Here is a 144,179-nt window from a genome sequence, read left to right as displayed (position 1 = left end):
AATAATATTTATATTTGGATAAAGTATATTTTTGTCTTTGAAGTTTGGTAAAAATTTTAAAAATATCTCTAAGTTTTATTTTGTTTTAATTTTGTTTCACAAGTTTTTTATTTGTATCAAATATACTCAACTAATTTTTCAAAAAAATTAGGACAAATTTAACAACAATTTCATAAAAAAAACTTTTAACACAAGTAAATTAAACATAATTATCATGCATTGTTGTTAGATTGATCTTAAATTTTTTGAATATTTAACTGTTGGGGGTATATTTGATATAAATAAAAAATTTTTACGATAAAATTAAAATAATAAAATAAAACTTAGAAGTATTTTTTAAATTTTTATCAAAATTCAAAGAAAAAAATATATTTTACTTTTTATATTTAATTTGTGAACTATATGTTAAGTGTAAATATTAATTAATGTCATTGGCCTGCAGGTAGCATTGAAATGGATATTGGAGCAGGGGGCAATCCCCATTGTGAAAAGCTTCAACAAAGAGAGAATGAGAGAAAACCTTGAAATATTTGAATGGGAACTGAGCCAAGAGGAATCACAGAAATTCAGCCAGATTCCACAGCGTAGAATGTTCAGTGGAGAAATATTTGTATCGGAAAATGGGCCTTATAAATCCTTGGAAGAATTCTGGGATGCTGAATCCTAAAACAAATTATTTTCCTTATAACCTTATTAGTAGCAATAAAAATATAAAATCCCATCCCCCAAAAATGTATCTTATATTTATCTACTCAAGTGCATCTAAAGCATACCATACATCGCAAGATCTAAGAGTGAATGCGAATTAGATCGAATATGATCAAAATTTTGATTTGATTTACATTAAAATTATCGAATTGGATCTAATATTTACCGTTTTTATTTGCAAATGAAATCAAATATTGAGTATATCCGTAAAATTATAAAATTATTTTTAAAAACTTATTTTCATTAAAAATATCAATGAAATCTTTTTTTTCTATTTTAAATATATATATTTATTTTTAAAATAATATTAAATATAATTTTTTAAATAATAAAAATAAATAATATAACATATATGATAATTATTAGTTAAAATAAAATATAAAAAATATTTATTTATTTATTTTTGGAAATATATAGATCGAATATGCGGATATTTACATAAAATTTACAATCTGATTTTATTAGTGTACAAATTCGATCCGATTCGATCTAATAATTTTACAGTTTAAATTTATATTCGTAATTTTTTAATTGAATTTAGATAAACACCACAAATATATCCATCCATCGAATCTAATCTATGAATACTTCAAACAAAGCCGGCTAATCAAGTAAAAAAGTTATATGAATCACCAACTTGGGATTAGTTAAAGTACTGGATATACTTTGATTCTTAACCAAGTGAGTCGTTGAGTTCTAATATTGGAAATGGAAATAAAAGATTTATAGTCTAACCGAGTTTTTAAACGTAAAATAGTTTTCTATCCTTTACATCATTTCCTTCAAAAAATTCAACTTGCAAACAACCCAGCCTTAGATAAGTAAAGGGGTGGTATAATTACTCTTTTTATATTAATAAAAATATTATATATACACAAAAAATTGATGATTAAATTAATTATTATATATTTATATTTATATATAAATATATATTTTTTATTAATTTATTTTTAATATATATTTTATATCAACAATTAATTTAATAACTAATTTTTAGTATATACAAAATATAATATGGTTGTAATAATAAATCTCTAAAGTGAATTTCTAACGAAGAGATAGATGTCATCATTCTATATATTGAGAGGAATAGATTCCCTCATTTTATTGCTTGATAAATCAGCTGCATGCTGTGTGGGAACTTCCTTATCCTATGTACCTTTTTATATATTTATATAAGGTTAGTTTCAACGATCTAACCAACTAACTACTAACTAGACACAGAAATGAAACTAACTAATCTATGGTAGGTAAAATTAAATAAATAACAGAAAAGCCTCCAACTAACTCAAGTTAAACAATTAAGAGTGTTCTCATTATTAATTAATGAGGTGGAGTGGTGGACCTTCTAAGTTCTGATGAGCTTAGTGACATTAAAATTTTAAGAAATGAAAAGTCGGCATTGATGTGCAACGAACCTGGTTGATTTTAATTTGTTTGATTCCTTTCGTCTCATCCTTCGAGGATTCTATCAGAGTGATGCTCGCTCTTAAATCTATTATATATTAATGACAACTAAAATGTTATATGACATTATGTTAATTGCAATTAAGATAAAATTGTTTCGTTAAAATTAGTGACTTTTCCTTTTTTTTTCTTTTTTCTTAATTTATTCTGATTCTCTTATATATTATTAATTTAACTATTAAAATATTTAATATAATATTTTTTTATTGTAATTAAAATAAAATATTTTTAAAAGATTAAAACGTTTTTTCTTTTTTCCTCTTTTCTTTTCTATTTTTATCCATTCTTTCATCTCTTTTATCTTTTTTTTTATATTATCAATAAAAAAATTTAATTTGTCTTTTATATATTAATACAAAAAAATATTTTTTAAAAAGAAGGTAAAAATATTGTTTTATTATTTTATTTTTCTTCTTATTTTATATATTATTAAATAAAGAGACAATCAATTTGAATTGATTTATTAGTAATTAGTTTGTTCATCAATTTATTTAAATAAATATCCAAAATTTAAATTTTATTTTGTACATACAGCAATTTATTAGTCATAAAAAAATAGAAAAACAAAATAAAATAACTAATTTTTCTTCATATTTAAATAAAAAATTTAAAAAGTGATAATACTACATGATTAAGTCATTTTAGTAATTTAACTAAATTAGTCCAATAATTTAAAGATTAGATAAATACCCATCCAGTAATAAACCAGGTGGGATAGGGCAAGAGATATTTGCCTAATGGATACCTGAATAATATCAGTGAATGTGAAATTACTTAAATATCTCTAGGTATATATATGTTAGTTATGAAATTCTAAATTATTCAAAACTCAGTATCTAAGTCTGACAGCCTCTTCGATTTTCAACTCTCTGCCATTAGACCTCAAAACCTTACTCTCTACTTCTCTCAGCATTGTTGGCGTTGATGTCACTACAAGAAAAATGTTAAATATTATCGGATTTAACGTTATACATTAGCATCGATTTTATCGACGAATTTATTAATAGTTTTGGTGTGAAATTCGTCAGGTCAAATAATTATCAGCAGATTTTTATTTTCGATAATAAATTTGCCAGTAATAATTGGAGAAAAAATGAGAAAAATAGGCGTGAAATATAGCGTGAGATTTACCAGCGAATTTTTTCGCTGATAAATCTAATTAGTGAAACGATGTGTTTTGATGACCCATAATGCGTTACCATTGGATTATCCACCAGTAAATCCAATGGTAACGAGCCCTAAAATTCGAAGTGTGAACCCTCTCCCTCTTCATTTCGAAATTTCCTCTCTCTCTCTAACCTCTCTTCTCCCACTCTCTCTAACCCTCTCTTCTCCCCGTCGTTCCGTCGGCCCCGCCGCCACAATCGCCTAGTGTTGTCGCCTCCTCTCCTCCTCACTGAAACTAGCCCGTTCCTCCGCTCCCTTCGGTCAACCGCAACTCCTTCTCTCCCTCTCTGTTCATGTCTAGCCGTCGCTGTCTAGCACCGCTGCGGTGCTCCACCAACAGCGACTGTTGCTGTCACTGTATCTCTCTCCCCTGAGTTCTTCTTCCTCTATTCGAAGCTTAGGTTCCATGATCATTCTTTTTTTCTTTAAGTAAATTTAGGATTTAGTTATATATTAATTTGTAGTTAGCAAGTGAAATTGGTTATTATATGCTAATTGCAAGCCTTAGAAGAATGAAATATTAATTAGGGTGAAGACTTCATGTTTAGTGTTGGGTAGATTTAGGCTATTGAAGATAAATCTCCTTGTTAAAGTCTAAAAATTAATAATTAACATTTTCTGTGTGACTATATCAAATATTATTTTAGATATTAAGTTTAATTTACTTGCTAAGGATATTTGAAGAAAAATTAATATTATATAAATTGTATTAATTATACATTGTACCTAAATCATTATATGTTATCTTTGTTAGTACTTGTGTCTTACAATTTATATAATGTAATAACTTCTATGAATTAATGATACTAAATGATTAGTTCTAAATTGAGAGTTCATCATATGAATTCATAGGAACTATGAAACTATTATAAATAATATATTATGAAGTCGTTATTGCAAAATAAACCTCATAATGATTGGATGAACATGTATAACAATTATTTGCTAAAATTTCTAGGCATAATTGAAATAAAAATGTTGCATTTTCAATGTATAAGCAAGTTAATATATTATGTTAGAAATGTTGTGAATTTAATTGATTGTTGACTGATATTGTGAATTGAGGTTGATTGGATTTGTGAAAATCGTAAAGGTGGATATATGTCCAATTTTAGGAGAGGTTATATCATTTTTTTTTAAATAATATAAATGTTGAAGGATTTGTGTTGTATATATGCTTATTGGTGTTAATAATATATTCTCTTTGCAGATATGAAGACAGGTAGCAGAGATAGAACTAGTGAGTCTCGTAGTCGTAGTAGAGGGAATGTCTTCAGGGACTCCTTAGTCATCACTCTATACCCCGATATCCTCTACCCAAACTACGTGGCTCCTTCTGCTATTCCCCCCCAGCCCCCTACAGCTCTAGCGACAGAGCCCATGGTGGGTAATTCCTCTAATGCGTCTTAACCAAATGCCCCTCCACCACCATCCGCCATACGGATGAGGATTTGGTCTGATGGCATGAAGGCGTGAGTACATATTATTTTAGTATCTTTTATCTGCAATCTATTTTGAATTTGTTAAGTTTTATGTATTTTTATATGTTTGCTAATCTTAAATTTTTCATCGATAGACTTGCACCAAACAACAATGCATGTGCAAAGGAGATCTCCAATGTGATTAAGTCCATGTACGACAATCCATGGTCGAGTTACATGAAGATTCCTGCTGAGATCAGACAGTGATGGTTTCAAAAGTGGGCGGTAAGAATCCAATTTTGTTGAATTAACCATATTTTATTTCGACTAACTAATATTTTTGAATTACTTTGTGCATGAGAAATTGATATGGGATCAGGAATATGATATCTTGATCAAGAAGATTTACGACCACCGGATAGCTAGGCGACTTCAGCAGATGATGCAGGACATTTGTCAGGGGCGCGACCACCTCACGATTTGGCTCTGTTCAGACTTTAAGAAGGAACTGGACGTTCATTTTAGTACTGATGAGGGGTGGGGTTCAAGCGTCGGCGTCTGACGAACAGAACTAACAGGGCTTCGTTGAGGTCGTCGAAGTATTTCGGCTTTTATAAATTCAAAGAGCAGGCTGGTGTGTAGTTTATTTACTAACCTTTGTTAATTATTACTTGCATGAATTGTTACTTGATTTATTTTATTAGTTGGTTTCAATATGTGTAGTCTAAGTTAATGGATCGTGAGGCAACATTGGTAGAGACATTCAGATATACCCATACATTGAAGGACAACAAGGAGAGATTTGCTTATGAGTGGTCTATGAATTATTATCTGAGTTTCAATTAATTTTAATTTTGAAATTTATTCGGTTTGAAGTCAATTAACTATCATCTTAATCACAACGTGTACGTAGAGATTAGAGGTCACGATCTAGCAATCTCAGCCGCCTAGTGGGACGACCCCGGTTCCGATGCCTTAGTGATAGATCCTAAAAGCGTTTGGCGCGAGACCGCCTCTGAACCCTACAAGAATCGCGTCTTCGGATTAGGGTTATTCTTTGCCAACGGCCTCCACACCTCTGCATTTGCGGCTTCATCTGCCTCTACCTCTGCCACCAGCCCTGCTGATCCCGAAGAAGTTATCGACTTGAGGGAGGAGGTGCATAAGCACGTACAGGAGCTTCACCAACAAGCTCAGTAGTTTGAACATAGGTACAACGGGCTTCTTGATGTGTGGGAGACACAGTTGCCATTAGCTCAGAGCTGACAGAGAAGCTGGAGCAGTTAGAGCATTTGCGAGAGCTGATAAAGGTGCACAACGAGCAGATGTATGCTGGAGGTAGCGGCACTGCTGGTACCAGCGGCAACGTAGCTGGTGGGCACCGATATCAACACCTACTCTGCCGCTTCAGTAAAGGGAAGATGACGACGACGATTAACGGGATCCTTAGGGTTTAGAGATTTAATTTATTTTATGCATATTTCATTGTATTCTACTTCTTTAAGTTTTTATTATATTCAAACCATTGATATTTATTAAAATCATTAGTTGAGTTATGATAATTTTAAATTTGTACCCTAATTTTGTAAACAAAAATTTTAATTCGACTATTAATTGTACATTAATTATGCTAAAAAAACTATCGTGAAATTTACAGGTAGAATAATCCAACGGTAATTAGGCACTACAAAATATAATATGGCACCAAATTTACCATCAGAGAAATTTGACGGTATTTAACCGCTTATTTTTGTCATATTAATTGAAAAATTCAACGCAAAATTCGTCAAAAATTAGCATCGGAAGAAATAATCTACAAGTAAAAATTTTTTGGCACCATTTATATCGTTAAATTCAATTTGCCAATAATTTCAATGGTACTCAATATTTTTCTTATAGTGCGTAAGCATCTCCTCTACCCATTTAGGTCGTTTTTATCCTTCCTCTATCCCCGTCAACAGTTCACCTTTGCCCTTTAATTTTGCCTCCTAGATCTTTTAACAGACTCAGTGCGTTGCTTTAAGTGTCACCGCTGCCTCACGCTACTGTCACTGGCTTTGTCGTCACCTCTAACTTCACTAATGTCTCTCCTCTACCATCTGTCTTGTAGCCATTAAACTTCTCTTTGTCGCTGTACTTTTTTTTCTTTCTTATGTTTAATAATTTCATGGTTAACAAGAAGAAGATTTACATAATCTATATATAATCTATTGATTTTTATATACTTTAAACACTATTTTATGCATATAATTTATATTTTTAGTTAATTTTTTTATATAATATGTTGATTTATATATTTTAACATTTTTTATGTATTTTTTAAGATTAATTTTATGGTGTTTATTACTTGATTTTTTATTTAACTTATTTTTTATAGCAAATTTTGAATATTTAAAAATAATTTATTATATATTTTTTAAATTAAATATTAATTTTTAATTTTTTTAATAAATTAGGCACTACTTTTTAAACATTATAACAATCATTTTTTTTACCCTGCTTTTGTTGATTTGTGAATATTTTTGTATTTTTAACACTATTCTATGTATTTTTATGTCTTTGTGCAATTAGGTTTAATTTTATTGTTATTTATTAGGATCAATTTTATGTTTCATTAGACTATTCAATACTATGGGCCTATGTTTTAGGGTTGAGAAAAATGTTAAGCAATGGAACATACTCTTAAAAAAACATAATTTTTAGTCTATTTCTATTATAAAATTAGCTTTTAATTTAATGATGGATTTATTTGACCTACCTCTCACACAAATATTGACCTTAAGCTAATAGCCAACTGATAGCATGTGGATCAATCGCCATCCTATCTCGAACGTCGATGGGTTGTTCTATGATCGATGCTGACTATCTGGCAGACCGATTAACCACTAATTAACCTCTTGCTTGATCGGCTATTCTAGAGTGTATGACAAAGTGGGTAACCCACCCCACCTTATCAAGGCCTAACTAAAAATAGGATGGATCGGCCTAATCTATCAACTTAAACCAAACTTAAAATGCTAATTAACCTCAATTTATGGTGAATTGGCAGGACTAAGCCTAGTTTGTGTTACTTTTATTTTTTTACATTAGTAAAATTAATTATAATTAGTCTAATAAAAAAATAATAAAATAAAAATTAGCCAAATTAAAACATAATTTTTCACGATCTTCCTTTAAATTCTGAACGTTAATAGAATTGTGCATTTCATAATATTTGTTCTCGAATTACTGCAATGAATAGTAATAAAAAAGTTTTAGCTTAGTTTTCAAATAATAATCATTTTAAAACAATAACAATATTTATAATAAAACAAAATATTCTGCCCTATAAGCTGGCCCGTTCTGCTCTATCGAAACCTACAGGATTTGGTGGAATTTTTTGGTTTGGTGGCCTTTTTCCTGTGAAAGTCATTGTCTTCTAGTACACGTTTCATTTGAGCTTGAGATTTCCTTGTTCAGCACCTATATAACTACTCTTATTATTACCTCAGGTAAAGAAGGAAAACACGAGTATTGTAGCGTTTGTTTGCGAGATAGAGACCCAAAAACTAAAAGTAAAAAATAGAGACTAAAAAATAAAAATAAAAATAAATATTAATATTGTATTTGGTGTAAAAGTATATAAAACTGAATTATGTTCAATGTCCTATTTGATTAGAGACGAAAAAATTTAAAATTACAAAAATTACCTTAATTGTAAAATACAACTCTAACCTCCAATGCAAATTCAATTTGATTTTTTTCTCATAATGCAACCATAACTCCTTTCTCTTCTCTTCTACCCTTTCTCCTCTTCTTTCTCGTGAAGGAATCTTCTGGTTTTACCCGCCGTCGGTAGCATCCCGAACGACGACGGCGCGTCTCCAATTCTCCATCAGAGAAAGCAGAGAAGGCATGGAAGTATTGGCACCCCTCTGGTCAAAACAAACCTCCACAGCGAATTTCACTTCTTGTTCTTGTTGTTCTCCCAGATTAGGAGCGTTTTTTCTGTAGAATCCAAGGAGTGTCATGTGAGGCATGAGGGTTCTCCTCTCCAGAAGGTACTTCTTGATGAAGAACCTGAGCAGCCCAGCGTACTCCGGTGGCAGCATCATTGACTCGGCGAAAGATTCGGCAAGGAGAGCGACGGTGGTGTCAGTCTCATCAGGGCACATCACGCGGACCCACATGGAGCCAGATTTGAGGTCCTCCGAGTAGACGAAGGATTCCAAGAAGCGGAGGCGGTTGAGCTCGTCGTTGGTGAGGAAACGACCTGTGCGGAAGGGGTCGTCCAGGAACAGAGAGGAGATTGGCGGTAGTGGTGGTGGTGGTGATATTATTGAAGAGTGAGAATGGGAAGGTGGCTAGACCAGCGGCGACGAGGTGCCTGTTTTTGAAGGTGGTGCTTCAGAGGCTGCAGTGATCACCGTGAAGAAGAATGAGAAGATGGAGTCACAAGGATAACAATGAAGCCTAGTGATTTACATTAGGATTAACGTTGGAATTATTGTATTAGAAGGGAGATAATTTAGGTATAAATTATAATTAAAATTTCTGTCTTTGTTTTTAAAATTTTTTGTCTTCAGTGTCCCTATTATTTGGAGGTACTGAAGTATTGAGATTTTGAAGACGGAGATAAATTTAAGTACTAGTCTCTAACTCAACAAACATAATATTGAGTCTCTGTCTCTCAGTCTCAGCAAACAAACGCTATCTTAATGAACGCACCCTAATGGATTAACAGGTTTTTTATTTATATAAATTAAATAATTTTATTTATTGAAATAAATAATTTTAAAAGTTATTACGAAAACTCTTATCTTGTTTACATTATAAACGAGATAATTTTTAATGTATCTCGTTTACACTATAAACGAGATATGTGAATTTTTTTAATTTTCATATATCTCATTTACAGTATAAATGAGATACATTAAAAATTATTTCGTTTAGTATAAACCAGATATATGTATTTGTAAATATAAACAATAATTTAAATTGGACGAAACTTTTAAAAATGATACATTTCAAATAATAGAAAAAATAGACGATTTTATATATAACAGTGAAGATGGACGGTTTTATAAATAGAATACTATTAACACGTTTATTTCTTTTAACCTTTGAAATAAGTGAAAGTACATAAGTAGTATCATTAAACTGGCCACTATTAATACAGTTATTTTTTTTTTAAACTCACCACGGTTAATACTATTACTTCTTCCACTACTTCTATCTACTAACGATTTTTTATTAGAATTTACACTAAATCAATTTAAATTATACTTTAACTTTTTGACTGAGATATAATTTGTTTGGTAAATTTTTAATTGAGATATAATTTTAACGAAGAAAATTTTTAAATTTTTTATATAATCTCTTAAATATTAATTTTTAAACTTAAATTATATATTTTAAATTTTGTTTGCCGCATACATGCATAAAAATTATATATATTTTAAATTATATATATTAATACTCAAGAAAGTACATAAATAAATTAAACATTTTGTCCGTTAAAAATTATATCTCAATTAAAAATTTAATAAACAAATTATATCTCAGTTAAAAATTTAAAGTATTATTTAAATTGATTTAGTGTAAATTCTAATAAAAGATTGTATTGATTGAAGTAGTGGAAGAAACATAAGTGTTAATAGTGAGTAGTTAGAAAAAGATAACCGTATAAATAGTGAACAGTCTCGTTTTTATCTCGTTTAAATTGTAAATGAAATGATTTTTAATGTATCTTTATATATAAAAATTGAAAAAATTTACATATCTCATTTATCATGTAAATGAAATACATTAAAAGGTCTCTTATTTACTGAGTAAACAACATAATAGTAGATGACGTATTTTCATAATAATTTTTAAAATTATTTATTTCAAATGAATATTATTTAATTTATATAAATAAAAAATCCGTGGATTAACGGAGTTGAATACGAGTGAAATTATTACATTATTTTTTTTTTGGTGACTATTACATTACATTATTATTTGAATGAGAGATTATGGTGCTGCGAATTAAGAACTATTAATACTTTTTCACGGATCACCATCCCAGAGTTCTTCCACTGACTTGTATGGACCATTTTCTGATACAAAGGCTTCTCCCTTAAACATCCTACACTGTGGAATCTGGCACATTTTTTCTGATTCTTCTTTGCTTAATTCCCAGTCAAATATTTCAAGGTTTTGTCTCATCCTCTCCTTGTTGAAGCTTCTCACAATGGGAGTTACCCCTTGCTCATGTATCCATCTTAGTGCTATCTGCATGAAAATGATTTTGTTTTTAATCCTCACTATAAAGTAAGTTTATAAATTTATAACCTTAATGGAAAAGTAAAGAAATAAATATATTAAGCACCTGAGGCACACTCTTGTGTCTTGAATTGGCTATGTCCTTAAGGATTGGATTGTCCATAACGGAATTTATACCATAGAATTCTCTGTAAGCTCCTAATGGTGACCATGCACTCACATGGATTCCTTTCTGCTTGCAAAATTCTCTAAGCTTCCCCTGCTGCCATGTTGGGCTCATTTCCACCTAAAACCATTTGGAAGGAAGAATCACTAAAAATATGTACAATCTATATTTCAAAAATATGTACAATCCAATCGTTTTCATTTATAGTATTTATAAATATTTTACCATCTACCTACATCAATTGTGTTTAGTCACAAAAAAAAAATATCAATTCATTGTGTTTCGGGTTTAATATGTATTAATAATATTATTAGAAGAAAATTCGTAGTTCAATGTAGAAGACATAATTATCAAGTAAAAAAATAAGTAAATAAATAAAATAATCTCAACAAACTTTAATGTATACCTGGTTGACAGCTGGAGGAATAGTTGCGTTTTCTAAGAGGTGTGTGAGTTTTTTAATGCCAAAGTTGCTTACACCAATGGATCTGGCTAAGCCTAATCTTTGACACTCTTCCATGGCTTCCCATGTTCCTTTCATGTCAAAGGGAAGCAAATCCTCCTTTCTTATTTCAAGAACTCCATCAACTTCAGGTTTCAACCTCACTGGCATATGAATCAAGTAGAGATCTACATACTCCAGCCCCAAGTTCCTAAACAGTGTCAAGGAAACATAGTAATTAAACAAACAACATATATGTATGAAAATAAAGAAGATGAATGTGAATGTATAGATAACATAAATAAGGGGATAGAAAATTGAAGAATGTGAATTTAAGATAACATAAATGAAAGGAAAAAGATGTACATTTTTGTCTTTTAAATATAGGGTGTAACAAATTTGTCCCTTTTGAAAAGTATATCAATTTGAGCCCTACACTTACATTAGAACAAATTAATCTTTATAGTGACTTAGAAATAATGTAAACGAAGAGATGGATGAATGAATTAGTTGTTGTAACAACCTATAACTAACTCTAAAATCAACCAATTAATTTAATCATTTCACAATTCTCTAACAAACTCAAACTCTATATCATTTCGTTCTTACTCTTTGACCAATGTATTAAATTGGGAAAGTAAAATTTCACTCTATTCTTTATGATCTATAAATTCAATAGTCAAATTGTTTCTTATATTTTTTAAGAGTAATTAGAAAATATTATATATATTACCATTTATGTATCTTTTTTTATTAGTTTAAGTTTTTGAAATAATTAATTTCATAACATAGTATCAAAGTTTATAATAAAAAAATCTAAAATTTAATCTTTGTTATTCCTAAAAAAAAAACAGTACAAAGAAAAATAAAAGTCTACAAAAAAATTTAAACAAATCTTAAAAAAATTGAAAGAGAGAGTATTATAATCATTTATGTATTTTTTTATCTGACTTAAATTTTTGAAAAAAAAATAATTTTGAGAGAAGAACGTACATACACTATTATATGTCAGAATAAGATGTTTTAGGAGAAAATTATAGTTGTCAAAAAATTCCAAAGGGAGAAAAGTAATATCAATATACTAACTTAAGTGTGGTCTTTAGAGCTGGAAGAACAAGGTCATGGTGAGCATTGTTGCACCATAGCTTGGAAGTGATGAACACTTCGTCGCGGTGGTTTACGATTCCTAGCTCTAAAGCCTTGGCCAAAGCCTGGCCTAGAGGGACCTCGGTTCAATACAAAGCAGCAGTGTCGAAGTGTGTGTATCCAGCTTCAAAGGCATCAACATATGTTGGGGGAAGAGACTCTGTTGCTGGAAGAGGAATCACTGCAGTTCCATACCCTATCGCTGGCATCTTCTCCCCTGAGTTTAGAATCACTTCTGGGATCTTCTTCTTTGCTTCCATGTTCTCTACCGGCTTGTGTTTTGGATTGTGAATTTGTGTGACTAGAATTAATGAAGGAATGAATCAAAGAAAAGGATCAGGTACCACAAAAATAAATATATAATAATCTATAATTTTGAAAATAAGCAACAATTTTCAACTAATAAAATAGATCATTCAACTATGATTTTGAAAATAAAAAATCAACCATCAGATGAGTCCGATTCAAATAAAAAATTGATTTGACAATAAATTAATTAAAAAATTAAAAAGTTTAATTAAAAAACTAATTAATTAGTCGAACTGATATGATGTTTTAACTGTTAATTAATTTAAAATAATAATTCTTTTAAAAAAAATATTTTATATAAATATATTATTTGATTATATTATAAACGACTGGTTTGACTTTCAAAACCAAACATTCAAGTTCAACACATTTATATGCATACATAGTCGATTCACATGAATTACAAGGAGGGTTCTAACATAAAAACGTCAAAAACGTCTTTTTTTTAAGATATTTTTATGTTGTGTTTTAATTGATTTTTGTATCATTTAGTCGGTGTTTTTCATCATATATTATTAAATTCTTCAAAAAAAATTTTTCTAAAAACAATAAAAAATATTTAATTTGGACTAAAACAAAAAAATAATAGATTAACTATTAGATTTTTTTTAAAAGATTATTTACATAAAAAAATATATCACATTCATCAAATATATATATATATATATATATATATATATATATATATATATATAACAAGCTCAAGCCTCTTAAAATTTTTATAAATAAAAAAATAATTAATTTATATTCGTAGAATATATAAAATAATTACTATATTATTATATTATAAATTAAGATTTACTAATTTAATTTTTTTATTTTTAATATAAGCATTAGAAATAAATAAAATTTTTATAACTAAATGTAGTGTAACAAAATATATATAATATTAATTAGTTCTTAAAAAATTCTAAAAAAATAGTTTCTTTCATTTCAGTAAAATAACTATTTATTAAAGTAGATAAATTAATTATTTTCTTTTCATATACAGTTTTTTTAAGACATAAAAGTAATTAATTAGGACATTGGTTAAGATAACTAAAGTCACTATTTCATTAAATTTTTAATTTAAAGAAAAATCCTAGTTAATTTTGGTATAGAAATTTTGAATTTGAAAATATTGATAAAAATTATGTTGAATTTTGATTTATTTGATTCTCATTTAAATTAATTACTACACAAGTTAAAGTTCTATTTTGAAGTTATATTCGAGCTTTAATCTGATTTTTAAAGTTTCAATTTACTTAGTTTGATTTTTTTAACTTAGGTATCCGTGACTCATATTAGGGTTTTAAGTGTTTAGTTGAAAAAAAAGGTAAAAAAAATTTCAATTGTCATATCAAATAGTCGCTAGAATGTATAATGTAGCACTCGTTAGTCCATCTTAGCATGTCGTTAACGATTTTGTGAGACAGTGACAAAAATAAGATTAGGAACCAATGTGAGTCATAACTATTAAGTTGGGAGACTAAATTGAGTAAATCGAAATTTTTGAAATTATATTGAAACATAGTTGTTAGAACCGAACCAGTGATCGAATCGGTCAAGCTACTGGTTCACTGGTTTATTGGTTCAACTGTTAAATCACTGGTTGAACCGATAAAACCGGTCTCACGTAAATATAAAATATAAAATAGTTAAAAACTTAAAATTAAAATTAAATTTGAAATACATATCTTCATTAACATTTTATGAAGAATCAAGTCTCAACTTCTAAAAATAACTAATATAAAAAAACCATAAAATTTTAATACTACAATAGTATCTTATTTTGACACAATAAAAAATAATTAATTCACAAAGCCTATCATCTAACTATAATATCAATAGATTTTAACACTAACATCAAAATAAATAACCTTAATCACAATACTAACAATAAAATAGATCAAGTAAATTAATAAATTTTTAGTGAAATTTATATTTATATTAATAATGGTATATAATTAAAATATAATTAATTTTAAAAATAGAAAAAAAATTAAATTAAATTAGATATTTATGTATACCATATAATTAGTATTTGTCAAATATAGTACTTAGAAGTGCAATGGCTAAGTGGCAAGTAGAGGTTGCTTTTGCTCCAAGGTTCTTGGTTCGAGATCTTGTGGAGATATTTTAAAAAAATTTTCAAGCAGACCAGTTCTGTTAGACCGGTTCTTACTGGTTCACACCAATTTTATTTCTTAAACGGTCTAAAGAGTAAATCGAACCGGACTAGTCCGGTTCACTAATTTTCCGGTCAAATCAGCCGATCCAGTTTGATTTTTACAACTATGAATTGAAATACGAACATAATTTTAGAGACCAATAAGTATTATCTCTTTGTTGACAATTAAGTTGTTTTAATGGTAGTTAGGGGTGTTCATAGATTAGATCATATCCATATAAATCCACAGTATTTATCCGTATCTGATCTGTAATTTGAGGATATGATCTGATCTGTAAGATGATCGGATTGGATCGAATCGGATTCACACTTTAATCAAATAGAAGTAAATATGTTTAAAAAAGTAAACAAAAAAAGTTATTGACTTTTTTTATAAAAATAAATTTTTTTAATATTTTTTATTTTATGGATATATTTGATATCTGATCCAAATATAAAAAGTGCGAATATCAAATTTGATCTAATGAGTTTAGTGCGGATTGGATCGAAATTTCAGCCATATCCCATCTGTAAACACCCCTAGCAATAATAACTAAAAAATTATAATGATTATATTTTTAACTAAGAAGAAGTGCAAAAAAAAGTACTAAATACAAGAACATTTAATCAGATATTAAAAGAAAATTTTAATTTAAAACAGTTGGACTTTTTTTACTCATATATATATAATGTAATCATAATAATAATATGATAATTGTTTTATATATCACACAAATGTAAACGTTTTTTTTCTATGATCTTAAGAAAGGTTTTGTAAGTTCCTAACCTTGTTATCGATTTTTGTAGTGTTAGCCCTCATATTATCAATTTGATTCATATATAATTTGGATGATAAATTATTTGGTGACGTGCTTCCTTTTTTATCGTGATATACTTGTTTATTATTATTATTATTATTATTATTATTATTATTATTATTATTATTATTATTATTATTATGTACATTAAAAAATAACAGGCCAAATTATTGCCATAACATAATAGAAGTATGGAAATTTATCATTCTTCTCTAATGGAGGAAACAAAATTCTTTTCAACAGTTTATTTAACATTTAGTAGAATAAAAATAAATTTTATTAGAATAAATTTTAGTACGAGTTTAATATTTTTATTCATCATAAAATATTTATAGAATTACTCGTACATAAATTTTGGAAAAAGGAAAAAAACCATGATTTTTAATTTTATTTTTAAATAAAATTTATTTTTAATTTTAAAATAAATTTTATTTTTATTTTTTAATAATATTAATTTTTTACCGTATATAATTATTCAACTATTTTTTAATCATATATAAATAAATTACTCTTAATAAGACCTTTTTGTGTTATTCAATTATCTTTTTAAAAAATAATTAATTATTAAAATAATTAAACTTTTCACAACAAAAATAATAAAAAAATTATGAACGAAAAAAAATTAACCATTCTGATAATTTTTTATATTTTTATTCATATTTTAATTATAAATATAAATATAATTTAATTATATTATTTATGAAATGTGATTATAGATATAGATAAAATTTAGTTATATTACTTATATATAGTTTTATTGTATTGTATTGCTTATAAAGTTAGATTATAATTATGACAATATAATTGTTCTTGTATTTTTATATGTGTGACCAATTGGTGGTGTTAAAATATTACTCTTAATTATAAATAAGGTTTTTAATTTAAAAAAAATCAAAGACTCAATTAAAAAGATACGAAAAAAATGATGTTAAAATATTCTAACTCTTTAAAATAAAATATTTGAAATTCAATTAAAAATTATTTAAAATTTAAACTCAATAAAAATTTATATTCAATGTATTTTGTATTAAATATATTTAATAACCTATTATATCATATTGGTTGAAATTAGTTTTTATAATGTTAATTTTTTAATAACACTTTATTAAAAAAAACATCTTTTCAAAATTTTTTAAAAACTAATTAATATTATATATTTTTTGTTACATTACATCTTGTTATAAAAAAATTATTTATTTTTAATGCTTATATTAAAAATAAATAAAAATTAAATTAGTAAATTTTAGTCTATAATATAATAATAATATAGTAATTATTTTATATATTATACGAATAAAAATTAATTATTTTTTATTTATAAAAATTTTATATATATATATATATATATTGATGAATGTGATATATTCTTTTATGTAAATAATCTTTCAAAAAAATTTAATAGTTAATCTATTACGTTTTTTGTTTTAGTTCAAATTAAATATTTTTTATTGTTTTTGCAAAGAACATTTTTTAAGGAATTTAATAATATATAATGAAAAACACGGAATAAATTATAAAAAATCAATTAAAATATAACATAAAAACATCTAAAAAAAGATGTTTTAAGCGTCTTTATTTAAATGGCATTCGAATTACAATAATCATAAATTCTAACATAGTTTACAACCACATATTATGTTTTGAATGTAACAAAATTCTAGCGAGACACGTTGAAAAAGACACAGAAAGCACTGTACTTAAACATTTAAAACAAGAGTCGCTGTTTAAGGGTCCCCATCCTAGAACTCTTCCAAGGACTTGTAAACACCGTTCTCAGATACATAAAATTCTGCCTTATAGAGCCGGCTCTGTGGAATCTTGCTGATCTTGTCTGATTCCTCTTGGCTCAGTTCCCATTCAAATATGTCAAGGTTCTCTCTCATTCTCTTCTTCTTGAAGCTTTTCACAATGGCACTTGCTGCTGCTTCATATATCCATCTCATTTTTATCTACATCATCTCCATGTGTTGTTATACATGCATGGATTCTTTTTGTAACGGTGTCATTAAAGACATTAATTACAACACTGGACCACTCATGATTTTAATGTATTTTTGTTAGTTTTAGAAAATAGCTTGAAGGTGGTTTAATATATTATGGATTAAGAATTGAGGATGATAATGTGATAAATGGTTAAAGAAATAAAACATATTTATTATAAATGTAATTGAAATAATTTTTAAATGGAATAAATTAAAGTATCTCTTTATTCATTAATTAAGTTTTTAAAGTTTTAAAATTATTATTACAATGTTATCTTATTGTCAACTCTATAAATAATTTTGCAATGAAAATGCTTACGCAAACGTTATAATTTTCTTACTGTGACAAACTGATATTATATTACTGTTAGTAAAAAAAATAGAAAATTAAATAAATTTAAAAGAAAAATTATACTAGTAATACAAAATTCTATAAATTACAAGAAAAATAGAGTACCATCTAATTTACCGATAAATTTAATAAGGGAGGTTACCAGAAGATTTAGCAGCAAAATTTTCAATGGTTACGAGTAAAAACCCATCCCCAAATAAATTTATCATCGGATTTCATAATCTGATACTAATTCCGACAGTAAAAAGGGACGTACAAGTTTATTATATATGTGCCAGTTTTATCGTTGGATTTACCATAAAAAATTTCCGACGGTAATATGAATTAGTGAAATGTAGTAGTGTTGGACAATGACTAGCACCTTACCATTGGATTTATCTGGCGATAAATTCGATAGTAAAGTTGAATGAAATTCGAATTCAAAAACCCTTTCCCCCACACTTCACCCTCTCCTCTCTCCGCTTCTCTCGCCGTGGTTCTCCCTCTCCTCTCCCTTATAATATCACTGTCACCGTCAGGGGTTCCATCACCATCGCTACCTCAAGTTCTTGAACCAACGCTGTCGCTGCCTCGTTCCATCGCCGTCGCTATTGTGTCTTTCTCATGTTTCTGTATTTTTTATTACAGGTTCTTGAACCAGCTTTTGTTTTAGTTCTATTACTTTTAGTTTAATTTAACACTACAACATTTTTGGCCTAAGGTAACCCTTATTCGAAGCAACATTTAACAAAAGTTGCCTTAGATAAGCAAAGACAACATTTTTGATAAGTTGCCTTTGAGTAAGGCAAAGATAACAAAATTTTTTGCCACCCATAAAAAGAGTTGTCTTTAATATCTAAAGCAATATTTATAAAATGTTACAAAATAAAAACTTTAAGACAACATTTTTAAATAAAAATACAATATTTTATAAGAGTTATAAAAAACGGAAAAGCTCTGCATACAAGCCATTAGGGCTTGTATGCTTTACAAGTTCATTAAACAAATACGCGCTGCTCCACGTACGTTGATTACACGCGCTATATAACATCCCGCGTACATCTAACTACCAAATTTAAAATATTTGTTTCCTTTTTCGTTTTCGATTTTTTGAGATTTGGTTGTTCTTCTTCTCGCGCGTCTTCCCTCCTTCTTCTCCATCGTTCTTTTCTCACTGGTATGTTCTTCGTTTACGTTACCTTTTTCTCTCTCTGCAACTCGACTTTCGTTTTCTATTTTGATTTGTTATTTTCTGAAATCAAAGTTTGAACTCGTTTTGAAGATAATGGATCATTCGACCTCTGATTGTCAGCTGAATCCAGGCGAAGTGGATTGTGAATTTGAATTTAACGAATTTCCTGAGGTTTGATTTACATAGGATTAGTATGATTTTTCTTTCAGTAATTTGTATAGCATTGTGTAGTTTAAAAATTGCTGAACATTGACAGTGAAAGTAACATGTTAACATGAATCTGTCGATTCAATGTATTATTTGTGATTAATTACCTGGAATTTATAGCAGACGCTCGGGTGTAGATCAATTCTTCTTTGGGTGTATTTTAGCTAGAAGTGTGGGTGTATCTACACTTTACTGGTTTTTTGTTATTTTTAATTGAGTTGTTGTTGTTGTTCAGGTGTATTATATTAGACATGATTGGGTGTTTTTTTAGTGTTTGACATGGTGTATTCTGCAGCCTGTGTATTTACATTTTATGGCTTTAAAGGTCATTCTGTAGTTGAGTTGTTGCGGTTCGGGTGTATCATATTAGACATGTTTGGGTGTATTTGAATCATATCTATGGGTGTATTCACTGTTCTGACACGGTGTATTTTGCAGCCTCTCTCGGTTGTTGATGACGAGCTTGTTCCGAAGGTCGGAATGACCTTTACCACCCTTGAAGATGCCGGAAAATTTTACAGGAACTACGCCAAGGCTGCAGGTTTCTCTACAAGAGTTCAGTGCACAAATAGGAAGGGAAACGAGATTAAGAATCAACTGATTACATGTAGCAGGGAGGGAAAATGGAGATCTAAAATATCTCCGACTGAGAAGACCAATCCGACAGCCGGTTTAAACTGTCCTGCAAGAATTTATATACACACATTGAAGGATGTCGGTGCTTGGATCATTTCAAAGGTTGTGCTGGATCATTCACACCCCTGCTGTCCAAGCAAAGCAGAGATGCTCAAACAGCACAGGGAACTAAGCATGTCCATTCGTCATACGATAGAGAATAACGAGGAGGCCAGTATCAGACCAAGCAAAACCTACCAATCATTTGTTGCCACTGCCGGGGGTCACCGCGAGTTAAATTTTATCGAAAAGGACGTGAGGAATTACATTACCAGGGAAGTGCGGAATGTTTCCGAACAAGAAGATGCAAAGGAATTCGGGAAATATTTCTTAAGAATGAAAGAGAAGAATCCGAATTTCTTTTTTGAGCTCGAACTCAAGGAGGATCAATCGATTAAGCTGGCTTTTTGGGCCGATGCAAGAAGCAGAGCCGCCTTTGAGTATTTCGGAGACGTCATTTCATTCGACACCACCTACAATACAAACAGGTAACAAATTGTCCCTGTTTATGATGCTAAATTAATTTATTTTTACGAATCCGCAGCAGAGGTGTATATTGGCTGTTTCATTGGGTGTATTCTAAGCATTTGTTGGGGTGTACCTAATGATTTTGCATTCTGGACCATGGTAATTTGTTTCAGGTATAATTTGGTCTGTGGTTCTTTTGTCGGGGTGAATCACCACGGTCAGTCAACACTTCTCGGATGCTCTTTGATGAAGAACGAAGAAATTGAATCATTCAAATGGTTATTTCAATCCTGGCTTCGTTGCATGGGAGGAAACGCTCCGAAAGGGTTTCTCACCGATCAGTGCGCATCAATAAAAAGGGCTTTAGAGGCCTGTATGCCAACAACAGTTCACCGCTGGTGTATTTGGCACATCATGAAGAAGATTCCAAGCAAATTAAATGGGTACAAGGGACATGCCGATATCGAACAAGAAATGAGCCATGTTGTTTGGAACTCTCATAGCAAAGACTCATTCGATAGGAATTGGAACGATTTTCTGCTGAATTTTGGTCTTGCGGACAACAAGTGGCTTTCAGGTAATGTGTTTTTAAAATCTGCAGCAGAGGTGTAAATTGTATGTTCTCTCGGGTGTATTTTACAATATGTGTTTGGGTGTATTATGCAGATCTGTACGAAGACCGTCACATATTGGTTCCTATCTATCTGGATCACCACTTCTGGGCAGGGATGAGAAGCACACAAAGGAGCAAGAGCATGCATTCATTTTTTAACAAGTACCTCACCCGGAACAGCTCGCTTATTCAGTTCGTCAAACAATACGATAATTGCCTCAGAAGCAGGGAGCAAGCTGAGAGAGAATCAGATGCTGCAGATTTTCATACGGTCATACCGTGTGCAACCAAATCCTCCATTGAAGCTCAGTTTCAAGATGCATACACTCACGCAAAGTTTAGGGAAGTCCAAGCGCAATTCAGAGGAAAGGCGAATTGCATCACCAGATTAAAGAATTCCGCTCTAGGCTATTCAATATACGAAGTTGGAGAACAAGTTTCCAGCTCAATATTCAACAAGTTTGCGGTTACCTACGACTCAGTTGCAGCCGAGGTAAAATGCCAATGCTTATTATTCGAGTCGAGAGGGATACTGTGCCGTCACGCACTAAGCGTGTTAAGCTTCGAACAAGTAAGTCAAGTGTCCCCTAGATATATACTGGAACGATGGAGCAAGAAGGTAAAGAGGCGACACACACACATCAAGAGCAGCCACGACGAGCCACTAATGGAGCCAAGAAGAAAGAGGTTCGACCAATTGGTTTTTCATTCCCAAAATATTTGCGAATTTGCCTCCGAATCGGAGGAGCTGACTGTAATTCTGCACCGTGCGTACGATAACGTTATGGCCGAGATGGAATCATTAAAAGCCAAAAGGAAGGGGAGATCTTCTTTATCCCACGAAGACGCCAACTTAGAATCCGTTAACGAGCTTCAAAGCCCGCCAAGGATTCGAACAAGAGGACGTCCAAAAAACAGGCTAGGTTCAAAGCTGGACAAACAGATTGCAAATGCCACAAAGAAGAAGAAGACGAAAGTTTTAAGCGAGGTACAAGGAAATGTTCTTTAAATTTGTGGCGATTGAGTTTATTTTTCTCGTTAATAGTTTAACTAATGTGTGAGTGTTATATTTAGATAAACGTGTTTGATGCTGCATCAGCGGCGCATTCAAATTCCAACCAATATCAAGGGCACGTTATGAATTATCAGCTCAGGGTACCAGCAGCAGGGGATAACTCGTTGGGTGTATAGTTTTATAGTATATGGGTGTAAAAGCACTGTTTCTTTTGGGTGTATTTTTGTTAATTCACAATTTACATATAGACACATATATAGATACATATAGAACAAAAGCTGTAAAAATTCGCAGGTTATGGGTGTATATTTCATTTGATGTTTTTCTTCATATTTTAGTACATGTAATTCATACATTTTGAATACAGTGCAGACAGTTGGGTGTATATTTTATGCAATCTTGGGTGTATTATTAGACTTGCGTTGGGTGTAACAGTTTATAATTTGCATTTATAATTTGCGTTTACCACCTGTAATACAGTTTTTGAATACATCACAGATAGTTTACCAGCACAAATAGTTTAACTATGGGAAAAAATATACATGGAATAGAAGTTGTTGATAATTGGCAAATATTTACATCATTTGTTTAATTTACAAACTACCCAGCAGTTGGATTACCCAGTTTCTATATCAGCAGAATTAATCTGACAAAACGGACTCAATAATACAGAGGATGGCTTCGACAGCCTTATAGCACTACTCTCTCTAATTGTCCGATCTCTCTGTTTATTCATCTCACTGAATAGTATCCGGGAAGCATACTCTACTCTATAGTGGTCGACCTCCTCCTACAATTAAAAAGTATATTCTGTTTAAACAGCAATATTAATTCAGTAAAGTAATACAGAGTTATATAGTTCTAAAGACAGTTACCTGTGGCCAATTATCCCATTCATACTTCCCCTTTTTGATGTTTTCCGGCTCAATTAACTCAAGCCACTTCATAAAGTAGATAGCGCAATCATAGCTGAAAACGAAGAAAATAAATTACAAATCTCATTTAGGAAAGTTTAATGTTCAGAGTCACAAATTTATACCTTGTTTTTTGTCCTGATATTTTAACATATGATGCTTTAATTTCCTTCTCCTTCTCGCCTTTCTCCAGAGGTTTCCCGCCAGCATATGTTATCAATCTTGAAAATACATATCCCTTAAATACCAAAACAAATCATTAATACACCCGAATGAATGCACAGGATACACCCAACTGAATATGGAATATACACCCAACACAACCTTCGAAATAGACCTATCTATTAAAGTAAAGAAGACAGAGGCAACTTACAGTGAATTTATTAATGTCCTTTCTCTCATCGCTTGGAGCTTTTTTGTGTAGCGGGTCAAGTATTTGACATTTCCGCTTTGTTGTATTTATCAGCCATAACCATCAATGTCCCGAGTGGCAAACAGGAGCAAAAATCTGAAGGATTGCCACATTTCAACAGTGTGTTATTTTATTTGGCATATAAGTAAATAAGCGTACTAACAAATTTAGCAAACGAAAACTTACATATGGATGCGAACTTAATTTTTTTCTATCTATGAAGTGAATGAAACTCGGGTAGGCTTCCACCCTGAATTCCTTTTTCGTTTTCGGGGATATGAATTCCCCCCTTGGGTGATCCGAAAGTGCCATGCTCTGCAAGAATTGCGAAACAAGAAATGAAATACTGAAAATACACAACTTACACCCAATCTAACCTAAAAAATACACCCAAATCAATGCAGAAAATACACCCAAAGTTCGTAGAAGTAACACTTACCACAATATCGGGGGGAGACAGTATATTTGTTCCTGAAACCTCTTTTCATTTTTCTGGTTTAGGATGAGGCAGATGGCAGATACAATCTAGAAATATATGCCGAAATCAATTTTTAATTAATAAACATTGCAGTTGATTTTGGTGTAAAAACATTAATGTTAGTCTAAAATTACCTGAGATTCTATATCACTTTTTGCCTGGAGGGATGCAAGGTGCATTCTTATCAAAATGTATTCTCCTTGGCCAATCAGAGTGCACATCTCCTCATACTCGTTAGTATCGCCATTTGCGTCTTCCTTCAGTCTCGTCCCCCAGATGTAGCACTTTTGTTTCATATCATCCGGAATTTGATTTATTCCCCCAGGAGTTTCAAACTTTGCAGAACTTTCTCCCCCAGTCTCCCTCTGAATTTGTGGACTTTCGTCTTTTCCCTTTGCCGCACTGCTTGCTAGTTTTCGGACCAAACTGTCTAATTGTTCTAGCATACTTGCAGTTTCTGGAGATTTTTCCCTTTTTGTCTCCTGCGTTGACGCCCCCTCCTGGCTTGAATCTGTCAATCCAAGGCTGAATGATGGCATTCCTGGATTTGTTTTAGGAACATAGGTTGCTGTCCGTGCCATCATCAACAGGGCAGCAGCGTCTTCTGCGGCTGGATGACTGCGTCATGATGTATAAGAATAAGAGTAAGAATAAGAATATACGGATGATAAGCAAAGATTGATTTTAGTCTGATGAACTTACATTTTAGTTGGAGCTGGGGGAAGCATGGGTGTGGTTTCTTTAAGTTGTTTGGGGGTTTCAGGAGTGCTGCACAGTTACACAAAATTAATCATGGCGTAAAAAAAAATTGATCAGGAACAATGTACACCCAAACTGTTAGCAAATATACACCCGAACCCTAAATAAATATACACCCAATACTATTTTCTTACGTTTCTCTAGTCCCTTCAATCTGTAGCATAGGGGTTGGTTCGAAATCTGTGTCAGTGGTTGTTTGTTGGGATTCCGGCACAAAAACCTGGATCGGGACTCTAAACAAGAATAAAAATGAAAGGTTAACAACGTATTTGAAAATAATAAGGTTATAAGGTTGAAATATTCTTGGAAAACTCACATTGCAAGCGCTTCCGACGGTGTTTGTTCCCTAACAACCATCATATTCGAATCAGTCGGAGTCAACCTAAAATAGACCCAAAGAAGGTCAAAAAATACACCCGAACAATTCAAAAAGAAGACGGGCTTTATTTTTTGAGAACTTACATACTTGCAGTTTTTGCTTTTTTTTGCTGCCTTTTTTTTCTTGAGTAAAATAATAAAGGGCTTTTTTTTCTAAAAAAAATATATACAGAATTAGAAGTAGAAGGTATTAGAAGAACAAAAGTAACGGTTATTTGAAAGAGAAATTACATGCTCTGTGACGGCTGGTTTACACTACTCTGTTCTGTGCGTCCTTGAGAGGAAGGATCATCACTTCCCAAGTTCACAGCCGGTAGTCTAAACAGATTTCATGTTATTCAAACGAAATATACATCCAACTTAGTAAACAACATACACCCAACTTGATCCACAAAATACACCCAAATTGTTTCACAGAATACATCCAAATCATGATAACAAGATTTTATTAAATAATAAAGCTTCTTACGTTTCAGAGGACACATAGCGACCTTCTGTCGATCGCAGGTCAGCTTGGTTCTCCCTGCGAAACAAGATACAATTATTAGCAAACAAAAGACACGAAAATCTCAAATACACAGCCCAGCAAGACATACCCCTCTGCAGCAGATTTATCAACGTTTTCCCTTAGCCATTCATCGAGTTCGTCACTTGATATTTCATATCTCTCACTACATTCATAAAATAAGACGTTAACAAAAATAATTACAATGATAGACCGTAGTATAGCTTAGGAGGTACTGTACTCGTCAAAGTATTGATCTTCTTCAGGAGGTGAATCCTCCACAACAACTTTTTTCTTTTTTTGTTGTGTTATGGGTGGAAAAAAAAACAGTACCAATCAGAAATAAAAAATTAATTTTATCACAGAATTTTATCCAAAGAATTGCTTACTTTTTTGGAGTTGTTTTTGTTTTTTTCTTTTTCTTCTTCTTCTCCGCAGGTGATGATTCTTCGCTCCTATAAGTTAATAATAGACACTTCAGTTAATACATGAAATCTTTATAATGAAGCCAAAAGAAAGGAGTATTAATTTCAGGACATTACTCATCACTTGGTTCAGATTCAGATTCTGAATCAAAATCTGACTCCTCTTGCCTCTGCTTTCTTTTTCTTGAGTCCATTCTGGAAGGCAAACAATTGTCATTTAGAACATACTAAAAATACACCCAAATGAATTCACGAGATACACCCAACTAAATATACAATATACACCCAACGCAGCAAACAAAACACACCCTGCTTAATAAGCTACATACACCCAACGTGGACAAACAAAATACACCCAAACCGAAAAAGAAATTACACCCAAGTATGGTACTTACTTTTTCCCCTTTTTGCCGGGGTGTTTTCTTCCCGAATCCTCTGAGTCTTCTTGAGCCTCAGACTCAGAGGTAGAAGTGTCACTGTCAGTAGTTTCTGTCTGCGAAGATGATGTTGGGCTCGCCTTCCTTTTTTTTGTTTTTTTTATTTCTTGTTTTTTTCTTTTTTTTCTTTTTTTTTTCATTTTTTCTCTTGTCTCTGCCATCTTCACAATCCCCTGAAACATGAGATATTTTAGTTAGCACCATTCGGGTAAATAAAATACACCAACTTATTATGATTACTCACCAAAATTCCTTTCTTTCTGCAGTCATTCTTTCCACCAACTGCTCCTTAGTCCAGTTGGCAATCCAGGGCTTTGGTGGTCTTTCAGTCCTATTCTTGCCTTTGTTTTTTGAAAGATGAAAGTAGATTATCATCAGGGCGAAGAGGCAGCCATTAATTGCCTTCTTCTTCTTCTCTTGGTAGTCTGTGATGCCCTTGACCATGAAGGTCAAAACATGCCCCCCCAGTTTCTCTCCGATATGCCGTCTATCTTAAAAATTGGGGCCAGGTGCACGGGCGATATTTTGTTTATCGTCGTTGGCAAAAGGAACGCCATCTGTATGTAGAGGATGAATATCCTCTTGAACATCAGGCGTTCCTCTTCGTTGCCAACGCCGATTTCCATCATTTCATCGGTAAGACTTTTGAGGGTCTTACCCTGGAATCTTCTATAAATTATTTTGTCATCATCAGAAAGTTTCTTATAGTCAACTTTCTCAGGAAATAGATCTCCTACAAAAAGGAAGACAACAAAGTATCCAAGTCAGTTCAAATACACCCAAGCATCAACTTAATATACACCCAAGCAACAACTTAATATACACCTATAATTTTGAGCTAATTACCTGTTGCATTGATGCCAAGCACATCACCTATTTTTTTTGGGGTTATTTGAAAAGAACCATATCCTGTCTTCAGTCTGTTCTCCCTAAGTTTGAAGTTGTTTGCCAGCTCCCTTAAGAGTTGGTGATCCACCCTTAGTGGTGGGATGTGCATCAACCCACCGAATCCAAGATCCCTCACAATCGCCTTCTTCTCCTCAGTCATGTTTCTGAACTTATCATTCAGGAGATGTGTGGCACACTTAAGGTCTTTTGTTTGGTTTCTTCCTGCCATTTTCTCTGAAACTAAAAATACACCCAAAGAGATCAGTAAGATACACCCATATATATATGACTCAGATACACCCATTAATAACAATAAGATACACCCATTGATAACAATAAGATACACCCATTGATAACAGTAAGATACACCCATAGATATCAGCAAGATACACCCATTGATAACAGTGAGATACACCCATAGATATTATTCAGATACATGCGTATAGATATTAGTCAGATATCACTCAACCATGCTTCAATATCAAGCCACATTACAAGGTTAAGCAGTATACACCCCCGAATCTACGGAATAAACCCCCAAAAATCAACAACAATAACAGGAGAACTTAGAACAACAACGTAGAACGACGTAGAACTTAGAACATTGTAACAAAGAAGCAAGAATAATAGTAAACCCTAGAAGAACGACGTAGAAGAAAAGTAAAATATACAGGAATTTTGATGGACTTACGTTGAGTATTGTTGCTTTGTTTTTTCTTCAGTTTCTTCACAGAGAGTTTGATGGTGTTTTGATGGAGTTTTCGAACAATGATTTCTATATTTTGAACTTTGATTTTCGCTCGAAAATGGGAGGGTTTCCTTGTTTTCAAAGCGCCTTGAGAAATGGAAGAAGTGGAAGAAGTGGAAGAGTCTGCCATACGTAACCGTTCGAATGTTGAGCGCGTGATTTTGACGCGCCATGTTATCTCTCTTCATGCGCGTGAGTTCTCTTTGGGCTGGGCCAACTTGTATGCTTGTAGACTTGTATGTGTAGCAGACCCATATAAAAAAAATTAAACAAATAATATTTATAAAAAGTTGCCTAAGGTTATTTATAGTTAAAAATTAAAAAAAAACTTTTAATCATATTCCCATCAATTATTTTTTCAATAAAAAATAACTTAAAACACAAAAAGGAAAAAAGAGCTTCAGTAGTTCCACTTCACGCACATACACAATCAAAAGCCCTAACCTTGCTCCCCTGCGACAACGTACACAACATACCCTTTTTCCCCTTCCTAACGGCGATAGAAGTCAGCAGCATTCAATCGCGCGCACTCCTCCACGCACGGTGACGGCGCGGTGCTCTCCTCAACGGGCAACGGCGCGGTGCTCTCCACAATCCCTAATATAGCCACTGCAACAACACACCCTTTCTCCCCTTGCTAACGGCGACAGCAGCGTTCAATCGCGGTGCACTCCTCCACGTACGGCGACGGCGCGGTGCTATCCTCGACGGGCGACGGCGGGTTGCTCTCCACATGCCCTAACATAGCCACTGCAATAACGCACAGACCCTTTCTCCCCTTCCTAACGGCGACAACAGCGCTCAATCGCAATGCTCTCCTTGACGGGCGCGGGGCTCTCCTTGACAGGCGCGGTGCTCAATCGCAAGAAACCCCACTCCCTTCTCTTCTCCTTCTCGTTCTTCCTCTGTTCCTTCGTTTCCAGGTATTTGAGAAAACTAATTTTGATGTTCTTTGAATTAATTCATTACAGTTTAGTTAGAATTTAATATTTAGTTAGTAAATTACTTTGTTGTTGTCTGATTTGCTGTTCTGTGATTTGTTGTTGTACAGATTATTATTACTATTTCTAAAAGTTTGTTATATATATATATATATATATATAAGAGCAAATAAAATAAGTTTATAGAGTGATATAGAGATTGTTGAGCTGAGAGGCTAAAAGGCTGCGTAAATATTGTAAAACAATCTTGCTGTATAGGGCAACATTTGACTTGGTTCATGATACAAGAACGATTTTGGTGCATTCATATATTTTGTTAAGGACATAGATAGTCTACTCCTCATTTTAGGTTCGTACTATGTGTGTTTGCATTAGCAAATTAGTTATGATAAACCCGGAGAAATCTATGGAAGAGTTCCGAGCAGCTAGTCAAAAACTTGGTGATGGCGTGGGTGTAAAGTCTTTAATACAAAGCATGGGACTTGGAATGATTGCTGACCAGGTAGTTTCTGCTTTTAATTATGAGTGTTTCTTAATCTAGTGTTAAGTTCTAAGCATTTTTAGAGGCTAATAGTTTGCTGTATATATTACACCCCCTATGATAATCACATGAATAAATGTCTACATACTTAGCTTAGAATATTCTTCGTTACTATCAAAGTAAAACTCATATTTTGCTACTATTGACGGTTGCTAAAGGAGCAAATCAGGAATTGCTAAAACATCTTTGAAGATTCTTAAAATTGAGAAATTCTCTTAGAGTTTGGTAATATGAATCGCATTGTTTGTCTCGTCATGCAAGTTAGCAAACCATAATACTTTTATATCCATTTTAGTCCATGTTTCTTTCTTGTCTGCATTAGGATACAGTGACTCAATGTCGAATGTTGGCATAACATTCCTTTGTCTTCTTTAATGGAATTGCCAAAGTTAGGGGATTTGAAGCTGGAAGAGCTCCTGAGCACTCCTCCACCTGGAACAGATAAAATTGTTGCAATTTCTAAGGTAGGCTAGTTTCCTCTCTCCCCCCCTCCCCAAAAAAAACCAAAGTCAATATGCTTTATGAAATACTAATCAAGTCAATATGCTTTATGAAATACATAGAACAATTAATCACTATTATAGCCTCCCCCACCCCCCCAAAAAAAACCAAAGTTTTGGCTTCAATGTAAAGTCTCTGCCATACAAAAGTTGACATGTCGAGATATAAATGATGTTTCTTCTCTTGCTAACTTTCAGGCAATTATAAAGCTGGACAATGATGGATCTTTCTACATTAAAAACTTTGGCAAGACTACAATATTGGCGAATAACAAAGAAGTGCAGACTGGTCAGTCTCAAAGACTACACTCCAATTGTTTGATCGAGGTATGATTCTATAGCCTGTTATTTCAGATTTGGTTATTCACTGCAGAGGCTTCTGCTAAGGTGATTGATGGGAAGTCAGTGGCACAGCAAATCAGAACTGAGATAACAGCAGAAGTCTGTAGGATGAAGATGCTATCGAAGTGACTCCTGGGTTGGAGATAGGAAAGACTCTCCAACTTATGTGCGCAAGAAGGAGGCTTGTGAATCTGTGGGAATCATTTCTTTTGAAGCTAATTTCCCCAAGGATTCCACAGAACAACAAGTGTGATCCTTCGGTTCATGGCGTCCTTTACCTTCTTGTATGCTTCTAAATCTCTTAACTGCAGTTCCATTTTTCTTGAATCCATAATAAGAGCTTTTTGTGCTATGCTAAGTTATATTTTAGTAGCGACTGTTTTCAAGTGCTTAGGAAACTATGTTAAACTTTCCAGACATGAAACTATGTGTCTTGTCCGACTTTAATTTAAGTTTGAGCTTATTTGTAAAAGTATTAGATAATCAAAAACATTTATAATCAAAATTTTAACTAAAAGTTAATAATAATAATAATTTAATTTAATGATAACAAGTAATAGTGATATCCCCTTCTTCATCTATTGACTGAAAACAACTTTAACTTTTATAATGTATTATTTTTAGAGGCATTTTTAGAAAGTTGTTTGGAAGGAGTAAGGTGTTAAATTGATGTTGTTTTAACTTTATTTGTGTCTGATATTGTTGCTGATTTTTTCTATCTTGGTTCTGCATTTTGCATGAGTACTTGACAGGAGTTTCATTTTTTTGTAATAGGTTCCCTGGCCATGACTTCTAGTTTACAGGATTTTTGAAAAAACTCAGGTTAGTGGGGTTCTTAGAATTCATCAATTTGTTCTCAAAAATTGAAAAAGGCATTAGAATTTAGATGTATAACTTTTGAAAAAGGACAGGAAAAATTCCTAGAAGTAGAACTCCTCAAATTTTTATCATCAGAATCAATGTTGCATCAAATGGTACATTGAGTTAAATCGAAAATACCCTATCATTTGTTTGGTTGTTTTCTAAAGTAAGAAATTCATGATTAGGTTTATCGTTATCTTCTTTCAATTGTCATTGCAGGTGACACAACCAACAAAATTGGGACCTATAACGTTGCCTTGTGTGCCAAATTTCACAACATAACTTTTTATGTGGCTAAACCGCTGAGATCTCCGAAGGAGTTGTTGAACACACAAGGAAGGAGAGCAAGTTGCTGCCTCATGATAAATGTTAAAGAAATTTTGTTTCATATTGAGAAAAACATGTATTTCATTTACTTAAGTTTATTATTTATTTGACTTGTTAACAAGTATGTTAATTGACACTTGAAATACCTTTCTACATACATGCAATATATATTATTAGCTTATTCTCCCTACATGGATTAAATTAAATTTAAACATTGTTAGTGTGTGTTATATATCCTATAAATATAACAAAGGTAAAAAAATATATTGTTTTAGATATAAAAAATAGAACTTAAGAAAAATTCAATAAGGTGTTGCTTTAGGTATTAAAAAGGGATATCTGCAAATAAATTTAAATAAGTGTTGCTTTAGGTCGATAAAAAGGCAACTTAAAAAAATATGGACAAGTGTTGCTTTATGTATTAGAAAATACAACTCATAAAAAGGGTTGCCATAAAGTCTTTGTTTAAAGTGTTGTCTTTGGGTCCTTTAAGGCAATCCTTATGTGCAGTTGTTTTTTTTTTGTAGAAAAGGCAACATTTCCTGAAGGTTGCTATAAAAAGGGTTCCCTTTGATACACAAAAGCGTTGCTTTAGACCAAAGGTAACGGCCGTATAGTCAACCCCTCAAAAAGCGTTGCGTTTTGTCAGAAAGTGTTGCCTTTGATCAAAGACAACACTTTTCCTTATTATAGGCAATGTTTTTAAAAGGTTGTCTCAGCTTGAATTTGTTATAGTGTAATTTAGATTTTATTAGAATTTTAGTTTTAAATTTCGAATCAGTTTTATGGTTAGTTTAATTTAGTTTTTTTATTTTTGTGATTTAGGTTGTTAAGATATGTTAGATTTAGGGTATTAGGTTTTAAGTTGTTGAAAAGTATTTGGAATTGTGAATTGGTTGATTGATTAAAACTATTTGCTTGGATATGTTGTTGAAAATGTTGCGAAATACTGTTACTAATGTACTGTACTTGTTAGTTGATGTTGAGAAAATACTAGATTGTCTTATTTGATTTTTTCATGATTTTACGTGCCAAATGTTTGAAAAAATATCTCAAAGAGCTCTTAATAAAATTTTGGTTCAATTATTACTTCCACATTATTCTTGTTAGGCATATTGAATAATTTTGAAGGTGGATTGCTCGAAATTTAATAAATTAAATTTTTTTATTAATTTGTACTGTCACATATTTTGTCAACAAAAAGTCATATTTGTGTTTATATGACCTGAGTTTACTTTGTGATTTGTTAGAAATTTCTTAGTCATATTTGAGCCTTTTTTTATTTAAAAGCATGACATAGTCTAAAATTTGTTAACTAGTCTCTTTCTGAGATATTTTTTTATCTGAGTTGTAGGTTATGACATATTTTTGCTATTACATTATTGTTGTGACATATGTGTGTTGCTGGTATGTTCTTTGCAGACATGACAATAGGAAGTGGTGTCACGAATCAGCCTCGTGGTCATGGTAGAGGGAGGGTGTTTACTGTTACTCCTGGAGCTTCTCAGTCATCGCCTTCTACATCGATTATCCTTGGGACGTCACAGGCAATGAGTGCACAGGATCAGCTGTTCACCATAGTCTTTAACCCCAACTACGTGACTCCTTCTACTACACCACTCCGCCACCAGGAAGTCGTCCAACTGCTTCACCAGAGTGGACTCCAGCACCACACTTCAAGAAAAACGATGAATACTATTGGATTTATCGTCAGATTTAGCGTCACAGAGTAGCGGTGGCTTTACCGGTAGATTATTGCAGATTCGATAATAAATTTGTCGAATACAAATTTTTGGATTATCTTTTCTGACGGTAATAAATGGAAGAGAAAGATAAAAAATTAGCGCCACGTTTACCATCAGATTTACAGGAGAACAAATCCGATGGTAACCTAAATTAGTGAAACGTTGCGTTTTGTGATTAAAATCTACATATTACTGATTTTTGTAAAAATGGCTCAAAGAGCTCTTAATAAAATTTTGGTTCAATTATTAAAACTAATACTTGCTTTCGAAATAGTATGTTTGAATTCTATATTTGATTTTTATGTTTGAATTCTATGTTGGAATTCTTAAAAGTTGATGTATTTAAACCTTAGTATTAGTTTATATCTTCTATTTTGTTTAATTATGTATTTAATTTTGATTAACTCGTGCAAAATGTTCTTTTTACAGGAGAAAATTTATATGGGATGAGACTCCCGATCTCATGATCAGGAAGATTTTCGACCACCGGATGGCTAAGCAACTTCAACAGATGTTTGAGAACGTATGTGAGCACCGCGACCACCTCACTGTTTGGCTCCGCCTACACATTAAGAAGGAAATATATACATCAAATAGGAGACTGATGAGATGTTCAAGCGCCGTCGTCTCACCAACAGAGCTTACAAGACATTGATCAGGTCGTTGAAGTATACCCCTGGGTCAACGACTTTCATGAAGACTAAGGTCATGCTGGTAAGTAATGTATTTATTTTGTTATTAAGTTCATTTAGTCTTAATATAATGTCATTATTACTTAATTATATTGTGAGGTGATGATGGCAGAGACCTTCAAGTATACTTATACGTTGAAGGAGAACAAGGAGACATTTGCCGATAAGAGGGTTGTGGATCATTACGTAAGTAAACATCATGTGATATACCATTTTTAAATTATCTGTAACCTTAATTATAAAATGTGTTACACAGGAATTCTATACGCAAAGATTGGAGGCTGCAATCTAACAATCTTAGCGTACTGGAGATGACGGCAACAACTCCACTACATCAGTAGACGATTCGGATCAAGTTTAGTACAAAGCCGCATATGAGCCGTACAAGAATAACGTGTACGGGCTGGGATCATTCTTCGTCAATAACCTCCACACGTCCACATTGAGGCATTCATCTGCCTCTGCTCCCAATCGTCCCGTTGATCCTGAGGAGGACGTGGATTTGAGGGAGCAGGTGTTGCTCCTCACCCGAAGACTTCACCAATAGGCTTAGCAGTTGCAGGAGTCTAAGGAAAGGTATCAGGTTATCCTCTCACGCATGAAAAATACATATGAACTCAGGCTAGAGTGGAGGCGGGAGCTGGAGCGGCTTCAGCGGATGGAGCAACACATGGCACCGTACGAAGATCAGATGCGCATTGGTGGTAGCAGCACAGATGGTGGCAGCGGCGCTGATGGAGGGGAATAGACATCACCGCCTAGGCCGCCACCCATAAGCAAGACCAGTGAGACGACAACAACAACATTCAGTGACTAGGATTTTTTTATACACTATTTGATTGTATCATATCCTCTATTATTTGACTTTTTTATTTTATTTGTGCACTTGATGATTTAACATATTTGGCTTCTATTATTTAGAATTTGAATATTAATTGTACAAAAAATAAATTTAAATAAATAATTTTAGAATTTGACCACTAATTTCATAAAAAAATCTAAAAGAACAAAAATTTGAACATACAGTTGGGTTTCTTGAGAGAAAAATCCAATGGTGATAATGTGAGAACAAAACAATTTTGCACCAAAGTTATTATCGAAAAAAATTCGCCGGTAACTGACACCAGATATTTGTAGCTTAAAAACTAATTATACTGCTAAATCCACCGCAAGTTACCGGCAGACTACAAAATCTGACGGTAAACATTTACCGATGAAGTTTATACCGTTGGATTGTAACCGATGGTAAATTTATTACTGGTGGATTATTTTTATTTTTCTACCGATAAATTTGACAGTAAACTTAAGTTTACTTTGTGATTTGTTAGAAATTTTTTTGTCATCTTTGAGCATCATTTATTTAAAAGCATAACTTAGTCTAAAATTTGTCAACTAGTCTCTTTCTGAGGTGTTTTTCATTTGAGTTGTAGGTTATGATATGTTTTTGCTATTATATTATTGTTATGACATATGTGATCGCTGGTATGCTCTTTGCAGACATAACGACAAGAAGAGGTGTCAGGAATCGACCTCGTGGTCGTGGTAGAGGAAGGGTGTCTACTGGTACTTTTGGATTTCTCAATTATCAGCTGCTCATCATGGTCCTTAACCCAAACTAGGTGACTCCTTCTATTGCGTTACCCCCACCACCAGGAAGTCGTCTGACTGCTTCACTAGAGTCGACTCCTCCACCACCTTCATCCGCTCATCAACCTACTATTTTGACGACGACCTCCAGCGATAGACACTGCAGTGTCAGAATCCTCTTACTACGGATCCCAACCAAATGTTCCTCCACCACCTCCCGTCGTACGGATGATGATTTGGCCTGATGGTTTGACGGCGTTAGTACTATTTTAAGTCTTTTATATGCAAACTATTTTCACATTCTTATTCAACATATGTGGTTGCTAATCTTAAGTTTTTCATTTTAGTTAGTTATTTTAATTTAGTTACATTCAATTTTCTACTTTTAATGGATTTAGATTGTTAAGCTAGGTTCGATTTAGGTCAGTAGGTTTAAAGTGTTGAAAGTGTTTGAGAATTTCTTATTGTTAACGGATGTTGCTGCTTAAGTCATATAATGCCATATTAATTTGTTTGTGAATTATTTAAGTAAATAGTGGATGGATAGAGTTTTTAGCGCCTTCTGGTTATAGATGAAAATTTGCCAAAATTTCTAAAAATTTTAAATATAATTCAAGTTTATAGATTACTTCAAATAATTTTTAAGTAAACTACTAATTTTAGAATAGCGTAACATATAACACAGTGCACCATTCAATCAATTGGGTAACACAACCAATCGATTGAATTGTGAAAATTCATATGGCTTTGAAGACTTCAATCAATTGAATAAGAAAAAACTCACATTCTAAGTGTAGTACAATCGATTGTGTAATAATTTCAATCGATTTAATTTTGAGAACCCATATTACCGTGCAAAATTCAATCGATTGTGTAACACTTCCAATCGATTGAATTTTGAAAAAAACTCATACAGTCGTCCAACATTCAATCGATTGTGTTGTACGTTCAATCAATTGAATTACCAAGAAACACGATTTCACTAGCGTTTATAGATATAACGGATTAAGGATAAAAATTAATTGATTTGAATTGCTAATATATTTATGATGATTATTGGAAGATCTATTTCATTATTGTTTTTGTTTTTAATTTTTAATAAACATGATAGATAAATGATAAAATAATAATTTATAAAATAGAGGATAAATTTTATAATTAAATAAGGACTATTTAACTATTATTAAAAAACTTAAAAAATATGTTTTGTGATGGGACCATTAAATAGTCTAAATATTCTGGGACATCGAATCCTGTGTCACCAAACATGGCATCTAAAAGTACAGCTTAGCAAACAGTTTATATACCATATAAAGATGATTAATTATAGTATACTTACTGAAGTGTTGTTTTCAAAGCTAGGAGAACAAGATCATGATGAGCATGAGTGATCCATAGCTTTGAAGTAATGAAAACATCATGACACTCTCATATTAGACCTACCTCTAATGCCTTTGGCACAGCTTTCCTTATAGCCTCTTCGGTGCCATATATTGCTGTAGTGCCAAAATGCCTATAACCAACTCCAATGGCTTCAACCAAAATTGAAGTGAGTTCTTCATTGGGTGGAAGAGGACTGTTGCAGTTCTAAGGCCTATAATTGGCATCTTCTTCCCCGAATTTAACATCATTTCAGGTACTTTCTTGAATTCCATTTTTTTATGTGATTATATATGTTATGTTTCGTTTAACGCAATGAATAATATTCTCTATCAATTTTGATGGTAATCAGTGGCTAAGAGAAGAGAGAGTTGAATCTTAGCCCCACTTTGTTGAGTATTAATTGCTGCCTTTTCAAAGAAACTTTAGGAGATGTTTCTGCTTTTGTCTCATAACAAGTTAAGAGATATTTTCTTTTTGTCTCGTAACTAGTTAGGAGATATTTTTTGTTTTTGTCTCCTTCGCAACAGAAACAGAATAGGAGTAGAAGAGAAAGAGAGAATCACACCCAGAATTATCCTGATTCAGTTGCTAAGTGCAATGCAGCCTACATCCAGTCTACATCACAACTGTGACGAAATTTCACTATAATCATCAGATTACATACACCAATTCTTCCCTAGAAACTACCCATTCCTATCTGAGACAAATCCATATTCTATCCCCAAATCTGAACTTGACTTGGACACCTACCAAGCTTTCAACTGCAAAGTGCTAACCCAACTTGCAAGGGAATCCCCATAGGATCATGAAACACAACATACAGATGTACAAAGGAACTCTTAGACATCTATGACTTTTTCTTTAATTTTGTTCTCTCAGTCTCTTTTCTCTCACTGACTTTTTCTTACAAACCTCACTCTGTTTGCCTTTTATCATGAGACTCAGATAGACAAAACTAAAGAAAAAAATACAAAATAAAATCCATTGAAGGAGAAGAACTCTATTAGCTTAGGTAGCTATGACAACTCTCTGCTTTCTCTCCTTGTCTCAACCCTTGGCCATTCACCCTTATTATAGAAGGGGAAGCTTCCAAGGTTGAAACTGGTTCAACCAAGCCACCAACATCTTCTCCAACAAATAGTCGGTTCGGACAGAGAGAAGAAAGAGGAAAACCAAAATCAAATCAACATGCATGTACCTCTCTTAACCCTTCTCATCAAGTTCCTTCACTCTGAGCCCTTGATATTGACTTTGGCTCCAAGAAAGAATTCTGACCCTTGATGAATCTCTGATCCTTGACAGCTCCTTCTTTTTCATATTTGTTTCTTCCTCTTCGTAGCTCCAGTAGCTACTTTCTCTCTTGGATGAACAAAAATGAAAACGAGCTTTACCCACAGAGATCTTCCTCTCTGACCGAGGGAGATTGCTTCTATTCTTGGCAAGGAGATCTTGAAGCTTCTTCTTGAAATCTTCTCTTCAATGGCAAAGATCTTAGCCACACCATGCTTCAGATCTTTCTTTTGCAAAAGCCATCATCAACTTAGCCTTTTTCTTCTTCATAGCTTCACTGTATCTCTGATAACTTGCTCTTGCTATCTTCTTCTATGACAATGAAATTACCAAAACAAAGAGAGAGAAGAAACAAAGCATTCAATGTAAGATTAAATGAAATTGAAATCCCACTAATAATCTCCAAGAATTGGAGTAACGTGTGGAGCATTCAATGCTGTTAAATCAATTTTAATTTTCTCTTTGAGTTACCAATGCATGAATTTAATTGAATTAAAATTTGAATTCCACCATCATGAGAGAGTGAGTAACCGAACCACTTCTCTTTCTATTTCTTCTTTCTTCAATTTTCGGACCAAAAGCTTTGTTGGTCTACCAACAAAATTGTTTTGGGCTATTCACAAATTACTTGGCCCAAATAGTATTGTTTTCCTTTTAAGTCATTTAGCCGCATAGCTTGGAATATTTTGTACAAAGGCTGATCATTGTCATCATATTGGGCTTATATTTCTTTTTAGCCCAAGTAGGAAACTTGTTTTAATTTCATGCACACTAACAACAACATTAAACCACCAATTTGAAGCAAATGTTGAATTAATAATTTTCCTGATTAATAATGTTTGATCATCACAATAATTCAAGTTTTTCAAACTCAACAATTTCCCCATTGATGACAAACATTATTAAACATGAATTATAAAGGATAAGGATTTAGAAAACTCCCTTGAAGATTTTGAATCCTCCCCTTTTCAGTTGATCACATTGCTCCCCCTTAATGTGTGCATCTATCCAATGGAAGCAGTACCTGTAACATGCTTAAACAGTTCCAAATAAAATTTCATATATTCAACACATGGAACCTTTAGAAGCAAAACCATGATTATCAAGTAAGAACCTGATTTTGAAAAAATATATTTTTATAAACATAATCAGAAATCATTCTTCTCAAAAATTTTCTTGCAACATATGAAATAGAGTAGATCAGAGAGTATATTCAGAGTACATATCAAACAAATGATCAATACTCAAGATCAAACATAATGCTCAAAGTATCATATTCAAAGCATCAAAAAAATTCTGCCAACAAAGCAACAAATCATAGCAAACAATAAAAGACAGTGTTCAGCCATCAAAACAGAGCATAAAAAAATGGCATGAAACAAAAAAATGACATGAAACAATAATCAAAAGGGCTAAAAAAATAGAGCATAAGAATTGGCAGTCCCAATTCTATTTTCAACTCTGCCCTTTTTTTAAATTTTTCTCTCCCTTTTGTCATCAAGAAAGAAACATGTAAAATAGATAAAACAGTAATATAATGCAGAATATTGATATTAAATCATAAACAGAGTATTAAAGTTACTGAGTATAGTCATCCAAGCATAAACAGTTCTAGTGAAAGTAAATCCAAAATGACAGCAAAAAATTTTTTCCAAGAACATAAGCAGTAGTGAGCAAATCATTCAGGCATCAGAAAGGTGGATATCAAATCAATATGATTATCTTCTCCTTCAGAATGAGCCATGTCCTTCTCCAAGCTCTTAATTAGCAGATTAACCCTTTCATGACATTTGGTCCAGGCCTTCTCATTTTTCATATGCTTGCTTTCTAGCCTCTTTGTAGGATTTTACCATTTGCTTGGTCATGGTAGCAAACTCCAAGAGAACATCTTTACCTTTATCATGTTGCGATACACCACCATCTTTGATTGTGAACACTTTATTCTCAACAGACTCAATACTCAAATCAACATTAAAATGCTAAATCAAGCAAGTAAAAAATATATCATATGACAAGTTACTCCTTTTATCAATTTTCACACGGTCCCGCATATGATGAATCATAAAGTAAGCTATACTAATGAAACTATTTTAGTGAAATTTAACTGTCTCAATTCACGGACGATTGTGCCAAAAATTCGAGTTCCTTTTGGATTTCCCTCTTGATTAATGACATCCGCGGCATTATCATCATACTGTATTATTATGCCATTGCTACGTTTAAGTTCTTTACAAGTACATACAATTACAGCTCTAATCACTTCTGATCTTTCTAAAGACATATTTGAGTTTTGAAGACCCACGTTCTATCGAACTGAACTAAGAGTGCTTATTATTTATTTTTTTAATAACATAATAATATTATATTAATAAAATATTATTAAATTTTAAGTGATCCCAGTACATCTTGCTTGCATATACCATATACTATATATAAATATTGATATATATGTATCTCCAATTTGAATCGATCTCAATTGATCCCTTGTTACTTCTCCTACGATAAGTGTTAGTTCGAGATAGGGATGACAGGATTTGAACCCGTGACATTTTGTACCCAAAACAAAAGTGCTACCAAGATGCGCTACATCCCTTTCAATTGGTTTCCTGTGTCATTGTAAAGAATCTTTGTCTTATTTTTCACATTTTCTCCGTTGTATATATATTATATAATATAAAATAATATATAATATAATTAAGAATATAAAAATTCTTATATTCTAATCAGAAAAATTTTAATATAATAATCAAAGAAAGACTTCTTAAGTTAATAAATAATTTAAATAATAATAAATAGGAAATTTTTTTAACATAGAAATTTATTTTATTTTTATGGAATGTTCGGGCTGAAATAAACCCCTTTTTATTAGAAAACAAAAAAGATATGGGAATGGAGTTCAAAACAGCATAAAGAACAAGAGTGTCACAAACAACTACCCTCTGATATGATCCACTTTTTAGGAGTAAAAAAAATGCCATTAATGCTAGGAACAAACCTTCTCTTTTAAAGCAAAATCATTAATGAAAATGGTTTTCAAAAATTAATTTAAATTTTTAAAAAAAAAACATGAAAATTGAAAATACAACTCATGAGGAATGACAAAAGATTAAAACTGATATGACTTAAAATGGAGTAAAGTGATGGCATGTTGAAAAATTAATTTCAAAAATTAAAAGAGTTTTATGATTTAAAGATAATGAGCCCATATCATGTGAACAAAGTTTGTCTTACATAGGCCCAAAAGGTGGTTACAGCATGCTGGGCAATAGGGTACAATTCTTCATTTTTAATCCACAAATTTTTTGGACTTTATACAAGTCTTCCTTTGAAGAGTTCATCACTTACTCAGATTTGTCTCCTTGCTGCCTACGAGACAAAAACAAACAGAGGCATAAAAATCACATTTTTTTAACAAAACTTAAATCTATCATCCGCAAACTGTTCCTTAATGAACAAAATCTATCTTCACACAGTGGTTTAGTAAAAATGTCAGCAAGTTGCTCTTTAGATTTTACAAATTGAATATCAATAGTACCCTTTTGCACATGTTCTCTTATGAAGTGATATCAAACCTCAATGTGCTTGGTTCTAGAGTGCAGTACAAGATTTTTTGAAATGTTTATTGCACTCATGTTATCACAAAATAGAAGTATACTATTGATTTTCAATTTGTAATCTTCCAATTGAGTTTTTAACCAAATTAATTGTGAGCAACATGCATCGGCAGATATATATTCAGCTTCAGCCATGGACAAAGCAACCGTGGATTGCTTCTTGCTTGACCACATCTTTAGTGAGCTTCCAAGGAAGCAACACATTCTGGAAGTGCTTCTTGTAACAGTCCAGACCACCCGCTACCACGATATTGTCCGTTTTGGCACACAAGGTCTCACGGTTTTGTCTTTGACGATAGGGATGATAGCCGAAGCCCCCCACACTCACTCGTCAAAACGCATCATGATATGGAGAGGTATCTATACCCTTATAAGGCATGCTTCGTTCTCCTCCCCAACCGATGTGAGACCTTACAATCCACTCCCTAAGAGAGCCCAGCGCCCTCGCTAGCACATCAATCTGGGCTCCAACTCTGATACCATCTGTAACAGTTCAGACTACCCACTAGTACGATATTGTCTGCTTTGGCACACCAGGCCTCACAGTTTTGCTTTTGACGATAGGGATGATAGCTCGAAGCCCCCCACACTCACTCGTCAAAATGTGTCATGCTAGGGAGAGGTGTCCACGCTCTTATAAGGCATGCTTCGTTCTCCTCCCCAACCGATGTGAGACCTTACAATGCACCCCCTAAGGGAGTCCAGCGCCCTCGCTGACACATCGATCTGGGCTCCGGCTCTAATACCACTAAATGTAACACCCCAATTACCCTAAGCCTTACCTCTAGCCGTAAAGCAAAGGTTAATCAGGGGTTACGACAGTCCTAAGGCTTATATATATATATATATATATATATATATATATATATATATATATATATATATATATATATATATATATATATAGGGAAATAATATATTTTAGAAGCCTGATGAAGGAATAAGCTCAAAGACAGAATTACAAAAGTGTGAAACGTTCACACAAAACTAACGCATAAGATATAAGGTATAAGTATAAGAGAATAAAACACATATAAATAGAAGAATATAATAATCATAGAAATCTAGCCGCTGCTTACGGAGTTTAAGCCGACTAGATACAAATAGAAAGATACAGAGTTTATAATTAAAATAGCTTATACAACCTATATCTCAAATAAGCCTCTAAGGCCATAAAGATAAATATACAAAAGGTGAGAGAATACTATGACGAAATTTAAATAGAAATAAACAAGGAACGAACCATACTCCGCTCTGTCACCATAACCGCAATCTCACCGAAGTAGATTACGATCTGCATCTGAAAAATAACAACAAAATATGGAATGAGAACCAGAGGTTCTCAGTATGGTAACAGTGCCTGATGATGTAAGATGTAAAGCTCTGGGACGCCGAAGGCAATCCTAGAACTTCACATCACATACGGATATTCAAGCCTTAACAAAATTAAATAAAAAAGAACTTAAACCATAAACCGGGTTATCTAAACTTAGGGAAAATTCTAGCTAATACCAATCACATCACTGTATCCTATAGCTTTCGCCACCCTAACCTCCGTGCGATCCCATCGCCACCACTTACCTAACCTCCTCAGCACCAGACAATCACAATTAATGCAAACAAGTAAAACATATATAATATTCATATACAACAAGTAGTTCAAGAAGCAGATAAGCATGTTATACAATTAGCCAAACTCAAGTAAACAAAGCAAGTAAGCATATAGAAGATGCACATGATGAATGTCTGCCCTATTGGCTGTGATATCACATGTCAGTTATTGTGCCAAACTCGACAGAAAATCTGGTCGACAACTTTCGGATTAGTCTCTCTATTGCGCATAAGGAGGAATCATTCCGAGGGATGAGTGCCCTACCACATTCTCCTTTCAGAGGAAAATATTCCGAGAGAGCATGCCCTACCACCTTCCTCTGGTTGTTGCATGATTTCGTGGGTTAGTGCCCTACCACCTTGCAATCAGAGAGAAACCCATGCTTAAGAGAAAAATTTCGAGGGAGAGTGCCCTACCACTTTCTCCTTTCAGAGGAAAATGTTCCGAGGGAGAGTGCCCTACCACCTTCCTCTTGAGCAACACATATGAGTGAGAAGTCCAGCTTGCTTCTATTCTTGGCAAGGAGATCTTGAAGCTTCTTCTTGAAATCTTGCTTTCAATGGCAAAGATCTTAGCTACACCATGATTCAGATTTTTCTTTTGCAAAAGCCATCATCAACTTAGTCTTTTTTCTTCTTCATAGCTTCACTGTATCTCTGATTACTTGCTCTTGCTATCTTCTTCTCTGACAATGAAATGACCAAAACAAAGAGAGAGAAGAAAAAGAAGAAACAAAGCATTAAATGTAAGATTAAATGAAATTGAAATCGCACTAATAATTTCCAATGAGTGGAGTAACGTGTGGAGCATCCAATGCTATTAAATCAATTTTAATTTTCCTTTTCAGTTACTAATGCATGAATTTAATTGAATAAAAATTTGAATTCCACCGTCACGAGAGAATGGGTAACAGAACCACTTCTCTTTCTATTTCTTCTTTCTTCAATTTTCGGACCAAAAATTTTGTTGGTCTACCAACAAAATTGTTTTGGGCTATTCACAAATTACTTGACCCAAATAGTTTTGTTTTCCTTTTAAATCATTCAGCCACATAGCTTAGAATATTTTGTACAAAGGCTGATCATTGTCATCATATTGGGCTTATATTTCTTTTTAGCCCAAGTAAAAAACTTGTTTTAATTTCCTGCACATTAATAACAACATTAAACCACCAATTTGAAGCAAATGTTGAATTAATAATTTTCCTTATTAATAATGTTTGATACAATAATTCAAGTTTTCTAAACCCAACAAATTTAATAATTGTTTTTGTTGTATAGTGATTTGATTTTTGAGTTGTAGTGGCTATATTTTGTCCACACACTAAATGGAAGCTGGAAACTCATGCAGCGTGTTTTTTATTGCCTTATTGAATATTTGCCATTTTGCCCCCATAATCCATGCATGCTAGTAGATGTTCCTAAATATATCATTTTGTTAGGCAGAGAGAATTTTAAATAAAATTGTTTGAATTGGAAAATGCAAGTATAGAGGTGCTTCTAGCTAAGAAACATTATCTTAAATTGTAGTTTATACTCATATATATGTGAACAACTTTGGATGGACACCAAAAGAAAAAGAAAAAAAAAATATTAAGAAATCCACTCACTAGTAAAAGTCTGTCAATCATAACCTCATTGCAAAGAGCTCTTGTTTAAGGGTCCCCATCCCAAAGCTCTTCCAAGGACTTGTAAACACCGTTCTGAGATACAAAAAATTCTGCCTTATAAAGCCGGCTCTGTGGAATCTTGCTGATCTTGTCTGATTCCTCTTGGCTCAGTTCCCATTCAAATATGTCAAGGTTCTCTCTCATCCTCTCCTTGTTGAAACTCTTCACAATGGCACTTGCTCCTTCTTCACATATCCATCTCAGTGCTATCTGCATCATCTCCATGTGTTACACATGCATGCATGGATTCTTATTGCAACAGTGTCATTAGTTAACTCATGTGACTTGAGGTCTTAAAAATTTTAATGTCCTCGGTCCTTAGGGATATGATGGATTGCAATGTGGAAAACTCAAATTTACTCTTAGAGGGGGTCTATTTAGAATAAAAGATTTTTGAAATTGATTTAATTTGAAATGAATTGAATTGGAAATAAATTAGTATGATTAGAATTAGTGATGGAAAATAAGAACTGATTTTACTTAAAAATTAATATAATGATCTAATTTTACATTTTGATTTTTATGTATATTATTTATTTTTTTATCACTATTAATATTTGCATTCACGCGTCCAACACAATCATATTAAAAGATCAATTCAGTTCGTCTAAATGACCTATTCGAGTGGTTGAGGCGACTTATCCGAACAATTAGAGATATATTTATACTTAAAGGATAAGAATAATTTTTTATATTTTAAAACATCAAATTATTCAATTCTAAAAAAATTCTTTCAACAATGGAGACATTTGAGTTTAGTTAGAATATAAATATATAAAATTTATAAATCAATTCAATTCTTTTTGGTTATCTCTTTCAAACAAGATTTGATTTTTAAATCAAATCAATTCCAATTTCACGAGATTAGATTTTAAATACGACCTTAGTGAATATGCTTAAGTGAAAAATTTGTTGACATAAGATAAGCTAGTTAATAGGAATGGGTCGTTGATGGAAATGGAATCAAGAATAGGTCGTTTTTGAGTTATAGAAAATGGTGTAATATTGATCTGTTTGATTGTTGATGGCAATGACAGAGATGACAATAAATTATATCCTATAGTATTATATTTTTATCTTATTTTCATTGTTTTTTTCTTACATGTTCCACTTTAATGTGTTGAATTCTCTTTTTTTTAAAAAAAAAAAAAGCTAGTTCATAGAATGTAACTGAAATTATTTTCAAATGAATAAGCTTGCATTTACCTGTGCCACACTCTTGTTTCTAGCTTCAGCAATTTCCAGAAGAATTGGGTTCTCCATGACTGCAGTTGAACCCCAAAACACTTTGTATGCTCCAAGTGGTGACCATGCACTCACATGGATCCCATTTTGTTTGCAGAATTCTCTTAGCTTCCCTTGTTGCCATGATGGGTTCATTTCAACCTAAAAAATCATGCATTTATATATGAAATCTCAATGCAACACTCTGTTATGCTTTATTGTTATATATAAAATGAGGTCATCATTATTTTGACATCTGAATAGTTGTTACAATACCAATCTAACTGTTGAGTTAGATAATTTTGAGTTGATAATATGATGACAAATATTGTTATTGGGTTAAAAATTTTAAAAGTGAGCTAATGGATTTATGAGTATTGCAGACCCAATATATTCATCTCAAGTCACATTATGAAAGTTTAGCAAATACTCCACAATGCACAAATCAAAGTTTCAGCCCAATAGTGATGGTGAGTACAAAAAATCAGAATCATCATACCAAGAAAGATGGTTCAGCATTGCATGATTTGACTAAAGAAGAAAGAGCAAAAAGGACAGTTGGCAACAATATGAAAAACAAAAGACAACAAGGACACAGACAACAACACTAAAGACAGTAAAGAATCAAACGGCAGAGGATAAAAAAAATCAAAGATTGATAGAGAAAAAACAAAATATATGAACAATAGAAATTAGTGGAGCAGCTACAACGACGGTAGAAATGGTGGAGCAAAATAAAAAAACAATACATGTCAAGAAAGACAGTTACAAGAATAACAGAAGTGGTAAAGCAAAATAAAAAAAAGCAATGCATGTCAAGAAAGACAGTTATATCGGACATAATCAACAAAGAAAATGTAGTGAACCAATTTGATGAAGCAAGTTTCTCATTATATAGCTAGCTCTTAATAATATTTGAAGATAAAAAAAATAGAGCGAAAAATTCACTATATAACTAGCTCTTAACAACATTTGAAGATAAAAAAAATAAAGTGAAAAATTCAGAGCATCATTTCGTACCTATAGAATTATTTTCTTTCATTTTTTATCTTCATTTTAAATTTTATTGTTACGACTATTTGATGCTTATCTTTCTATAATTGAAAAAAAAAGAAATTATAGTGAGATGAAAAAAATTGAAAAAATCATGAGAGAAAAGAGGTAAGAGAGATATATTGAAAAAGTCAAAAGAAATTTTATATGTACTTAATTATTGTTGAACTAGAATTAGTTTTTTTTGCCAAATTGGGATAGCACTATGTAGTCAATGAACTAGTTGGGTTTTTCTTGTTAAGTTGGGATAGCAGTTGGTGGAAAATAGGCTTAGTTAGAAGTTTAGTAGTTAATAATAGATGAATTAGGTTGTAATTTATTAGTATTGATGTTGTAATCAGTTTGATTATAAAAAAAATTCTACCATAGTTATAGTGGATGAAGACTGAATATAGATTTTATTGCACAAATGTAAACTGAACTAAGATACATGCTTGTCTGATTTTCTTCTTCCCTACTCTATTGTGTTCTGGTTTTAGAGACAAAAACAAAAAAAAATATCCTGCTTAATCTGCTCTCACAAAAACAGAGCAAAAAAAATTTTAATTTTAAAATTAACTTGATTCAACTCCTTTTTAAATTTTAGCATTACCATCACTAACATTTAACTGTCTACGTTAATCTTACATTAACAGATATGGAAAAAAAAGTTAGAACAAAAAACTACAAAAAATTATATTTTTAAAATTAAAAATTTTATTATTTTAAAAGTCAGAGATCAAATTAATTTACTCAACTAATTTTCAGAAATCAATATATTTTAACAGTTAGATAATTTCATATATTTGACTCAATATATTTAACTGAATTATCTAAAAGTTCATAATACTATTTTTACATAAAAATATTTTTGTAGAAATAACAATTAATTATTAATATATACTTTTTTATTGACTTAAATTTTTGAGATTGTTTATTATATGGTATTAGACTTTTTTTTAATGATTAAAATTTCTAAAATTTATTTCTTGTTATTCCTCGCTCTTTCTAAATAAGATTGAATTTTAGTATAAAATAAAATAAAATGAAACTATATATTATTCTTCATGTTTTAGGCCGCCTAAAAGGTATTCTTATATGGTGGCGGTGCGGTAGTAGAGCATATCAGATATAATATAACATCATTTATGTGTTTCTAGTCAACTGTATATGAGTTTTGGAATATATAATTAACATTAATTACACAATTAGTGAAGGTGATCAACCATGAAACATTTGTGCATACTAAACTATATGATTCAAGATTTTGGAAGAATTTCTCATCAGCTAATGATAAAATTTGATACCTGATTAACAGCGGGAGGAATAGTGGCATTTTCCAAGAGTTGTGTGAGCTTTTTTATGCCAAAGTTGCTAACACCAATAGACTTAGCTAATCCCAATCTATAACATTCTTCCATGGCTTCCCATGTTCCTTTTATGTCAAATGGTATCACATCTTCACCAGTAAAGTTGAAGCCTTCAACATCTTGTCTTAACCTCACTGGCCAATGAATCAAATACATATCCACATACTCCAACCTCAGCTTTCTAATCAATTCCAACCCAGATAACTTAATCACTCACACTATCATCATATATCCATTATAATGATGATCCTCATATGCATGTATATTAGAAAACACCCCACTTAAATATGATTTAAAAAAATATACCTCAATCTTTTCTTTTCAATTTAAGTTTTTAGCCTTGTTTATAGGTTTTATATATAAATAAAATAAATATTTCTTTTACATATATACATAATTATGCGATAATTTACGCATTTAAACATGTAAGCACTCTTCGAATAAATAAATGGTGAGTTCTATGATATTTTTGTTATGATATTTAAATTGCCTAATTTCTCTTTTAAAATAAAAAATAAAATGTTTAAAATAAAAAAAATTATATAAAATTTATTAAATATTATTTATTTACATTTTTTAGTAACATAGGTAAAAAGTGATAGACACTATAATATTCACCTAAATAAATACGTAACATAAATGCACAAATCTCAGAAGTTATACATTCGAGATGAATATTTATACTAATCTCAGTATCTCACGTAGTCACGTGCATTGAAATGTGCAATATTCACAAAAAAATATGTATTTCGAATACATATTTACACATTTTAGGAATTAAGTTAGTGTTTGGCAGAGAGATAGAGATTAAAAGACTAAAATTAAAAGGCTGAAATTGAAATAAAGGAAAAACTACCATTTGTACCTATGAATTTTGCAAACGCTGATAAAAGTACCCATCAAACAAAAAAAACTAACGTTGTATCCATAAAAGATGGGTTCTGTGTGACAATAGTACTCAAACCGTAATTTTTTGTTAACTTTTTAATAAAATTCCCAAATTACCCCTTTTATCTTCTTCCTCAAATTTCAAACATTCACTACCCTCACTCTTTGTCTTCCTCACCCATTCTATTTGGTATAAATTAGGAGATAGAAATTAAAATAAGAATAAAATTCTAATTTAATTTGTACAAAAAATAAAATTTGAATTAATTAATTGAAATGAGAATATTTTAGATATAAAATATTATTAAAATTTTAGTCTCTATCTCTACATACAAATTTCAGTCTCATATGTCTCCATTTTTTAGAAGTACTGAAATACTAAAATTTTAGAAATAGAGACAAAAATTTTAATATCAATCTCTGAACCAACAAACATATACTAAATTCTCAATTTTTTCACAAAATTTTTAAGTATTTTGTTTAAATAAACCGAACATACCATTTAAAATCGTGCTTGATAAAGAAAGAAATATAAAGACATCAAAAAATACAAATTTGTTCATAATGAAATACGAATACTATAACAAACAGTCAACATAACCTTATCTGAATAGAAAAATGTATCTAATTTTCTATTACACAAAAACTAAGAACAGAGATCAAGACAATTTTATACATATATATAAAAAGAGGATTAATTATAGAATACTTACCGGAGTGTTGTTTTGAGGGCTGGGAGAACAAGATCATGGTGAGCATGAGTATTCCATAGCTTTGAAGTAATGAAAACATCATGACGCTCTCTTATTAGACCTACCTCTAATGCCTTTGACACAGCTTTCCCTACAGCCTCTTCTGTGCCATATATTGCTGCAGTGTCAAAATGCCTGTAACCAACTCCAATGGCTTCAACCAAAATTGAAGCGAGTTCTTCATTGGATGGAAGAGGACTTGTTGCAGTTCCAAGCCCCATAATTGGCATCTTCTTCCCTGAATTTAACATCACTTCAGGTACTTTCTTGAATTCCATGTTTTTGTTATGTGATTATGTTATGTTCTGTTTGGTTCAATGCAATGAATATTTTTCTATCAATTTAATTATTGTTTTATATAATACAATGTTTTGATTTTGAGTTGCTGTGGCTATATTACGTCCACTCATGCAAGCTGTTTACTTTATTTTACGATTAATTATTTTGTGGTCTCTACAGAGTTTCACTAAATTTGCAATTAAATTTTTAATTTTTTTTAGGAATGTTAAGGCCAGCAATTTTAGTATTTTATAACCATCAATTGGCCATCAATAATATTTTTAATGGTGTGAGATTACATTTAATAATGGGAGATCATTCACTTTTATTTTGATGGTTAAGTGCTGGTCAGAAAACACAAAAGTTACTGACCCCTAAACTTTTCCTTTTTTAATTAAGTATCTATATTATTTTTAATTTTGTAAATAAGTCATTTTCATATAAAAAATAGTAATTTAATAGAATATTTTTTAAAAAAAATATATAGTCAAAGATCTAATCAAGTTTTTAATTATGGATACATTTACTTTGTGAAAAAATATTTAATTAACGCTAAAAAAGACTTAATTACAAAATTAAAAATAGTATAAAAAATTCAATTAATAGAATAAAATATTTAAAAATCTAATTATAAATTTTATAAAACTATAGAGACCAACAAACGAATTAAACTTTTATTTTATTGTATTCTTGAATATTTGTCATTTTGTGCTATGGATGCTAGTAGATATTTTCAATTAGAGAGTTATTTAAATAAAGATATTTAAAATATTTTTTAAAGATATTTTTTAATAATTAAATTTAATATATATAATTAATTAAATTGTATTATTTTTTTAAATTAGATCAGATAAATTGATTTGGCCAAAAAATTAATGAACTACACTTTAAATCGATCTAAATTAATATTTTTTATAAAAATAATTACAATATCTCTATTATAAAAAATAACTAAAATACTCTTATTATTATTATTATATATATATATATATATGTATAAATTTTAAGAATTCTAAATCCTAATCATTCTCTTCTCTCTTTGCCATCATAGAGTATGATTTATGATTCTCAAAATTTAAATATATATATATATATAATAAAAGTATTTTAATGATTTTTTATAATAAGATTATTGTAGTCATTTTCTATAAAAAAAATATTAATTTAGACTCATTCAAGATTTAGTTTACCAATTTTTTAGCTAAATCAATTTATCTGATTTAGTTTTGACAAAAATAATACGACTTAATCAATTATATATATCAAATTTTAATTATTAAAAAATATTTTTGAAAAAACATTTTAAACGTCTTTATTTGAATGAGCCTTTTAATTATGGGATTTAATTTGTCATTTAATTAGTTAGGGAGAGATGAAGTATATAACGGTGGATCTAACTGGGAAACATTATCACCCAATTGTAGGTCACAGTCATATGTGAACAACTTTTGATGGACACCATAAGAAAAAGGAAAAGATATGTAGAGTTTTAGTTTCATTTACTATCATAAAATATTTTTCTAATTACAATACATAGTGTATTTGTTTTGATTTGTAATCACTTTTACATTGCTTTACTCAAATATATAGCGCCAAATTTTTCTTCAAGCTTGGCAAGATTCTTAAACAATTTACTTATATGCAGTGGCAGAGCTTGAAACGAAATTTTGGGGGGTCAGATAGAAGATAATTGTCAAGATGCTTTTGATATGAATCTCGTTTAAGATAAGCTCGTCTAACATTATCTCTCTGATTTGGGTAATATTGTCAAATTTAAAATTATTTTTCAGGGTATCGTTCTAAAAAATTAAGGTCAAACTCATCAGATGTAACTCTTTAAACTTTTGAAGGTTGTATCTTACTTTCTTCGTGATTCATTAAAGTAGAAGAACTATCTACAAATGTTGATATTATAAAAGTTATATGTTTTCCTTTTTGAATATTAGCCTTCCTCTTAAAAAATGCATCATCAACTCTTTGATTTTTTATGACTATTTTATATAAAAATTTGAATATATATCCAGTAAAATATGTAAAAAAGAAATTAGAAGGACAAATATTAAAATTTATAATATTTATTGAATTTTTTTATCAATTTATACACATACAATAATATCAATACTTATTGAATATTCTAATATTTTTTATCATATAAAAAATTAAATTAAATAAACGGTAAAATATAAAATAATATTAAATTACATAAATAAAAAATACCTAATTTTTTATATTTGAACTCAAAGGTAAAGAGAGTATTGCTTATTGAATAGAGAACTGCGAAATGCGAATACACTCAATTCATTCCAAATCCAATATATTTTGAATGTTTAAAACTAAAAATTATTGTGCAATAAAAGCAAAAGATGAAGATTAAATTTTGGTATTTTAAGTCATAATAAAATATTTGAGCCAATTGAACTATTTTTTATTTTTTAAAAAAGTATTACTAATTTTTTTAATAAAAGTTTTGGGGAGCCATGGCCACCCCTTGTTTGAACTAAGCTCCACCACTGCTTATATGGATAATGCAAAAGAAAAAATGTATTTGTACCATTTTTTACATTCATACACTTTGTTGGTATATTTTTATAAGAGAAAAAAAAAACTCTTACATTCAAATGTGTATAATTAAAATTTAGCTTTTTCCCTAAAAAAGTTATGAAAAAAAAGTGTATATATAATTTAAAAAAAAACACTGCTAACAAGTAATATTGATATTGATTTTTGGGGCAGAAAATCTTTTTAGCAAGTTAGTAATTTATTATTATCTTTGATGAATTATTTATAAACTGTTGGTTATTTATAGACTCCTAAATCTTAATCATTCTCCAGAAAAATTACACTAGAGAATATTCTGTTTCACAAGGATTGATTTTTGTACTTATTTATTTATCTTTTAGTGAAATAGTTGTTCAGAAAAATAAAAAAACTATAGAGCATTAGCACAACCTTTGAATGGTGGCTCATAACAATAGGGCCACGTGGCCATGATTACAAATATGAATGAATATGACAGAGGAAATTAAACCTCACATACACAAATGTCACATTCTTATTCACCACTCAAGTTCTCAACCAAAATACATTTCTTAACTAAATGCTTAGATTAGTTATGTCCACATACTATATATAATATAAAGATAAAACCAACCATGGCAACACACAAGAAGTGAAATTCAAATCATAGAGTTTATTAGCAATTAATTAAGATCTTAGAAGATATGTTTGATTTTGTTCAAACATCACCATCCCAAAGTTCTTCCAATGTGTTATAAGAACCATGCTCAGAGAGCCACATGTCCCCAGTGTATTGCCTTCGCTGTGGAACATGCTTGATCTTCTCTAAATCTTCCTCACTCAGCTCAAAATCAAATATGTCAATGTTCTGTTTCATCCTCTCTTTGTTGAAGCTCTTCACCATTGCACTTGAACCTTGTTGGTATGTCCACCTAAGTGCTACCTGAAATTGACAATTTTAGGAAGCAATTAAATTGATCTTCACTCAGAAATCAGAATAGATAATATTACATATTTTACCTCTTAATTTCTCTTAATTTATCATTTTTAAATAATTTTTTTTGTCTTTATAAAATATTTATTTATTTATTTGTTTTGGTTTTCATAATTGATTTTTGCATAGGAAGTTAAATATTGACCTGACGACTTATATTTTATTAAAAGTTATTGAATTTTTTTCAAAACATTGAACATATCAAAAGTTGAAAAAAGTTATCACATATTTAAAATATGTCCTTAAAATACGAGTTAGTAAAATTTTAAATAAAAATAGATAACTTTTAAATTTTAGTTTATAAAAACGAAAAAAACAACAAAAAAGTTATAAAAGCCAAAACTAAAAGTGAACTTTATTTTAGACGTAATGAATGTCATCTAAACTATAGAAAAAGACCAATTCATCTTTTGCAAAATATAGAAGTATCACGTTAAGCTCAACGTTGCTTAATTTTACAAGAGATTAGTGTTGTTACGTTTTACAAATCATGAGATTCGTGTGTAATTTGATGACTAATTAAGTAGTGGATGTGATGAATGACCATGTTCATAACTTTGAATTACCTGAGCTACATTCTTCCCTTTGGCAGCTGCTATGTCTTTAAGGATTGGATTCTCCATGACTGCTCCTGAACCCCAAAATATGTTATAAGCTCCAAGTGCTGACCAAGCACTAACATGAATTCCTTTCTCCTTGCAAAACTCCCTCAGTTTCCATTGCTGCCAAGATGGGTTCATTTCCACCTAAGAAAACCCATAATTTACTATCATGATTTTTGAGACCATTTTAATTAGAATAAAGTGATAAATAAATATCTGAGAATTTATAATTTTTATATATTAGTACTTAAAGTCTTTTAGCATAATAAATCTGAATAAGTTAGTTTAAGTTAAGACATTTGACTCTAATTATAAAGACTAATTTAAAGGTAGTAGCATTTTATTAATATTTTTTTTAGGAACTAATCTCTCTAATACTTATCACTTAATTCTTATAATTAATACATAAAAAGGTATAGTTAAATAATTCTTAACCAGCCAATTTTAAACAATTGCAATTAATAATAATTAATTTTGTATTTTTTTAAATTAAAATTTAAATAATTATTAATTAATGGCAATTAATTAGTATAAAATGCAGTTCAAAAACGCTTGTTAACTTATTGTTGGCTAAATCCTTATTAATTACTTAGCAAAATTGTTAATACAAAAGATAAACTCCTAATATATTTAAGGACAAAGTCGTCATTAAATATTTTAAAATTACAAAATCAGTCCCAAAAAAGAAAACAACAATCTAGTAAAAATTATACTACGTTGATCAAAAGTATAATGTGAACAACCTAACCTAATATATAATAAGCCAGTAAGCCACTCTTTCATTATGTGTTAGACACCTAAGGCTGAGTTTGATATTGTCAATATTTTTCCAAAGTTATTTATCTTTTTTAGACAATATTTTTTTCAAAAGTAATAGTAATTATATTTAGTAAAATAAAATAAAAATTATTTTTATAAATATAAGTTACAATATTAATATTTGATAAAAATATATTTCTAAAAACTAAAATGACCATAATAAATATGAAAGTAAAGAGTAATATATAAGTTTTTTTTCACTTTTAATATATAAAATTATATTAAATTTTTATTAATTTTAAAAATTACAAATTAGTATTGAGAAGTATCTCTATAAATGTTTCTAAATATGTCTAACTTTTAAAAACAACGAACATAAGTCTATAAACATTTTTGTTTGTTATATACAAAAGATTAGTTTATATACTTTATACTTTTAAAAAGAACAAATACTTCTCTAATAAATATTAATAAATTCACCTTAAGGTTTGTCCTAGTAATAGTTTGGTAGCAAAATGGCAAAAACAAATAGATTGATTAGTGAAGCACGAAACCTGATGAACTGCAGGGGGGATTGTAGCTATTTCAAGCAATTTGGTGAGTTTCTTGATACCATAATTGCATATCCCAATGGACTTTGCTAAGCCCAATTTGTAACACTCTTCCATTGCTTTCCATGTCCCTTCTATGTCAAATGGGAGAATATCTTCTTTGGAAAACACTACTGGGTTTTCAAGGTCATGTCTAAGCCTCACTGGCCAATGTATCAAATAAAGATCCACATACTCTGTTCCCAGCTTTCTATAACAATATGTTCAAAGTAAAATTAGCATAGTGAGAGACTAGGACTGGAACATAAAGTTATTACTTAGTTTAATTTCTTTTAACCCTTTTTCTAAAAGAAATTAGGAAAAGGAAAAAGTTAGTTAAGAAATGTTTTTTCATCATTTATAGAATCATATTTTATGTTGAAACATGTTATTATCTTATATATTCAATTAAAATGTTAATTTATTAAAAATATGAACATAAGTTACCTCAAGTACCTCATAAATAAATGCTTAATCATTTCATTCAATTGTAAACTTTTACATATTTTATATAGTTTTCTGTAATATCCTTCAAACCAGCAGGCCAAATATTATCTGTCATGAACACAAGTGCACGAATTCAAACACGAGTAGACTGATCACTCGACTAATATGACTTATCAAATTTAATTTTAGAAGCACCTTTACTGAAAAATCTCACAGGTTATTCTCAATAAAATTGTCTCTAGAATGAAATTCTTACCCTGCCTAAGACAGAAAAATAAAATAAAATAAAATTTGGAGTAAGGAGATGATTGCTTACTTTAGTGAGGCCTTGAGAGCAGGAAGAATAAGATCATGGTGAGCATGAGTGTTCCATGGCTTTGAAGTGATGAAAATGTCATCTCTGCCCTTGATGAGTCCTTTGTCGATGGCTTTCTTGACAGCCAAGCCAATGGCTTCCTCTGTTCCATACACGGCGGCGCTGTCGAAATGGCGGTACCCGGCTTCAATGGCATCAACAAAGATTGATGCAAGGGTTTCATTTGAAGGACGATTCTCCACTGAAGTTCCCATGCCCAGAACTGGCATTTTGTGACCTGTGTTCAGCAACACATCTGGGACTTTCTTTTCACCCATGCTTCTCTCTTCTCTCTTCTTTCTTCTTTTGACGCACAAAAATGTGAATGACAATAATTGTGTCAAACAATCTCCTTTTGTTTTCTTTTTAAAGTGGTTGTTGCAGTGTTATCATGGCACAAGATGATTGCTTGTCCTAATGTTAGATTTTTTTTTTTAAAGGGAATCTTTGCTCGTCGTAAGATTAGCTTTGGTTTCCTAATTTGGGCGAATATTAAGGTGCATAAATATTTTTCATGGAGTAAATTTTGTGTTCTTTAGAGTATTTTATTCATTTAATTTTCTAACGAAATCAAATAAAGTCAGAAAGATAAAAGAATAGACAGAAAACAATAAATGGTATATAATAGATATGGTGGAGAAAGAAACTGATTTACAACATGAAGTAAACAATTTTTTTGGGGATGTGTTTGATAATTGAGGTATTATATGATCAAAAATGGTACTAAATCAATCGCAGCGTATTTATATATATTTATACATGTTTTGTACATTGTATCAAAAGGTAATTTACTTATAAAAAAATAAAACCTTTTCTAACATAATAATCAAAATTATAATAATAAATATAAAAAAGACATCAATTGATTAGTACTTATATTTTTGTATGTTTCCTTTATTTCTACTTCTATTTTCCCTCAAATTTTTAACTACTAAGCATAATAATTTCGGAGTAAATAATATTAAAATAAAGAATGAAGTACACACCAATGTTTCTTTATCACAAGACAAGAACATTAATAATTTCTTCTTAGTCGTAATTAGATTTGTTTTATCAATTAGTCGAATTCTCTTAACACCTTAATCAGTATAAGATGCATGTGTGTATAATTGCATTATCGTATATTGGTTGCTTTAAAATTGTACTAGTAATAACATGAATATCTTTTTGCTAATGCAATGGAAAGTGATAATAATGGAAGAGGGAAGACAATAGAGTGTCCACTCGTCGGGATATTTGTTTGAGATTCTGGGCCCACATTTTAGGCTTTGTTACGTTCACCATGATACTAAGACACAGACACATGTGAAATTATTGTGCATATGCATACAATAAAGTTTGGAGACGATGCATAAACTGGCTGCCACGTAGAGGGATGGTTGAAAACGATGACTACTACTACATTATTGGCTTAGACTTGGCTTCACTATGCCAGAGAAATAAAATAAGGATTTTTTTTTTTACTTACATAAAAAAATATTATTTACCATTTTATTTAAGAATACCAAGATTTATATTTTTCTGTATTATTTCACGATTTTTGTAGTCTGTTTAATTTTGTAGATTGTACCAACAAAATTAAAGAAGAGTTCAATTTTGCGAATACAGACACCAAAATTAGTAACAACATCTTTGTATCATTATTTCACAGCAGTAAAAGCGACATAAGACTTGTATTCAGTTTTATGTCAATTTCGCATTTTAAGTGAGTGAAATTGACAAAAAAAAAATATCTCAATTTTTCTGTTAGAATCGGTGAAATAACACCGAACAAAGCTTTTAAAAATAGCACAAGCACGTAGTTTACTTTTTATTTTACACTTGAAGAGAATAAAGAGAGAGTGAAAAAAAGGGAAGGAGAGAAAAATAAAAAATAAGAAGAGGAACAAGCAAATTCTGTCGAGATATGCATATTGTGGGTCATTTGATTGAGCAGATTAGTGTTTTAGGTGTGTATCGTCATCATAAATGTCTCATGAGTTCTGGAAAAGTTGTGATCACACCAAAATGTGGTGTTTTCATAAATCAATTTTTTCTTTTAAGGATAAGTCTTTAGAGTTTCATCAGCCAGCTAATCTTGTACCACTGCAACATGCTTCCTCCCAAATTCCTTCTATACCTATATTACCTAAACCTGTCTCAACTATGCCTCCCGCTTTATCTGCGTCTAAATCCCTCTCTTCTTCAAATTCTACAACCCAACCGCTTGCCTTTTCTCCTTTTTTATACCAATACTAATCTCAGATATCGAAATTCTCCTTCATGATCTGCCACAACTTCCTTTCTCTACTTCTCAAGTTCCATCTCCGAATGCTCACCCCATGATCACAAGGGCTAAAGCAGGCAGGGGCAGAGCCACACAGTGAGAAAGTGAGGAAGGGGGCAATGGTCTCCCTAATTTTAATTTTTTATATGTAAATTTTAGTTTAGTCTCTTTTAAAATTTTATTTTAATTTTATTTTATTGTATAAATATTCTTAGTCCCTTTCTACTATTTCATCTAACTCCGCCCTTAAAAGTGGGTATACAGAAGCCAAGAGATCTTTTAACTAAATTAGAGCCCCGGATAGCGAGAGATGCATTGAATCATCCAAGGTGGCGAGAAACTATGGATATAGAGTATGATACGTTGTTTAAAATCATACACAGAGATTGGTTCCATTGCCTCCTAGTAGATAAGCTACCGGAAGTGAGTTTTTCGTACTAAGTTCAATTCTGATGGCACTTTGCAGAAATATAGGATGTGCTTGATGGTTCAGAGCTTTACTCAATACCCTGGTGTTAACTTCAATGAGACATTCAGCCCTGTGGTAAAATCTACTTCCATTCGCCAAATCTTGTCTCTGGCCTTGGCTAATTCTTGGAAAATCAGACAACTAGATGTTAATAATGCATTCTCACATGGTGAGTTGAGTAAAGATATCTATATGTGACAGCTTCAAGGATATGTGAAGGGTGATAATACGCTGGTGTGTAAGCTTACAAAGGCTCTAGCATGGTACAACAAGCTTGCTACTGAGCTTCGAGAACTTGGCTTTCTTCCGACTAAGTTTGATATCTCGATTTTCACTAACTTGATGAAAAGTGTGAGAACATTCTTACTTGTGTATGTAGATGATATCACCTTTACTAGTGAATTTGAGGTCATTATAGTTGAAATGATTGTGAAGCTAAATAAGAAATTTGCCTTGAAAGATATGGGCGAACTTCAATACTTTTTTGGCAGTCAAGTTACTCATCACTTCGCTTTAGGAAAAATTTACCCTCCCAACAAAAATACATCACTGATTTGCTTAAGAAAGCATGTGTAGATGATTGTAGTACACTCCTCATCCACCCATGCTGAAGTTATCAGCAACTGGTGGTTCCATATTTACTGATCCCTCTGTATCGTTCAATAGTGGGAAGCTTGCTATACCTCGCTATCACTCGGTCCAAAATTACTTATAGTGTGAGTAAAGTCTCACAATTCATACAACTTCTCTTGAACTCACATTGGAGGATCCACTAGCTACATGACAACAAAGAAAAAAATGTTTGTATCATTTAGTTGTTTAAGTTGATTATTAATTTGTTTACTTTTTCATTGATTAATATGATACATTATGACTCTATCTACTTATTCTAAATCCTTTTGTTAGAAAATTGAGCTAGGTCAATAGTCTCATCAAAATAAAGTCTTCTAGAAGATATTTGTTATAATCAAAATCTTATAAGTATTCATTCTTATAATTTATAAATTAATACTTTTGGCCAAATTGAGTTCGATGATAAGCTTATCAGGGCTCAAGAGGAGCGTGTGAATTAGATCGCTGAGGGGTTGATCAGCGTCTATATCTGAGTATGAGCTATGGATGCAAACTGTGGGCTCCTGTAAGCAGGGGAGGATTTATGGTATAGGTCGTGTCTCCACCATGACTACTCCATGATTTTTCGATGTTGAGTCCATTATCGTAGAAGTGTGGACATAAGGGAACAAGTTACCTTGTTCAACAGGGAGCTACAATATGACATGGAACGAGACTCCGGCAGCACAAAATAAGATATGCAAAGTTGGAGATATGCTACTAGTAGAAGCAGGACGAGTGGATGCTTGCTCACTAGAAGTATGAAGATCAACTGTCTCCAATAAACCAAATCCTACATTCCTACCCAAAAATCTAATCTAGACCAATAGAAGAACACGATCGCATACATGCAGGGGCGGAGTTACATACATAGAAAGGGGGTGATGGCCTCTCTAATTTTAATTTTTTACATGTAAATTATATGTAAATTTCAGTTTAGTCCCCTTAAAATTTTATTTTAATCTTATTTTATTGTGTAAAAATTTAGCCCTCTCTAATATTTCATGTAACTCCACCCTTACATACATGTACTCTTTTATGTGGGAGAAGTTAGAGAGTGGCTTGTTCAGTAATGCGCCAGCCATACCGCATATACGTCGTCCTCCATTTAGCTCTCAGCCACCGACACCACCAACAGAACCACTAAAATTACAGGATGGGAGAGAGAGGAGAGGATAGAAATAATAACGACATTTTCATTTCAAATGACTACATATAATCCATCTTCACTTTTATTTGTACTTGTATTTTCTGTTTACATGACTTTTTCTATTTGTTTTGCTTATATATATGGAATAATTTTGTAAATTTATTATTTACTCAGTTTCAATTTGAATAAAAAAAACTTGCATATCATTTAATTCTTACAAACACGTGTTCGAATATATGAATAAAAACGCCATGGTAATATACAAATTCCACAAGAAAAAAGAGAATCAATTTCCTTGACGGCTTGCATTTTCAAGAAAAATAAAAAAATAATTGCCCGGACGTTAATATTTTGGTGAATTCTATCGAGCTCTCTCTAAAATAACATGTAAGTTATCCTTTATGATGTGTCAAATTTGAATTGGTCATCATCTTAATCATAGTTAAATTATTTTGTAATTTATTATTTGAATGGTAATGATATAATTTCTTAAAATATCAAAATCTCACTTCCGTTAATTGAACATTGAAACACCTTTCCACTCCTCCATTCTTTCTTCATTGCGTAGTTCACATCCTTCCAATCATCGCCGTCGTGAAAAGAAGGGCCAATATCATCGTCATTATCTCTTAACGACGTCGTTAACTCGTTTTCGTAACTTTGCCGTCCTTCCCAATATAGCCAGTGCTGACCTTATCGCTATCTCCTATCCTCTCATTCGATCTCTCTTTTTAATCACTCTTTATCAACATAATTAATAGTTAATTTGGTTGTTAAATTTTTTTATTAAAAAATATATCTTTATTTAATTACATGATAGAATATATACTTGTATGTAAAATATAATATAATAAAATAAATATATTTAGAGTACTTAAAAATATAATTAAAATCAGGAACATATAAATATAATAATAAAATTTGTATTTTAAACAAATAAATATATCTTTTATCATATATAAATTATTTAAAAAAATGAATAAATGGTTAAAATTAATAACACAAGTTTAAAATGATAAAATCTAACTTTTTAAAAAGTATTTTTTATAGTATTTTTATTCTTTTAAATTTTAATTTATTAGTACTTTATTATTTACTTAATAATTAAACAAATGATTTTCATGAAAAATTATTTTTTATATTATTTTAAAGAAGAAACAATATAACAGTTTAAAAAATAACGTAAAAATAATATTTTAAATAAAAAATTTTTAATATTAAAATTTTTAAATACAAAAATAAATTGTATAAATATTTAACAGATAAATATAAAATACATGCCTAAAATAAATAAAACATATAAATAGAAGTACTCTATTTCTCAAGAATATTTTTATTTATATATTTTATTTATTTTAAGCATGTATTTTATATTTATCTCTTAAATATCTATATAATTTATTTTTGTATTTAAAAATTTTAATATTAATTATTTTTTATTTAAAATATTATTTTTACGTTATTTTTTAAATTATTTATTAATTTTTTTTTAAATAATACAAAAAATAATTTTTCATAAAAATAATTTTTTTAATTATTAATTAAATAATAAAATATTAATAAATTAAAAATTAAAAAAATAAAATATTATAAAAAATATGATAAAAAAATTAGATTTTATCATTTTAAATTTTTATCATTAATTTTAAGCACTAAGTAAGCCTTCAAATGCCTTCACTGGCTAAAGAGGTGGATTCCAGACAGGGTTTTTTAAAATAATTTATGTATGATAAAGTATATGTTTATTTGTTTAGAGTACAAATTTTACTATTATATTTATATGTTTATGATTTTAATTATATTTTAAGTATTCTAAATAGATTTACTTTATTATATTAAATAAATATATTTTTTAATAAAAAAATTTAATAATTAAAACTAGCCAGTAATTATGTTAGTAAAGAATCATCCACATTAAAAAGACGGATCAAATGAGAAGACAAGATATAGCGATGATATTGGTGCTCACTATATTAGAAAGGAGGGGAATTTAACAATGTAGCTAAGAAATGATGCACTGAAGAAAGAGATTGCGTGGGAGTGTAGTAGTGATAACGACGTCAGCGTTTCTTGTCACGACGACGGCGATACTTGGAAGGACCGAAATTACGCTCTGAAGAAAGAATTGAGGAATGGAAAGGATGACAATGCTTGAAAGGACCGAAACTACGAGATGAAGAAAGAATTGAAGAATGAAAAATATGCTTCAATTGACGAGAGTGAAATTTTGATATTTTAAAAATACCATTATGCATCTCAAATAAAAAATTATAAAATAATTTAAAATTTAACACATCATAAATAATAGTTTACATATTATTTTAAAAGAGGTTGAGTAATATTTACCTAATATTTTTTCGACACTTGATTTTTACCAACAATATGATCGTGGGTATACTTAATTTTATTTTATAGACGGATAGTGGATTAGTGGTGTCGTTAAATTTAATTTATCAATGTCAACTTGTCCGATAAAATTGATTACCGACGTTTTGACCGTCAATAAAAATAGCACTTCTTGTAGTTAATATTTTTTTAACATCTTTTAAATTTTATTTAATAAAATTGAATAATTTATAAAAACTTAAAAAAGTAATGCATCCAATATACATAGGTTGTTTGGACTCATTTTAGATATACCATTTGTAATGCTACTATAATTAGTGTTTTAGGTCAATTATGTAAATAAAATTTTGTTTTCTGTAACTGATGAAATACAGATATTTTGCTAAATTGTCATGTTCGTGTATTGGACATATTTTGAATACGATAATCACCGACACTAGTCTGATATGTATGTCTGTTTTTTTCAACCGTGTATTAATAAAAAATAAAAAAAAATTTTCCGAACACGCTTGGATACACCTAAATACTATCACGTGTCAACGTTTCATTCTTATTCTTAATATATATTTTTGAAATAAATTTAGATATAGTATATATTATTATTTATTAAAATAAAAAATATTTTAAATATTTAATATAATTAAAATAAGACATTAAAAATAATTAAAAAATTAATTTATATTTTAATATTAATAAAATATCAAAATATCATTATCATTTATCTAAAAAATATTTTATATTTTATATGAATACGAATTTTTGTATTTTATAAAATTTTAAAATTCGTATATCGACATATTTCGTGTCATATCATGTCTTATATCTATATCCATATCCGTGCATTATAGTTTGTAACTTTAATATGTTTAAATCATTTATATGTGAATCTAAAGTTAGACGCTTTTGGGTGTATTTATGACCGGCAAGAGAACAGGAACGGAGGGTTTTGAAGGGGAGAAAGAAAAAGTCAAATTAAAGAAGGGTTTAACATTTTAAAATATATTTATGTTTACAAGTTTAACATAAGGGTAAAGGACAAATTCGTTCCTGACCTTTTAAATTTGGGACTTTTAACTCCCTCAAGATTGGAAAATACAAAACGACCCCTCACCAGTGGAAACGGCGTACAAACCGGTCCTTCCGTTCAATTTGGGTTCCAAGACATAACGGATTCTGTTTACCTGGCGCCTATGTGGCGTGGATATGTGCACGTGTCTTCAGGGTGGTAGTAACGGGGCTGACGTGGTGCCAGTAGAGAAAGTAATGGGACATTTTAGTCCTTGGTCACGCGCACGACGTCGTTTTCGGTGTGTGCCCTATTTCTTCAAATGGAATCTGTCGCCATAGCCGTTGTGATTTGTGTGAGAGGTCGGGGGTGGTGATACTGTGGAGTGGTAAATGGCCAGCGATGGAGCTTCATCCAGCGCAAGACGCGTACCACTACCATCGACCATAAAATGCGTGGAAGCTGCAGAGGAGAAAGATGACATTGCTCCGAGGTGTAGATGTGGAGTGTACGCCATATTGTACAAATCGAGGACGACGACGAACCCCAATAGATTGTTCTTTGGATGTCCATTCTTTAAGGTAAGTTGGTGGTTTTATTTGATTGATTTTGATTATACGGGCGTAAGTAGTTATTTTGATTATAAGTTGGTGATTTTTTGTTTTGCCATGATGAACATGCAGCTGAAAAATCCCAGTCACTGCAAGTTCTTCTTATGGCTGGATGACCATGTTTCAACAGTAAGAGTTCTGGACAAGTTTATGACTGAGAACGAGGTTGATGATCTGAAACTGTATCTTGGAAAGAAGGTGGTGGAACAGAGACTCACTGATTTGGAGAAGAAGCTGGTGCATCTAGAGAGGAAGAAGAATGTTAATTTGTATTATGTTATTGTTGTTGTGGTTAGTGTAATTTTGGGATATGTTGTTGTCAAACTTGGCTGAAAAGTGGAAAAGCAGTTTAAGTTATGCCTTTGGAACATAAGTGTTGTATTAAGTTATCCTTTCATGAATGATGATATGCTGTTGCTGTAACATGTTGGAGTTGGGTGGGTATATGTAATATGATGTTGATGGGATTAGAATGAAATAGACATTAAATAGTTTGGATCATTTAACATTGAACGAAAGTTTAAGTTTAAGAGATTACAATCCTAACAAAACATGGTATACAGTTTAATAAAGGCTCACAACCTTAGCATCATAGTTTTGGCAAAAAGATTCCATAGTGTATAACAAACAAAAATAAGTTTGATCCAACTTTTACATCAGACTCATAAAATATGAACATCATTTTTTGGAATTGTTGGTTCCTGGGGTGGGGATGACCTGAAACACCCTTTTAGTTCCACTGCTTGCTGCAGCCAGAGCCTCATCAGATGGTCCTTCAACTGCTTCCACACTTGGCTGCTGTGACTTCTGAACTTGTTGTTTACCATCACTCTTCCTTCTAATTGGTTGTTTCGGTCTGAATGTTTTGTTGGATGGCCTTGCTGGAACTCTGGCTGGAGGTTTGAAAGGAACCTGACCTTGTGTTGCAGGGGCTGCAGTAGTGGTCACAGATGCAACTTGTGGAGCAGGTTGTTGCTGGGCCACATCTGGAGTTGTGAAAGTGGTAGAATGGTTCTGGTTGGTTGGAGTAGCTGAGTCATGCTCCTCACCCTGAAACAAAGAAAGACAATAAAGCCATGAAACAAATTTAAAAAATACAAATGGGTCCTTTAACATTTTTTAAATGGACAACGAAATCCTTAAACATATTATCGGGGGGACATAAAGATCCTTAGTCCAGCCAAGTACCTCTGCCTCAGGTGCTGATTGTGACAGTGGTATAACCACAAGAGAAAGGTTGTCTTGGGTCTTCTTCTTTGGTTTCCTGGTCTTAAGTTTCCAATTTGGATTGGATGGCGCACCCTTACAAGTCTTATAGTTGTGCCCTGTTTGACCACACTTGCTGCATGTCGCATAGAAACTTCTCCTCAGTTTTTCACCTTCGATAACAGTTTCTGCTGGGTCCTTCTGCCTGTTATGTACCTTTGGACGACCAATTGGCCGCTTAATGACAGGTGCAGCCGGCCTAGTCTGATCAGACCGTATCCAGAACTCTTCACTTGTAACGGGTTGAATGAAGTGCTCGTAAGTCTTCTTCAGTGATTCCATGCATAACCATGGATGCACATAATCTTCCATGTTGTCATGTCTTTTTCTAATTGCTGCAACTGCATGAGTGCACGGCATCCCTTTTCCAACAAATCCAACAAGTTAATGATAACAATTAGACATATACAACTTAAACATATACAACTGGACATATGCAAGTAAGGAAACAGCAGCAGCAGACAAGCAAATCCAACAACAAACAATCACATAAACATAATTACAGTAGTAGCAGGCAGGCAATTCCAACAAGAAACAATGTCATGAGTAAGTAAAATTACAGCAACATCTTGCAGGCAAATCCAACAAGAAACATTTAGAGAATTACACACTTACCAGTTAATTGCCATCTGTTACATGTACATGTATGTTTAATCAAGTCCACATCCAACTTAGATCCCTTGTATGTGACCTCAAATCGCTTGCGCTCGTTATCACCTATCCACTCCGCAGTCCATTTGTTACTTGGCTTAACAAGTCTCTTCAACCTTTTCTCCTGAACCGGTGCAAGCTTTCCATGATGGCAATCTATCAGTCTCTTGTGCTGAACCATACGCCTCATGAGGTAGCAGCGCACTTCTTCGCACATTGTCAGTATAGGCTTGCACCTGTACTTGGTGATCTTGGAGTTGAAAGACTCGCACATATTGTTAGTCAGGTTGTCCACTTTTGGACCATGACTGAAATAGGCCCTTACCCATGTTGCAGGTTCAAATTTCATCAGGTATGACCAGGCATCCTGATTAACTTCCTTCAGCCTCTTCATTTTTGTCTTGAACTCAGCCACAGTTGTGCATTTTGCACATTCCCACACAGTTTCCCTGATATATAAGTCCTTGAAACGGTTGATGAAATTCTTCCACATGTGCACGACACAATTGCGCACATGTGCATTCGGCATTATCTCCTTCAATGCAGGCATCAGTCCCTGAAACAGAATGCAACAAGAAGGACTTTTATCATTTTACACCATATGTACTTAAATTAAGTAGAGGAACTGGCTTACTAACCTTTTGCATGTCGGACATAAAATTCCAACCATGTTGTTGCACATCTCCAATGTCCTCTTGTAATAGGGTCAGAAACCACTTCCATGACTCTTTCGATTCAGACCTTGCCACAGCAAATGCAACCACATAAAACTGGTTATTTGCGTCCTGTGCCACAGCAGACAGCAATTGGCCCCCATGATAGGTCTTCAGGAATGCTCCATCCAAGTGAATCAACGGCCTGCATCCACTCTTAAATCCCCTCTTGCAGGCATCGAAGCATATATACATTTTGTCGAATGTTGGGGGTGCTTGTGGCTGGGGAATAACGTCCAACAATGCAGTAGACCTTGGATTGCTTCTATGTATCTCCATTAGATAATCTCTAAGCTTCCCATACTGTTCTACCTCGTTTCCCATGATCTTGTCTTTGGCTTCCCTCACAGCTCTGTAAACCATTTTAGGGTGTAGTACTAGATCAAACTCTTTTTTTAAAAAAATCAATGGCCTCGTGTGTGTTCATATGGGGATGGGTGGTCATCCTTTTCTCCACTTTTTTGCTAATCCAGTGTTGGTCAGCCGCATTGCTTCTCAGATCTCTTGCGCATGTATGTTCACTCCTATAGGTTTTCACTTGGAAACACTGCAGCTGTTTATTGTATGATAGATGAGCAATCCAGGGACAATTCTCATTCTTGCACCCAACTCTAACCCTTTCCTTATCATTTTTAATCCAAACCAACTCCCTCCCCTCAGCAATAAACGAATCCTTCACAACTTCCTTGAACCTCTCGATTGTAGCAAATCTTGTGCCTAGCTCAAATCTGCCTTCTCCAAACCCATAGTGTTCATCAAACTCAGGCCAGTGTGGTTTGTTCCCTTCATCCTCTGATGAGATAGGGGTATGCAGCTCTTCAGACTCATACTCAAACACAATGTCCTCATTATCAGTGTCTACATCACTGACATAATCTGCAACGGCTGGCCTCATGCTGGGCTCCCTAGCAGGCCTAGATCTGTTGGGCTGGCTTCCAGGCCTACTAGTGCTGGGCTGTTTAGCAGGCCCAGTAGACCTTGAGGAACTTTCACCACCTGAGCTCACCCTTCTTGCTTTAAATCTCTGCCTTTTAAACTCATGGGTTGCTTGTTTTTTTGGCTTCTCATTGGGATCAACCCCTTTCCTCGGCGATAGAGACACATGTTTCCTCTTCCCTTTGGCAGCTCTAACCCTTCTGCCCTCATCATCTTCACCAGTATCACTCCCACTTTCATAACCAGCTGGTGGTGGTTTATATAGCTCATCTTCATCACTGTCAGTGCTACCATCCGACTTCTCCATGTCATTTGGATCGGCTTCTTCCTCAACCTCAGCATTTTTCTCAAAATCATCATCTGCGATCTCAGGTTCGTCAACAGGATGGTCAAAAAAAATGTAAAACTCTTCAGTATCTTTGTTCCTCAACTTAGCCTGTCGCATTTGGTTGATCCCTGCGTCCCCCCTCAGTACATGCAACCCTGACTCCATATCTTTACTTTTTGGATCATACCAGTAAGCCTCCTTATAGGATTGATATCCTAGCCCTTTGAACATGGTGACCAGATCGCCGAAATTGACAAAATCCAAGTCCATCGAAGGAAACTTCTCAACTTGACCATTAAGATACACTAACTCACCGCTAGCCCCTCGTGAGAAGTTACCCCCATGATGGAACACGGGAACACCAAAGACATCAACCATCTGCAAAATTTTTCAATCCACAACAAAACACAAAACCACCCCTTATTATCTAAATGTCCAAAATATCTCTAAACAACACATGGCAAATGACTAACCCCACAACTAATCACATATGACAATCAGTTACAATCCCTATTAGTCTCATCCTACAACATTGATAGCAAATAACGGCCATAAGCAAAACGATTGAACATCAATGTACTTACCCCTCTCTACGGCAGACGCAGGTATAACCACGGAGCTTCAATCTGGAACTCCTCCACAGAACTGCAACGACGACAAAGCGGAAATGAAGCGTCGTATTTTTTGGAGGGAAAAGCTTAGTAGTGCTAGGGTTCTTGTAATTCTTTCTCACTCATATGGGCAGCTCTGGCATATTTCATAGCTCACACTCACCATTGCAAAACATTAACCCGAAACGACGTCGTGCGCGTGACCAAGGACTAAAATGTCCTATTACTTTCTCTACTGGCACCACGTCAGCCCCATTACTACCACCCTGAAGACACGTGCACATATCCACGCCACATAGGCGCCAGGTAAACAGAATCCGTTACGTCTTGGAACCCAAATTGAACGGAAGGACCGGTTTGTACGCCGTTTCCACTGGTGAGGGATCGTTTTGTATTTTTCAATCTTAAGGGAGTTAAAAGTCCCAAATTTAAAAGGTCAGGGACGAATTTGTCCTTTACCCTTAACATAAAGAAGAAAGCAAGGGTTCTACAATATTCTCGGATGACTTACTATATTATTTTTACAATCTTATCGGCCCTTATTGAAAAATTAAGTATGAAGAAATAAATAGTATCACAATAATTTATTAGATAAAAAAATAAATTATATTAAAATAAAAACCAATAAAGCCTCTCAATTTATGAATCTTGAAAACGAACCCTTTAGAGGGTTAACAAAAATCACCAAAACCTTTTACTCTTCAAATAATAAAACTTGAAAACATGGTTTAACAGATTAAATTATTTCTAATCCCTCCAAAATATCCTAAATTAATTGAACTTGCGATCCCACCCTTATTAGTTGAAAAATGTCCTTCATAAAAAAAACGATGAGAGGTTATATATTAAAACACTTCTTCTTCCTTTCAAAAAAATAAATATATAATTATATAATGTTTGATTTTTAGAATATACAAATATTTTTATTTGAAATAAGAAAGAGTGTTGTTTTTTAAATTTTAAAAAGTTTATTTCTCCCTTTTCTCTCTCCATTAAATCTTAAATTATAAACTCTCTCTACATTAGAGTTGCCAACGTATGCCATTTTGAAAGGAATATAATTTGGTATTAAATTATTAATATTCTATGTTGACTCATGAGAGGATATCAAAACACTTTTTTTTTTCCTTATAATTTACGGAATGTTTTTATTTGAATTAAGGAGAAAAATTTTTAAAATTTTTTTCCTTTTTCTCTCTCTCCATTAAATCTCGAGTAATAGATAGATTTTTTTCCTTTTTCTCTCTCTCCATTAAATCTCGAGTTATAATTGTTTGTCTATATTGCAGTTGCCAACGTATGCCATTTTAAAAGGAATATAATTTGGGAATTAATTCTATATTAATTGATGGCAGAATATATCAAAACATTTTTTCTTTTCTTATAAAAAATGAATAAGTATATAAATATACACAAATATATGATCGTTGATTCTTAGGATTTACATACTATTTTTATTCTAATACCCTTTTAATCAAAAGAGCCTGTTCCATAAATACTTTTGATAAATTATTAAAAATTTCCATTATTAATTTTAAGCAATTAATTATTAACCAATCTTATTAAAAATGTTTTTTATAAATAAAATATAAGTTATTAACTAATCTTATCAAATATGTTTTGACATAAATAAAAATCTTATAAATAATACACATATATTTAGAAATTTATAAAATAAATAAACTACTTCATATGAATTTTTATTTTTAAAAAATTATTAATACGTATCATAGTAATTAATCATTAATTGTTAACATATATTTTGATTATATATAATACTTTTCACAAATGATATTGGAAAGAGAAATACATGAAGATTGATGCTAAAATGCATTACGCTACCATACGTAATGTTAAAGGATTTTTTATTTTAATAAATAAAATAAATGTAATATTTAAAAAATAAATAATTTTACGAGTATTTATCGATTTAAATTGTCATATCAATGAGATATGACACGTCAGCATGACACGTGTATATTTCGTTTACACTATCGTATTGTCAAGGGTGTCGAGATTGTCTATCGGGGATATCTGGTGGATACGATCCTACAACCACACAAGCTTCAGTGTGAAGGACTCCTTCATCTGCGCTACCTGCTATGCTGTTACGGGAGGCCTGACGCTAAGTAGCCGCTCCACCAACGCTTACGTCTCTGTATAGTACCACCTACCAAAGTCACGGAAGCACCTCCGACGGGGTTACCGTTGCGCATAGGTTTAGGTGGTACGCCACGTCTTGCAGAGTGATAGTAACCTCACCCCACGGGAGATGAAACGTTTGCGTCTCTGGACGCCATCGCTCCACCAGTGCCGAAATCAGGGAACTGTCAAAAGTAAAATCTCTGAGGGGCACCGTATCGCCGAATCCGGGCTCAGCCAAATACGGGACGATGGCGTCTGGTAGAGGTAAAGTATGGCTCACTCGCTGGGGTAGTAGGAGGCGAAGCCTCTGAAGAATGAAAAAAGATAAAAATTTAGCCTTAAGAATACAATATTTTAACTTTCTAACTTACACATGTCTCTACATTACATATTCGATAATAGGCAAATCCTAACTACAGCGTTATAAATACTAACAACATAGCAATAGAATAACATAGTTCCAAACTAATAATTATGTCGTACCAATATAGCACAAGCGAATAGAGTTCTAAATTCTTCCTACAGACCTAACTCATAATTCATATAACTACGTTCCAGTTCTTCATGACTACCCTAACAATGGCGACATCCTTAAATTTAACAGACATAACAAAACTAACCTCGAAGTCGGCTGTCTCGGCGTAATGTGTCGTCTCGTTCAGCTTGTTGATATCTCCGTCATTCCCCGCCTGGCGCGTCATCACCGATTCAGTCGAAGGTATAGTCAGAAAGGATTAAAAGAGGGGAGAAAGAGGTTGACAAACTCAAACTGGGGTCCGTAACTAAGCTATAAACGACTTCTATATATAAGCACAGACAGGCCATATCTTGTTTACAGTGTAAACGAGATATACACGTGTCACATTGATGTGCCATATCTCGTTTACAGTATCTCATTTACACTGTAAACGAAATATGGCAAGAGAATTTAAATTGGTAAATACTCCTAAAATTATTTATTTTGATAAATATTACATTTATTTTATTTATTAAAATAAAAAAATCCTAATGTTAAAATATGCTATGTATTTTAGAATAATATAATTATACATTTTAAATTACGGTAATTTTAGGTAGAAAAAAAAAACAGATAGAATCTGTCTTATTTAGTATTTATTAATTGTTGTAACAATTAATAAATATTAAATAATTTAAATTATGGTTATTTTGGACTAATTTTTTTTGTTACTAAATATTTTTATTTAAAATAATTTAATGATAAATATTAATTATAACTTTAATTTACCGTCTTGATATTCCTCAAAGAACTTAAGAGCTAAGCAACATTCAATTTCTCCATTTGTATTTGAATATAAAATAAATAAATCCAACATAAATAGTTCATTTATAATTCAATTTAATCTTGTTCATATTATTAATATTTTTAAATATATAATTCAATACAGTCAAATGGCATAAATATGTATTTGAAAATAAAATAAATAAATCCTACATAAATAGTTCATTTATAATTCAATTTGATCTTGTTCATATTATTAATAATTTTAAATATATAATTCAATATAGTCAAATGCCATAAATATGCATTTGAAAAATAATGAAAACGAAATTCATTCATTAGGCATCTGCATAATTATGATATAGTGTACTTAAAAATAAAATAAGAAACTAAATATCAATGCTTAATTTGATAAATTTTTTTAAAAATGTGTATAATAAATAAAAAATAGAATAATTAGTCAAATTAGTAATAAGAATTTTAAAAGTGCACAATTTAGATTTAAAAAAAATTAATATATAAAAATATTTTAAAAATTTTATTTTGACAGACAAATTAATACCCAATTCATTTTTTAGTTGAGTAATTATTTAAATTAGTCCAAAAAATTTTGAAATCAGACATTTTAATAAAAAAATATAAAGATCAATCGCTAACATTTTTTTTCATCAAACATAATATTTTTTTGTCTATTTTCTGACATGATTTACTAAATTTTTCAAATATTTATTAGAAAAAAATATTAGCAGAAATTATAATCAAATTAACTTTTAAGTTAAGTTACACCTATTCGATTTTTAATATGGTATTTTTTAAAAAAATTGTTATTGAACCATCCTCACTGCACAATTTTAAATCCAACATAAAGAGATGTAATTAGTCTCATAGTTTTTTAAATTAAAAGCATATTATTGTAATTTGTTTAGTTTCATGTCTTGCTATTTGTACGTTTTATTTTGTTATGATGAGTATTTTTTAACTCCAAACTAAATATATATCCTTAAAAGTTAATTTAATTATAATATCTATTAATATTCTTTTTTTAATAAATACTTAGAGAATTGTGAGTCATGCCAAAAAATAGACGAGAGACTGTTATGTATGACAGAGAAAAACGTTAGAGATTGATTTATGTATTAATTTTTTTTAAACTAAAATGTCCGATTTTAAAATCTTTGGAGACTGATTTGGGTAATTAATCTACCGAAAAATAAAATGGGAATTGATTTGTCTGCCAGAATAAAATCTTAACAATATTTTTGTGTATTCATTTTTCTTGAGAATTAAAATGTTCGTTTTTAAATCCTTGGAGACTAATTTAGGTAATTATTCTACAAAGTATTATTTATTTATACTTACAATTTTTAAATATTAAGAATATTTTTAAAAAAATCAAATGAAGAATTTTTTAAAATTAGTTTGTATTATTCAAATCAATTTAAAAACTTTAAATATAACAACATATATTAATAAATATCTAAATTTATTCTTATATTTATGTCTATTATAGTCTTTTTAAATTTTAAAAATTATTTTATCAAATATAATTATCGTTACTTGTATTTTTTAAAAGTTATTTTTATAAAATTATTTTTCGACAGTCAACTGTAATAAATGGACTTCGAAAAATACAAATTTTACCAAACAAGATCAAAAACGTGAAATTTTATAAGGTTTGAAAAATCAAATTATTCTTTTTCCCCCTAATTTCAAACCTATATATTTAATTTGCAAGTAAAATAATCAATTATTTAAATTTTAGATAAAATTGTGTGTAACTATAAAAGACACACCAAATGAATGTTGAAATACATTAGATAAGTTCAAGAATTCATTGAGGCACTGATTTTTCAGAAAAAAAAAAAATGGGTGCCATGAACAACACAGTTATCACACTTATCAGCATATTTTTCTTTTTTGCCTTTATTTCTCAATGTAATTACTTTTCACTTTTCAAATGCATGAATTTCTACTCCCTCTTTCTTTTTCTTTTTTTCTTTTTCATTTTATGGTTAACATGAAAATTCCAGATTCTATATACATGCGCACACACACACAACTATAATTAATTTAAAGATTGATTTTTTTTTTTTATGTGTATATAGTATTTTTGTTACGACTAATGATTTTAATTTGTTTGTTATTTTGGTGCAACTATATGTATATCTCAGGCTATAGCGAGTGCCAATTAAGTGGTCTTAAGCTTGAGCAGGAATCTGAGGGGAAAATAAATGGAACGGAAGAGTTTCGAGTTTGGTTAACCACCGAATGTCCATGTAAATTCGGTAATGTCATGCTAAATTGTGCAGGATTTAAAAGTAAGGAGTCTATTAACCCTGCAATTTTGAAAATTCAGGGAAACACTTGTCTTATCAACGATGGTTACCCAGTCACTATGTACCATCCTGTTACCTTCACATATTCATGGGCAGACACTCCTTATCCCTTTCATGTTGTTACGGCAAAAGTTATTTGCTAAATATCTCTTTGTATGGGTATAATATGTAATCAATAAAAATTTCATGCATTTGAAAGAAATTAATTTAAGAAATAGAAGTGAATTAGTTAGAGATAAGAATGAAAAATTATTTTGTATTTTCTAATAGTTATAAAAGTCTTCTTTTTTTTTCGCGATATAGTGTTGGAAGCTTTTTTTGTACGTATCGAAATATACATACTGAAAAATACAATAGCTCATTAAATTTGGGTTCTAGATTTCCGGGAGTAAAATCTGGGGATCGAATTACTTTGAGAACAACGGCTGAACCTGGATTTATTTTTAGAAGTTCAGCACAATAATTATTAATTCTCTTATATTATTCCCTAAATTCCCTAAATGCACCCTAAATTTGGCTTAATTAGCGCCTCTTGCTTAGTTTTGGCTGCCATCGATTTAATCATAATTGATTCTACTTTTTGTGTGTCTTTACCATCAATTCCTTTATTTTAATTCTTGAATTAGACTCCAACTTTTTCTTAAACTGCTTGCCTAAAAAAATTAAGTACTTTTAAGTTAATTTTTTATATATGCTTAGAAATTTATCAAGTAATTCTTATAGTTTTTTTTTGGTATTTTAATTCTTATAGTTGATTGATTATCAAGTTATGAATTTTATTTTTATTTTTATGAACTTGATATTTTTTTAAAAGTTTTTCCAAAGTAAAAAAAATTTAGGGGCCAACCTGCCAGCCCATCAAAAAGCAAGGCGGGATAGAATTTTTGTATCACTTTTTTTGACAGGATGAGTCGGTATAGGGTTGCTCATTTACCACCCCTACTCTCTCTTCCAATATGTAATTTTTAAATAACTATTACATAATTATATAAAAAAAATATTATATAAGCTACATATGTGATATTTTCTCAGTAATGTGTACTAAAACAACTGCTTTAATGTTTCAACGATTTTATTTAGATATTGTAGTAATTTAGAATGACATATCTCTTTAAGATGAGAAAAAGTTGAACTCTATTTAAATATTATGACTTATTTGGTCTTAACTTGAGTTGCGCTTCTTTCTTTTTTTCCCCGTTTTCTAACTACGATACCCACATCTCATACAACAAAATTTCCAAATTTGGTCATGTTATTAGTTTCTATCATTCAATATAATTTTTTTCATATGACCTTTTAGCCATATAAGTCGCCAAGTCGGGTTGCGAAATAATAATAATAATAATAATAATAATAATAATAATAATAATAATAATAATAATAATACACCAAACATTCAATAATAATAAAACACATTTGCAAGTATATGAATTATTTCTAAGTCAACCTGCAAGTACAAAAATGTTATTCGTATATTAAAATTAGTTATTAAAATCAACTACCAATGTATTTATATATAAATATATATGTGATTTAATTTATTTTTAACATGTATTTATATTCTGACATATATTTTATACTAATAGCTAACTTTAGTAGCTGATTTTAATATACACGTGGTATAATCCCGTAAGTATTATCATAGTTACTTGCAAACTATTTTAGACTACGTTTTTTAAACATGACAAAAAAAAATGACGACAGAATATATTTCTTGTAGTGCTTCCAAAACTTTATATTTAATATAAAGTGAAATTTGGAATTCAAACTTCAAACATATGTTCTAAGACTTCTTGTATCATCCAAATCTACTATAAAATGTCAGTTGTACTCGTACACAATTTTTATTACAAGTTGGAAAGACTAGAGCATTGCTATTCAACATGAAACTTTTGATTAAATTCTTCACTCAATATATTTCGGATATCAATTTGTTGCTTAAAGGATCACATGAAGCACAAATAGCACAACGTATGTAACATATCGCATTGATAAAATTCTCTGTTTAAATTCAAATTAAAAAAAAAACTATCATTCCCTAAAAGCATGAATATCTTCTTATTAGCATAATTGTTGAATTAACCTTTAGTTGCTCTTGTTATATTTGTATCTCATATTTCCTGAATAGCATTTTGAGTTAGATTGCAACCCCTTAGACAATTTTTACCCCAAAATTTTATGTTTTCTTTGTTAGAGAATCATTAGAATCAATTTAGATCAATCAATATCGTTTATATTTATATAGCATATCTGTATATTAATGGTAGGATTCTATGCCTTTATTACTCTGATTCATTTAGCACCTATAAATACTCCTTGTATACTGTACTTTTGATCAGACTGAATATACACAAAATACTTTCTTTAGTTTGGTCTCCTGTTTCTAACATGGTATCAAGAGTTTAGATTATATTTTTTTCAGCCACAATTGGTCCATAATCCTTTTGTTTTCTCTTCCGGCAGCCTTCTTTGTCCTTGATTTTTTGTTTCTTTTCGACGCTTTGGTTCGTCACCACCTACACCATCGTCTTCGTCTCGTCGTCACAAGTTCAACGAGTCTCGAAACTTCGCCAGAAGCCTCCACACGCGCCACCGGAAGTCGCTGTCGTCACCAGCTTCTTCTCCTCTCCAGATTCTTTTCAGATTGCGCATTGATCAACGGCTCTGCGGCTCCCACGTGTCGCGCCTCTGCTTGCCCACCCAACACCGTTCGATCTTCAGCAACAATCCACCCGTTCAGCGCGCGCCATGTGTCGTGGAATCAACGCCTCCAGCAACTCGTGCCCGCACCTGACCCGAACCGAACCGCTTTGCGACCCGCGCCCGCACCCGCTGACAAGGCTTCTCTTCTCCACTCAGACGTCGCCACGTGTCACCTTTCTTGCTGACGTGGAATCTGACGTGGCAACTGACGTGTCAGACAGTGGGAAGTCTATATGAAACCACCTCCGGGATATCCTTGTCCTTCTAGTAAGGTTTGTCTCCTTCGCAAGGCACTTTATGGACTTAAGTAAGCTCCTCGTAAATGGTTTGACAAGTTCAGCACTACCATATGCAGTCTTGGTTTTACTTCTAGCCCTCATGAGAATGCCCTCTTCATTCGTAAAGGCACCCATGGAGTTGTTCTTCTACTTTTGTATGTTGATGACATGATCATTACTGGAGATGATGTTGATGGTATCTCTGCTCTCAAGGCCTCACTTTACCATACCTTTGAGATGAAAGATCTTGGTTCTCTCAGCTATTTTCTTGATCTCGAGGTCATCTCCACCGATGATGGCATCTATCTCTCTCAAGCTAAGTATGCTTTAGATCTTCTTGCTCGCGCTGGGATTACAGATAGTCGCACTGAGTCTACTCCTCTTGAACCTAATGTTCGATTTACCCCTATGGATGGCACTGTTTTGGATAATTCGACTCTCTATCGACAGTTAGCTGGGGTCTCATCTACTTGACTGTTACCCGACTAGACATCGCCTATCCAGTTCTTGTACTTAGCTAGTTCTTGTCAGCTCCTCGTACTACTCACTATGCGGCAGTTCTTCGCATTCTTTGCTACATCAAAGGCACTCTATTTCATGGCCTTTATTTTTCTGCACATTCCTCTTTGTCTCTTCAGGCTTACTCCGATGCTGATTGGGCTGGTGATCCCACTGATCGACATTCTACTACTGGTTACTATTTTTTTCTTGGCGACGCTCTCATTTCTTGGCGTGCTAAGAAGCAAACATTCACTGCTCGCTCAAGCACAGAAGCTGAATACCGTGCCCTCGCTAACACCACTACTGAGGTTATCTCGGTTTGTTGGCTTCTTGAAGATCTGGGTGCTCCTCAGTTATCTTCTACTGATGTTTTTGTGATAACCACAGTGCTATTCAGATTGCACATAATGATGTGTTTCATGAACGCACTAAACACATTGAAATTGATTGTCGCTTTGTTCGGCAACGTATCTTTATTGGTGCTGTTCGTCTCATTGCTATTGGAACACTGGATCAGACTGCTGATATCTTCACGAAAGCTCATCACCTGACTCATTTCCGGACTTTGTTATCCAAACTCAAGCTGGTGTCCTTAGCTCCCACTTGAGTTTGAGGGGGGATGTTAGAGAATCATTAGAATCAATTTAGATCAATCAGTATCATTTATATTTATATAACATATCTGTATATTAATTGTAGGATTCTATGCCTTTATTACTCTGATTCCTTTAGCACCTATAAATATCCCTTATATATTGTACTTTTGATAAGACTGAATATACACAAAACACTTTCTTTAGTTTGGTCTCTTGTTTCTAACATTCTTCATGTATCCTTATTATGTTGTGTTACACAGTAATAATTCTTCCCAAAGTCCTATTGTTGCCTAGCTTACCCAAAACTCCAATCAAAATATTATGCTTTTACTTTCAATTTAAAAAATTTATACTACAAAATTTATAAAGAATCAAATTAATTGCATTACAAATTAAAATAGTAAAAATAAAGTTGAAACAATAGACCACAATGCGACAGAGGAGAGCAAGCTAAGATTATAGAAGGGCTAGCATTTGAAACCACCAGGAAGGAAGATGATGGCGATGGTTGGAAGGTGTACAAGATAATGGCAATGCGCCATAGCATTCCTCAGAGGAGGTGGGTTTATGGTAGCTTGCCTTATTGCTTGCTAGAGCTTTCTCCCTCATGCCTTGTCCTCTTGAATGGAATATTTGTTCTAGAAATTTCGGATGGATTTTGTAGGGAATTTGATGCGGAAGAAAACATGTAATTAATTTGTAGTGGGTATCAAAGAATTGTGAGAAAGTTAAGAGAAAAAATAGGGGTTTTGGAGAGAGGTTAAAGATTTTATGAATGAGCTTGAGGTTAGGGATGAAAATGGTAGGTTTGTAGTGGTTTAAGCATCAGCATTGCAAAATTTGATTCTAGAAGGTGAGAATTGTAAGACTCAGGTTTTTTTTAATTAAATAATGAGTTAATTGAGATTTATGTATTTGTCTAAAATTTTACTTTTAAAAAAATATTTTATTAAAATTAATTTAAGCAGATTTTTATAATTTGAGTTTGAATTAATTAAAATTTTTATATAAATGAGATAAGAATTATACTTTTTTGCATATTTACAATTATATTTGCACTAATTGAAAAATAATAAAAATTTATTAATTTAATTTGAATAATTGAAATTTAGAGTTTAATATTCTAATTTTATGAAAAAAATTAATTAGATTCATATAATTTTTAAATTAAAGTAGCTATTTAAAACTAATTAGTAAGATTATAAATAAATAATATTTTAAAAAATCACTAGACTGCTGCGCATGCAGAGGAGAGAATGAAGGGATCGTCCACCACGACCACCACTGAACTATTGCACCGTTGTCGAGCTACTGTGCCACCGCAGGAGCTACCTGGAGTTGCCGTCCTTGTTGTGGAAGGAAGCTATCGTTCAAGCTACACGCCGCTATTAGAGTCATCCTTTGTTGCCGCTGCTGCTAGAGATCCGGAAAGAAGGCTCGCCCAATTCTTCCCCTGCTTCTAGTTTTCACATTCCACCGAAGCGATTGTTGCCATGGTCGTTGCCCCAGGAGGATTTTGTGTTTAATGAAGCTATCACTGTTGAGCTGTTCCACTGCTACTGGCACTGGAGATGACTGCCGGAGCTATCATTGTGCCATCTTGCCTTGTTCTTCATGGAGGGACTGTTTTAATTTTGTCTAATATCTATTTCGCATTGATTTTAATTTATGTCAGATAAACTGATGTTTTATGATCATTGATGTCGCTGTGTTGTTGCCTGAAAATCATCAAGGTCGATGCAATTGCTATGAATTAAAAATAAAAAGGGGATTTGTCGCGTTTATTTCTGGGTTTCGACTAACCCAGGTAGAAAATGTTTGTTTTATAAATTCGGAATAGTTTAAAAGTTTAGAAAAATATGTGCATTTGAGTTGATGAAGATTTTATGGTTTGCTTATCTTTATCGAAGTTTGATGTATTAAGCTTTAATGATTTATGATTATTTTTTGTAATTGAATGAATTTGATAATAGATTAAAAAGGAATTAAATACTCTAATAATAAAATTAATTAGTAACAATGCTTGAAATCTCTTAGCGGGTGGATTAGAATTTGGACAAATTATTTATTGCCCTAATATGTGAAAATTTAATAATTTAAAAATAAATTAAGATAGAAAAATAAATAAAATCGCATTGAAGTATAGATCTAAACTGACAATTAAACCTCAATCAACGTTTAATATGTTTGTCACAAGTACAACCCAAAAAAACTGAAGTATTCAAACTTCAGGTCGTCTCTCAAAGAATTGTAGGAAAGTGTGTTTATTATTGGTTATGATTGTATCTTTTTGGGGTTTTGAAATAAAGGACAAGAAATGTAAATAAAGAAAAATAAACTAGCAACTAAGAAAAGTCCTAGCAAGAGTTGATAATTGGAATTCCTATCCTCATTATCATAGTCAATTGTGATGGTAATTGTCTTTTGCTATCACTTAGTTAACCTCTAACAATTGAAGAAAAGTCAAGTGAGCAAAAATCAACTTAACTTCACAAGTCCTAATCAAAGACTAGATTTAGTGAAACTTAAGCCAACTAGCAACTTTCAATCACCAATCAACGAGAGACTTTGCCAACTCAAGAGTCTCCAAATTACTCAATCCAAGCTAAGAACATAAAAATCTAATTTAAAATCCAACCAAACATTGTATCAAACACTTGGAAGGTACAAAATAAAACATAGAAAATTAAAGAGAAAACAATAAAACCTAAGACTAACAATTGCAAGAAATTAATAACCAACAATTAAAGAAGAAATTATAAATATAAAGTACTTTAAATTGCATTAAAAGGGAATTAAATCTAATAAGAATAGTTCATAAACTAAATTGAAAAAATAAAGAAATCAACAAGAGAAGATAAACTAAGATACTAGAATAATAAAAAGTAGAAAAAAAACTAAGTTAAAGCAAGATAGAAATTTGAATTTGAGAAGAAATAAAACTAAAAGAAACCCAAAAACCTAGAGAGAGGAGAGAGTCTCTCTCTAGAATTCTACATCTAAACCTAAAATGTGTGGATGAATGAGTGAAAAGTGAGTGACGTCCATTTCCAATCTCCAACCTTTAATCTTCATTTTCGGGCTTGAAATTGGGCCAAAAATAGCCCAAAAATCGCCCCAGCATTTTCTGTTTAATGCAGCACGTGACGCTCGTCACGCGTACGCGTCAGCCATGCATGCGCGTCATTTGGACTATAGCTTGGTCACACGTACGCGTCAGCCATGCGTACGCGTCGATACCAGCTTCTCAAAACTTCAATTTCTTGTGTTCCTTCCTCTTTTGCATGCTTCCTTTCCATCCTCTAAGCCATTCTTGCGCTATAAACTCTAAAATCACTTAACGCACATATCACGACATCGAATGATAATAAAAAAATGATTAAAAATTAACAATTTTAATGCCTAGGAAGCATGTTTTCAATCATAGCACATAATTTGGAAGGATTTACAAAACCATGTAATTTACATAAATAAGTGTGAGAATAGTTGACAAAATCCACTCAATTCAATACAAAATATACCATAAAATAGTGGTTTATCAGGATACACGACAAAAAGATCATATCTGGGTTAACTACAGGATGTGTCGGGTATGACAATGTAACCGACACGTAAGCTCATGGCTAGTAGGACAGGCATACATCATATGCATTTATTTGAATTGTTTGGATGTGCATTTTACTATTGTGTTGTGCTTATGTGTTTTATCGGATTACATGCTATGTGTTATGTGCTTTCTATGTGCTTGTTTGTGTGTTTGATTGTGTTTACTAGTGCACGGAGGTGATGGAGGTTGAGGTAGATTGACTTCAGGATTGCCCTTAGATTCTAATTTATGTGTTCAATGTATAGAAGAGAGAGATGATAGTCTGTTGGTTAGAAAATCCTTAAGTGTCTTTGGCCCTCACAGAAAAGATTTTAAAGACTCAATTTACTTTTTCGAATCACACTTGACTAAAAAATATTTGTATATGAAATTATATATAAGTAAGTGGAAATGATTTGAAAATAAAGAAAATAAAAACCGTGAGCTTTTATAAAGAGATAAACTTTTTTGAGATGTGCGATGACCAATTATTTCTAATTTTCTATTACATTTGTGACATTCCCTCTTCCTACTGAGGATCGTGTGGTTTGGTTCTCACCCTCTTATATCCCATATTTGGAAATAGATGACAAAGCCTTCAAAAGTTTACGGAGTATTGAGCGTGCTTTCTTTGTTTTTTTAGATATTTCTTCGTCTTTATTATTGTCATAAATTTTTGTATAGAGGAATAGAAAATTGTAATTATATAATATATGTATGTATAATACTTGTATGATGCGGTCTATGGTAACTATGGTTGTTTGGTGGCTACAATGGCTAATTTCCTGAACCAATCTGTGACTGACATGTGGACAATGAAACTTCGTTGACTTTTGTTTTGAGATTCTTAATAGCGGTAAATTAGTTAAAACAAGATAAATATAGCTTTATTTGATTGATAGGATCCAACTCAACCCGTTGGCCCGACCCAAAACAATATATGCAACCCCATATGCCGACCCGGTTCTTCTTCTTCCATGGAATGATTCCTACGCACTGCTCCATGGTTGGTGAAATTCCCTGAGGTTGTGACCGGAACTCCGTCACATTTTAGTTTCATAACCTCCGCCATACCTTTCAAAGGTCGCCACTACTGCGATAGGAATTTTCTAACCACTTCCGCGGTGATCGCCTCTACACCTCTTTGTTGATTCCATCCGCCGCTGCTTGGAGCATGATCCTTGGGGTTCCCCGTCTAGCTTCCATCTCCTCTAACCGCCATATTTTTTTGCTGTCATAGATTCCAAGTCTCTGTTTCTTGTTTGGTGTGGCTTGGATGAGGTTATTTGTTGAACTTCGCCACTATCTCTTGCTGTTACCCCTTTTCTCTGGTTGAACATCATCATTGCTGCCCTATAGATCTACTTTTTCCGTAATACCCTCCTCAACTCCTCACCACTCCGATCCGTTGGTTCTTTTTCCTCGCTCTTTGGGGGCCACTCTTCAACCCCGATTCCAAAGACATTTTTACCCCCTCATACATAATCTATTTCCAATGTCATCCATGAAATAATTAAAAATGAGTTTATCGTATTTAATATCTAAACTCAATTTAGCGCTCCATACAAAACATTTCATTTGTCAATATATCATTGGCCAGTTAATTCATAGCCACCTGTAGCCACAAAAAACACGGCCACCGGAGATACCACCTACTTGTATAAGCTACTCTTTCTATAAATAAAGAATACTATGACGATGTGGATGTATTTATATTCGTATGATGTATAACAAAAAATGCCTTTTATTTTAAGTTTTAAAACTTAAAATAAAAGGCATTTTACTAAAAAGACTCCTACTTATTATACTTATATATAGTAAATTAAGTCATGTAATATCTTCGTTATTAGAATGGTGCAGGCGAAAGCGTAATATTTTAATAATGAAAGTATTACAAGAATCAATTCTTATAATATCACGAATATATTATTTTATATTGAGAATTTGTTCTTTCACCATAAAATTAAATTTTGGTGATTTTAACTTCTAGAGAATCAATTCTTAGCCTATGAAAACCAATTCTTGGGCTCTGTTTTGCCTCAAATCATCAAGTTTGGAACTTTTCTTATTTCTTCACCTAAAATTCTCCATTTTAGTGTATGTCTTGCAAACTGATTTTCCTAATTTTAACTTCAAAAATAATACTTTAATTTGTCCAATTTTTGATTTTATGCTTGTCTTCAAAATTTACATTCTTGATCTTTAAAGTCATTAAGCTTTTGAAGAGTGATCATTGTGTGGTTTGTGAGAAAATTCCAGCAAAACAAATAAGAGAGATAATAGGCCAAAAACTTAATGGACTAAATTGTTAAGTGTACTAAATCGCTCCAAGTAATACCACGATAAGTGAAAGGATTAAAGGATTGAACAAACAACTTTTAATCAAACCTTTAATTAGATCAACGAACTTTTGTAGTAGATGAGATCTTGAAATAATAACGTAATATGTAGTGTAAATGAATGCTTATGAATGATTAGAGAAGTAAACAAGGAATAGAGATGTTAAGGTTTTGGAAATATTTAATTTTTAGAAAAGGGAATGTTCATGCATGTTTATTTACTTTGATTCATGCAAGATAATTTTACGATAAATCATATATAATCAAACCCCAATTTTCTGGCATTTAATTTCTCTTTATCTTATTTAATCATCAATTATTTGGTCAAGTAATTAAGAAAAAGAGGTTAAGCACAATTCTAATTTAAAGTCGCACAATCTTTCAAAAGCTATTCCTAATCAGTTTGAAAAATTATGATCTATGAGTATGAGTTTAAGCTAATTCTAATATTAAATTTTTCAAAATAATAAAGGAGTCTAAGACAGAGGTAGAATATTTTTCAATACTTCTAATTATTAAGAATAAGAACGAAACTCAATTCTTGAAAAAGTATCAATGCATTAATCACAGTAAAATAAACAATCAAATTACCAATTCATAAAATTAAACAGAGCTCCTAATCCTAATACAAAGGAGTTAGTGATTCATGATAAAAAAGAAGATAAACTATACTAATGAGTGTGAGATGCTGGATGATCCTCAGTAAATCATCGCTCGCTTATTTATATTCTAATCATAACCTAATTTTTTAACTTAAACTAATCCTAATTTTATCTTATCGAAGAATAAGATAACTAAACAAAAGTTCAAATTTAAATTAGAGCACTTTTATCTTTTTAAAAGTAGAAGAACTTAACAATAACTAATCACTTTCAAATTCAAATATTAAGCATTTGGAGTCTGTGGACTGAATCTCAGTATTCTGGAAGAGATTTTAGACACTAGACGTTGAACTTGGGCTATGGGCGCCGAACTTGGGCCATAGGTGCTAGACTTTGGAGTGTTGGCGACTTGGGGTATTGGCACTAGACACCAATCCATTTTGAACTTTGGGTGTCGAGAACTAATCTAATTTTTTTTTGAATGCATTAACTGCCAAGGTTTGACGTTTGAATTTGGACCGATGGGAGTAAAAAATTATTTGAAGTTGGACTTCCAATCTTGGTGCCAAATGCTAGGTTTCTTTTTTTTTTTTGTTAGCGCTGGGCTCCATTTTCTATTCATCTTCACTAGCGTCGGGCTCCCAATCTTAGGGTTAGGCGCCAACTTCTCTTCTTCTTTTGCAGGCGTTGAGTTTTCATCTTGAAGTCAGGTACCAGCTTCTTGCATTCGAATACCAGATTATGGGCATTGACCGTCCACACTTGTTGCCTCCTGCGTGTTTTTTTTTTTATTGCTTCTCTTCACCTAACTTTTTTAAAAGAATAATCTTAAATACACAATAATTTTAAAGCAATTCTAAATATATAAATTAGTTATAAAATAATTCTAAGAATCATAATTCATTTGTGAATGTGTATTTATTGAAAAAAAATAATTTCAAGTACTAATTAATTCCTTTTACTCAAAATAAGAGTCATATTTTCATTCTGTGATAATCATTATTTATATAAAATATCAGTCATTATTAGATATAAATACATACAAAAAATGAGTGATAAAATCATTCTTCTTCATTTGAGCAACATCCAACTATCTCTCTCTTTCTCTCTCTCTTCCTCTCTCTCATATTTAGGTGATTATGATATTTCAAAAGATATTTAAAAAAAATATTACCAAAATTTGAAAAAAAAATGTCACCATAACTACCATAAATATAAGTATATTAATATATATATTAAAAATTTAAAAAAATAATTGGAACCCTGTGAAATTCAAACCATGTACATGACTTGAAGGATAGCAAACTAAACAACCAAAAATCAAATACTACTATTATTATCGTTTTATTCTAATAATTAAATACTTCATTTGAACAGATTATATTTAGTACTTAAACTTTTATTTTATCCTTTTCAATCCCAAAGTTGGTCCAAGGTTTTGTAAGGTCCATGTTGAGCCACAAAACGTTCCCCTCCGAAACCCCTAAACTGTGGTATCTCCTTTATCTTCTCCAAATGAGTGTCACTCAGCTTCCAATCAAAAATTCGAAGATTTTGCTTCATTCTGTCTTTGTTGAAGCTCTTGACTATTGGAATAGCACCTTGTTCTATTATCCATCTCAATGCAACCTGCAATTGTGCAAAGAATGTTGCAATAAGAAGAGTAAAAATATATATGGTAGTGGGAATTGGGAAATTGTGACTAACTTGTGGGAGAGTGTTGAGTGTGTTGGTGGCAATGTCCTTAAGTATTGGACTGCCCATGACAGCAAGTGAACCCCAGACAGCACCATTAGCTCCCAAAGGAGACCATGCAGCCACATGTATTCCTTTTTCCTTACAGAACTCCCTTAGTTTATCCTGTCGCCATGCTACATTCATTTCCACCTGTAACCATCAATGCATTCTCAATGTTAGACAAATAATAGAGAGACATTCATGGAGGGAGAACAAAGGAGACAGAAGAAAACTATTATTTATACCATCATTCCAAAAATCAAACGGGTTCAATTGGGAATGGATCCCGCTACTCCGCTAGGAAGACAATGGACTATTTATACAATATGTATAATGGCCTATTGAGTTACAAAATGAACATCTCTTCCCAGAAGATTAAACTGATTTTGGGATTTACCAAAAATCGAATTCTTGACCTTTCGAATCTAGCGTGAAAAAAAGTAACACTAATGGTTATATTTCTAATACTCCATAAACTTTTATTGTTTATATTGTACAAGTATTTCATTAGCTCCTCATTTTTTCCCAATGAAAATTGATCTTTTAGCGTGTTCAATTGATATAAAAAACTACCTAATAAAAAATCAGTAAAAAATCGATCCAATTAGTGAATAATCGATACACCGTATGAACCTGTCGTATTTTTTGAAGCTCTTTTGCTACTGTGTTAATTTTCTTAAAATGATGCCGTTTTAAATTAAAAAATAGTTTCTCTCTTTCTTTTAATAACCCAATAATTCTAAATTTGTTATTATTAAGAAAAAATCAGCTGCATGCTAATATTATGTGTTTATTATTTATGCGTATTTTAATCTTTTTTAGTTATAAACTTTAATATTTAAATTTGTTTGTGAATTTTTAATGATAAATCACAAACAAATATGTAAAATTGTGAAATTTTAAAGTTTTTTAATTTAAAAATTATTGAATTTAAATATTTAAAATTATACATTAAATTTTAAATAATTTTATTTTATATTTAATTAAATCGATTTAATTACCGTTCAACTTTAGTTAAACTATTAAATTATTGAATCAATTATTCTACTAATTTATTAGTCGGTTTGGTTCTTGTAATCTTAATAATACACTAAAATTAATTACAAAAAATAATTATTATATATTTTTATATAAATACATATATTATTTAATTTATTTTTAATTTATATTTTTATTTTAACACGTATTTTATATTAGTAGTTAATTTTAGTGTATACCTAGTATAAATGTATAGAAGTACAGAGAAAAAAAATATATTTGTTTTTTTTTTCTAAAATGAAAGCATACTTTTGTATGCTATGTATAATTATAATATGTACGTGAGTGTAAATCTGGAGTACAGCGTAAAATTAAAAATTATATATATTTAGATGACAATAAAAATAATCAAAATAGTTTAATATTTTATTTTTTATTTATTAATTATTGCTGAAATAAATAAATAATTTTAAACGTAACAAATATATAATTATAGATGTTAAGGTAATATTGAATTTTTGTCTGTTAGTATTACTCAATTAGAAGTTTAAAAATAATTAAGGATAAATAAATAAATTGTTGTTTTGTATGTTGTGTCTTATTATGTCAAATAAATAAATAAATAAAACCCATTGTTTAGCAAACAAATGGCAAATATGTGTTATTGTGTTTATGTATTTCTGAACATAGACACCAACCAAATACATCCTTTTGCAAGGAGATATAATTTGCAAGAGGATTTAAAACACTTAATAGTAAAATAATGTGTTTAGATAATCAATAGAAAATAATTTAAAATTTTAACTATTCAAAATATTGGATTTCAATTTCCACCAATGGAAAGGAAATTTCTATCCCTCTTTCTTGCCTAAACTAACAAAGAGAGGAGTCAACCACATTAAATGAGGAAAATATATTTTTTTTAAAAAATAATATTAATGACATAAATTTATTATTTTATTTCTTTGAAATTGATTATTTGGTGAATGCATGAAGGTGATGTAATTACCTCATAAAAAAAAAGAGAATTATATAAATACATGTAATATATTGACTTCATCCAAACATTTGAAATTTAAAAATATTTTTTATCCAAACACAACCAACACAGTTTGTTTGGATGAGATATTTTTAGGATAGAAGAACGTATGTTTTTAAAGCATATAAAAATTCTTAGAAATAAAATATTGTGTTTGGATACTTAATGGAAATTATTTAAATTTGAAAACTTTTAATAAATAATTTTAACGACAAAAACCAGGAGATTTTCATTTTTATTTTTATTTAGAGAATTTTAGTTTCCATTTTTTTCTCACATCAAAAGATATTTATATGCATTAATTACCTATCTAAACTAATGAATAGTAAATCATTTACATTAAATAATACAAATAAAAGCATAGGCACATTAAGAAAACATTTAAAGTGAATTGGTACCATTTCCTATACCCCTATGATGCATATGATTAAAAAATTAACTAAATTACTAAAATCTTTCAGATTGTCTATGGATTTTAGCGACAAACATTTTTCTTGTTCGTTATTAGCGACAATATAGTGAAATAGCAACAGAAAAATTGAACAACAAATTTTGTCTAAAATTTTAGCGACAGATAAAATGTTCTATCAAAAAATTCATCGCAATATCCTCACCCTATATAGTGAAAAATTGAGAGACATTTAGTTAGTGACGAATTTCATAAAAGAAATCTGTCACCATCATTTTTAAAAAATGGATTTCTAGACTTGGCTTAGCGACAAATTAGTACCGAATTTAAAACCTCATCACTAGCCCTTAGCGGCGCCACTTTTACTGTATAGTCGGATATTATTCGTTTGTCAGACCACTAAGAACTTGTTTTATTTAACATTTATAATTCTAGAAACCATTTATGAATGATAAATAAAATAACTTATTATTAACAATGATATCTCTCACTAATTCGTGAAATAGAAATGTTCGGTAACAGAAAAAATTAATCAACAACAACTAGAATTTATGTTATTTAACATTTGTTAATTGTGCAACAATTAACAAATGCTAAATAATTGTTAAAATTGATTTTTGTGCTTTTGTTATCATATTTTATGACAATAAATTTACAAAAATATAAGGGAGTCATTTAAATAAAGACGCCTAAAACGTTTTTTTTAAAGATATTTTCAGTAATTAAAATTTAACATATATAATTGATTAAATCATGTTATTTTTGTCAAAATTAGGCTAGATAATTTGATTTAACCGAAAAAATGGTGAATCAAATCTTAAACTGGTCTAAATTAATATTATTTTTTTATAAAAAATGGCTACAATACCTTTATTATAGAGAATGATCAAAATACTCTAATTATATATATATTAATTTTAAAAATTCTAAATCCTAATCCTACGATAAAAAATAAAGGACTAAAATTTAGGATTCTCAAAATTAATATATATAATAAAAGTATTTTAGTCATTTTCTATAATAGGGTATTGTAGTCATTTTCTTCAGAAAATAATATTAATTTGACCAATTCAAGATTTGATTTACTATTTTTCGGTCAAATCAATTTGTCTAGCCTAATTTTGACAAAAATAACACAATTTAATCAATTATATGTGTTAAATTTTAATTATTAAAAAACATCTTTATAAAAAGACGTTTTCAACGTCTTTATCTGAATGGCTCCCAAGATATAAACTTGTTACATTATTGATTTTACATTGGTTTGAATTTTTCATTATATTATACTTCAAAATAATATAAATTATGCCTCAAATTCAATTATTTTTTTATTATTTTTTTACAAGATTCAAAAAATAAAAAATATTAAAAATAAAAACAAAAAATAAGATCGTAAAACAAATACACCTTTACAATTTCACATACAATTTTAATGACAAAAAGTGAACATCTACCAAACCACATAATTAGATTTTGTAGATTGTATTAAGAGAATTGTACCTGGTTAAGAGCAGGAGGAATAGTTGCATTTTCTAGAAGTTGTGAGAGCTTCTTCACACCAAAATTGCTGACACCAATTGACTTAGCTAAACCCAATTTGGAGCACAGTTCCATATCCTTCCATGTCCCTTTAATGTCCAAAGGAAGAATGTCCCCTTCCATGAACTTGGTCCCTGTCACCCCTTTTCTCAACCTCACTGGAAAATGGATTAGGTAAAGATCCACATACTCTAGGCCCAACCTCCTTAAGAGCATTAATCAATTTTCAACCCAAAATAAAAATTAAAAACTCATCAATTAGACAAAATCAAAACCTCTAAACATAATAAGGAAAAAAAAAAAGAGCATATACTATAATTTTTATGGATGAACTTCGTCATTTTTATTCAATAAACTCATATATCAAAAACCCTCGTCATTTAGACAAAACAAATTAAAGAAAATAATAGAACAATTATACAATATCAAACCCAGCAAATATAACAATAATTTTCTTTTAAAGAGGCAAAGAAAATAACTTTTTTTATTTTACTATATATTTATTCGAAAGACAAAGCGTTTTTTCTATAGTTTGAACATTTTTAATTGGTCTCCAACCATTGAAATAATTAATCTAAGCATCCCTTGAGACAAATCGCAGTTTACATAAACCAGTTACTTAGATAATTTGGAATCGATTAAAAATTTTCGAATTGTGAATACGAACAAAAAAAGGAGAAATACTCAAACAACAACAATAAAATAAATAAATAAAAGGAGAGTAGAATTACTGTAGTGATTTGTTGAGTGCGGGTAGGACAAGGCCAGGATGAGCATCAGTACACCAGAGCTTGGAAGTGACAAAAATGTCAGTCCTACTCTTAAGAAGACCTTTCTGAATTGCAAGTGCTATGGCTTCGCCAAGAGGTCCCTCAGAGCCATAGTATGCTGCGGTATCAAAATGTCTGTAACCAGCTTCAATTGCAGCAATGAATGCAGGGATCAGTTCATGAGATGGTGGCAATGGAACAGTACCAGTCCCAAATCCTATCATGGGCATCTTCTTCCCTGAGTCTAGCAACACTTGTGGTACTTCATTTCGATCCATTATTATTATTGATGCTAATAAAAAAAGTTAGTATCAAAAGGGGATATATATATATATATATATATATATATATATATATATATATATATATATATATATATATATATATATATATATATACGCATGCATGATGAATATCTTATATAACATAATATTGATAATTTTATATATGTCATAATATTATTTTTTTTTAAATTTAAACTATTAGAAGGAGATAACATAAATGATTAGGATTAAGTACGATTTTAGTTCTTAAGGTATAGGTCGAAAATTTTTTTCATCCTCAACCTTTTTTTGCATACAAAATTGTATTTACTATAAAGACCAAAATTGTATGGAGGTGACGGCGAAAGCAGAGACAGAGGTGAATCGTAGACAGCTTCTTCTTCTTCTTCTTTTCTTCCTCCTTTTTTCTTCCCTTTCTCCTTTCCAAGAGCAAAAACACTTTCTTTCTCTTTTTTTTTTCTTTTTTTTATTTTATAATTTTATTTGTTATGAATAATTTGGTCCAAAATTTTAAGATTTAAATAAAAATAGCGATTTTAAAATTTAGTTTTAAACCTTAAGGACGATTTTGTATACAAAAAAGATTGAAGATGAAAAAATTTCTAACTTATACTTTAGAGACAAAGATCGTACTTAATCCAAATGATTATATCTCTGCACATTCTCTCAAACAATAACCTCTTTTGGACTTGCTTAAATTTTGTATATGCATTTTTTTATTTGTTTTATATTTTTTTTAGATTCACCAAGATAAATTCTACATTTTTTGGATATAGAACTCTAAGTGTAATACTTGGTAATAAAAAAATTAGACAAAGACAATTAAAATTTATTTATTTAATATTCATCAATTATTACAACAATTAATAAATATTAAATAAAATAAATTATATCTTTTTTTTCTAACATATCTATTGGAACTCTAATACGATAATACCATATTATGATATCATTTTTTCTTAAAAATTTAAATTATTAAAAAAATAATATAAATAATTATATCTTTATAATACATATAATATTTGTAATTATATATTTATTATATCTAAAATTATATAATTATTTTAACAATAATGAATGAATACTAAATAAAATAATTTTAAATTATTGGAATCCATTTTTATTGTGCTCAAATATTATTGATGTTTTTTTTGAAACATGCATGCACAAAAGCCCTTGGTTAATGTATGTTCAAGATTGCGCCGTCAAAGGATTAATTAGGTGCATTGAATATATACTTTTTGACTACTTGTTTCGGTTTATTACTTTAATTGTTGCAATAAATTTTATCTTTACACGTCATTAATAATAAGATTGAATATATATAAAGAGTAATTATTTAAATTAGTCTCTAAGAATTTTTAAAGTAGATATTTTAGTCTTTAAGAAAAATTAATATACAAATTAATTTCTAAAATTTTATTCCAACAGAAAAATCAGTCTCCAATTAATTTTTCGACAGAGTAATTACCCAGATCAGTCTCCAAAAATTTTAAAAACAGATATTTTAGTTTCTAAGAAAAATTAATATACAAATCAATTTTCAACGCTTTTCTCTATTAGACATAACAATCTTCCATCCAAAAATAAAATACTTATTATTATTAATTGTACAATAATATTATACTATAATTTTTTGTATTTTTTAGACAAAAATAATAATAAATTTATTTATTAGATTCTTATATATATATATATAGTTATTCAATAATAATAATAATAATAAATATAATAATAATAAACAATAAAATTATTAAAGATTATTCTACAAGAAATTTAAGATTAAAATTATTTGATATTTTTGTATTTAATATAATAAAAATATGTCCTATTTAAAAAAAATACATGTTTGTATTAAAAAAATATGTATTAAAAGAAAATGTTTTAATTTGAATTTATATTAAATACATGTTTTTTTTAATACAAACATATTTTTTAAAATAGTACATCTATTGATTATATTAAACAAAAAAATATAAAATAATTTTAACCTTAAATTTCTTGTAAAATAATCTCTAATAATTTTGTTGATTATTATTATTATTATTATTAAGTGAATATATATATATATATATATATATAAAAGAATCTAATGAATAAATTTATTATTATTTTTGTCTAAAAAATAAAAAAATTTATAGTACAATATTATTATGCAATTAATAATAGTAATAATAATTATTTTATTTTATTTTATTTTTGGACGGAGGACTGTTATGTCTAACGGAGAGAAATATTGGGGATTGATTTGTACATTAATTTTTTAGGGACTAAGATGTTTGTTTTTAAAACTTTTGGGGACTGATCTGGTAATTACTCTGTCAGAAAATAAACTGGAGACTGATTTATTTATCGAAGTAGATTAATCTATGTATTAATTTTTTTTAGACTAAAATATCTACTTTTAAAATTTTTAAAGACTGATTTAGATAATTACTCATATAATAATAATAATAATAATAATTTAATTTTAACATTTTTTGAATTTTAAAATTAATTAATTAATATTACATGTATAAATATTTTTATACTTAAATTCAATTAAGTTGGCAAAAGTCTAATAAAAATCAAAATATAAATACATCACAAGCTTCTTTTCTAAATTCCTTCGTATTAGTATAACACATAAATTTTTATTAGAAAGTATAAAACTTATTAATATAATACAAAATTTTTCGTATTTAACAGAAAAATTTTTATATTTCACATAAGTTCATTGATATAGCATAAAAAATTGTGCATGTATTAAATTTTTTTACATATAACACATAAATTTAATAATATAAAAAATATTTTTACATATAATACAAAAATTTTACTATACAGCTTCTAAATTATTTTTATTGCAAATGTTATAGATTATGTATTATACACCAAAATTTTTACGCTGCTTATTAACATTTATTTGTTATCGACCAAAATTTTTGTATTAAATATTTTTTTGAATTAAATTAAATTTAGTGTTGGATCCAATACAGTACGACGACGACCACAATGAAGATGAAGAGGATTTTTTATTTTTGGGTTTTTTAAAATAAATAATTTGTAGTGTATTTATTAATTTATATCACATTTATTTATTTCGTTTACATGATAAATAAGATCATTTTTAATATATCTCGTTTACACTATAAACAAAATATATGTATTTATAAATAATTAAATATAATTTTTGAAAGTAATAAAAAATATTAATAATTTAAATTGAATCAAACTCTTAAAAATAGAACGTTTCGAATAATAAGAAAGATAGACGATTTTAAATAATAGAGAAGATAAATTCTCCATTTTAAATAATAAAAAAGATGGACTATCCATTTAAAATAAGTATGTTAATACGTTTATTTCTCCTAACCATTGAAATAAATAAAAGCACATCAGTGCACCATTAAACTCCCCACTATTAACACTATTATCTTTTTTTAATTACCTATTATTAATACTATTGTTTCTTTCATTCACTTACTTCGATTAATTGACGGTTTTTTATATTAGGATTTATATAAAAATTTGAAATTTTGTTTGTTGCATGGAGTACATGAAAATTTAGTTTGTTACATGGGTGTACATAAAAATTTAAAATAAAATTTAAATAACTTTATCCCAAAAAAAACTTCATGGGATGGATTGATCAGTTAGATGATTCCTGTTAATGAATAAGAGTTGATCCCTACCTTGCGGAACACACTTATATACCTGAATCATATTGTAACAAACTTTTGTACAACCAGTGTGAAAGATTTCATATTCTATAATTCACATATAATTTAAATTATATTTCAAATTTGTATATACTGCTATGTAACAAACGAAATTTAAAATATATATAACTTAAATTTAAAAACTAATACTCAAGAGAATACATTAAAAATTAAAAAAATTTGTTAGTTAAAAATTAGATCTCTGTTAAAAATTTAATAAACAAATTATATCTTAGTTAAAAAATTAAAATATTATTTGAATTTATTTAATATAAATCCTAATAAAAAATCGCCAGCGGATGAAAGTGAGTGAGTACTCTAAAAGCAATAGTATTAAACTATTAACAGGGATTTAGATTCTCTAAATTTTAAATTTTGATGATCTCTCATCATTTATTTTATAGGTGGGACTAAAAGAAAATATGAGAGAGAAACCATTCAAAGGTGAGAGATCATACTTTACTCTCTAAAGTGAAAAATTAAAATTTAGAGGATCCAAATTTTATTAATAGTGGGTAGTAGAAAAAAGGTAACCGTCACTACAATACAACCGGCATTTTGCGACGGTTAAACCAAACACTGAAAGATAGGCCGCGGATAAACGGTTAGCGGTGGTTTTAGCTAACCGCTGGAATAACCGCCGCGTAATAAATAAGGTTTTGCAGAATGATAGGGAATTGAAAATGGCGTTTGTTTTGTGGCGGTTGAGAACCGCCGCTAAATGTCAAAAACTAACTTTTTCGAGAACTTTATAGGAAAGCCATAAATCTTATGCAGCTGGCTGACCTTCAGAATCATGCTGTGCAAACACTGTGTCAGATGGAAATGATTTTCCCTCCATCCTTCTTCACCGTCATGGTTCACCTGATGGTGCATCTTGTTGATGAGGTAACTCTTGGTGGACCAGTACATTATCGGTGGATGTATCCAATAGAAAGGGTAGCTTGCTGATAAACCCCTTTAATATAATCAGTTGAATTAATTGTGTATTTACTGAGTATTATGTTGTATTTATATAAAAGGTATCTAGGATGTTTAAGGCAATATGTTCGTAAGAGGGCACAAGCAGAAGGCTCAATTGCAGAAGGCTATTTATCTGAGAAAATTCTAACTTTCTATTCTAGGTATTTGAAAAATATTGAGACTAGAATCAACCGACCAAGGCGAGTTGATGATCAACCTGTGGATGTTACACATAATTCAGGGAAAACTATGTTCCCGGCCTGTGAAAAGGCATTAGGGGATGTTTCGCATTTTGAACTCACTATAATGGAAAAACATCAAGCACATCGTCATGTGCTAGTCAACTGCAATGCCGTGGTTCTGTTTGTGAGTAAGTATACACATGTATTTATAAAACACCAATATAAGTCTTTTTCCCAGTGACTAGTTGGAATGATTTTCTTTTGCCTCATAAAGTACATTTAGGGAAAAGACAAAACGAAGCTTACAGGCTCAAACAAGGTTGTAATCTAAGATAGACAGTGTTGTGCATGCGGAATTTTTTCGGTGGTTCAAGCATGAAGTTTATAGAATATTCCTGACCAATGTGTTTTTAGCCTAGAATTAGTACTTTATGAAATCCAATTTTAATATAAAGCATGAATGTTATGTGGTTCTATGTTCCAATGGAAAGTACGCTTCATTCGAAAGAAATGAAGTTGCTTGAATGCAATCCCATGATTCAGGCAAGACGTTTTGGGGCATACAACGTTAACGGGTACAAGTTTAGAACTATCACAAAGGAAACAGGTTGAAAACCCAAAATAGTAGAGTATATGTATCATCTAATACAAGAAGTTATGCAAGCATGCGTGATAATAGAGTCGCTGTTGGCAGTGTTCCATATTACAGAAAAATTGTGGACATAATTGAATTGAATTATAATGGCCATTTCACAGTGGTGTTGTTCAAATGTGTTTGGGCTGATACCACTACTAGTAAAGGCATCAAACAAGACCATTTGGGGCTTACCAGCATTAATTTTTCTCTTCCGATACACACTGGTGTTCGAGAAGAAGATGAACCATACATATTGGTCTTAGAAGCTCAGCTTGTATACTATGTGGATGATGAAGTAGCTAAGGAATGGAGTGTTGTGATTCATGTGAAACCACGAGATTTGTATGACATGGGAGAAGAGAATTAAGAAGCTGAAATTGATTTTTCTCCACAGCCAGGGTTGAACATGTCAGCAGAAGGTAACATTGGAGATTTACAGTTGAGAAGGGAGAATGATATAGAAGACCTCACAGAAAATGCTTCAGAGAATATCGATGATGTTGCTTAATGCTTATATGAAGAATTTTAACGTAATTTAAAAAGGATCTTTGTGCGTGTCATGAAATAAGTTAAATAAACTCAACGGTGTACGTTGTTTTCTTTGGTTACAAAAAATTTAGTGTATCTTCGATTTGTAGTTAAGTATTTATTGTATTGTGAATTTTCGAGAGTAAAGCAGATTTTCCGTTTCTTTCAACGGGTTTTTTCATCAAAAGTTAGTTTACATTAAATCTTTAATGTTGTTTCAATTGTTGTTCTTAATGCTGTAGTTTTGATAATCATGATATCTAATATTCAATATCAATTCCAATAGTGTTACGTTTTTTAAATATTAGCGAACATAACTGAGGACTTTTCATTATTCTCTGCAAGCACAATATTCACTACAGGGCTTCTGTTTAAAAAATTTGCCCAAACTACCAACAACAAAAATGGTAATTGTCGATAATTTGCATTTAATTTTAAAATTTTCTTAGCATATTGTCGTCCGTTTTTTTCTAAGTCAATATCTTATGACTTGGGAGTTCTCAGTTTCTTTTGGGTATACTTATTTTGTTGTATGCATGTTGATATTTTCAGTATTACCTGAATTTTCTGGAAAAATATTCCCTGACAATCTAGATGGGAGAAGAGTGTGATTTAAAAGACAATTTAGATGATATCTCCTCTGTTCGAATTGACAGATCCATGCAGTTTGATCTCAATAAGGTTCCGGAAGAAAATAATGAAACTTTAAAAGACCAACAAAGAAGAGATGATATACATGTTAAGAAAAGGTTCTTTAATCTGAACAAAAAGCCATGGAATGGAGATCAAATATCAAATCTTGTAAAATGTGAAGCCCATAGATTCTTGAGAGAGTATTTTTTGCCATGTCAATACGATGTTGAAGAGAAATTTTGATCTTTTATTATAAGAGTTATGTTGATTCCTTAATTTAATGATTTGGGTCGCAGTTGTACATGTTTATCTACTTTTAGAGTTTCTTGATTTAGGTTTAGTAAGACATAATATAACTTGAAGAATAAATAACCATTTGTACCCATGACAGATAAAAACGCTGACATTTGTGCCCATGATAGCTTGAAACTAAAGTTATACCCATGATAGATGCCCTCCGTGTGACAAAAGTGCCCTGACTTGGATCTGAGCTTGGTTCGTGGAAATTCGATCCTAGGTGGCACTCCCTCCCTTATCTTCAACCCCTCTCCCTCTCTCTCTTTCTCTCTCTCTCTCTCTCTCTCTCTCTCTCTCTCTTTCTCTCTCTCTCTCTCTCTCTCTTACTCACACACACACACACTCTCTCTCTCTCACTTCGACTTCCCCTTCTCCACCATTTATGCCTCCGCACTCTTCACTCTCCAAACCCCACTCTGACCAATTTCTATACTTTTCTAGTTCTTATAATTCTTCGGAGTAAAAAACTCAAGACAAAGAATTCAAAGAGACTTGCTTTTATCCAAAAATGGAAGTCTTGATTCTTGAAAAATCAACTAGTTCTACTAAAGCAATCTGTGATTGAAACAAAAATAAGAACCATATTCACTATTCAATATTTCACACAACTATTCTCATCAGAGAACTCATAAATGAGAGAATCCAAATCCAAAAACGAAAAACAGAATCTTTGCAATAAAGGGTATCAATATATAGTATTAGTTCACAGATAAAGCATGAGTTCTCTCATTCATTCTAGCATCAACGGCGTCAACCTCTCCTCCTCCGACGCTGATGCCGTCAACCAGAGCCTCATCGAGAAGACCAACCGCATTCTCACTGAGATCTGCTCCGACTCCGACCCTGACGACAATGACACCCCTTTCAGTCCCAACGCCACCGCCGCCTTCTCCCTAGGCCCCAAGATCTCTGATTGGGATCAACAACGCCAACAATGAGTCCAGTAAAATCCTGAATACCCTAATTTCATCAGAGGTAAAGCTCGAATCTTGCGCCTCACTGGTTTGTGGGAGGGAAAGATTTGTGGCTTGGCACTGAGTGTAGACGTAAGGATGGATTTTGTTGCAGATTTGTGGAGGAAAGAGCCGTTGGAGTGCGGAAGAGGAAGGGGAGGTGGAAAAGGTGAAGATGAAGGAAGAGTGGTTGGAAAGCATGAGAGTGAGGAGGGTATCCTTGATGGAGTCAGAGGTGGTGGGGAGGGAGAAGAGGATGGCTTCGTCGACGTGAAGGGCGGAGTGGATGGTGAGGAAGCGAGTGTTGAGGAAGAATTGGCCATAGTGGGATTTGGAGAGTGAAGAGTGCGAAGCGTGAATGGAGTGGAGAAGGGGAAGTCGAAGTGAGAGAGAGAGAGAGAGTGTGTGTGTGTGTGTGTGTGTGTGTGAGTGAGAGAGGGAGAGGGGTTGAAGATAAGGGAGGGAGTGCCACTTAGGATCGAATTCCCACGAACCAAGCTCAGATCCAAGTCAGGGCACTTTTGTCACGCGGAGGGCATCTATCATGGGTATAACTTTAGTTTCAGGCTATCATGGGTACAAATGTCAGCGTTTTTATCTCTCATAGGTACAAATGGTCATTTATTCATAACTTGAAAGAGGAGTAACTTTGATTTATGCTCATTAGAACTTTATTTTAACTTTATAAAATTCAGAGTATGACTTTATTTTCTTTTTTTTTCATTTATGTTTTAATGCAAATTTAAATGCCAATAAAGTAAACAAGGAAACTTTATTGATAAATTTGTTTACATGAGTTAACTTATATAGTTTATTTAATTTGTAGATTTTTTTACGTAAAACGAAACTAGAAAAAGTGTTACGAATTTAAGTAACAATGATTTAAACATATGTAGTTTAAAATAGTAGTGTTTACTTAACTAGATTATTCCCAGATGATTATTACTAAAGAAAATATTATAATATGTGGTAATACGTATTTTGCGGCGGTTGGAAGAAAACCACCGCAAAATGTTAAATGTTAACTCACCCGATGGTACATATAGCAGCAGTTCTAGAAAAACCGCCGCTAAATGCAAGGCTATTGCAGCCCCAACCCCTAATCGCCGCTATATGCGCCGCAGATTGTCATTTAAAATCGCAGAAAAATTTCCGCCGCTATCTACAGGAATTATTGTCGTGCGTGTTAATAGTAGGCCGTTTAAAACGGATTAACGTGCTTATTTTAAATGAACAGTTCATCTTGCCTATTATTTAAAATGGATGGTTTATATTTTCTATTATTTAAAATTATCCATCTTCTTAATCATTTGAAAAGTTTTATTTTTAAGAGTTTGGTCCAATTTAAATTATTAATAGTTTTTATTATTTTCAAAAATTATATTTAATTATTTATAAATACTTATATCTCGTTTATACTGTAAACGGAATATATAAAATTTAAAAATATTTGTATATCTCATTTATAGTGTAAATATGATAAATAAATACAATATAAATTGATAAATATGCTACAAATTATTTATTTTAATAATTAAAATAATTAAATTATTTATTTTAAAAAAAATCCTGATTTTTTTTGTGGTTACGTTTTCCGTTCTGCTATGGACCCAGTTTTGCAAGAGGTAGCAGTTCTCGCGGGAGGGATTAACGAATCCAAAAGTTTTTTACAATAAAGCAAGTATTATATATGTATTATAATAATAAATTTTTATTATTATAAAATATAATTAATTTTTAAATTATTTGACTAATATATTTATTAAAAAGAATTTAATAACTTAAAATAATAAAATATTATTTAAAGTTTATTTTTTATTTTATATTTTAAAAAATATAAGATAATTTTATTGTCAATATAATGAAACATTTTTATTTAAAAAAATATTTTTTAAAACAAAAAAATAAGATCTCAATCACTATTAAATTTCTAATTTTTATGACATACAAATTTGCTATTTTAATTTAAATTTGATTAGAATCTTATTTTTTTATTTTACTAATCTCTTTATTTTAAAAGAGTATAATCCCTTTTTTATATATGCTACTAAATAATTATTTAAAAAAATATTTTTCATATAATCACAAATCGGCTCTTTATTATAATATTCATAGAAAAGAATTCTTTTAACTATGATTGTCAAAATCAAAACTAACTTCAAAAAAAGAAATATCAACAAATAAACATATCTTCTCTAACTTCAACCAAAAAATAAAATGCAAATCTAATTTAAGTTTGATTATTGATATTGAAATTGTACATACATCTCATAAAAAGTTAATTGAAGCAGTAAAAGATTAAAAAAGAGGCAAAGTTGCAAAGAAAAAGGAAAAAAAAAACTACTGGAGCGTGGATTAGGAAAAGGATTGCTCTCACTTCTCACTGACGGAGACAGCAGAGAAGGAAATTAGGGAATTAAAAGTTTATGAAATTTAAAAGGCTTGTATGGATTTATATTTTTGTTTTTCATGATAGTTTTTAATTTGATAAATTAAAAATTAATTTATTGTAAATTTGAGTTCTATTTAAAAATGTGTCAATTATATTTTATGTTTATTTGATTATTTTTGTTAGTTAATCAAAATTTAATGACTCCGGTTATCAAGCCCATCCCATGTCTAATATGTTTTATATAATTAGCAATGAGTATGGATGGATTGGAACACATACTTAGTGTTAGTTATGTTAAATAACTAAAATTCTTAGTTAATTTGACAAACAATGTTCGATTGTAGATCGGACTTGATGAGTTATATGATTAAAATTTTGATTTAATCTGTATTAATCTTATTGAATCGGATTAAATCTAATATTTATATTTTTATGTTCGATCCGATTCAATTTGATTCAATTTGATGAGTATATTTTCAGATATAATCAGATTGGATATTATAGATAACTACAAAATAAAAAATATTAAAAAATTATTTATATATAAAAAAAGTCAATAAATTAACCTCTTTGTTTACTCTAATAAAATTCTTTTTTATTCTTTTAAATATGTTTAAACTCAAAATATTATTAAATTAATTTTTTTAAATAATAAAAAATAATACAACATATATGAATAATAATTACTAATTGAAATAAAATATAAATATAATATATATATCATTTTTATTTAATATTTGGTGCGAATCCGCAGATATATATGAGTCAGATGTATGGATATAAATGTGAATCTGCGATCTAACCGGAATAGAGTGTGATTCGAATCGAATCATCTTGTAAATCATATCATATCCATAAATTATTATGTAACACAAGGTTTGATTCTTGAATAGGATGCTATTCAATAATATAGAAAACTAGAATTGATATCGAGTTTCGGTAGAACAAAATAAATTTAATAACAAGTTGAAGACCAAAAACACATTCTTAAATAAATGTCCACTTTAAAAATTAAAAGAATTAGAGAAAATAATCATTGCTATGAATGATAATTTATAACTTAATTTTAACTTTAATGTCTACAACATATTCTAATTTTTTTTTTAGTTCACATAGAAAGTAAAAAATGGACATTTATTTTCTTTTAAAAAAAAGGAGTGTATTATACATGGACTAGCGAGTAGCAACTAATAATTCTAATTAATTGATTTAATAAGACTAATATAAGACACTTGAATTGATGATAACAAATCAGCATTGAGCATGGATGATTGACATGCATGTTATTTGGCATTGGATCGGACAATGGAAGAAAGGACCGAAACGACAAAGATGGAAACGAATGCGACAGAGAGGACGGAAGAAGCGATAATGGCACGATTGTAGAACTTGTCGTTTGTGGTTCTCGTTGGGTCTTTCTTTGGAACACCCGCAGCGTCGAATATGTCGTCGAAGAAATCTTTGAACTCTATTGACACTGCGAAACCAACGGCAACCCCTGTTGCCACAACCACACTAATAACCTGTATTTTTTTTTCAATCATTTCAATAATAAATTAGTAAATTGCATGCATTTTTTTAATAAATAAATTCTTTTATGAATTATATGTAATAAAAATTATTCAATAAATTATGAATCATCAATTTCTCATATAATAATAATAATAATAATAATAATAATAATAATAATAATAATACTAATAATAATAATAATAATAATAATACATGTAGCGTAGTTGAATTTTATTAAGTTTAGCTGAAAAAACAAAAAACATAGTTTTCTTAAGATAACTCAAGGATTTAACCAAAAAAAAATTGTTTATATATATATATATTACCCAATAATAATACGAGTCAATAGTAAATATGAAATTAAAAGTGGTGTCATATAATTATTTCTCACTATGAATATCTAATAATAAACACGAATAATTTAATTTAGATTGTGTTATCCCTACATAGGATCGGATATGTCGTGGAGGGAGAAAATTTCTCTCATGCTAATGATAGAAGAAACTTTTAAGGTTAAACAAATTTTATTAAAAATTTATTTTTTACATATTATTATTATTATCAATATAAGTTATTGTACACAGTGACGGACCCAAAAAATTTTAAGAATGGGAGCAAAAATATATCTTAAAATAAATTTTGTTGAACATTATTAATTATATTAAAAATATAATAGAGATATAAAATTTAAAAAAGTTAGTGAACACTTTCATTTTTAAAATATTATTTATTATATATAATTTATAAAAAATATATTTTTATTTCTAAAATTTAAACTTAAAATATTTTAATTAAATTATAAATAATTTGTCATCGTAACTAATTTTATTTTTATATATTTTTATATACATTTAATAATAAAAGACTGAATTAATTGACACGTTAGCGCATATTAATACACTAGCATTTATAATTTGAAACTATAATTGTATATAAATACCATAAAAAAAATAAACTTATATATGAAAAATATGTTTATATCAAATAATAAAAACGAATTTAATTTATAATTATTTTTTTCTCTTTCTTTTTGAAATAATTAATTTTTTATATATTTTTTAATTTAATTTGATATACTATTAGTTTAAAAAATTTATACATTTATTTAATTATGTATTGTAATTTAAAAATATCTTTTATATTTATTACATAAATAATTATCTAAAAAAATAAATATAATCAAATAATTATGTAAAAAAATATACATATTTTAATATATCAAAATTAACTTCCATGTTTTTAAATAATTGTTCTACTACTCATTATAATTTTCAAATATTAATTACCTCACATTGAATTAAAAAGTTTATTTTTTATAATATTTATGATATAAGATACTTTTTAATCTAAAATAATTATTACAAACAAGATTATTTAAAAAATAAAATTAAAAAATATTATATTATTTTAAAATAAAAGATACTAATTAATAAATAAATACTATTTTTTCTTATTTCAACTACTTTTTTAAGACAAAAAAAAATACCAATAATTTTACTTATATTTAAAAAACAAACATTTAATTTGATAATTAACGAGTTGATTAAATTTAAAAATTATATTATCACTATTTATTAATTTTTTTATTGAGTTAATTTATTTACTTATTTTTAATTTTAATATTAAATCAAATTTAATAAAATAAATATTATTATACATTAAAATAAAATTTTATAAATTTTTGTAGGACAAAAATAAATTGCATTAGAATAAATATATTAATTTATATAAAATTATTAAATTTTCATAAATCTAGTGGGGGCAAGTGCCCCCCTCTTCTAATGCTTGGCTCCATCCCTGATTGTACATACAATAGAATTTAATAATTTGATTTTTTTTTACATATAAATGTTTTACACAAATACTTAATTATCTATTTTAGTTTAACTTTTATCATCATCATTATCTTAAAAGTTGTAACAAATATATATATAAATAGAATATATATATATATATTGTAAAATTTCTCATTATACAAAAAAAATCTATCAAATATAGTGAAAACTCATGTATAATTATCTTTACGTGAAGTTGTTAATTGAGAACTATTAAATAATAATTTAGTTAAATATATTAAATTATTTAATAATTTTTAACTAATAATTTCACATAAAAATAAATACATGTAAATTTTCTGCATCAAATATAATTTAATTTCCATAACTAAAAGATGATTAACAATTAAATATATAGGATTGGATCGGACCTTGTCTGCGAAGAAGTCAAACTCTTTCAATAGTTCACCGGAGATGGCTCTCTTCTGCTTTACAGCATAGTGTATGGCAAATGGTAGTTGCACTATACAATATACTGCAGCAATTACTGCAACCGCCAGCACATATCTGCACATAATTTTGGTCATTGTAAATTTATTTAATTATGTGATAATAAATTTTTAACATGAATAATTGATTAAAAGGAGTTATTAGAGACTTTATAGTGAACTACTAGTAAACTGAAGACACAAAATTCATGAAATAATTTATTATTGTTTCCATACCTGAATGAATGGATGTCTTGGAACTTCAACTTAGACCCATCAAAAAATTTGACATTGTTAGTGGAAATTACAATCACAGTTGCTACTGAGGCCGCAAGAGTAAGTATCCTCAGCCCAAGCATAACTGAACCGGCCGCAGATCTTGTCACCATTTTCACTTCCTAAACAACACTACTTTTCCTCTATCTATATTATTTCTTACAATTTTTGTGTAAAAGGATACACACCCTTTATATATATATATATATATATACTACTTTAGGCGAACAAATTAATTAATAGAGTTAAAGACCACATTTACTTGTTTGTTTCTTGCTTGTCCTCCATGCATTGATCGTTAGCTTCAATGTCATTCTGTTTTCGATCCAACAAAATCTTAGGAGGCATCACAAGCTATGCGTCCACAATAATATATATAATGTTGTTCACATTGGATAATGCCAATTGAACACAGCACTCTATTGATCACATACGCCATCTTGCAAAGTACTCGTTAATTAACGCGTAAACTATTAAAATAGCATTCAAAAATTAATATCGTGGACAAAAATTAAATAATTTAAAAGATACTAAAGACAAAATATTTAATTTTTAAAAAAATTTAACAACGTGACAAAAATAAGCTGCTATTATATAGATATTCTTAAATTTTTTTTAGAAATTAGATTTTCGTATTATTTTTCAAATATAATTAGAAAAATATGACCTTTATATTTTTAAAATTTCGTATTGGTATATACTAAGTTGATGCTTTGTCATTATGTATCTGCACGTACAGTCGTTTTTATTTTTTGAGTAATTACGACATTTTAACTGCCATTATACCAAAAAGCATTTTTAAAAAATTTTATTATTTTATAAATTTTTATAGTTTTATCGAATTCTTAATTAAATTTATATACTTTTTTCTTTTAAATTGAGCCGCAATACCATAATTTTTTTTATAATTTAATCCCTACTGTGACAAAAACATTTGAGATAATAAAATATTTTGTTTAAAAAACGAATAGTCTCACTATTATATTAGAATTGAAAATCAAATTGAAAACATTTTCATATTTCTAAAATTGCAAAATAACCCTTGGGATTTTGTCCCACATTCACACTTTTTCCTAATTAAGTCTTTGCTGAGCTCTCGTGTCACTGCGTCTCCTCCAATCGGCATCCGTCGTTCTCAACGTCCATCACATTCTTGTCATCTCCCGTGTGCTTGTTGTCCGTTGTATGCTCGCCGTCCCTTGCATGCTTGTCTCCCTCTGCCTCATCCACAGCTTATCCACTACTACTAGAAATAAGATTTTTTCAGACAAAAATTTATTCCGTTCGAATTACTTTTTAATTTTAGACAAATTTAAGACAAATGTGGAATAACTTTTAATAGAGGTTTTTAAAGAATATATTCTATCTTAAATTCGTCTAAATTTTATCCCAAATTTTGGTGCTAATTTTTTTGAGGATGGCGCAAAAATTTTCATACAAATTAACAACACATTTAAAAAAAAACTAGAAGAATTCGTCCATATTCCATCTGAATGTCCACAATAACCTCAGATGGATATGGGACGCATTTTCAAAAATATTAATTTCATCCAAACCTTGTTTATAATTATTTAAATTGTTTTATTATAGCTAACCTTTCTTAGTAGCCAAAATATTTTTCCCAAATTTAAGATGAAAATAACATCATTTGCAAATTCCATATAAAAGTGCATCAGTATTTTAAATGGATTTCAAATTCTTATCGAAAAAAATTAACATTTAGTATAAAAATATCATTTATATTAGTTACTTCATGTTGTTTTTAATTTATTCTTTTAATCATTTAAGTTGTAATAATTCAAAATTTAATTTTATAACAAATTTAAAATAAAGTTTATCTAAAACAATCACATATATAAAAATTTTAAAAATAAATTATATCCATTCCCCTAAAAAATTGATAAAGATAAAATATAATTAAGAAATTACATAAAAAAATCATATATTTTTTATAAGATTGAGGTATACTGCAAATTAAAAAATGAATATACTATAAATTAGTTACATAACATCTTTTTTCTAAAAGATTTAGGTGAATTCTCTTATTTTCTTGGAATTGGAGCTACTCAATTATCATCTATTGCCTAAATATATTAAAGATCTCTTGGCCAAAGCTGGTATGGACAACTACAAAGGTGTCTCTACACCTATGATAATAAGTGTGAAACTCTCCAACCAAAGAGATGATATTTTTGACAACCCATTTTTGTATAGATTTATTATTGGATCATTGCAATATGCAACTCTTACAAGACCTGAAATCACCTAATCTCTTTATAAGCTTTGCCAATTCATGCATATGCCTCTCATCACACATTAGAAGTGTGTTAAACGCATCTTGTGTTATATCTGGTAGGAAGTGTTGATGAAGGCCTACTCTATAATGATTGTTCTAATTTGAGAATCTTTGGTTTTAAATATTTGGACAGGACATCTGATATAGATGATAAAAGTTCTACAAGTGGTTATGGCATCTATTTTAGTTCAAATTTGATATCTTGGTTAAGCCAGAAACAAGCTTTAATCAGTTGTTTCAGTACTGAAACAGAGTACAGATCATTGGCAGCAACACATTTCAAAGTAATATGAATTTAAAATCTTCTTACTGAACTCAGATTAAAATCAAATATGACTCCAACATTGTTCAATGATAATATCAGTACTGTTGCTAGCAGCAAATCCAATTTTATGTAGTAAAACCAAACATTTCAAATTGATCTTCGTTTTGTAAAAAAACGTGAATAAAAATAAACTGTATGTAGTACACATCCCTTTCACTGAACAAGTCATGGACATTTTCACCAAACCACTTTCACCTACCTCTTTTGCTCGATTCAAGTCCAAACTCAAGGTAACTTCAAAAATGATACCGAGTTTGAGGGAGGGTAATAATGTATAAAAAGAATGCATAAGCTTAGTTAGTATTAATACTGAAAATATAGAAGAAATCAGTTAGTTTCCCTTTCTAGTAATTATGTTATAAGAAATTATAATAGATTTTCTTTTACAGCATTCTGTTATAGCTATGTGACTCTATATATAGTGCAGAGCCTTCTCATTATACATACTTCAGATCATAATGCACTGAATACATAATTCAGGTATTCATCTCCCAAGATTTCTCTCTTAGCTTCTTGATTTCGTTCAATATCTATTCATTGGTAATACTTATTAATAACGAGAGTACATAATTTAATTTGTCTGATTTCTTGGCCCCCTTATATGTATCATTCAATTTACGAATTTTTTTATCTTTAATTTGCGTTTCTAAAGCTCAAAATTAGAGAATTTGTGTTGAAAATCTTCCCATTATAGCATGATAAGTACATTTTCTCTGTCATATTTGCATTATGTTGTCGTCACACTTATAACCCTTTAATTTCAACCATGTGAATGTATAATGATTTATATGTATTCCTGTTAGTGGTAAACCGGGTTTAAGGTATAACTCGTCTTGTTCAGGAATTGAGTTCTTGTTTGCCTGAAGTGAAAGAGGTATACGTTGGCTTCAAGAAAAACGGCGGCAACGGGCATCTGAAAAGGCACTCTGACGCTCAAGTTAGTAGGAGTAAAAGATGACTATAGGTGTATTATTTAAGCTTGTATAAGATGCTGAAGGTTGTTGCTGAGAAATTGATTTCCTTATAGAGAAGATTTCTATGGAGTAAGGAGGATGGGAGGAATGGTATGGCTTTAGTAAGATAGGATTTGGTGCAGGCTCCAAAGAAGCTAGGTGGGTTGGGAGTTAGAGACGCTATGGTTCGGAACATTGCCATTTTCTTTAAGTGGTGGTGGCGCTTTGAAGGAAGAGTGCCCCTTGTGGAAAAATGTGGTCTATTCTTGTAATAATCTGAAGTCGAATGAGTTACTGTCCACTCAAGTGTTACCTACCAGAGGAGGATCTTGGAAGGATATATGCCAAATACAGATAAAGGAGTAACATATAAGGGATAAGATGATTATAGTTCTGTCCTTGGAGATTGGTGACGGTTGTCAGACTAGATTTTGGGAGGATGTATGGTTACATTATGGACCCCTAAAAGATCGGTTCCCCAAGTTCTTCTCTATTTCAATCCAGTGTGGTTCGGTTATTGGGGATTGTGGGTTTTGAGATGGGTTAGAGTGGATTTGGAACTTTCTTTGGAGGCGTGAGCTGTTTCAGTGGGAGTTGGATCTTCTGAGTTAGTTACATGAGGCGTTGAGACTTGTGAAGCTAGTATATAATAGAGAGGATAAAGTGGTGTGGAAATATGATAGACTTAGTATTTTTTCGACTAACTCTTTCGTGCAGGTGTTACAAGAAGGAATGATATCAGAGGATATAACCAGTTACAGCTTCACTATGACCATTTGGAAAGGTTTAGTTCCACCAAGAGTGAAGCTGTTTGCTTGGTTTGTCTTGATAGGCAGGGTGAATACTAAAGAGAGGCTAAGTCGGCTTAGGATACTCAATCAGGATGATAAGAGTTGTGTTTTATGTAACAAGGATGTTGAGCAGGTCCATCACTTGTTTCTTGGCGGTGATTTTGCTTGGCAGGTGTGGCATGCTTGGCTATCTGTGTTTGACCGGCTATGGTCTCTTTTAGGATTGATGAAGGACCACTTGCTAAGTTGGACAGAAGAGCCGCGTAGGAAGGAGGACCGGAAGCAGCGGTTAAGGTGTTTTTGTGCGAACATTTGGAACATTTGGATGGAAAGGAATAGGAGGATATTTCAAAATAAAAGCAGAGGTGTAGAGGAAATCATCAACATGTCCATGTTTAACTGCGATGAGTGGAGAGGTGTCTCTTCATGTTGTTGATGGTTATGCTGGAAATGACATGGGGAGTTTCTTTATTTTTTGTTACCTTTTAGGAGTTGTTTGTCTGCTTTGGATATCTTTTTTATTTGCTCCACTCTACTGTATTGAGCTCTTTTGTTTTCAAAAAAAAAAAAAAGTAAAAGATGACTATAATATTACTCAGAATGAGTATCGTACCTTTCACATGTACATGGTTTGGTATTTATAGAATAAAATCCTTTTCAGAGAGGTTGAGATATTAGCCTGATCTGTCGGCCATCATTTGACTTTGTTGCTGAGTGTATTGTTATTAGCGAGATTCTCTCTAACTGAAAATTAACCACGTTTGTTATTGAGTTTGGATTCCAATTTATAGGCATAGTTGGACTGGGTTATAACCGCCGGATCACAGTCCCCAAACTTGACCTACGGTATTTTTCAATACGACGGGTTGAGATTTTTTGTGGAGCTATAAATCGAAATTGTGATAATAAATATAGCTCGGAATAGTGACTATAATCATAGTTCAGAATAGTGATTGTAATTCATAATTAGTAATTTGGAATTGTAATTGTAATTTGGAATAGTGATAGTAATAGTAGTAGCCCCCAAGCTTAACTTGTTGTATGATGAAAAATGATAGTCATGCTTGGAAATGGCTTTAGGTGAATAGGAAAGTAGAAGAAATTTGAGAATGATTAGGAATAATGGTTAAATAGTGAGGATAATCCCCCCAAGTTTAATTTGATGGCATGTAGAATAGAATATTCCTTTGGAAGAGAAGGGTGTCGGTATGTAGCGGCTTGGTTTTTGACTGGTCTGACTTATAGATGCGAATTTGGTTGTGGTTATGTCGACGACGTATAGGTGTCTGGTTATTTAGAATGAGTCTAGCATATAGATAAAAATTTTGACTGGAATTATTCTGACGTATTACCATTGGGTTGTTTGGATTGAATCAGACTTATAGTTGCCGACTTGTTTTGAGTAAATGGAATGAATAATAATGAATTGGTATGAAGTAAATAAGATAGAAGAATCTTTAATATAGGTAGTAAATTAGGAGATAGAGGTAATATTTGTAGTTATTTTTTCGTTTATCGAGGATATATAATGATTAGTTTGGTGGAAGTGAAATTTGAATGAATGGTGCTAATAGGCTTTGAAGATGAAGAGTCTGTAATCATCACTGTTGATTGCTTAACTTCAAAGGATTTGAGGATACGAGCTCGCTTAGGAATGATCATTATCCATTTGCCAAGTTGTCTGAGGAGCGTGCACAAACTCTTTCTAATGTGAAGTTTGTAAATGATATGGGTAATGTGGTGCTGGATCAGTACTTGCAGCGATATAGATAGTTTGTTTGTATTTATGCAATTGAATAGTGTATTTGCTAATTTGGTTTTTGTTGTAATATAGGCCATAGGGGCTCGACTTATGTGTATAGGTCGGACCCGTGAGTTGAAACATACGAGTGTTGCAATGGATAGAAAGGAGATGAACAAACTTATCCAGGATAAAATTGAAAAGGAAAAGGAGTTGCAGAATGCTCGTAAAGAGCTTGTTTTGAAAGATGAGGAGTTGAAAAAAATGAAGGATAGAGTCGGAGTTCTGGAAGAAAGAAAGAAACTCTTTGAAACCAAGAAAATCGAGTTGGAGGTTAGGATTGTTGAACTGACTTTAGAAAAGAAAATCGCCAAAGATAGCAAAGATAGCTATTCTTATGAGATGTTGGTTGAAGGATTTGATAGAGCCTCTAAGCAGGCAAGGTTTATTGCACCAACAGTTGATTTTTCTATGATGGACCCATGTAAGGTGGTTCTTAATGAAAAACTTCTTGATGATGATGTGGAGAAGGAAAGTGGGGATGATAACATGGCCACCCTTTAGTATTTTGAAAGGATTAGAATTGTATGTTTTGAACAACGTTTGTAGGTTTATGTTTTGGATTTGGTTTTGTTAGTAACTGTTTGTGTTTTTGATGAACTAGTACCCAACATTGTTGGGTGAACCAGCTTGCTTCATATATGTGATGATTTTCCTTTGATATATTTATAGATGCCTTGCAGATGATGTTTGAGTATTTTGATATTGTTATTTTGATATGTAGATTGATAGAGGTAGCATGATTTGCATGATAGTCATTTGAAGCTTTTGAAATAGTTTGATCAAAGAATTGTGTTTGGCTTGTAAAAAAATTGATCTTGTTTGACGAATGTCTATAGATAACTATAGAAATTGTACACAGATATGGTATTTTTGAAATTGTAAGATTGGATAAGCATGACTAGTAGTAATCGATGAAGATCGTTATTGATAGACCAAATAGGTTGTGTTTGTTGCTGCTGAGTTGTTTGGCAAATTGGTAAGCCGACGTAATAGGTCGGTTTGGAAATGGACATAGGTAAACGATTTCGAAATGCGTGGTAGTTGTACCATCTTATAGAATGGTTTGTTTGAAATTATTCCGACTTATAGATGTCGGGTTGTTTGAATCGAGTCCGACTTATAGATGTCGGTTTGTTTGAAATTATTCCGACTTATAGATGTTGGGTTGTTTGAATGAGTCCGACTTATAGATCTCGATTTGTTTGAAATTATTCCGATTCAAAAGGTGTTGGGTTGAAATGAGTTCCACTTATAGACGTCGGTTTGTTTGAAATGATAGATAGCTTAGTAGCTTGTGCGTTTGAAAATCGAAGTATTGCTCGGTTTTGATTAGTTGATTAAGCCGCTTGTTGCGGTTTGAATATTATTACTAATCGATCATTGGATTAGTAGCTACTTGTTTTAGATTTTTGGAATATTTGTTTTTGGATACTATCTGAAATTGCTTATCAGATAATAGATTAGTAAGAGTTGCCATTTGATTTGAAAACTGAATTATAACTCAGTAAAAAGAATCGAGTTTGAATATTGAATCTGGTGATCTCTTTGATAAGCCTGAACAGTTTGACTTAGTATTATTAATATGTAATTTGCTTTTGGGGTTTGACCGTTCGAATGGTAGGTTCGTTCCGGTTTAAGAACAATTAGTTGCAAATGATTCGGTAACTTGAGTGTTTTATAGGAAAATATCTCATTTGACAATTTGATGAACCGAAAATATTTGATTTTGAAGATTCGTGGCAGAGTGACTTTGGTTGATTGTATATAAGATATTTATATATCAATTAAGGATAATGATAACTAAAATTTAATAAAAAAGATAAAGATTATTGATGAAAGAAGATATTATTACCGTATTTTAATTTATAGGCTTATTTGTAATGCCCCTTTAGGCTAGTTTGATACATTGATTTTGGAGTTGAACTGTTAGAAGGTAAAATTGTCGAGTTATAGTTTGTACGGCGGTACTATTGTTGGACTTGTTTTGATGAAATGGTCTATAATACTGCCTGACTTACTTTTAGCCGGTGTGACTGTATACTATATATGAAACTTAGTGCATAAATGTATGATAGAAATAATAGTACTAGATATACTTAAATAAAGTCAATCGGAAATGAAATACAGATTGATAATTTATGATGAAATGTATCTTGTTGGCATATGAAATAGTAAGATGCGTAAAAGTACAGTGGTATAGATTGATGTATGCCTTACAAGAGGCTATGTTGTATTAAAAATAGAAGAAGTATATAAGCATGTTAGGTCATGTTTACAGATTGTAGTATAGAATTTGTCAGTTTGAAATGTTGAGATTATTCGCCTCTCAATTATCTTTCAACTTAAGGATTTTTTCTTCCTTTTGTAAATAAATATTTTGAATTTATCGGTTACAGTTGAAACTGAAGTGTACGTTAACTTGAACATAATATATTATTGAACTCTTCAATAATTTCTAAAGAGAAAGCGTTGAACAATGCCGTGACTGCTGAAGCATATTTGAGTATTTTCATTGTCTTTTGGTTTTTGGTCAAAGTATATGTTGGTCAATAAGTTGTCTATATATAAGACGAGATTCGAACATCTAACACTTGGTAGCAAACTAATAAATTAACTACTACACCAACTCACGTTCGTTAGTTTTGGAAACTCTATGAATGTAAAGAATTTGTTTCCATTTTTATTTTCTTTTGCGCATTCACAACAATAGTCTAATCTGGAGAGAAATAGAATTGGAGGGATTGTTATCTTGATAATATATAATTGGGCTTCAAATGAACGCCGAGGATTATAACAAAAATACCCCTCCAAACTTTTTTGTTTAAATATACAAAGCCCAAGAAATAAAAATAGACTATAGACTTGGACCAAGTATATTTGGGGTTACAGGCCCAAGGGACATACACCAATTCCCACACGAAAAACCCACTAGATTTGGGAAAAAGAAAATCACGTTGATTATATATATATATATAATAAAATACATATATTAGAAAAATTCTCTATAAAATAAATAGGCAGCACAAGAATTTCATTAAGAAACCATAAAAGATAAACTTTTGGGTAAACATTAAATCTATCTGGTGGCTTTTAGAGAGACAAACGTTAGTGCACATTTTTTTTTTGAAAGATAGAACCGGAAATTAAGTATGTACTTTTTTTAAAATAATATATGTTTTTAGTAAATTTAAATATTGAAATAAATTGCTAAACCAAATATTGTTCTCAATTAATATATTATATTCAAGTAGTAGTTTAGATTCAGTTTTTAAAGAAATTTTATATAAATTAAACCAAGTTTCATGATTGATTTATAAAAAAAAAAATTAAGTTTCATGATTGAAAGATGTTCCACTTGTCAAAAAGCATGTAAATCATAGAGAAATTATTAAGTAGGGCAATATTGATCTTATTAGCTAATCAAATCTCAAATTAAAAGTTTATAGGAAGTTTCATTTAACCTAAATACCTTTCTGCGCCTAATGAATTTGTCTAGAATATGCATTTTCAAATAAATCAGTTTCATTGAATCAGTGACATGATATCATATACTTTATACATGAGCATTAATTGATTTTCAAGAGCATGACCCAACTCTTGTCCACACCACTAATTAAATATAACTTATTTAAGTAAATGGAAGAACATTTTTCTTTCTAAATATATCCACACCATGGCCATAGCCATAATGACCAACATATATATAGGGATATGATTATCTATGCATATATAAACATTGCAGCCTATAAGGCACAAACCTAACAAATAAAAGCATAATCTGAATCTACCAAAACACATCATGGGGAAAAGAAAAACCAAAAATTATTTATATAAATCTGCACAATTAATACATAGTTCAATATCTTTTTTTTTATCGAAAATAAGAAGATTCAAACCCAACTTTTTAGATGAGTATAGAAAAACTATGTTATATGCTATTTGAATTATAACTCATTAATTTTTTTTTTTTTTTTTGTTCAACCTTGGATGTTGACTAATTATAATTCCATTAGAAATTGCTAACAAGTTACAACTAATATATGTTTGAATTTATTTAACTACTAGAAATTATATGTATATAAATATAAATGTTTAGATAGATAAGTAAGTCATAGCTAGCTAGTCTCTTATTTTATTCAATGATTACTTTTTACAAAAAACTTGATAATCTTCTGACATAGGGTTAATGATATTTTTACTGAACATTAAAGTCACTGCAAAAGACACAAACTTTATTTAGACACAATTAAAAGGGTGACCAAATAAAAGTGACACTGCCAAAATATTAATTTATTCAATTATTTCAAAAATTTTCGATTATTACGATAACAAATAATTTATTACGATAACAAATAAAGTTTTGAATTAATGGAAACTGAGAGTTTCTATTATTAGTTTCATATATTACACTTATTCCCATAATTTTTTTTTAAATTTAAATCGTTAGATAAGGAGACATTAGCAATAATGTATTTAACATGTCCCTCTTTATGCAAGATTTCCAAGAGGGTTTTTTGGTTTTAAAACGTGAATTTTGCATAATTTTTTTCGTATTAAAATTTTTTATTTTAAAATAATAAAAATTAAAATTTTAATATTTTAATCATAAAAATTTTGATATATGAAACCAATTACTTAAAAGTTTAAACTATATTAGGTAGAGTACATGAATGTTTGTATATCTATATCTCACGCATATTTCCTCCATCATGAAGGCCACTTTTCTCCTCAAAATTAATATAAGTAAATAGTTAGCACTATTTCTTATATATATAAAAGTAAGATAACCAATAATTGAATTATTTTTGTTAAAAGATAGCAATAATATTTATTATAACCAACATCTATCTATAGGCTTTCACATACTTCTATTTCTTATTAATAAAAAAATTAGGTGGATTTAACATACACCAATTTACTAGTTAAAGATACAACTATTTTTTTTATCAGTTTAAATTTTTAAAATAAATAATTTTGTATCATATATTTTATGATTGAAAAATTTAAAATTGAATCTTTATTATCCAGAATAAATAATTTCATGACACAACCTATCAAAATCGGTTCATATATACTCCTAAACTTAATCAAGATTTATAGAAGCTATTAACAAATCATCCATACAAAAAACTTCCTCATATATAGCTGTTGAAAAGTATAAAACCCAAGTTTTTTGTGGAATATGTTTCAGACTATATATATAAAAATATTTAGAAGAAAATAAAAAATAATTTAAAATTATTTTATTTTATATTTTTTAATTTTATTCATTTAATTTTATATCTTTTAATTATTATTAAAATAATTAAAAAATATTTTAATGAACTAAATATGTAAATATAAATATTTTGTATTTAAAATTATGAATATTAAGTTAAATATAGTAATTTTGAGTTGCGTTTCTCTAACATTACTGAAAAATATATATATATGCCATCTCTTCTCGTCGGCTTTTACATACTATTTAAGCAAGCAATTAAGTAAGAATAAATTATAACCTTTGCTAAAGAAAAAGATTCCAAGTGTACATAGAAAAGTGTCCATTATTTAAATATATAAGATGTTATAATTACATGCACACTAGGTACTGTAAAAGATAAATTTGAGAGCTGACAAAGTTATAGTTCTTTCTTTCTATAGTGCCCCAAAAGGGATTTGCACAACAAAGACCAAGAGTAACGATGATGAAAGGTCCTGCGTAATTTTCTCCAAAGATATAAAGATTGGTCCATTTGACAAGGGAGTTTCATCTTATTTTCACTGTACCACAACACATAGAATGAAGAAATGAATTGATGAAGAAGGTCTACAATGTATGTAATGTATATATTGCATAATTTGAACATTGTTTTCTTTAATAAAAGCAATGAACTTTTTTTGATCTTTTGGATTTGATGCTTTGACTTTTTGGACTAGCACAAGCAAACTATGCTCTTTTTGGATTTAAAGATAGGTATCCCCCACTCACATGGTTTGCTTCATGAGTTATCACTATATTCAACTTGCTAGAGAAAAATTCTATTAAGAAGAAAAGAAAAGAAGGGGGGGGGGGTGTGGATTAAAAGAGATGCCTAAAAATTAAGGGTAGGGCCCCAATACCAAAATTGATGATTAGGGTTTGTTGGCTAAACTTTTTTTTTTTCTTCACAAATTAGATAACTTTATTACCACATCAAGGGCTTCTTAAAAATCAACACCTAAAAAGATTTTACATACAACATACATAGCTAGCACAATAACAAATTCATGGAACCTTTAGATCCTTCCTTGCAAAGCATATGTCAATTCATGTGGAAGCTTTTGTGTTGTAAAAACAACACCTTCGTTATCTTTATTCTTTCCATTGGTGTGTGACATGTTACCACTTATAACTTCTTTTTGGGGTCACTTTTTGTTTTGTTTTACTTTTTCTCTAAATACTTTGTGACCCAGGATAGTATGGAAAAGTCCATGCAACTAGGGTTCTTTTTTTATTTCACAAAAAAAAAAAAACAACACTTCTAATCGGTATCAACTTATGGACAGAGACGGTAAAAAGAAAACTAACCTAAAATTTACATTCTTGACTAGTCTTCTAAATACCGTTAAAAAAAAAATTTCTTGGAAGCAATGACAGATTTAAAAACTTTAAGCGGTGAGAGGATAAAGATAATATATAAGAATAACAAAAGATCAAGAGTCACAATATTTATTATTATTATTATTATTTGTCTTTTATTGTTCATTTAATTTTTTGTAACCTAAACTAAATAATAAGATAATTTTTATATATTATATCTAGTTAAATTTAAGACAACAAAATTTATTGATGCAAAATTCAATATGGCGATTTTTGTTTATTGGTATAAGGACATTTATAATATTTCAAAGGAAACAAAAATATATACTTTTTGTTGTAATTTTTGTATTATTTTATTAAAAAAATGACTTAGGCCAAGTACCCTAGATTCTGTATCCCTATATTAAAAAAATATTGATATAATAATAGCAAGTGTTAGAGTGGTAGTAGAAGAACGTGAGGTTGGTCCATAACCGCGGGTTTGCCATGTCATGATTCATGCAAAGAGGCATTGATAGAGTCTCTCTTAGAAGCACTCATAGGTTAGCATAAGCCCATACTTTTAGGGTGTTTGTCTTTCATGTGAGATGATCCAAGCCACCATCATCATAGTTTGAAGGTGATGGAGAGCCACATGGAGACTAAAAGGTCCTCTTCCCACAAAAGATTACACATTACAACCAAAAAGATAAAGAGAAAAGGAACCAAAACAACAAATTTATTTATTCAAATATTAAACAAACAAAAAGAGAATAATATATTTAAAAAAAAAAGAAGAGAAAAAGGCACTTAAAAAGAAATAAAAAAATAAAATAAATAAAAAGGTAAAACAACCCACGCTCCCTTGTCCTACTAGATAATGCTACTATGCTCTTCAATTCAATTAATTAATTAAGATTTTATTTGTTTATTTATTTTAGTTTTTTCCTCGTTGGGAAGAATAAAAGAATCAAACTTTGCCCTGTCCCTGAGTTGGGTGTATCGGTATGTGTTATAGAGACAATCAGATAGTGAAAGGGAAAGAAAAAAAAAATTAAAAAAAAAAAGAAAAAGAAAGAAGAAGATAATATATGGAGAGTGGTGATGAGATTAGTGTAAGGGCATAAAGGAACCAAGTAGACCAAAATCCAACCATAGTAGGAAAAATCCAAGTAAGTGCTAACTTTTCTTAACACCAAGTGACAAATTAATATTTCCAAGGAATTCGCTAGAATTAATTCTATTGAGTTGTGTATGATGTATGTGTCTCTTTCTATTTGACATATATATTTCCATTAATGGGAGATCAAATAATCATTCATTTCATTTTATTTTATTAACACATACAATTATTATTAATATTTTAAATTGATATTAATTAGTAGTTTTGAATAAAAAATTAAAAAATGATGTGTACATAAAATCTTAAATAATTTTGATTTAAAAAAGAAAATCATTCGATCCTAAGTTTATCTTGTAGGAGTTTAGAGATCTGTTATGTGTAGTTATTTTCATATCATCTTTCTTAAAACACCACTGGCCCTCACTAATGTTGGGTGGCACAAAGGTGCATCATTTGTATAACTTGTTATAGGATTCTTGTGGATAAAAAGGGGTTTGAATCATGTGCTTATCACAGCTACTTAATTCGTTATACACAACTTATTGTTATTCCTAATAAAAGGAGAGACAAGAATATTACTGAAATTCCATTTCAATTTCTTAACGAATATTTCGCATTCTTCTATTATTGTTCTTAGTGTGCCTTTTTTTTTTTGGCTATGTTGAGGGATAAGAATACTTGGTTAAGACATATAACACACACATACACATATATATGTTTGATCATCGAATCTAACCGGTTAATTCAATTTGATTAATCGTTTGTTTCACCATGTCAGTTTAAAACAAAAAATAATTAAAAAAAACTAGTGAATCGATCCATCTTTCAGAATATTATATTAATATTAATATATATTTTTTTATTATGTAGAGTTCAATTTCAGTTAAATTCTAACTGAATTTTTTAATTTTTTAATTTCTGATTTTATGAGTTCAATAACTAATAATAATACCATATTTATCCTTTTCATCATCGAAAATAGGTATGTTCGCAGTATCAGTATGGACTGGATAAATTTTCAACTAAAAATCAATCCAATCTAAAATATATAATTTATTACCGTTTGGATTGAATCGGCTTAATTTTATTTTTAAATTTAATCAAATATAATCTGATTTAATCAATTACATATACTCATTTACTGTTTTAACCATCAATAATTATAATCAATCAATTTTCATAAAAAATAATTTAATATTTTTTATGGTCAATGATTATAAAAAATTAAAAACATTTTTTACAATTATTTAAGTGTTTAAAAATCCTTTATTTATTTACAATATTTTTTATCTTATTTTTTACGATCAACAATACTAATTTTGGTTACAGTGACATATGCTACAAATTATTCAACATTATTTGCAAGAACTGTTAGTATATGTAAAATAATTTATTAATATATTTTCTCTATGTAATTGATGGAGTTTGAGATCGAATAGATGCAAAAGACAAAAATTCCACTTCATTAATTGCACTAAAAATTAAAGGTATTATTAAATACAATATTGATAACCTTTTTTTTTTCATTTTCATGATTAAATCAGATAATGGGCATAACAAAATATTATTGAATCTAATTTATTTTTGTTTAATTATTTATGAAGCTATTTTTTCTAAGAGTAGAAAAGATATATAATTGATTATATCTCTAATATATTTACTCATGTAATTTTTTTTGTGAATTTGTGTGAATTTTTGTATAATTTTTTTCGTTTATTGGCTTTATAGTAAATTCTTTATTTTTGTATTTAATAATGATTAAATCCTAAATCTTTAAATTATTAAAATTCTAATACCATATTATGAAATTATTTTTTAAAAAGATTTAAATTGATAAGAATAGAAACATAAATAATTATATATTTTTAGCAGATTATATCTAATAATTTTTATTGTATATTACTAATCAATTTCTTTATTTTTTATGATTTTTTTAAAAATTTAACAATAATATTAGGAAGATAAAAAATAGTCAAAACTTATCTTATTTAATATTTATTAATTATTTAATATCTATTAATTATTATTATAATAATTAATAAATATTAAATAAAACAAATTCTGACTATTTTTGATTAATTTTTTATTATCAAACATTTTTAAAAACTTAATTTATTCATTTAAGAAACAATAGTCATGGACAGGTTTCCTAAAAAGAGAATTATCGTTATCTTATTCAATTACTACTTGGAATCTCTTGTTCAATTTCAACCCCTTTAGCTACTGTGCATGAATTAGTAGTTAGTAGCATGAGAGTGCGGAATTGATTGATTAAAGCAACTACTATAGCTTCAATCAAAACTTGTGTTCATAACATCTATAATTATTAATATTATAATAATAGTAATAAATAAATGATTAAAAAAGAGGCATAATTAATCAGAAGCAAGAATTTTGATCATTAGGACATAGACAAGAACTACATGGCCATATGTAACCAACATCTCACACCTTGTCATATGGGGTTTGAGATTTGAGATACGATGATGAACAAGGATCTGTTTGTCTTGTGCAAGATTATTGATTGCAACATCCCAAGATCATTGTATGGAATTCAGAGAAATTTAATAAGTCTCTCATATTTGTCCATGCATTTAAAACAAAGAAAATGAAACAAAATACTACTACATATAAGTTTCTAGCTAGCTGGTGACTATTAATATTATTTTATTTTTTTTGCTAATATTATTGTCATCAACCTGGCAACATGAGAAGACAAGTGGATTCAAATCAAGACATCATTCCAGGAAGAAACAATGATATAATACACACAACATAGTTATAATAATTAATGAAAGAAAACACTATTATAGGCCCCTCACCCTACCCCCTCATTGAGACAAAGACAACTTAAGAATATTTTATATTTATATTTCTACATTAAAATTGAAAAGATCCCACCCTCACTCTAATTGATTGTGAACCCCACACCACACCAATATTTCTAACACTCTATTATTCATTTTGTGGCTATTACTACTCATCTTTCACCTTATTATAGCTAATGATATTGACAAGTCAAAACTTGATAGATCACCTAAAGAAATAAAAACATATACATATAATCAAAAGGTAAAATCTAAACAATTATGTTCATGATCATGCATATGTCTGCCTTCTAATTTATCTAAATTGAAATAATTTACAATAATTATATGATTACCTAGATTTGTGAATTGCCTCGTAATTTGTGTGTGAGTCAAAGTGCTTTACCCTACATGCAGTATATAAATTAGGCCCACTTTCTTCAACTTTTCTGTTTCCTACTTTCGGTTTTTAACCATGGAATAAATTTGTCTCAATTATAACTTTTACCCACACGTGAAAATTATTTAACATGCCAATATGTCACAGAATTTCTATGAAAACTTTTTATGCCCTTGTAGTTGTGCACTTATATGCTTTACTAAAAATATAAAAATTGACATATATTAAGGGTAAGCAAGAAAACCGAATCTTTTAAATGTTGATATTGCTTATCCTATGTTCCTATATATGTTTCCTATACATGAATGTGCACAATGTGGCAGTGAGAATTTGAATTTGTCTTGGTTCGGAAATTTAAATATTTTTTTGGGCCCAGTCAGTGATCTTGCTTATTTAATGGAACTTAATTATTTAATTTATAATGGAATGTGCTTTAATTCTCTTATATATAATCTCGTGTCAATTTTCATAATAGTATTATTATCCACTACTTGAGTATTTAGTGCGCAGTTAAAGCATATACATAGATTATATATTTATATAATGTGATTCATTCTCTGAGATATTATTCTATATATGATTAGACCAAATTGTCTTTCTCATACAAAAGTAGTAGTCTAGCTAGATACCTAATGGCCTAGTTTGCTGCTAATTACTTCAAAACAAATTCTTAATTATTGAATATTCAATGTGTCTTTTCCCAATTATTTCAGTGACCATACATCTCCCACTAATGGTGTTGTGGACAAATAATCATGTATTGTCTACACTATTTGATCAAATTATTTTATTTATTTGTTTTATGCTGATGACATTCAGTTTGATACCACTAAATCAACCATCAAGTCATATATATGTGTGTATATTCCATCCAAATAAAGCATATTCATTGTCAAAATTAATTAAAAAACGTGGTAATAATAATAATTATCGATCCTGATTAATTGCGATTAGCTAAATCCATAAGAATATAATTAAAGAGATTCCATATTTATATATATTTTTTGCAGAACTCAAATAAAACAAATGCATTATTATTTACCAATATATATCCTACCTAATATTGCCCTTAAGGCAAATAAAGAAATGTTATATAATATTAGAATAGGAATAGTGAGACATAATCAAAGGCTTCAATTTTTATCAAAGTTGTGAATCGACCCGTCATCAAATCAATAGAGATAGAGGCTCAACAATTTAAAAGCTTAATTAAATTTTAATTAGAATTAAACTGGATAATATATATATATATATATATATGTATAAAATTTATAATTTTTAAAAAAATTAGTATACTATTTTAAACTGATTAATCACTTAAAAATGAAACTAGTTCAATCAATTTACTAATATTTTTTTATTTGACTACTTTACTAACAACCAATTTTTTTATTTCTAAATCGGATCAATTTAATAACTAATTTTCGGTTAATTAAACCAAATCATCCGATTCAATCCAATTTTTATAGGCATTTATTTGTCCTTTTAAGTAAATTTGTTTGGAGGGTAAAAGTAGAGTAAAAATTTTTATGAATGAGCTTTATGTGTAAATTTATTACACATTAAATATATCATCTTATCCATAATAAATTTTAGCTTATTTTTATTCTTCAACCAAACATGAAATTATTAGACAAATTTATGGGTATTTTTTTTTTCGGACTTAAATAATATGTTGAGATATCAGAATAAGAGATAAAGTTAAGACTGAAAATTAGTAGAATACGATAAAATTTAAGTTTTACTCTAGTTAATTCTATTTGTAAATTTATTTTTTTTTAATTCAATCATATATTACTCACTGGTTGAGGATTCCATAACCCTAACTCAATCTATCCATATCCTAAAACTTTTTACCCAATCAACTCTATTCAACTTTGTCCACAACTAAATCAATTTTTTTCAATCAAACATAATTTTAATCATTGTTTATTTTATAAACATACTAATAAAACATAAAATTAAATTTATATTAAAATTTAAAAAAAACAAAATTATAATAAAATACATATTAAAATTATAAATAACGTAATCTTTAATTCATTAACTTCATTGAGAGGATGTGAGTTCAATCCACGTCAACTTCATTATATGTATAAAAACTTAACTATGTACTATAATAAACAAAGAGAGCAAGTAGGTCGGATGTAATTAGGTCTAAATCTGCACACAACACTATTTATAACTCAACTCGACCTGTTGTGCATGACGTTCTTACTCCATTAAGAAAGAATATAGCAGTTCGATATTCTGTCAATTCTGTAGTATAAAAATACAGTAAGAGTGTGGCAACACAATATACCGGTAGATTCAAACATGTTGCACTCGCACTAACTCTTGTGACTCAATGGGTCAAAATTTACTGTGAAAGTACGGTACACAGTCTTCTTCCAAACTATCTTCTGCTCATCCACTTTAACATAAATAGAATCACCCTGGTGTTTAGTTGACCGAACAACGCAATCAGCTTTTTTCCTTAACTCCAGCTGAACATCCCTGAACATATTACTAATGTATTTTCGTTGAAACTGTCTCTCAATGGTAGTGCTCAATACACATGGGATGACTACTTTCGAGTCTGAAGCATCATCTTTCAGCTCCTTCTGCTCTTTATTTTCAAGCATATTGTCGTATTCATGGACGAATTGAACCAAACCACTCTTGCAATGTAGCCCGTAAAATGCGTGCATACTTTCACTCCTCTGCGTACTCCTTATACTGGCCAAAATTCATCCTTGAATAATATTGGAATCCACTTTTGTCGATTGGCATAAAGATCTACAAAAAAATAGCATAAGAGTGTCGCTTAGACACAACAGGATGACCACGTCCAAAGAACAGATAAAACAAACAAAAAACATCCAGTTTCCTAACGAGAGAAACCATCCATTTATTTTTGAAAAGAACATCGACTACACTCTTAAATCGACACAACAACCAAGATAAACCGAAAAAACTACCAAAGGTAAATAAATAAACCATATGCAACAAATAAACCCGAGTTAAGTTAATGGTCACAGACCTGATAACCATCTTTTCTGACCTAGGTCGAATTCTTTGATGAATCCAGACCAATCAACATCAAAAGAATCAACAGAAGGAGAATTCTTCACAGTGTGGCTCATCTTAGCATTCAATTCTCTGTACCTAGCATAACCCCCAAGCTTTGATTGTGACTTCTTCAGTATGTGCCAGATGCACCATCTGTAGACAGTATTCGGTAGGACCTTCCTAATAGCACTAACCATGGCCTTGCATTGATTGGTGATGATTTTTCTTGGCATAGTTCCCACGCATCTCACCCATTACGTGAACACCCACTCAAAACTAGGGATCTCTTCGCTACCAAGTAATGCACAACCAAAATGAGTAGACTTTCCATGGTGGTTGACACCAATAAAGGATGCAAACAGTAGACCATGTCTGCGAAAACACCAGCAACAAATGATGAACACAAAAATAAATTCAATAAAATAAAGGCTTTTGCAATTGACCCATAAGTATACATACCTATTTCTTCTGTACGTGGTGTCGAACGACACCACATCTCCATAATATTCTTACGAAGCTCTGCACCTTGCATCTACCCAAAGTGTGCTCTTGAACTTATTAGCATCGTCAGCATCTATGACATAAAAGAAGTTGGGATTGATATCTTTCATTCGCATGAAATAATTCATCATCTCCTTAAAGTCTGCATTCTTGTCAACACAGCGAAGTTTACTTGTGATGTAATTTCTGACATCTTTTTCTGAAAAATTCAAGTTTGAAAATCCACCAACCTCATTAGCCAGTGCTAGGTACGTGTTGTTGGGTCTTATGCCAGCTTCGTTGTTATCCGTAATGACACACTTAGCATGTGTGGTCAACTCCCTATACTTGTGATAGTCGACCGATTTGTTAGCCGAACAGGGGTGGAAATACCTCAATTCTAATCTAGACACAATCCAACTTTCCTTCTCCCTGTCCAACATGACATATATCCTTTTTCTGCATCTCGTGACTGTTATTCTGTTTGTCTGAGTTGCTGCCTCCACCTTCCAATAACCTTCTCGGGTGTAGTGAGTAGAATGATTAATAGGTATCTTTGATTCCTTCCTTGTCTTATCAAAATTTGTGTTCTTGACTTTAGTTACGAACCAAGCTTTCTTTGCATAATTTGCATAAAATTTTTGTGCCTGAGGTAACGAATCAAAACACATTCCTATGACTAGGATTTCCTCTTCACTGATCCCACTATGATCCGGCAACTGTAATGCAATTCACAAAACCAAATGTTCAATGGTAGTACCAATTAAAATTAGCATAAACTAACTAATTATAATGTGGTAACAAACAATAATGAATATTTCAAACCTCATGTCTCAATTCTAACTCATCCTTTTCCATCACAATGACATCGATAATTTTGTCGACCATCAAGCAAGGACGCTGAAAAAAAATCTTTATTAACTTAAGATTATTACTATATAACAAACTACTTCAATAAAAAATATAAAAAATAGTGCAAACACATATGGGAGTCGAGCAAAATAGTTTTTCGAGCGTTTACACCAAGAGATATCCATTTATACTGATATATAAACTAGCGTTAACAAAAACAACATATTCAAGGAAAAAACACACCTCCTCATTAATCTCTCAAATAACCACATTACTATACCAGATTTTTCCAAATAAATCGACTAAAAAAGCATCTACTTAGCATGAATAAGAATTGTCATAAAATTTTCTATAATGCAACACCAGTCTTTCTAACGTACCTTAGATCCCTGTTGAATAACAACATCATCCACACCCAATTATTCATTGCCTTCCGTTGAATTGTTCATGAACATCAATCAATGTGCTATTCGATCTTCCTTCCAGACTTGAAAACTCCATGGTTTATACTCTCTCCCAGAAGCCTTGCACTGCGATTGCAACTTCTTTGTGAAAGAAAGACTCGGCATGATGGTCCTTGCGGGAGAGCGTGGACGTTATCGAGTCGTGAACATCAATTGTACCACGCTCACAAATGTCACCGCTAATGGCGGAATGCACCGCGGAGAAGCGAGAATGCAATGACGGGTTGGATGATTTGATGGAGAAGGTGGGGGCAATTGATGAGTTGATGAGTAAAAAAAATGCACCGCAACCGTGAACACCACTTGCACCACGCTCACGAACGTCATAGCTAATGGAGGCACCCACTGCGGAGAAGCGAGGAGGCAGCGACGGGATGGATGATTTGATGGAGAAGATGGGGGCAATTGATGAGTTGATGAGTGCAAGGATGCATCGCAACCGTGAACAACACTTGCACCACGCTCACGAACGGCACTGCTAACGGCGACACGCACGGCGAAGAGCTGAGCAGGGAGCGACGGGTAGGATGGTTGGATGGAGAAGGTCGGCAGTGTTGCTGTGTTGAAGAGTGAAACGATGTACCGTAGTCGTAGAGAGAGAAGGTGAGAAAACGGGAGCTCGACGTCCTCTTCCTTAATTTCCGTCGTTGATGGATAAACGTATCACACAAATTCAATTTTGGCATATCAAGTAATTAATATTTAATATTTAATTTTTGTCTGGTTAAACACTTGATTCCTTATATTTTTTATTTAAAATAAAATTTAGCATTAGTCTCGCCATTTATAATTAACCATTTAATTCGTCAGCTAAAATCTCTCATATTACTCTGGAATAAGATAACAAGATAACAGCATAAAAAGTTTAGGCTTTAACTTTCAAATAGTAATGACACTTCAACTCAAAATTTAAGATTCGAGATATAAATACTGGTGGAAACTCAGGTGTAGTCGACTTCACGTGAAGTTGATGGTTGAGAGCCGTTAGATGAAAATTTAGTCAAATCAGTCAAATCATCTAACAACTCTCAACTATCAACTTTACGTAAAGTCGACTGCAATTGAGTTTTCATCATAAATACCAGTATCTTAATATATCATTTTTCATGTTTAGTTTATAAATTCAATCTTTATACAAAATAACTGAAAGTTATATTATCTTCTGGTTCTCTATCCACCTCAAAGACCTCTGCTTTATGAGTGGATAATGGATAACATGGATTAATATCTGCTTAAATTGTAAAACAATAATCGTAATCACTTAGATGAAAATGATGATTATCAGTTTGTTGATAATAATGTGGATAGCATATAGCAAGTCATCATCAAAGCAATAGTAAGATATGGGAGATATTGTGAATTAGTAATGTGGTTATAGCTTATAAGGTGATGATGTATATCATTGATGAATAGAGAGATTAATTATTTTCCTTATTGCTCAATTAGGCATGTTACTTGTTCCATCAGCAGGAATTTGACGCTTAACAAAAAGCACATCACTTTATTTGGATGTCTTAATTCATTATATGCGTAGTTTTGTTTCCCATCTTTTTGTTATTTGCTTTTATAAATGTGATATATATTTGAGTTAGTCTAATATTTCCCTATCAAGTAAACTATCCCTTTTTAGTTAACTATACACCGATCAAGGGCGGAGTTAGATTCAATTTTAAAGATGGAATAAAATTAATTTTACAATAAAAATAAATAAATTTTTAAAGGATTAAATTAAAATTTATACATAATTTATAAAAAAAATTAAAGTTTTGGATTCATTTCTCTCTTTTATTGCATGAGTCTCAACCCCTTACACAAAGACGTTGCTAAATTTTGAGACTTTTATTCACCGATGTTTAAGTCATCAATAATCGTCACTAAATTTTGGTGCCACCTTAATACTAATTAGTGCATAGTAATATTATCGTCGTGTAGTATTTACCGACGACCGTCGATAAGTATTTTGTTTTTCAATTTTATAAATAGATAAATTAATTATTGACATATCCAGACTGTTAGTAATATAAATTAAATTAATACAAAAATAATTCTACTGACGGTTATATTATCAATAAATATTAATTTTATAAAAAAATAAATAAATATATATATATTTACTTTTACAAATTAATTATATATTTAACATAGTTTTATAACGGCTATTAAATTAATTTTTAACATAATTTTATAACGTCTTATTTTATCAAAGGTTCTGCTGTTGGTCTAATTAAATTAATTATTGTTCACGACATAACTCCGCCTATGTTACACTTGCGGTACATAGCCGGTCCCAAACCCGGATAAAGGAGGAGGGTTGTGTTAGGTCTTCGGCAACCAACGTAAAAATATAGCCGAACCCCCCATGACATGAATCAAAGACATTATTGCGCTAAAGCTAGGTCGTTACCCGGAAGTAACGCGCCGTATGGCTCGAGTACGGTGTCAAAGCAAGAGCTGCTGCATCGGTGCCCGGATGTAGTGTTAAATGAGCAAGGGTTCTCGCGTTTTCGTGAACGGACGAGGGTAAATAAGCTAGTTCACAAAGGAAAAGGTAAAGGTCGAAGCGACAAAAGGTTGAGATTTGGGACATGGAACATAGGCACTCTAACAGGAAAGTCCATGGAGGTGGTGGACACCATGACAAGGAGGAAGATTAACATTATGTGCCTACAAGAAACGAAATGGGTTGGTGCAAAGGCTAGGGAGTTGGATTCTTCTGGTTTCAAACTTTGGTATACAGGAAAGGTGAAGAATAGGAATGGAGTTGGAATAATTGTGGATAAGCAGTGGAAGAAGGACGTAGTTGATGTCAAGAGGGTGGGAGATCGGATCATCTCTATCAAACTTGTGGTGGAGGGAGGTGCTTTCCATGTGATTAGCGCCTATGCACCGCAAGTGGGTTCGGACGAACAACACAAGATAAGGTTTTGGGAGGATCTAGAGAGTTTGGTTCAAGGCATATCTTTGGGAGATAAGATTTTCTTAGGAGGAGATTTAAATGGCCATGTTGGGAGAGAAGTGACTAGATATGGGAGTATTCACGGAGGCCATGGTTTCGGGGTGATCAATGCCGAGGGTAAAACTATTTTGGACTTTTCCTCAACTTTTGATCTTCTCATCGCAAATACATGTTTTAAAAAGAGAGACGAACATCTTATAACCTATAAGAGTGGCATGACAAGCTCTCAAATCGACTTCTTCTTGTTGAGGAGAGTCGACCGGAAATTTTGCATTAACTGTAAAATTATCCCGGGAGAGAGTTTGACAACACAACATAGGGTGCTCGTCATGGATTTTCGCGTTGAGCAAAAGTTGAGGAAAAGACATCATACGAAGAACCCAAGGACGAGGTGGTGGCGGATGAAAGGTGAGGAACAAAGAAGCTTCCTAAGACGGGTAGGAGAAGAGGCAAAGTGGGATGGGAATGGAAGCGCGGAAGAAATGTGGAGGGAGATGGCAGAAGTTATTAGAAGAACAGCAAAAGAAAGTTTTGGTGAATCTAAAGGAATAGGACCAAGAGACAAGGAGTCCTGGTGGTGGAATGCGAGTATACAAGAAAAGATAAAGATAAAAAGAGAATGCTTTAAAGAGTGGTCTTTATGCCGCAATGCAGATAACTGGGAAAAATATAAGGCGGCTAAGAAAGAGACAAAAGTGGCTGTAAGTGAAGCAAGAACAAGAGCATATGAGGGTCTCTACCAGTCTTTAGGCACGAAAGAAGGAGAAAAAGGTATATATAGAATTGCAAAGAGCCGGGAAAGAAGAACGAGAGATTTAGATCAGGTTAAGTGCATAAAGGATAAGGATGGAGAGGTGTTGGCTCAAGAGGAGAAGATTAATGAAAGGTGGAAGAGCTACTTCTACGAGTTATTTAATGAGGGACAGAAGACTATTCCGAGCCTTGGTCGATTATGCACAAGCGAAGAAGATCAAAACTTTGACTACTATCGAAGGATTCGAGACTTCGAGGTAAAAGAGGCTCTAAAGCAGATGAAAAATGGCAGGGCAGTAGGACCTGATAATATCCCGATTGAGGTTTGGAAGGGTCTTGAAGGAAAAGGCATCAACTGGTTAACCAAGCTTTTTAATGAGATTTTAAGGTCAAAGAAGATGCCTGATGAGTGGAGAAAGAGCACCTTGGTACCTATCTACAAGAATAAGGGGGATATACAAAGTTGCGGAAATTATAGAGGGATTAAGCTTATGAGTCATACTATGAAGTTATGGGAAAGGGTGATAGAACGGAGGTTGAGAAAAGAGACACAAGTAACAGAGAACCAATTTGGATTTATGCCAGGCAGATCTACCACTGAAGCGATATACCTATTAAGAAGGATGATGGAGAGGTATCGTAGTAATAAAAGGGATCTACACATGGTGTTTATTGATTTGGAAAAAGCGTATGATAGGGTACCAAGGGAGGTCTTATGGAAGGTTTTAGAAAAGAGGAGAGTAAGGATCGCATATATTCGGGCAATTAAAGACATGTATGATGGGGCCACAACTAGTGTGAAGACTCAAGGTGGTGTGACAGAGAAATTCCCTATTGGTATAGGATTACACCAGGGATCATCCTTAAGTCCATACCTTTTCACATTAGTCTTGGAAGTACTCACAGAGCACATCCAAGAGCCTGTGCCATGGTGCATGCTTTTTGCCGATGATATCGTCCTTATGGGAGAGTCAAGGGAAGACCTAAATAAGAAGTTGGAGTTATGGAGAGAATCTCTAGAAGTGTATGGTCTGCGCATAAGCCGTAGCAAGACGGAATATATGGAATGTAAGTTCAGTCTGAGAAGGGAAAACTCCAATATAGAGGTGAAAATTGGAGAGAACACCCTACGAAAAGTTAAAAGTTTTAAGTATCTCGGGTGCATCATACAGGATAATGGAGAGATTGAACATGATGTAAATCATAGGATCCAAGCAGGTTGGTCAAAATGGCGGAGTGCATCTGGTTTTATATGCGACAAAAAAGTGCCTTTAAAACTTAAAGGTAAATTCTATCGCACCGCTATAAGACCGGCGATGCTGTATGGTACGGAGTGTTGGGCGGCTAAAGGGGAGCACGAACATAAGCTGAGTGTGGCAGAGATGAAGATGTTGAGATGGATGAGTGGCATACGCGATTGGATAAAATAAGGAATGAAGATATAAGGGAGAGAGTTGGAGTAGCACCCATTGTGGAAAAGATGGTTGAATCGCGTCTCAGGTGGTTTGGACATGTGAGAAGAAGATCGATAGAACATCCAGTCAGGAGGGTGGATGAGATGGAAGATGGACAAAGGGCGAAAGGCAGAGGAAGACCTAAGAAGACCATCCATGAGGTGGTCAGACGAGATCTACATGTAAACGGTCTCACTGTAGACATGATACATGACAGAGCACAATGGCGTCGTTTGATTCATGTAGCCGATCCCACTTAGTGGGACAAGGCTTTGTTGTTGTTGTTGTTGTATTGTTCACGACATCTTAATTTACAAACGGCTAAATTATCATTGTTGTTTTATTATATAAATGACTTGAAACTGTTAGTAATATCAATCGAAAATTTTCAACGTCCATTTTATCATCGTATTTTTATCGACGGTATGACCGTCGTTATAACCGTCAGTATAGTCGGTTTTGTACTGGTTTAATTTATCTCAAAATTGAAACATGAATATACTTTTGATGAACAATAAAAGCATAAAGAGAGCAACTTAGAAATTGAAAAATTAGTTGAGGAAGAGAGCTGTCAAATATATGGAAAATGCTAGAACTTAAATATTCATATAATAAACGGACGTAATTGTTGACCTTCAAATTATCAAATATAAGGGTGTAATGTTTTAAGTCTCATCTATATACGCAAAAATTATATTAGTCAAATATATAATTCAAATAATCAAATATAGGAATAATTTTTCTAACCGATCAGTTAGTCATTCGAATTGGACTGTCTCTTAAAATCGAGTCTATGCCAAATTATTACTCCTCAAAAAAATATTCGAGTAAGATATAAAGAAGATGTATTATTCTCCACGTACAAGTTATTTTTCGATACAAGTTTATACAAGTTATTTATATTTATGTGCGCATATTTTTTTTCGTGCCGCTACTACCTCCTCCTCCTCCTTCGTTATTTTTCTTTTTCGTTATTGTCGTCACCAATACCACCTCCTCCTTCTCTTCTTTCTTCCTTTTTTATTGGAATTTTTTCTCCTCCTTCCTTTTCCTCTATCATCAGTTATCTCATTGTTGAAGATAATGCATAATTCAAATTCAGATTGTCAATTGAACAAGAACAAAATTGATTATTGTTTTGAATCTAATCAAGTGGGTGGGGCGTGGTTCTATTCTAGTTAATATTTTCGTTAGTAGTTTATGTTTTTGTAGGTGAATAATGTTTTTGTTTGTAAAAATTGTTGTTTATCGTTGATAGTTTGAATTGAATATAATGTAAAAGTTCTGCATTAAAGAAAATATTTTTCTATATTTGCAGCAAATTTGGGTGTAACACGAAGATATTGAATGTATTTTTTAGAATTTTTAGTATATGTGTGCTGATAAGTTCTGCATAATTCAAAACTCTTCTTCTTCCACCTCCTCAACTTCTGCTTCTTCTTCTTTTTTATCATCATCATCTTCTTTTTCTTTTTTTTTTATTCATCTTTTTATTCTTGTTTTATCTTCTCAAGTTTCTTTTTGTTTTACTCTCTTAACAAGAATAAAACAAAAAAATCAAATAAAAAAAGAAGAAACACATAATGGTACAAAATTTTTTGGAAGGGGATAAACTTATATTCATTCAACTAAAAAAAGAATGAAATAAGAAAAAAATACAGCATTAGAGGAAATATTTTTCTGTATTTGCAGCAATTTCTGGTATAACACGAAAATATTTGGGTGTAACACGAAGATATTTGAGTGTATTGTTTAAGAATTTTCGGTGTATGTGTGCTGATAAGTTCTGCATGATTCAAAACTCTTCCTCTTCCTCCTCCTCATTTTCTGCTGCTTCTTCTTCATCATCTTCTTATTTCATATTCTCGTAATTTTTGTTGGGAGAAAAAAAATTAAACAAAGAAAAAAAATACATAATATTACAAAATCAATAGAAAGATGAGGAGGGAAAAAATGCAGCAACAACAGAAATAAAATAAAAACGACGATGAAAATGAAATATGCGAAGAGGAGAAACATAAAGAAGAAGGAGAAGAAGAAGGAAGAGGAGGAACGCGAGATATAAAGAAGAACAACGTGATTTTTATGCGCGCGTTATGTAAGTGAATTTTGTTGGATTATGATTAACTTGTATGAGTTGTATGCCAAAAAGACTTGTATATATAGTAGTAGTCAAAGAAGATTGCAATTAATGATTAGAAAGTGTTTGGATAATTTTTTATTTATTATTTACTTTATGTATGCTTTATTTTAATAGATGTTGATGTTAATAATTTATTTATTTAGTATATATACTAATTATTGTGAATATTTATTTGTTATCGAATTTATTATGTTATCCATTATTTTAATTTAATTATATTTTGTGTGTGTTGTATTAATTTCAAAGGACAATATATAAATAATGATTTTTTTCTTATAATAATTAATACTTTTTAAATATTTTTAACTTATTAAATAGAAAACAAATTTATCTTTTGTAAATATTTTAAGATACTGATCATCTCTGATTTTCTTTCATTTAGTTGTTGAAATTTTATGTAAGAGGATGTTTGTTTACTCAAAGGATAAACACCATAAAATAAACTGACAAACCTTTAATTTCAATGTGCTAATCAGAATAGATATGCAATTCAAATCTACCTGCCTCATCTCAAAGCTGACACACATGAACAATTAACTTATAAATTACTAGTTTTCTTTATTCTTTTTTATTTGCCGTTATTATTGTTTAGTATTTGACAAATTAGTATATACTATTAATTAGATCCATATATGATAATGTATATACACACAAAACTCAACTTTTATTAGCCAGAATTAATTCACTCGTTCCGTTAAGTAATTATCAAAAGTTTAAATTTTATTTTTTGGATGTAATAATTTATTAACTAATTGAATTTTATTTTAAATAAAAATGAGATACGAATTAGTTCTTAGCATAGGTTAAGAGATGTTCTTAGAAACAAAAGATATATACACACAAAAATATTTCTATATAAATTATATTAAGTTATATTGATATAAAAATGTATCAAAATGATAGTGATAATATTAAGAAAAATAATAGAGAAAGAATAACATAGAGCTTTAATTTTGTCAACTCAAAATTCCTCAAAGGAATTAGTAATTATTGCATGGAAATTGCTGCTTAGCTATTTGAAATTTCAAAATGGCAAATTATTTTCTTATAATCTCATCTATCTGAAGCTGAAAACGATCCCAAACTATTTTTTTTCCCCGATCCATTGTTGTTATGATAGCAGCATGTGGGCACCCATGAGTTTTGGCATTCTAGATTCATATCTTTTTTGATACGCCAAAACAAGACAAAAGAAAGAAACCAATGAAATTAAAACAAAAGCAACACGACAATCACTGCATTATTAACTTAAATTATCCACAAATATAGCAACATTACGAAAACCAACTCAAATTGACGCATTATTATGCAAATTAATTACTATCAACTTAAAAGGGAAAATGAGAAGAACAAAACTTATCTCATAATTGTTTTTTTTTAATAAATTAACTCAACACAATAAAATAAAACGATAAAAACAAAAGGATTCAGAGATCAAAAGATAATAAACATAGCCAGAACACAATTTTTATTATTATCTTTGGCATTGTCATCAACAACAAAGGAGATCCACACTATTTCACTCTCTATAATTGGTCATTAATTTGTAAAACACCTCTTGTACACCGCCTTCCTTGTTATTAAACATTCGTCCATTTCTTTCAAGCCAAACGTTCCATATAACTGCAAAAATATATATATATATATATGAGCCACTTATTGTGCTCCTCTTTCCTGCTAGTGACACCTGTCCAACTTTCAAAATGTTCTTTCAGTGAACCCAAAATAGACCACAACCTCCCAAAATCAAAAAGTTATTCACACTACACCTGACAGGTAAACTCACAACCAAGAAACAAGTGGTGAACATGTTCAACATCTTTTTTACATAAAACACACATGTTATCACCGTGGCTAAAAATTTCGAGTCTATGCAATCTCTCTTTAGTATTTATTCTTCCTATCAAACCAAATCAGATAAATAACTCCACTCGTGGTGGAACCAAACCTTTTCATATGGTTCTGGTGAAGCTGTAGCTGGTGATATTCTCTGGTAGTATTTCTGACTGCATTACTTGCATAAAAGGGTTAGTTAAAAAAATACCTTTCTTGTCAAACTTTCATACAACTCTATCTTGCGTATCACATGCTATCTTTACAAGCCTTAAAGTCTCATGCAATTGATCCACTAATTTCAACTCCCATTGGTATGATTCTCGCCTCCACTGGAAGTTTTAAATCCACTATAACCCATCCCAAAGTCCACAATCTCCTATAATAGATCCTGTTTAGTTTGAAACAGAGAAAAGCCTCGAAAAACTCATCTTTAGCGAACGACTTTATAACCAAATGTCTTCCCAGAATCGAGTCCTCCTTCCATCACCCACCTCTATAGACAACTCAGCAATCATCTTATCTCTCACATTATGGTTCTTAAATTGCCACTGACAGATATACTTTCATGGACCTCTCTACTAGGCAATGTCTGAGCTGACAACATCACATTGGGGTTCAAGTTATGACAAGAGCATACAACCTTCTTCTATAATAGACACTCCTCTTTTGAGAAACGCAACCACCACTTGAAGAGGAGAGTTGTGTTCCTCACCACGGCATCACCTACCCCCAATCCACCCAAAATTTTAGGAGCCTGTACCACTGCCCACTTGACAAGTGTCACACTATTCCTACCTTCCTCCTTACTCCAAAAGAATTTTCTCTGCAACGAAATCAACTTTTCTGCCACAGCCTTTGTCATCTCATACAGACTCAAATAATACACCGGCAAGCTATTCAATACAGATTTAATAAGGACTAACTTACCCATTTTTTGAGGACTTTTGCCTTCCACAGACTAAGCTTCTCCTCGACCTTATTAATTATCGGCTTCCAGGTGCTGACCCTCCTTGGGTTCGCTCCTAAAGAAATGCCAAGACATCTGACTGAAAGGTTAGCCTCCTTACATCCTAATACGTGACACATATTGTAAGTCAATGGTTGTTCACAATTGATGGGGGGATCAAACTGGACTTATCGAAGTTTATGCTTAACCCCGACATCATCTCAAAACATCTCAGCAACCTGGCATAGTTTCCGATGGTGTCCTCCTCCGGTGGGTAGAACAATATAGTGTCATATGCAAACTAGAGATGTGGCAACTCTATATAACTATATTATCTTTGTCAACCAGCAAAGGCGAAATATGTCTATTTCTAACTGTCTCCCCTACCATCCTATGCACAACATCAACAACAAGAGTAAATAAAAATAGAAACAGTGGATCATCTTGTCTCAATCCCCTCTCCATTTTAAATGGTTTAGTTGGTGAACCATTTATCAAAATTGACATCAAAACTGTACCAACACACTCATTCACCCATTCCCACCACCTCCGACCTCATAATTGTAGTACCCACTATTTTACTAATTTAATTTTGTCTTTCAATTTTTAATTAATTTAATTTGATATTTAATTTTGGAACTCCGCTAGATAATTAACACTCAATCAGTCAACTACTAGCCAATTTATCATTAATTAATAAATTCTAATTTTTTAAATTATCATTAACTAATAATTATTTCAATTTTATTTTTTAAAAAACACAAAATCAATAATTATTAATTATAGTAGTTTAAAATTAATTGATTAAGAGTTATTTACCTATGCTTTTCTTTAAATTTAACATTTTATATTAAGTTAGCCCTTCAATGTCAGCATTACTAATGGAATGTTGATCTAGATTAACATCGGCTAAGCTTTACTAATGGAAGCTATTTTTCATTTTCATAGCAAATAAGACTAGCACTACAAGAAAGTCACCGAATACTATTGAATTTAGCGTTGATTTTGCCTTAAAAATTCATCGATAACCTGTTTATCGTCGAATTTAGCGGCAAAATAAATGCAACGGTATAAACTCAGTCAGTAAATAATTACCAGCGGATTTTTAGCGTCTGACGCTAATTTTTGTTGGAATTAATAATGGAATATATGTGGTAAGATGATGCAATCTTATGAAAGTTACCATCGGATTAATCCAATGGTAATATTGGTGCCATGCTATAAGTATCCGCGCCATTTTAAAGTCAGATGAATCCGACGATAATGTTGACGAAAATATTTTTGGAGATTTAAAAAAATGATTGTTACCGTGGGTAAATTCGGACGGTAATGCCGATGGTAGTATTTTTTATTTTTTGGCATAATCATTTTCATCCATTTATAATGTATTATGATAATAGCATAATTGAAACAGTGCTTTAAACCTAATGTGAAATATCAAACATACAAAGTAAAAATACGGAATGATGGTAATCGATATATCTGAAATAATATTAATTATATTACATTCTTCTCAAAGTTTGGTAAAGAATTATACATATCATAGAACTATATTTATATTAATCCTATTCAGATTCATCATCTTCTTCCTCTGGTTCACCATCCTCCTCCTCCGAGGTAGTTTCCTAATCATCGAACTTGTCTTCCTCTTCTTCGTCGCCGTTGACCCCGTATTCTTGAAGATCGTCGTCTTGTTGTGATAGTGCGTCGTCATGTATTCCAAGGTCAATGATATCATCATCCATAACAGTCGAGCTAAAGGTATATGAGTAAGTATAAATAGGAAAGTTAGTTATAGGTTTAAACTAACCTTCATTCTGTTACTTCAATTTTGTTTTTCCAGATTGGTTCACGTTATCTTCTGTGTATAAATGGTGCTGTATTTCAGTCCAAGAGTACGTATAGTACTCTATCTTAGTGAATGAAATTTGATTCTATTTCCTTTCTGGTTCTATTTTCTAAATCAAGGCATGAACTCATCTTCATGCAACTAGTTCTTGTTTTCAGTTCAATTATTAACATGGTATCCAGAGCCTGAAGATCCAGTTTTTTCTAAAAATTGTTCACTTCCTTTTTTCTCTCTTTCCCCTTTCTTATCCCCTGTCTATCACTCCTTTCATTGAATTTTTTTCTTTTTTTTGGATTCAATCATGTCAATTACCCCATCCAAATCATCAACAAAGAAATCCATCTCACCAGTTTCTGATAAACTGGATAACAACAATTATAATACGTGGAGACATCAGGTGTTACTTACAATTCAAAGCTAAGTCTTGAAGATCATCTTTTACCAAGCAAAAATTCCACAACAATATGAAAAAGATGCTGCCAAGAAGACAAGAACTAAAACTGAAGCCTTCAAACAATGGAGACTTGATGATCTCACTCTACCAACTTGAAACCTTGCATCAGTCACTAAGCCAATCAAAAAGAAGATTATTCATTGCCATCAATTTCATGAAATTTGGAACATACTCAATTATTATTTCTCTAAAACTTTAGCAACCAGAACTCAAAGCTTGAAAATTCAATTGAAATGTGTAAGAAAAACTGGCTCCATACAAGATTACCTTTCACCAATCCAAGATTTGGTTGATTCTCTGTAATCGATTAGATATCAGATCCAACAAGATGATCATATCTTGGCCATTCTTGATGGATTACTTGAGGAGTATATAGTCTTCAACACTTCCATACTGTTAAAACTATCCACTTATAAAGTTTCTGAAGTTGAATCCTTTCTCAAAGTCTTCGATGACATGTTGGAAAGATACAAAAAACCATATGGGAGCATCCCCATGGCTAATCTAGCACAAACACAGCCCCGGCTTACCTTTCCATCTAATCAGGGTTCCTGGTCTCGACATGGCAGAGGCAGAAGGATCGGCAGAGGCAGTTGGTCCTCTTCTCGGGAAATCGACATCAGTGCCAGCTTTGTGGGCGCCTAAGTCATGTGGTTCAAACCTGTTTCCATTGATTTGACCCCAATTTTCAAGCTTGTGGAACTGGTTCTTCTTTCCGCCAACCTGTTTAACCTTACTCTACCACCCAGCCACCACCACCATCATCCCAATTTCATCAACCATACACCTACTTCTCCAACCCTAACCCTAATCAAGATTCGGTCTGGTACCCAAATTCGGGAGCAAGCCACCATGTGACACCCGATTCCTTCAATCTACTGCATTCACTCCCTTCGACACTAGATTCAGATCAATTGCTTGCAGGTAATGACTAAGGTATGCAAATTCTTGCTCAAGGATAATCTATTCTTTGTGAAAAAAAAACACTAAAATCTAGTTTCTGTTAAACAAATTACTTCATGTTTCTCATATTACACAAAATTTATTAAGTGTCTCTCAATTTGCTATAGACAATAAGGTATATTTTTAATTCTAGCCTTATAATTGTATTGTTCGTGACCAGGATTCTCGCCAAGTTCTTTTTCAAGGCAAAGCTAAAAATGGAATATATTCCTTTGATAATATTTTTGTTCCTGTTTTTGATAGACCTTTGACAAATAATTCTTTGCTTACCTCTGTTCCTTGTAATACAACTAATACAGAACCCCCCTACTAAGACAGCCCTTGTAGCCCAAAGTAATAAGAATGTAATCATCGACCTTTGGTATAAATGTCTTGGTCACAGTTCAATGCAAACTGTCATTTTAATTTCAAAAAAGTGTGGCATTTTTACTTCTTTTGATTCTGATCTTATACATATTTGTGAACACTGCACTATGGACAAAATACATCAATTGTCTTTTACTAAATCTGAATCTGTGTATAATGCTCCTTTAGATTTAGTTTTTGTTGATATTTGGGGACCAACCCCTATGCTTTCTAGGAATGGATATAGGTACTATATATCATTTGTTGATGCTCATATAAAATATATTACTATTTTCTTGCTAAGCCATAAATCACAATCGTTACAAGCTTTGGAAAACTACAAGGAAACCCGACCTTGCTTTCTCAGAAAACAAAGTCTCTCAATATTTGCATTCCCCTACAATTGAACATTGGAAGGCTGTGAAATGGATCCTCAGATATGTGGCAGGTATAATTTCATCAGGCATTCAATTTCAAAAATGTCCTATTTTAGATTACTTGGTTTTACAGATTTGGACTGGGCAGGAAATTTGGAAGACAGGAAATTGATCACTAACTATTGTATATACTTAGGAAGCAATCTTGTGTCATGGAGAAGCAACAAACAAGCCAAGGTTAGTCACAGTAGCACTAAAGCCGAATACAAGAGGATGACAGCGGCTCAGTCAGAATTGATATCTATCTAGCAACTCCTAAAGGTACTACGAGTCCAACAACTAATAGCACCAAAAATATACTGTGATAATCAAAGTGCTTGTTCCTTTGCTGCCAATCCCATACTTCATACAAGATGCAAGTACATAGAGATTGACCTGCACTGTCTCAGGAAAATA

The 144,179-nt window shown here is 30.9% G+C and overlaps 6 protein-coding genes, 2 long non-coding RNA genes and 1 pseudogene across 9 annotated transcripts in view; 2 read left to right on the top strand and 7 right to left on the bottom strand.

The window, feature by feature from the left end:
- The window catches only part of LOC112803923 (methylecgonone reductase-like), a 2,346-nt gene extending 1,568 nt beyond the window's left edge, over positions 1-778 (top strand). The window contains exon 4 of the mRNA XM_072236553.1: positions 443-778. Coding sequence (XP_072092654.1) covers positions 443-667 — 225 coding nt within the window. The 3' untranslated portion in view covers positions 668-778. The remainder of the gene's footprint in view (positions 1-442) is intronic.
- A 9,905-nt stretch (positions 779-10,683) lies between these two features.
- LOC112802407 (methylecgonone reductase-like) lies at positions 10,684-13,135 on the bottom strand (annotated as a pseudogene).
- A 12,559-nt stretch (positions 13,136-25,694) lies between these two features.
- LOC140184614 (uncharacterized) lies at positions 25,695-26,170 on the bottom strand. Its single transcript, XR_011881714.1, has 3 exons — positions 26,060-26,170; positions 25,933-25,986; positions 25,695-25,781 (listed from the first exon to the last, which is right to left on the bottom strand). It is a non-coding gene; the product is annotated as an uncharacterized lncRNA (long non-coding RNA).
- A 17,157-nt stretch (positions 26,171-43,327) lies between these two features.
- LOC112799816 (methylecgonone reductase) lies at positions 43,328-51,201 on the bottom strand. Of its 2 annotated transcripts, XM_072237681.1 has the most exons (5): positions 50,798-51,201; positions 49,134-49,377; positions 46,777-46,956; positions 45,511-45,780; positions 43,328-44,586 (listed from the first exon to the last, which is right to left on the bottom strand). In XM_072237681.1, exons 1-4 carry the CDS (start codon positions 51,112-51,114, stop codon positions 45,556-45,558), a joined length of 966 nt encoding a protein of 321 aa, XP_072093782.1. In that variant the 5' UTR covers positions 51,115-51,201; the 3' UTR covers positions 43,328-44,586; positions 45,511-45,555. The 2 variants fall into 2 exon arrangements, with proteins under 2 accessions (XP_072093782.1, XP_025697618.1); XM_025841833.3 differs by lacking the exon at positions 43,328-44,586 and having other exon boundaries at positions 45,399-45,780; positions 50,798-51,173.
- Positions 51,202-54,054: 2,853 nt separating this feature from the next.
- LOC112802406 (protein REDOX 2) lies at positions 54,055-58,366 on the bottom strand. Its single transcript, XM_025845618.3, has 4 exons — positions 57,341-58,366; positions 56,542-56,788; positions 55,193-55,372; positions 54,055-54,575 (listed from the first exon to the last, which is right to left on the bottom strand). Exons 1-4 carry the CDS (start codon positions 57,655-57,657, stop codon positions 54,351-54,353), a joined length of 969 nt encoding a protein of 322 aa, XP_025701403.1. The 5' UTR covers positions 57,658-58,366; the 3' UTR covers positions 54,055-54,350.
- Positions 58,367-66,517: 8,151 nt separating this feature from the next.
- LOC112803921 (uncharacterized) lies at positions 66,518-68,832 on the bottom strand. Its single transcript, XM_025847373.1, has 4 exons — positions 68,395-68,832; positions 67,721-68,312; positions 67,028-67,467; positions 66,518-66,889 (listed from the first exon to the last, which is right to left on the bottom strand). The coding sequence occupies exons 1-4, from the start codon at positions 68,830-68,832 to the stop codon at positions 66,518-66,520; spliced, it is 1,842 nt and encodes a 613-aa protein (XP_025703158.1).
- A 6,667-nt stretch (positions 68,833-75,499) lies between these two features.
- On the top strand, positions 75,500-76,267 carry LOC112799815 (uncharacterized). Its single transcript, XR_011881713.1, has 2 exons — positions 75,500-75,664; positions 75,901-76,267. It is a non-coding gene; the product is annotated as an uncharacterized lncRNA (long non-coding RNA).
- Positions 76,268-87,887: 11,620 nt separating this feature from the next.
- Positions 87,888-93,420, bottom strand: LOC112799814 (methylecgonone reductase). Its single transcript, XM_025841831.3, has 4 exons — positions 93,104-93,420; positions 92,334-92,577; positions 88,378-88,557; positions 87,888-88,299 (listed from the first exon to the last, which is right to left on the bottom strand). The coding sequence occupies exons 1-4, from the start codon at positions 93,418-93,420 to the stop codon at positions 88,084-88,086; spliced, it is 957 nt and encodes a 318-aa protein (XP_025697616.1). The 3' UTR covers positions 87,888-88,083.
- An 11,432-nt stretch (positions 93,421-104,852) lies between these two features.
- Positions 104,853-107,986, bottom strand: LOC112799813 (CASP-like protein 4D1). The gene is made up of 3 exons (XM_025841830.3): positions 107,725-107,986; positions 107,431-107,566; positions 104,853-105,235 (listed from the first exon to the last, which is right to left on the bottom strand). Exons 1-3 carry the CDS (start codon positions 107,874-107,876, stop codon positions 104,996-104,998), a joined length of 528 nt encoding a protein of 175 aa, XP_025697615.1. The 5' UTR covers positions 107,877-107,986; the 3' UTR covers positions 104,853-104,995.
- Positions 107,987-144,179: the final 36,193 nt, after the last annotated feature.

The sequence above is a fragment of the Arachis hypogaea genome, chromosome 5 (assembly GCF_003086295.3).
Source record: "Arachis hypogaea cultivar Tifrunner chromosome 5, arahy.Tifrunner.gnm2.J5K5, whole genome shotgun sequence".
NCBI classification, from domain to species: Eukaryota; Viridiplantae; Streptophyta; class Magnoliopsida; order Fabales; family Fabaceae; genus Arachis; species Arachis hypogaea.
Note: the sequence above shows the minus strand (reverse complement) of the source record. Positions and strands in the feature narration are given on the sequence as shown.

Excerpts from the sequence above, each read along its gene's own strand:
- LOC112799816 (XM_072237681.1), bottom strand. The coding sequence starts at position 51,114 with ATGGAATTCAAGAAAGTACCTGAAGTGATGTTAAATTCAGGGAAGAAG. Across the intron at positions 49,378-50,797 it reads GCCCTCAAAACAACACTCCG|AAAGCTGAGGTTGGAGTATG; the intron begins GTAAGTATTCTA and ends GGAATTGATTAG. Across the intron at positions 45,781-46,776 it reads GAAACAAGAGTGTGGCACAG|ATAGCACTGAGATGGATATG; the intron begins GTAAATGCAAGC and ends GAGATGATGCAG.
- LOC112802406 (XM_025845618.3), bottom strand. The coding sequence starts at position 57,657 with ATGGGTGAAAAGAAAGTCCCAGATGTGTTGCTGAACACAGGTCACAAA. Across the intron at positions 56,789-57,340 it reads GCTCTCAAGGCCTCACTAAA|AAAGCTGGGAACAGAGTATG; the intron begins GTAAGCAATCAT and ends ATATTGTTATAG. Across the intron at positions 54,576-55,192 it reads AAGGGAAGAATGTAGCTCAG|GTAGCACTTAGGTGGACATA; the intron begins GTAATTCAAAGT and ends TGTCAATTTCAG.
- LOC112803921 (XM_025847373.1), bottom strand. The coding sequence starts at position 68,832 with ATGGTTTACAGAGCTGTGAGGGAAGCCAAAGACAAGATCATGGGAAAC. Across the intron at positions 68,313-68,394 it reads TTATGTCCGACATGCAAAAG|GGACTGATGCCTGCATTGAA; the intron begins GTTAGTAAGCCA and ends ATTCTGTTTCAG. Across the intron at positions 67,468-67,720 it reads TAACAGATGGCAATTAACTG|GGATGCCGTGCACTCATGCA; the intron begins GTAAGTGTGTAA and ends TTGTTGGAAAAG.
- LOC112799814 (XM_025841831.3), bottom strand. The coding sequence starts at position 93,420 with ATGGATCGAAATGAAGTACCACAAGTGTTGCTAGACTCAGGGAAGAAG. Across the intron at positions 92,578-93,103 it reads GCACTCAACAAATCACTACA|GAGGTTGGGCCTAGAGTATG; the intron begins GTAATTCTACTC and ends AATGCTCTTAAG. Across the intron at positions 88,300-88,377 it reads CACTCAACACTCTCCCACAA|GTTGCATTGAGATGGATAAT; the intron begins GTTAGTCACAAT and ends GCACAATTGCAG.
- LOC112799813 (XM_025841830.3), bottom strand. The coding sequence starts at position 107,876 with ATGGTGACAAGATCTGCGGCCGGTTCAGTTATGCTTGGGCTGAGGATA. Across the intron at positions 107,567-107,724 it reads CAAGACATCCATTCATTCAG|ATATGTGCTGGCGGTTGCAG; the intron begins GTATGGAAACAA and ends AATTATGTGCAG. Across the intron at positions 105,236-107,430 it reads TTGACTTCTTCGCAGACAAG|GTTATTAGTGTGGTTGTGGC; the intron begins GTCCGATCCAAT and ends AAAAAAATACAG.